The following is a 131,454-nucleotide window of genomic DNA, read 5'->3' on the forward strand; positions in this document are numbered from 1 at the left end:
TGTATTATTATACCAGGAAATGGACGAGTGAAATTAAACGTTACGACAAAGTATATTATTCAACTTTCCCACTAAGATCATCCATGTTTATTTAGCAATATTTAAGTTCCACCTTTCGAAGTTTACTATACTATACAAGTTGCTATAATATCTTAGCCCAGTAGTCAGGCTTTTCTACCTCAGGCATAGATTACCTTAGCTGAATTTGGCAAAACTTTTAGGAATTTTGGTCCTCAATGCTCTTCAACTTCGTACTTTATTTGGCCTTTTAAACTTTTTTGGATTCGAGCGTCACTGATGAGTCTTTTGTAGACGAAACGCGCGTCTGACGTATATACAAAATTTAGTCCTGGTATCTATGATGAGTTTATTTTCAGGCATGAATTTTGCCTTAATATTTTCATTATACTATCTTATACAGTTTTGATTTTGTAGGGTTCAATCGTCCTTTTTCTGTGTAGTGGTTTGTGGACTGTTTTTCGTCTTTGGTTTTTTGTGGGTATGGCATGAAAAAAAAAAACAGTTAAAAAAAGAAAAAAACAACCGAACCGAATTTAGAGGAAAATTCAAAACGGAAATCCCTTATCAAATAGCAAAATCTAAAGATCAAACACATCAAACGAATGGATAACAAATTTCACATTCCTGACTTGATACAGACAATTTTCTTATTAAACCTGGTTTTATAGCTAGCTAAACCTCACACTTATATAACAGTCGCATAATATTGAAAACATAAACATACCAACAATTTGCTTAATTGTTTTCAATTGGCTACTGATACAAATATAGAAAAATGCACTTCTAAAATTTAAATCAGTTATTCAGATCAAATTCAACATCACATTCAAGTATCCAATGAATTATTTATGTTGTATTCTTTTTTAATTTTTGTGACACAAAATGCAAGATCGGTAGGTCAATTTGGCATCTAAATGGGTCAACATCATGACAGAGAGGAAACCATTTTGATTTTGAAAGTGCCTCTAAATTAATAAATGTCCCTGTTTTCTCCTTTATCTTTGAGGAGTTTATATAGCAATATCCAAGTTCACTGGCATAAATATATCTTACAAAAAGGTAAAATAACAAAGATACCGAAATCCAAGGAAATATTCCTGATTTGGTGCAGGCATTTCCCTATGTAGAAATGTTTTAAAACCTTGTTTTATAGAAAGCCGAACAAATCACTCATACTTAATATATAGAGGTTCAACTTATGACTTTGGAAGTGTACTTTTTGTACGATTATAACATTGTCTAATACATTAATTGTTGAACCCAGGTGTTTCATTAAGAAGTTGTTGAAACGGAATAAAAACACATTAGCTCAATACACATGAAATTATGAAAGATTTAGAGGCACTAAATCTCAAACTAGTTCTGCATTCTTTTAAGATATCTAAGGCTGCAAAGACAGTTAAAAGTGTATACACATAAAAAGTTTTAAAGATAATTTATTCTGTAATAAAATGACATTTTAATAATAAACATAAAGATCACAAAACAAAAATATTATGCACTTTCAATAGTCTTGAATCATATATAAACACCTCAGTTTTGTTATAGATATGTACATTTACTTATGAGGTATTGTTATTACAAAATGGGACTATCACTTAAAATACAGACAACAATTAAAAATACAAAGTACTCATCATAAACTACTCAGTAGTTTGAATATAATATAATTACTTTTGAATGCAAAACAGTTAACTGCATCCACTGAAGTAACTTCAGACTATGGGTTAATCCAATAGTCATTTTAATGCTTAATCTATGCTATGTTTTGTGGTAAGAGTGGCTTTGTATAAACCCTACTAGTTGTGGTAATAAAAGAATAACATGCAATTATATGCCATTATTTCCAGAAATTACTGTGAAGATGTAACGTGATAAGCAAAGTATTGATAAAAAACATATTTAATAGCTGTGGGTCCCTAGTTTCTGTTCAGTTTTCTTTATTCTTTAGATTTACATAATTTTGTCAGCTAAATAAAAACTAATCTGACATTGTCATGGCTAATCTAAAATAAATACTTCTTTTCCACCAAATTCAAATAAAAAAAAATACTACTAGACTATCCTGGGCAAGACTCTTGCACAGCTGTTTATAAAACAAAATATCAAATTAACAAAACTCAAAATCCGATAAATGCAATAACATTGATCATTCTTTAAAAAATAAAAGGAAAAGGTATAAAAAATTTAATAGCACTATTGGTATATTCAGTTTTTCTTCCAATTGAAATAATATCATTGCACTTTAAAACAAGTTAAATTAACATGTAAATTAAAACGGTGTAAACAAAGACATGGTTCAAAGAAAAATTATATTATTATTTTTATAATCAATAGAACTTTTAAACATTTGAAAGAGATAAACAAAATATACATTGGTGTTAGAGCTATTTATGTATTTATCTATTAGTCAATTATTTAAGTGAACAAATTTCGTTTTATATTACACTTATATGTGCTTTCTATACATTTATAAATCAATTTCATAATTTTTTTAACTGATTCTATCTTTGGACCAAAAAATGTATCAATTTTTGGGATAAACAGATATAGTTCAATAAATTTGAAAGGCAAACAAAATTTTGTTTTGAAGTTCCACCAAATAAGGATTATCAACTTCTTTAATGAACTCTTGCCAAAAGAGTATATATAATAACTGCAGTTTTGTAAAAAGTGTAAGGCGAAAAAGTCCCACTTTGCCACGATACTGCATCAATGATATTTTTTTTCTTTTTAAAAATATGTAAGAATAATAAAAATTGGAGCTTTTAGTTTTTACTTCCCCCTTGATGTTCATGGATTTTGAAATATGAAGTGAAATTTTATACAAATGAACTAATTTCATCTATACTGATGAAACTTTTTCCACAATCATGTGTTGGTCACAAGGAAATCATATCATATTTTTTTGATGATATATTGAAATCTTGTACTTATTCAATATTTGTGTTGAAATATGCATATAATGAGTATTGTACAATACAACAGAAATAAATATTGCAACATTTGAGCACAAGATTAACTAATATTCTGAACACATAAATCTCTATATCTAATATTTATAAACCCTCCCACATAAGCTATGGCAACTAAATCCCTAACCCTATAAACCTTACCCCTATATTAACATTAAACAACATATTACTTTTAAGCAACAAAAAAAAGTCATTCCCATTGATATGAAATGATAATACTTATTTCTTTTGCATTTTACATATCAATGTTTTTGAAAAAAATCAATCTGAATCATCTTCAGTGTCAAATGACACACTGCTCATACATATCCCATACAACATGCACCCTCCAAACAATACAATTTGGTCCTCATATTTTACATCAAATAACATATTGCATTCATCACTTCTATATCATACCACAGAAATATTTTTAATTATAACATGAAATTTACAAAAGAGTTTAATTTAAGTCAGCATCTCCATCATATAAATATTGTCATGTGTGAAACAAATATGTGAGTGAAGATAATAGAGCAAAATTTGTAAAATAAAAAATGGCACTATTTTTACAGCTTTAACTTTTTTCTGACATACAGGTATTCATAATTTAAAAACATTTAAATGTCAAAAAATTATTAAACAGTCAATTTCTGCTTTTTATCTTGATTCAAGATATAACTGGCAGTGGTTTAATGTATCAGACCTCTGTCCTTACAATTCTGAGTCATGGTCAGCTCCATCCAAGTTTTTCATGGGTCATATTGGTTGGCCCCATCAATAAGTCAGATCATATGACCTGCATGTCAACCAATCATCATCAGTGTATCATATTGTCATGGCAAGTCTATAGTTGATTTTGATTGGTCAGGACAAATGTCAATCAGTTCTTATTGAAAAATCTTGTCATGGCAAGGTAACTTATTGGTCATTTTAAAATAAAATGGTAGTCCATGTTGCTAAGTTACAGCCGCCTAGGATTGTGGGCAAATAAAACTCCTTGATACATGATGCCATTTATTTCCATGCTGACTACTAATGAATTATCTATGTCTGATCTACCATCATCTGAAAAGTAAACAGAATATATTGTAAAATTTCACCAAATTCATTACAGTAGCTGACTTACATATTCATAAGTTAGTTAAACTTTACATTAGTTTTAAGTTAAGTTATTAAAGAAAGAACCTGAGCTCAATTTTCCAAAGATATAGCTATGAAAAATTCTAGACAACAACCAAAATATTCAAGGACAGCACTTTAATTCCTATTGTTCATCCATAAAATTGCAGGGAGATCTGGAGAGCATGTCTTGACCCAGAAAGCAGGCATTTTAGCTGCAGGGAAGAGGAGCAGGAATAGGTCACTATTTCAAGCTTCATGATATATGACTAGGGTGAAAAATTAGTACAAATTATACAAATGAAAAGGTTGTTGATTTTATCACAAGTATCTGAAACCACATGAATCAGATGTTAGTATTTTCAAAAATGTGGTCAAATCACATTAGGCAATACATCAGATATCAGTCAAAAATATCTTAACTCTTTGTGAAATAGTTTATTGCAGCTATAGCTTTATGTTCTTTACCTTTAAAGGCTTCAGCCCTTGATAGAGCTATACTGTACTTAAGGATGTTCGCTGCTCAATTTCAAAATAAATAACTTTTCATAAAACTAGTATGTATTGATAGGGAATAAATTGAGGAATCAAAAAAGCAAAAAAAATATAGAGATCAATGTGCTTGTTTTCGAGATATTAGCCATTGGAATTTTGGCGGGGAAAATGTTCTCTTTTGATTTTTCATAGCTTTATCATTGACCAGTTAAAGTTCTCAAATACTATCAAAAAATAAATAAAATTTTATAAGACTTTCACAAATGACTTATAATTATACATGTAAAAGATTTATGAAAACAAAAATGGGGGTTCATGGGGAAATTTTTTTAAGGCATTCAAATGGATAAAAACAGAGGATTCCGAAAATCTGACAAAAATTCCAAAACATGACAAGCAGACATCCTTAATGCAACCTTCAGCCTAACTCAAACCTTTACGAAACCAGGACACTAGCCCCAACCTTGGTCTAATGAAAACCGTAACTTAACTGTTATCTTAAAGTACAATGTTCCCTGCAGTAAATGAATGTACGGAAAGTAGAAGATATTAGATACATGTGAGACAACATATTAATACAGTGGAGAAATTATTATCAATCACGGAGAACAAAAAAAATAAATGGTAAAACAACTTTCATTTTGAAATTTACTGACATCTTTGTTGAGCTTAATGATATAAAGCAGGTATTGATTTAATCTGAATTCTATGAACCTTACTGATATTTTTACTTAAATCAACAAATAATAAGACAGATGTTTAATAATTTTAACCCCTTTAATTATCCCACTTATAACATGAACATGTGATTAAACTAAAACCCATTTTCGGAGACAGATTTCTTTATATTAAAATATTCAACATAGCAATGCATATTGTGATGTAAGATTTTTTTTTAAATAAAAGCTATTCTAAAGGGTAAAGCAGTTCACTTTCAGATTAAATCTGTAATTTTGATATAAAATGTTTGATATTAATGTTAGTGTTACCAATTAAATATTCAATTATGTCTTCAAATGTTTCGGGGTTTCTAGCACTAGATGTCACAATCTTACACAACTTCCGAAAATTTTATGGTACATTTGCGAAATCCATTTGTATCACATATCTAATTGGTAATTTCTGAAGATGTTTTAATATTGTAACAAATTGATTTTTTATAATGCATTATCAGTTTAAAAGTCTATAAGATAGATTTCATCAATAAAAATTTTCAATTTTCCATCATCAAACAAGTTTATTACTATGTCATTTTAAAAAATATTTTTGATCAATCTTTCAATGAATAATATTTTTCAATTTACAAAATTTATCTTTAAATGTTACTCTTAAAGAATCATCTTATTTACAAATTTATAAATTACACCAACTGACAAATTGATTTATTAAAAATTTTGATAAATGGAGAAAAGTGTGCCTTATAATGAAGACAAATTTTTCTTCCCATTATAATGATATTAAATCAGGAAGTTTTGTAAATATTTTGTAACTGATTACTTAATTTTTCCTTTCATCCTTAATGCTATTATGGAAATGTATTTCTTTATAAACTCATCCGTGCGATCAAATAAAATAATTTTAATCTTCTTTTTTTATTCTCGATAGATTCTTCAGAAGAAGTTATTATCAAAATTTTATGATATCCTTTTAAAATGCTTAAAAGTGAAAGACAGAAATATGCAGAATATGGTTTTATGACTAAAATTATGTAATTTTGAGGAACCCTTATTTTTTGCTTTTGCTTTCCTTTTTTTTTTGAAAATCGGGTACAGAATACTAAAGTATTATAATTTAAAACATGATGTCTAAAATGGTTAACTTCTTTTAAAAGAGGGTTGATGAAATTTGGAAGGGTGCGTGAACAACGTTCTCATGTAAATTTAATAAAATTAGTTCAAGTTTTACCTTACTTTGCATCTCTGTAAAAGTTCAGGTCACATTAAGAAATACCCGTGAGTATTAGTCATTTTCTACCCTTAATAATAAAAACAGATCAAACCATACCGATGTGAAATCGAAAAATTATTTTACCTACAAAGATATATAATCCTAATATGGTTTAATGTACTATATATAAATTAGAAATAAATGGACTTGCACTAAAATCATTTAGGAAATATTGGATCTCTTTCTATAGACTAACCATATTACTTTGTCATTACTACACACAGAGAGTAAATGTTTTCTTATAAATTTTATTGTGGAAAATATAACATTCAGTTAATAAGCCTTGTCAGATTAAAAATCAATTTAACATGAAATATTTGTCCAATTTGACAGAATCATGTTTAAGAGTAATAAAGTCTTAAACATTAAATGGTTCTAAATAGACTCAACTCTTTGATGGCTTTGTTTGAGGGGAGAATCAAAAAATTTATAAACTGTTACTAGTAATATTACAGAATTTAGTATTCAGTAGATTCAAGAACCATGGTAATTTGATTACAACCAGTATTTTTATGCTCTTTTAAGAAATATTTCAATAATTTTATAAATACATTAATTTATTCACAAAATAATAAATTGAAATGTTTTAATATTTTCAATCTCCAGTCAGAAGCTATAAAATTAAGAAATATGAAATAAGCAGTTAAAGAGGCATGAAAATTGTCTCCGGTTTTAATGATCAAAGACCAGTACCCTTAAAGCTGGCCCCAGTTTAATTCACCGTTATATTAAATGTATCAATTAGACCTGAATAGCATACAAGACATCAAAAAGGTAATTTACTTGTCAAAAATCATCTTGGATCCATTCATGATAGTTAAAGTGACTTTTTTATCATAACATTTTTACCGCAGTGACACACCCCCTTTTGCAGTGACACAGGACATTAATGCATTACGTTTGATCTCATGTTTATACATCCAATAGAGAAGTGAGAGACGGACTTCTGTTTTGCATGATGTTCTAATATTTTCATGAAAGGATAATGAGATTTTATTTTTATTGTCTTTTTAGTGATAGATGAATACCAACATTAAGACAAACATCAAAAAGATCAAATTCTAATATTATGAAATACTCTGGAAAATTGTAATTTTCTCACATGATATAACAAAATTGTTCACTTTTATACTAATCTCATTTTGAAACATCAAACACAAGTGTCCTTACATGTACAAGATACAACCTTTTTTTATTATCAACTATTGAATTGTGTGTTTTACAAGAGTGACATTTAATCCATACTGAAATATGATATATTTCCTTCTTTTTTTAAATTATCGTATGAAATGAGTTCTGTTATTGATGATTTGAACAAATAAGTGCTTATAAGGCAATTCTAGGCTAATCTTTATAAAAATTAAAATAAATAAATAGTCATAAACATAAAACATCAACAGATGTGTACAGTACTGCATTATAAGCACCAACAGATAAGTGCAGGACTACATTACTATAAATTTTTTTGAATATTAGTTGAACCAAAATAGTATCTCAAATTCTCAATTATTGTATTGATCTACTTAACATACAGTAGAAAAACTATCTATTTTCCAGTTTTCTTGCAAATACTGCACTCTTTTCAGATTCCAACATAAGATTTCATAATACATTGTCATCTGTTGTGAGGGGGCTAGGAGAGGTGTTATCCAGAATTCCCAAGAAAAGTGAATGCTGAATTCCCCATAAAAATAACAAATTCTGTCTTGGATCAATTGAAAAATCATCCATTAATTCCTGAGTCCCTTTAAGTGTGAATCCAAAATTACCACCCAAAAAAAAGGGTCCAAAGTTAAGAACTTACTCCTACTTGTTATTTTTATATGTGTACTGGGCATGCCCACATGAGAGATGAGACGTTCCTCCTCTGTAGTCAGTAATCTTTTACGTGGAGGTTCCTCTGCTACCATTGCTGCTGCCCGTGATGCCTCTTCCATTTTCCTTGTCGCATGTTCCATTACCCGTGAGGCTGCTTCCATGGCGATAGCATCACGCTCAGTAAAATGTTCTGCTAGAGCTCTGTGGTGTGGATGTGCTGGTGGAATACTATCTTCTTCCTCGCCAGCTGCTATAAATAAACATTATGCAATAAATAAAATTTTCAAATTTTTTAATGTAGATTTTTTTAATATTTAGTGCGACACTTTTAAACAGCTGAAAAAGAGGCAAAACATTCATTGTTAATCCCCATGAAAATAAAGATTTTGAGGAGAATTGAGGAAAAAAATTTTTAATCCTTTTTTTTTCTTTTTTTCAAGATAATAAATGTTTAATCCTAAGTTTCAATTATTAAATAACAGAGTTCATAATACATTTAGTAAATCTAACTAAAGCATTTATTGATAACCCTATGTATACTGTTGAAGTTGACAAACAACAGAAGCGTAGTAATAGAAATTTAAGTTATGAAAACAAATTGGTCTTTTTTTGTTTGGAGAGAAATGTACTAGGTGATTATATTCAATATTTCATCTAATTTCTTATTAAAAGATAAAAAAAAACATCAAACCATCTTCTTTAGTTTGTACCAAGCACCAAGAAATGATTCTTTGTTATATCAAATAAAAGTGAATTAAGTGAAGCAGTTTAATAATGAGATTTTGCTGGTACCAAGCTGTTCACTTTATTGTATATCTTTTCAGGATGCTATTAAAATTAAATCCAAATAAAATTTATATTTAGTTCAGGATACATTTAACATGTTTAAGAATGAAATTTTCATACAGGAAAATAAAAAAAAATCTTACGATTTTTGTGCGTATCATCTTTCAATTCAAAGTAATAGTTTCAAGTTATTTACTGTTTACAACTTCCGTTAATTGAGAAAATACATTTTCTTTGTTTTGAATTCTATAAAATTGGACCAAAGACAATAAAATATGTCAAATTGGTAGCTTAATAATAAGGAAATTTTAAAGAAAAATTTGTAAAATGATCTTGATTGGAATGATTAATATTCCAATTACAATAAATTGAACTCCACAAAAAAAAAAGCTGTATCAAATTGCTTAGAGACAACATATTATGTATATTTGTGGTTTTTTTTTTCAAACTTAAAAAATTTCCCGGAATTAATCAAAGTTGAGGATCAAAAAATAATTTTGTAAATGAAATCTTCTCTTCATATTTATAACTATTTTCGTATATTTTGTAACAAAAATCTTGAGAACAATAAGTACGGTTTTTACCAACACTCCTAATATAAATCTTCTATATAAAATGAAGTACAGAAATTAAATTCAGCTATTGATAAATTACATCAGTCTTATCAGCGGTCGATTTAATGTTCTTTTGTCCACAAAGGATGTTTCGGGAGCACTATTTTATTGTATCATTTTCCGAACAAATGTTTGCCTCTTCAAGCGCTATGTGATAAATGGATTTCAAAGCCCTTAACACGATATCAAGTTATTATCAAACAATAGAAATGAAATGAACCAACTAAAGGTCAAACATGGCCTATTTTTTAAAGTTGACTCCCAGCTAGACATCGTGTCCCTACGGTTTTGATAGGAGGTGCAATTATCAATGGTTGTTTGTACTATGTGAGGGATTTATTTAACATTTCTCCAATTGACTGTGTTCATGATTAAAGTATTAAACTCATAAATATTATGAGCGTGAACGTATTAAACACACCAGCCAGCGATGTAACTTGATCAATGTTATTAACCTTTTGTTTGACTTGGACTAATTGAGAGTGTTAAGAAGGAGAAGAGCCGATAAAATTACAGTATTTAAATAATTTCTTGAATTATAAACTCTCATCCTGAACTCTTCAATTCATCATTTGGGTTTTATAAATATTTCATTATCATTTGAAGATATTTAATCATGGTCATAATTTGTCTTTGCTTTTTAATTTCAATACTCAGTCATTGATATATATAATTCTGTACAATTAACAGAAATAAGATTTGGCAAAAGATAAGTACGGGAAAAGGTTTGAATGATGTTCTCTGATCATGCTATGAGCAAATTAACAAGCTGCGATCAACTAGTGTACCTAGTGACTTTTCGATCAAATCGTGTAATTAATCGCATATTTTATTTGGCAGACACCAAAATCATAGAGGTGGACTTTCATCACGGAACATGTCACTTTCCATTTTATTTTAAACTTTGCATGCATCCCCAAAATGTGGTTAAAGGCCAGCGTACCAAAGTTTATAAAGAAAACATACTTTGACCAATCTAATGTTATTAAATTTTAAGTTCATTTTAATTAAATTATAGATTGATATTTTTTAAATCACTAAGTATACCAATGACACATATTTTAATATTAAAGTACAAATCAGACACACTTAGCTCAAAAAGCAAGTTTTTTAATTCAACTTGTCTGTATAAAAATGGTTTTTCATTGCTTTTTTGGAATCAGCCTTTTTATGAACACATAAGCTGCTAAAATTAATTAAATTTCATAACCAACAATTACTTATTATAATATTAGATGCTAACTTTTTATAAACATAAAATTGATAATTATAATATTAGATGCTAACTTTTTATAAATATAAAAATTGCTAATTATAATATTAGATGCTAACCTAGTTGCTGAGCTTGAATTTGCCAAAGTCTTTGTAAACTGGTTAAAGGTGATTGACGATCTACAAAGGAATAAGAAATATAGTGTTAAAAGCAAAGCTAAGTACCACAGACAAAAAACAATAAGCACATGAATACATAAAAACTTTTTCGAATTCACAAGTTAAAAATAAGACTGCAGATATCGAAATTTAAATTATGTAAATTTGTGGATATACTTTGAAATCTGTAGTCCAATTTTTAAGTTATGATTTTTTACAAGGAAATCAGTAATAAAAAGCAAATATTCTAAAAATATATATATGTAGCTTGTAAAGTTTACACAACAAATATTTAAAACCAATGACAAGTAGCATTAAATTTTGCTTATCTAAACCCAAAGGCAATACTATACTCTGGATTCCGCATAATTCCTTGGATTTCACAGGTATAGGGGGGACCACAAATTTCACAGGTATAGGGGGAACACAAATTTAAATGCTGAACAGATTAGAGATGTTCTTTATGAATTTTTGTCAACTTTGGTAAACCACAAAACATAATGTCAACAAAAAATGCAAGTTTTTCAGTGGCGGATCCAGAACTTTTCCCAAGGGGGCCGCTCCAGTCATGCTTCAATGATTCCCTATAAAATCAACCAAATTTTTCCCACGAAAGGTCCCCCCCCCCCCTGGATCTGCCTATGTTTTTCTCAATCCACAAAAAATTGGTACCAATGAATAGAACTGAATCCACAGTATACAATAAACTTTACTGGGCTATTTGTCATTTTGGGTCTTGTTTCTGTGTAAACTTTTTTTTAATAATACATTGCATGCTTACCTATCTGTTGAGCTTGCCAAATTCTTTGTAAACTAGTGAGTGGTGTGCGATGATCTGAATGGAACAATATAAAGCTTGCATTACAGCATTGCTTATGGAACTTGACATTAATCTTAATTTTTAAAATACGAAACTGTTTACAATGTTAAATGAATATTTTTCGATAAATTACTGATTTCCTTTTGTATAGGTAAGTATTTTTTATTTGAATGAAATTAAAAATAAAATCTACTGTGGGCAAATAAAAAATGATATACAACTGAACAAGTACATACGACTATGTCATATGCATCTTTTTTAGTTGAACCTCCTTGATCTGTAAACTTTTTTTAGAAGACATAATAAACTATAATAACTATATGCAATACAATTAACAACTTTATATCTAATTTAACTGTAGTATGCAGGGTCAAATATATTTCAGTATGTGTGATAATATATTCTAACAAGTCTAAATATAAATTCTTTAAAGGACATTCTTTTCATTTAACAAAATTGAGTGGTAGTAGACTGCAGTGACTATTTCAGCTGTTATATATACATGAAAGTGGAAGAGATATTAATCCACTTATTTCATAGAAAAATTGACAAATGTTGTACATTTCACTAGGATAAAATTGATTTTTTCACTCATATATTTTAAAAAATGTGATTAATCACCATTATTAAATAATTGTCTTATGCATTAAACCAAGCATGTCCAAAAATGAATTAAAATTTGCTTCACAACATCCCACACGTATGCATGTAAAGAGTGTTTGAATCTCTAATAGTCAATCCTGAACTATTATCAACAATTTTATCATATTTATTCAAGAATTTGTAAGAAAAAAACAGCGAATATTGTAAAGTGGGAATTTTTTTACTAATTTTTGGAATGAGATATAAAACTAAAAATATCTCCTTTACATAAATTTAATGAAGAAAGAAATTGCTACCAAATATGAAAACATAAAAAAGCTAAATTAAGACTATATAAATTAACCCCTTTACAGTATTTTAAAATATCAGACAAGAGAAACACATACCAAAGACCTTGACCTTAGGTACATGTGACTATGAAATAAAGACATAGCATAGACCTTGACCTTAGGTGCATGTGATTATGAATTACTCACCAGATGACCCTGGTCCAAACTTTCCATTCATTAGACCACCATTAAGTGCTGGGTGATGTGCTGTAGGTATAAGTGTAGGACCGGGAGAGAGATCATACCCATAACTAGAACGCCTACCCTCTCTTCTGTTTCCATCAATGGCTGCCTGTAGTTCTTGTGGTGAACTCAACTTTAATTTTTCACATTCATATGGATATAAGTATTTCATGTACCTAAACACAGAAAAAAATAATTTTAAACTTTTTTTTTTTAATTTCTGAAATATTTTTATCAAAATTATAAATGTATCAATTTTCCAGTTGGAATAAAGAATAGCAAATTTGTTGCTGTTCTTCTTCTTTCTAAGTATGAATCAAGTTCTTAGGCAATAGGCAAAGAAAGTTTAACCTAACAACCAGATGGCCTAAGTATCAACATACAGAAGTTGTTCAAAATATTCATTCTGCAGAAATCCCTTTCACACTTTTATTTTGTTCTAATTATTATCCTTTATAAAATAAGCGTTAGATTCCATCAGCAATTCTTAAATTAGCGATACTTAATATTTCTAGTTGAATTCAATCTTCAGTTGAATTCAAGGGAGTTAACTCTTACTGAAACTTACTGGGTTCTTAGAGTAAATGCAGCACTGGTAATAGATGATGGTAGGTTAAGTCCCTTTGTTATTTCTCTCCACAGTTTTTTGTTGATAACTTCTACTAATCCACCTTTTGAAACAACCAATCGGAATAGTTCATATAAATCAAGCGTCTGCTTTGCCATGATTGGGATTCGGTTGACTGGTGTTCCTGGAATAAATAAAACATCGGAGCATAAGATGAAGTGTTAAAACATCTTGAGTCTATTGATAATCTGAGCAATAAATCTCTGCTACGAATCCAATTCCAAAAGCCTGAATGTTAAACTTAATAATCATTGGTTTGCTTCAATGATAAGGGATGGTGACAAGAAAATATTGCTTGAACAATATTTCCATGTAATATTTGCTTTGCTTATGAACTACTTAAGTTCTCTTTAATTCCAGCATACTTCTAACTAATTGTTAAAATAACACTGAAGATGTATGTATACTGATGTGAAAGGAGATATGGAGTGTACCTCCTAGAGACAGCAACCCAATAACACAAATAACCCAAAGGCTAACAGAAAACAACAACCATATAGAATTCAACAATATAAACACTGGCATTAAACAATTAGATATCTTCTTCTTGTCATTGCTGTTTATTTCAGCAGTTCACTGATATTTGACAGGAAGGGGAATAACTCATATCAAATCTGCATATCATTATTTAGTTTTGGGATTACTTTCAAAAATGTACTTTATCTAAAGTCAATGTAAGGTCTAAGGGAAATAACTCAAATAAAAGAAGCAAATAAACCCAAACTATAATCTAATCTTTGTCAACAAATAATAATGGCATTAATTTAATACACTATGTGGCATCTTTACATTGACCCCCCTTAAAAAAAAATTTGTTTAAACTGGTATGTCAAGCAACCACTTGTCTTACAGAAAAGTTCCAACCAGTGTTATTTGCCATCAAAAATTGTGGATTCTTTACTTCAATTCAATTTCACTTTCTTATTTTTCATTACAAATTTAAGGTCCAATATAAATTTTAAAATAAATTAGACCTTTGTTTCCAAACATAACAGCATTGCTATAAATCTGCAAACATGTATGCCTCTGGCTATTGAAGCCGTTAGCTATACAAATTAGAAAAACAATTATAGAATTCTTTAGGCTTTTGATGTGGGAAATCATTCTATTAAAATAATAAAACATAATCATAAATTTATAGAGATCAGTTTTTATATGTTACAACTGAACAGACACAGAAATTAATGCTATCATCTGGCTTATCATGGGAATAATTTAATATAAAAAAGAAATATGTAAAAGTAACATTTTATTATGTTTCTTAATTAACCTGAATAATTATCATTTGTGTTTATTACGCGGAGATGACTTTCGTCTATCCAAATCATTAAAAGAAATAAAATACAATTAATTTTATTGATTAAATCCATTGTATAATCTCAAACCAAGAAAGAAAACCTCCACCAAATTATTAAATATTTACCTCAATTATAATTATATTGCCGGGGATAATTTCCATAAACAAATTAATGTGAAAATCATTAAAAGGGAAGAAAAGTTCTATATTTTCTTATCAGACGAAATAAAGCAATAACAACGGTTGCATTGTTTAATTATTTATGGTTATGTAATAAACTAACTTCAAGGTTTTATGATTAAGAAAATACCGTAAGACACTAAAATATAATCAAGATAATTAATGAATTATTTAGATTTTATTGGACATTTGGTATGCAGGGATATATTTGTAATTCAGACAAATTGTATCGGAGATTACTTCAATTGTACGTAAGCCAATGTACAAATTTCTTCATTACCATATAAACATATATCCCATGATATGACAGTAATAGACCAATGGGTCTGATCTACATGTAATACTTTATTTTTGCTTACAAAAATGTATCTAACTCGATGGTTAGACTGACTATTTTCCAAAATTCAGATCTTTTTTCAAAGTGGACTTTCATGCTATCTTTCTGAACTAAGATTCTTTCAAATCAAATTAAATATAAGGAATATATATTGCATAATTATACCTAAATATCTTTTCTACACCTGGCATAAAAATGAAATTCGATATCTTATAGAAATATGATATGCTGACGATGATTCAATAATGTCTGAAATTTCCTCGTTTTTTTATAATCGACAATTATCTTCTCAAATCAACATGGAAACAGAATATGGGTTTCAGACTGAAACTACAAATTATATTTTTATGGCATATATATATCAAATCTATCTAATTTTTGAACTCTACTAAAATTTTAATATATTCATATCCATTTCAACATTTAAAGTGCATCTATGCAGAAATATTAAATCATATTTGTTTATATGCAGCAGAAGTAATAAATAAAACAATGTTACATAAGTAAACCTCATGGGAATCATACAGATTATATCTGAAAATGTAATTAGTGACATCGCATGTAAACAATTCAAATGTAAAATGTTGTGTACTAAGTTTTTATTAATGATTTGTATGTCTAATGAATTATTTTAATTGATGGAAACTTATTCCTTGTATCTCCAACACATCTAAAAAAAAATTGAATGTACCATAAAAACAGTACTTTCTATAATGATTTGAAAAAAGTAGTTTACAGATTTTCTATGAAAGTAAGACAAAAAAGCTACTACATGTACTTTATTATACCAAACCTTTCAAGAATTGAAAATATTTAACTTCAATTTATGGTGCAATCTGAAGTATGTTTTTTTTATTGACCAGTAACTGCCACTTGCCTTTTTATTGAAAATTAACTTAAGCAGACATCTGACAAAATGAAATAAATCTATAAAGCATAAATGGCCATAAACATATTGCACAGTCAATCCAGAGGGAATAGTAAATTAATTGTAACTGTTGTTTCTGCAATCATTTGTATGGACACAGTTAACACAATCTTATGGTTAATCACAGACATCAAACTAAACACAATATCAACATGTAATTTATATAAATTATCAAGGGACTTTCTGATCATCTGTCATTTCTATAGCATAAACACTTTCACTTATTTTCACCAAATGTTTGATAATTTTGTAGTTCCTTCCCTTAGCATGCTAAGCCTGAAAAGATTTGTTACAAATGGCTTCTGTTGTAAGAAGTTTTAGGTAAATAACTGCTGTTTAATTGAAATGAAAAATTGAGTCAATTAAACCAAATAAGATGTCAATTTTTTGTTCAATACTAGAAAAGAAATTAATATTTTAACTAAAATTAATACCTGTATATCTATGGTTGAAAAAACAAATTAGTAATTTTATATTACCGCTGTTGAATTGAAAAGTTTGAAACTTCCATTTCAAATTCTTTGTTCAACATTTTTACTCAGCATTTTTAGAAAAAATATTAACATTTCGACTAATATTATTACCCGTATATTTTCAATTTCATTTAAATTTAAAAAGTTCAGCCATTCCTATTTTTTCTATAATTGTTAAGTTTACTGAACTCATAAATATAAATAAACAATTTCAAATTTATATTTTACATATGTCTCTGTCAGTTGGTGGCACATTTCATTCATGTTTCTATAAACTGAAATAACCAAATATTCCGTGATATCAGTACTTAATATCTCTTGTTATTGAAAGTTTGGTTGTTATCACAAGTTAATATCTAGAAAGTGTCAATCTTATCGCAGTCAATCTGGTGAAAGCTCTGGTTAAACCACATACAAACAATAAGACCATTAGCTCCCCATCAAGTTTCTAAATTTGGTGTCAACACGTTTGACCTTATAGTTTAATTTTTTTGGTAATTATGGAATAGATTTAAGATTTTTCAGATAAAGTAAATGAAATTATGTTATATATCAATCACCCACTCTTTTTTTAGATTGTTGCTATTTTTTTTCTAAACCATCATGTTTGTTTTTAAAGTTGGCATTTAAATTCTCAAAACTTAATTGAACTGCACTGTTTTAACATATTATTTATACATAGGAATCTGGATCCTAATTTCTGTGTTTATTTTTTTATTCAAACTGATGTATATAAAAACCCAAAATTCACATAAAATCAAGATGAAACAAAAATTTCAACATTGCAATAAAATCAACACATGAGCCTCATATCAGAATGAAATTTATTGTATATTTAAAACATTTATAGAACTATAAAGATATTGCAGTAGCAATAATATGCTTACAGCAATGACAGTACTTGATGGTATCTATAGAAATACAATACCGGTGCTGACTTCTATAGGAAACATTTAACGTTATTTAGATAAGATAAACTTAATTCTAGCCACACTTCTTAATAATCTTTACTGATTTCACATATAGATAGGAAGTATTAATGGAAATTGGATTCCAATTTACATAAAATTGTAAAAATAAACTCTTTATGTCAGTCGAAACCCTAATATCAAATTAAATAAACATTTATTTAAAGATGAGCTTTCTATTTCTTATTATCAACATGTATTCATAAACAATGGTGTTTCCTTTATCAACATACATTCTGAAAGAAAGATTATGGGTCATGGAATATTTGAACTTATATCAAAGATGTATTTCTTAAAATTTGGTGGAATAAGAAAAAAAATGTATTATTTCAGGGGGGAATAACTCTAAGTTTCACCAGTTTTATGTCGAAATTTCTTATAACTACAATAATAATAAATCGATAACAAAACATAGGACTGGGAACTAATAAAAGATGTATTTCCTTAAAACTTTGGTGGATTAAAACAAAAATTCATTATTGCAGGAGGGGAAGGGGGAATTCTGAAACATTCATCAGTTATAAGTAGAATTTTCTTAAAACTACAATAATAGCAAATCCAGAATACAGGATCAATAATATAACTCTTTTTTCCATAGTCTAAAAATTAATCAACTCTTATTGAACCCTTTTCAATAAAGAAATTTATCTGTCTCAAATGATAAAACTTTAGAAAGTGTTAAGACCAATATTGCACGCCATTTCATTTATCCCATTAAATTAGATATCATCTGATGTTACGACTGATCTCACACTTTATATCCAGCCCATTGTTTCTGATATCGTTCAATGTTCGTCATTCTATCGGAGAATATTTCGTAGAGGTGAGAAAGCTGTTCCTTATGGAAGAAATATTTCAGAAGATGATATCCTTTGAGAATTTCATAATTGATGCCCTGTTACAGTGGGATGATAGTTGAATTAATCTTCGGTAATTGTATCAATATAGTGACCAGATATAAGATGCTATGATTAAATGCCATTAACTGTCTTGTCCTTGTGCCATATTGAATCTTTAATTTGGTCAATGACTTCATCCATCTGGTCATAATTTCCTACTAAAACTTAAGCAATTATTGTAAATAAATCCTAATATCATGGTGAAATGATAATTTACTTCTAACATGCAATAAAATATTGACTGGTTTTAAAATGTTTTTTCATGCAGTAGTATAGAATATGAGCATACGTTAATGAAGAAGAACATATATAAATAGCTTTCTATTTTAGATAACTGTTCTGTACGGTTACTGTCTCATTAATTGCCACCTTCAACAATCACAAACTTTTTAAAATTTATCTTAAAGTTCCCCCCCCCCTATTCTATTGTGGTTGAAGTCAATCTTAAAAACCTGAAAAACCAACATCCTTTATAAAAAAAAGATAGTGAAATATATCAAACAAATTCATCATTTATTGTAAGTATATGTAAATGAATTATGGAAATGAAAATTCTCATGTGATACCATAGTTTTATGTGTATTATTTTATGGTCTAAGACTTTAAATCCCACATAACTACCTTGACAGAATTTCTCTATACACATGTACTATAATACAGACTTCAATTCTGAAAATCTAAATTGCCCTGAATAAATTTAATTTTCTAGGAAAAGAAATATACCAAAATTTTCAACAAACTGGTTGAAAACATCTGTCATTTGGCCGAGTTACTTGTCATTAACATTTGTTAAATGTCTACATTCCTCCCCTTAACATTATTGACATTTTTTTTACTTATTTTTTTTTATTGTTTGTGAGCTTTGTCTGCGGAAAAAAATTAACCTTCAATAATTAAGAATTAGTCTTTCTTTTTACAGACAATTTTATTGGTCTTGTTAAAATTACGTTATTTAATTTACCAGAATGACAATTATGGCAAAAGGCAATATGAAAGAGAGGTTGCGATCTTAGTGACGACTGATTCACCTTTCATGTTAAATAAGAAAAAATTTACATTGATCTGACATAAAGACAAAACCGTCAGTCCAAATGGATATTTATGGCGGGACTAAACTAAGTCAAAGGTGTTATCATTCATTTCCTGATCGGACATCAAACACCTTATCCTGCTATTACGCCAAAATTTTTCGACTTATTGGACGACCTGTTAAGTCCGACACAATTCAATTGAATTAGCCAATGATCAAATGATTTGTTAATCAAATCAAACTAATATTCCATGATCAATAATCGTCTTAGCGTCATATCGAAGGTATATTAACGTGAATAGAAATCTAATTTGTGGCTGAATTGGGGAGAGACCATCCAGATAATTACGAAAAAGTTGCTCATTTAATGAGAGATATTTTTTCTTCCATGTAATAAAGACAGATTATATGATCATCAATTCATCTCAAAAAAAGAATTAATTACAAAAAAAAGTAACTTTGTAGCTAAATGATCTTGAACTTAACAAAATAAAATGTATTATTCAGTACCGTGTGGAAAATTTGTGTCACTTACAGAAATTAAATGAGAAATTAAACAAAAAGAATATAACTGAAATAGAATTTACGATGTCAACAATTTATAGCCAAAAGGAATGAGTTACAGATATCCTAAAAAATACCATAAGAATATTATAAACCATTTCTTGTTTACAGAGCATTGATGTATACTCTTAAAAGAATGCTAAGTACTACTTTTACATACTGTTATGTTTGTTTGTTCTGAATTTGCAGAATATCATAGCATACAATAAAGTTCTAGCTAACCAAGATGACTGCAGCTGTAAACTATAAGCAACAAGCCAAGCTTGTAAATGAAGACGCATATATATATATTTATATTTAGCTTTTTCATTTTTTGCACTTGCAATTCAAATAAAACTGTTTAAGACATCGTATATTTCAAAGTCTAGAGAATTTACCCAAAATTGTGAAAATGTGTGAAAATCTATTTTGAATGAAGAAATACACATGAGATATTATACAATTTGGCTGTCAACAAAAAAGGAAATTATTGGCCAATTAAAATAATCAATTAAAATACTATAGATCAGAATGTCAAGAATTTTCACACTTCTATTAGATATGATACAAGGAAGCTTAGATCTTTCCAACAAAGAAATACCAACATGGGACATTTTGTTTCCATCCAACTGTCTTCAACATGACATAGGACTTTCAAACAGTCCTAATCATCCAATAAAACACAATTACAAAATGGCTTATTAGTGGAACTCTCCAGTCATGGAGGTTCTCCAGGGAAACAAGTAGCATGACAGGGGCAGATATTAAATTGTCTCTTCCTATCAACTTACACCAAATCACTTGACACCTTTACAAAAAGCAATTTCAATGACGAACATATCAAGTCTTCAATTAACCTTTCATTTAATTATCATTTTTCTAATTTTAATTATTTTCCCAGCCGATCGTAAAAAATAGTCTATTCAACAATTCTTCTGACAGCATGTCAATGATTAGAATTTGAGGTATCCCAATGAAACTTCTACAAGAAAAACAAGTGAAAACATTTAGAAGTGATCAATAACCAGCACTTTCTATTTTCTCTGAAAACAAGAGAAATGTCTAATTCTGTAGCTTCTTTTACTATGTAAACAAGATAGATGTCTAATTTTGAAGATGGGTTTATAAACTTCTGTGACAAAAGATGGTTTTAAGGAAAGAGATAGTTTTTAATGTAAATATTTTATTTATTGAAACAATTATTTTTCCAGATGAATTATCTCCCATTATTTGTCTTTCTGTACACAGACAAATTACTTTCAAGATTTGTCTTCAAAATTCTGTGACAAAAGTTTGTTTCAGCATACAACGAATAGTTTCAAATGTAAATATTTTATACATTGAAACAATTTTTTTTCCAGATAAATTATCTCCCATTATTTGGTATTTCTGTACACAGACAAATTACTTTCAAGATTTTTCTTTAAAATTATGTGACCAAAGTTGGTTTCATGTAACAAATAGTTTCAAATGTAAATATTTTAAAAATGGAAACATTTTTTTTCCAGATGAATTATCTCCCTTTGACATTTCTGTACACAGACAAATTACTCTCCCTGTCTTACAGAAAGCAGTATTAATTTTCTGCTTCATTTATTTAAGGAATATTTAATGCTTGTTGGAGTGTGTCAGTCTTTTGACACTGTTGACATTAATACTCCAGTTAACCACAAAAATATTTTATTGACAAGTTAATGATGGAGATAATACTAGCCACTGTATCTGAAATTAAATGACACCACAATTGGTCAGAATCTTTGTGGATAATGTATAGACCCTTGGTAATTAATGTTCCTACAAATATTCAACAATGAAAACTTACAATCCTGACCATTTTCATAATATTATTTGTCCTATTAATTTATATGCTTAGTTATTTCTTAGGATAATTGCTTAGATTACAGAATGCCATAAAAATTGTCTATATGAAATGGTAATGATGTGTGGTCAATCAAATCAAATTATGATAAAGTGACCATTGGTCAAGTTTTCCCAATAGATTTATAACAGACCAGACAACTGTTTTTCTCATTACCATGTAGTTTCTTTGAAATAAAATGTTGAACTTTATGTAAACTTTATTCTGCAATGCAAATATTGACAAATTCAACCAGTATTATATAATGGCACAGCAGATGGCAACTAAAAATTTAAGCAGGGTGCTACATTTTCTTTACTTTTTTCATCTTTCAAGCTAAAAAAACATGTGAAGTTTTGAACAATAATTGATGATACAGTGATGCTTCTTACAGGTTGTGAAATAAAGAGCCTTTTGTAGCCATTTTATTTTGACAAATGGCATTTTTTTTACCAGGAACCATTTCCTAAAAAAAAAAAACCAAAGAATCACTTCAGATAAGTTAATTTGTGGTAAGCAATTAGAAAGAAGCATTCAATATCATTTTGCATTTCAAATAAAAATATTTATAGTTTTAGAAATTTTTACACTGACTTTTATGGAGATTTCACTTTTGATATCTACAAAAATAATGGTAAAAGCAAGATTTGGAATTGCAATCATTTATTACTGAAATTTGTATTGTTTTCTAACATTAGGAAAATTTATGAAGATGACAGGAGAGTCAATGTAATTCTTAATGTCTACCTGATTTATTACAATAAATATCCCTATATCATTAACTATATCTTAATGCATAACATGTGCACATTTATAAGTTATTTGTTTACTTTGATCAGGGAGTATGCAGAGGGTGTTTGAATAAATAGTACTTATTGAAGAGTTGATCACAATAAATAAAATTCAATAAAAAAACGACACTATTCTAAATTTTGCTAGGTACATTTTTAAGTAACTAAGTATACATTTTAATTTGAATATATTTATGCTTATATATAACACTTTGTACAGGGGTAAATGGGTCATGGGGTTTTAAAGTCTTTGGCTTAATCTGTGGCTGAGGTTTAAAGCCAGGTAACATTACGTCCAACACTTGGGGTGAGCACATTACCATGAGACCAAAAATAGCAACTTATTTGGTGTTGATGGCAATTAGATCTTAAAAAAATCATTTAATTCCCAAAGTTCTGCGATTAACAGCCTGACACAATTCTATTCCCCGCATTGCTGAAGACTGTATGTTGACCTTTTAAGGGTCTTTTAAGTTATTTTTGGCTTTCTATTGCTGTCCATTGACATTAACCCTACATTTTCTATAATTCATATTCTTTCCTTTATTCATTCCTTTATTCAATACCTTATTCTAACCGATCAGAAATCAGAGGCTATCTAAAGTGCTAGACAGAACTAATTTTTATTACATTAATATTTAATGGACATCTGCTTGGTCAAAACAGCATAAGTTTCCTGGTCAAGAAATATTATCAGATATTAATGCAATTAGTCATGCTGAGTATTATAAAGTTTCAAAAACAACCACAGTATTACTCCAGTGGGAACTCTGTCTTAATCAAATGTTTTATCAGGTCAATTCATGGCATTTAACATTCAGCCACAATCAGAAGAGAAATCAAGATACATTTTTGTTCATATTTCCACTGAAGCTTGAGTTACTTCCCTTTATACAAATGTGGGTACACTTCTATAAGAAGGAATCACAACTCCTAGCCTTTTGCATTTCCACTTGTACAATTTCTTTCCTTCAAATACAAATCTTTGCAAGACATTTACCACATTATTGAAATAAGATATCACAGTTTGTTTGTCTGTGTCTTTTGTTAGAGATTAAGGACAGGAAAATATGTGAACACATGTAATTTGAGCATAGTAATGTAAAATATTCTGTGATTTTTTTCAGTTTTCCTGACATTGTCAACTGAATAGACTTTTTTAAGATACAAAAGATTAAAACAATAAGTAATAGCAAAACATGAAATTTACAGCAGCTGGAAGCTTACATCAATGACAAAAATGATTATGATGTTGAGAAATCAAGAAGTACAATTGTTCTAAAATCTGCCATAAAAAACATGTGTTCTGATGCAAAACAATGACTAATTGAACAGTTGTTAATATCTGAGGAAATAATGGTATATCAGAAATAATCTCTTCGCCAGCTGTATGTTATATATAACGGCAATTCCCCTATGGAATACATGTATATATAAGTTTTGATATAACACTATAAAATTACATTAAGCAGGGAATCTACTAATTACATTTGTAATTAGTATTTATATCGACTTAATTATGCAAGGTAGATCTTAAACCTGGGACTAATACATTATCTATCCCAGATCTTACCAAGAAGTCGAAACAAAAAAATCCGCATTTTACAAGGAAGGAATGAAAAAAAAGTATCATTTTCATAGATAAATAGTTTAATTTTGCCTTGTTTTAAAAAACGCTAACAAAGCTATCTAGCATCTGTCATTTTTAAAAGAAATTCTCGTGGGGAAAATTCATGTTTTTTTTTGCTATCTACAGTCCATCTTTATATGGTTTTTGTTATTAAATCATTATAAACATCTTAATAATTTATAAAATTTAGTGGTGAATTAACCGATCATGCCAAGTAGTTATTCTTGCATATACAAATCCTAGAGATAAACTTTAATTGAAAAATAATCCGTTAATGAAACTTATAAATTATATATCAATTTTGAAACTTCTGTTATATTGTTTGCAGACATCCAACATCTTCTTATATTAAATTATGACCTTGTCGTGCAATAAATGATTTTCGTTTTTTTTTCAAAAATCTAGATTCATCTTTCTATTATGTTATAAATCCTATGATCAATTCAAATACATGCAAACTAAATCACAGCAAGTACTCTAAAATCTACGTTGTTTGAAAAAACTTCAATCATTTGCCGATTCATAGCTTTTAATTTTTCTAAGATGACATTTATATTATTAATAATCTAAACTTTCTGCTTAAACATCTGACTTATTAATTCTTTAATTCCTGCCAGGAATATTGAATATGTTATCAGAAAAAGTAAAAAGAACAAAACCTCCAATTTTATGCTGCTCACAGTCTGTGACAGCCATATGCAATGCTTAACAAGTATCGTTTATGATAAATTAGACTTTATATTATGTTTCACTTAATAATCAGAACAACTATTCAAATAAATTCGTTTATCGCTGAATAGGGGAATTATGACCAATAATTAGCATTAGAGGCCAAATGACTTTGATAATTTTTCCTTGTCGATATCAACAAATTAAAAATGAAATATTTCAAAAGGTTGTATCCTTGATAATCGGATAAAATTTGTAATCAGAAATTCAATGCCAAAATTGTAATAGAGGCAATTAATTACTTGGAGTAAATGTCTTTTAATTTGTATAATCTCTAAATTATATTTAGATGTAGAGTGCTTGATGAGAGTTTGTCATGAAAATATCCAGTTATCAGTTGCGAGTAAATGATTAAATTTAATACACATCAACTTAAATCAACCTTAGGTCTTTTATTTTCATATTCCTTTTCCGTTCATTTGTCTCATAAAAACGGATTATGAATTTGATGAAACTTGAAATCTTTCAAATTAAAGAATCTAAATTAGTAGTGTTTAACATGAAAGAAAGTAATAGTCTTATATCATAAATAGTTTTATCAATATCAAACGGAGTGAAAAATTGATAAATATTATGTAAATTAAACTATACACTTTCATGTAAGCAAGATTGAATAGATTTTTGTTTAATTGGCACATATATCAAAAATTAAATGGAAAAAATACTCAATAATTTGTAACTTAAATTAATCCAGACCTTAAAATATAATGCTCACTCTGATTACTCTTTGAAAAGAGTTTTTTGGAGAAATAGGTCAGTAATTGTATGACCTATATGACAAAAAGGGAAGATTACTCTTAAGAGGAGGCAAATAATCTCTATCCAAAAGATTATCAAAGGATATATACTTTCAAAATGTATGCATTCTTTAGAGGTATGAATATCTCTTTATGTAAAACTTGTAAATGCTTATAATGTTCAAACCTTGAGTTTTACTTTTTGAACCAAAAATAACTGATGCTACTGAAAAAGTAGAAAAAAGTAATCGTATTTGCAAGTTATGCAAGTTTGAATTCTAGGTCAATCTGACAAATTAAACCTTATAATTTATGACTTCATTTAAACAAAATATAATAACCAAAAATCCATTTCTTTATTTGGAATAATATATCAAATATCTCATAAAAAACTAAAATTCTATACAGGAAGGTATTGTCCAATAGTTACTATATTTTGTATGCATTGATTTGTGGTAATTTACATGAGTTAATAATACGGGTTAATTCTGGCCCCTTAATATCTATGCCAATTTTATAAATTAGACCTGATTTAGATAATCGGTAAAAGGATATATATATATTTGTTGTAATCTTATTTAAGCATCATATAATTAGAGTTATTTCCTTGCCAATGTTTGTTGAATAACCTAGTTAATTCATTCAAATTGACTTTTTATTGATAATTTGTACGACCATAATAGGACCTGACTGTAACAATCCTATGTAAAACATTGATATCAAACAGACAAATTATCCCTATAAAAGAATGCATCATTTGATCAATGGTTTCAATTCAAAATCGTAAATTTGATCTCACAAAATAATCGATGTAGCTCTTTAACAATTTATATAGCTATCAAATCAGATTTTCATACTAAATGTAATTATTTTATTGAAATTCAACATTTTTGTATCAAAATTGTATGTAAACTTGTCTACGAATCAGCGCGTGCAGGTATAATATTACAAATTCAATATATTGGTTAAATAAGCATTTAACCCTTACAGCTGCATACATGCTGAAAAACCATAGCAAAAAACATTTGTACTAATAAACACAAATTTTCTAAAACAAAGGTACAGCTATTTAAATCCATAAATTCTTGTTGGCTGGAACTTGAAATCTAAAATTGACAAGTCTGTGTCTTGGGACAGAGACTTTACCAGGTGGTTAGAGGATTTATTTTTATGACAATACAAGCCTAAGGGTCACTATCGATTCTATCACAATGGCAAAATAAAAGATTGGTTACTAATAATGTTCAGTGGCATATATTTCATGCAAATTCAGGATGAACAAGATAAATGAAACATTTCCATTCATCAAAGCAATGTTTGCATGAACTGAGTGTAGTTCATAGCAGTTTACAGAATTTTGTAAAATAGTGAGTAATCTGAAATTTGGATTCCTCCAATTAACCAAATTTCTAAGTTATGTGATTTCAGTTAAACTGAAGTGCAATGGAGTATCATTTGAAATTACATCACTATATTATATTTCAATAGTTTTTAATTTTCAGTTGAACTTAAGTAAAACATAGTTCTACACTTTAACTAAAGTGGTGTGTTAGAGCCGTTCCGCAAAACGAAAAGAACAATTAAGAAATTCACGACATAGTATTTTGCACAGAATATGATAGTTTTATTCATCAATATCTAAGATGAATTTTCAACAATTAAATCATTCTTATGTCTTCCTTCTAGATGACACAATATATAAACATTAACATCATTATGATTTTTTCCCAGTTATAAATGGGCAATAAATAATGAAAGTTTGAAGAAGTTGGAATATACAAAATTTGCTTTTTAAATGGTGCTGATTTTTATGACCACTTGTAATACCATTAAAATCCCTTCAAGACTTACTTGTATGAAATTAAGCTCTTTAAAATTTTTACATCCTATCAACGATACTAGCATTATGATGTAAAAATGAGAATAAAATATGATATTTCTGAGAGACAAGTTAGTAATTACCTAAATTACTTTAATTTACTCTTCACTTATTGAGTTTAATTTTTTTCTTGATGAGCAGTATTTCAACATCATCTAAACCCATCTATCTGTTTAATTCAATTATACTTGAGTTCTTTAAGACAGGAAATAAAAAGCCATATTTTCTGATTTTTGCTTTCTTTCATTAAGCATTTATTTATGGTGTGCTCTTTGTCCATTCCAAAGCTTTAAGTACATGACGAAGTATAACAGCTGGATTGAAACTGTAGATACTTCAACCAAATGAAAAATTAATATGGAAAACAAGAACCTCTTGTTATTACAAAGGGAATAACTTAAGTGTCAGGACATAATATTGGCCCTAGTTTATCACCCACCAAAAATTCATCCCAGTAAATTATGGTTTAACTATACATTTTATATCGTTTCTGAAACATATGTATACTTCCGTTATATTAGACAACTGCTCCTTGTTTTTTACAAGTGTTTCACAATAAGCTGCAAGAAATGAATTCAATCATACTTCAATGTTTCAAATTAGATGAATTGACCAAATTTTCTACTTTAACTGAGTCAATTTCAAATAGTTGCCATTCTTACTTATCCTTTCAGTAACCAGAAAACAATAGTATGTGAAGCTGAGCAATTTCTAAATTTTGTCTACCATTGTCAATAACAGATTTGTAGGGTACATACTTTTTAGTGGTCAGCAAAATGTATAAAAGTGTAACAATTGTTTTGATATCTGACCCTTATAAGCTGGGACTGTCAAACTGAAACACAGCAAATCCTAAAAGGGATGTCAAAAATGTACATCAAATTCGGGATTTCCAATGGTCAGCTGATCACAGCAAGAACCAGAATTAAGTTTAAAGTTTTGTCCGCTTTAGATATCACTAATGGAGGAATGCTGCTTAAACTTTGTAAAAATATTTCAAAATTCACTAGTCTTGTATGCTATATATACAGAAATTTTCAAAAATTACTTTATAGGATTAAAAAGGATAATCAAGATTTTTTTCTTATTTATAAAACCTCAATTCTTGAATGTACCAAAACATCAAAACACAGAAAAGTTCATTTGAACATTTGTGTGAAAAGCCTGGAGAGCATATAAAAATAAATTTGCCATCTAACAAGCAACACAAGTACTATGTAAATGTATATGAATGGACACTTACATTCCTTTAATCATGGTGTTCGTTATCTGATGATCCTCTTAAACAAAAGCACAAAAAGCAAACTTAATTTGAATCAAATGTTATAAATCTTGTAATGATATTTTTTAGTACATCGCTGCTGACTCTTTAATAATATACATATGATATCACTCTATAACAGACATGAATTTCATTCCAGCGCCATGGTTCAGACTGTATCCCTGTCCAGGAGACCAGAAAGTAAAAAAATTGTGGAACATTAAACTCCTGCCAATTTCAAGTACAAACTGTCAACCGAACCATTATTTACAACATTAATAAATTTTCTGATGGCAAACAGACAAATAAACTACAGATATTTTTTTATGTCAGATTTTTTTGTTCTTACTGATTTTTTTCTAAAAAATATTACACACTAGGTGTGTTTGAAGCAGTTATTGAGGACATAGAAACATTTACACCCTAGGTGTGTTTGTCTCAGTTACGGAGGTAATTTTATAAGAAAATCATGAATAAAATAAGGATGGGGTCACATGGATGGAGTCTGCTGTATACTGTCTGTCATAAACACCTTCAACAAGGATAATCTACAGAGTTTACTGGTACAACAATATGATATGATACATTTACTAAAAACCTGTTTCAAATTAACTATTAAAGTACCTGTACAAAAGCAATGACTTCAATTTTCATTTCTGTTGAAAACCAAAGTGTTGTTTATAGAATACTGCGTAGGAAATCATTGTGTTGAGTCAGATATAATATTAAATAATAAAAAATTTACAACATAATTTTTATCATTGTGTGATATTTACCCATTGTCTTGTACTGTATTAACAGTTTTAATAATGCTTTTGTTATTTCAAAAAAAAATCTATTCATGTTTACAAATGAAATGCATTATAAAACTGTCTGCACCACAATAATTTGTCTGCAAACATAAATTTAAAAAAAATAATTTTCAGCTCACCTAATTCATACAAAACAATGATAAATAAAATTTCCCTGCATAGCATTAATTATAAATGATATCCATTTTTTGAGATTTTTATTAAACTGCAATTTTCATAAATAAATAAACGGTATAGAAAGGTTTACAGTTTATATTCAAAGCTGATACTGGATAAAATGTCGTCATCATAGGGGGGTTTAGCTAATATATGTTAAAACAAAATAGTAACAAAAGAGTATCTTGTTGGTTATACATAAATAATTGTTGGAGTAGGCTCGGAGACAATATGATGCAATTGAATGGTACAAAGAAGTGTTAATTTAAATGATGTGAAATATCAAATTCAATTTATTAAAAAATCTAAGCACGTAAATGATCCAATATTTGCAAACTATAATGTTCTATTATCTGTTTACAGTTCTAATATAGTATGCACTAAGCGCCAATTACATTCGATAAAAGAGTGAGCTTAGATGACTTTAGTTGTACTGATTTTCTGTACTGGTTTTCAAACTTAGCACTTTTATATGTATTACATGTATTCATTTTATTTCAGTATTGGCTTTTTAAAATTAGTTATGATAAAAGGTCTGATAGTACTAGCTACTTATAGAGGAAATTGTCTATTCAGCAATGTGGACTCAGTTGATATTAAGGCCCTACCAAGACTCAAGAGCCCTTTTCAGGATATATTCATACTGGATTAACCTTAACCAATAACCAATAAATCAATCATTTATTACACAAGAAAAATGTCAACCAAGGTAACTGGTGTGACCTTTAAGAAGAGGTGAAAATTTAGCCTGAGAATCATTTTTTTATGCAATTTCAACTCTATCCAGGAGCTCAATTTAGTTAAAGCTAAATAATTGAATGCTGTCAGATTTCCACTGCTGGCAATACATTTGATAAAATCTTTAGGGAGGATTTTATTTACCCCTCCCTGCTGAGATTGTTATAACCTTTATTCATTCTATGCTGATAAACAGATCAAAGATTATGGTATAATATGTTTGTAATGTCTTATAAACACTACTAAAATCTTATCATCTTGTTGAAAAACTATGTGCTACAGTTTCAGAGGAGAAATATCTAATGATAAGATCTAATTGTAACTTGGTATCAAACTTATAGACTGATAACCAGGGTATTAATCCATTAGAAAGATTACCACCCTAAAACAAGTCCCCTATTAATGAGGGTCTACGAGGTTACAACTTTAATCGAATATGAAAAAAAATACTATAACAAATGCATAAGCCTCTACATGTATGCAGCTTAAATAGTACTGTGCATTCATTTATTTTCGTGGGTACCAATTTTCGTGGATGAAGGGCAAACTTACATAAATGTGGATATTCAATTTAGTGGTTTTTCTGAAGTCGGCAAAGGCTTTAAAAAATCTTGTCATTTGTTAAACATATAATTTCGTTGTTCACTCATACTGACGAAATCCACGAAAATTCATTAGTATCCAACGAATAAAAATGAATCCATATACGTATTTGAAAACATGCAAAAACATCTGCATCAGATACTATTCACATGCAATTTGATTAACTTTCATTGCAAGAATTTTTATACTTCAATTGATGTGCACAATTAATGTGTTACTCTGATATATATTCCTATTGAACTTTTTGTGCTGTTGATGTGCTTTTGAGTATATTACACTGAAGGTGCAGCCAGCGTAAGGTATATATTCACTTATAAATAATATGTGGAAACCTGCATAAATTTTCTAGTAACTATTTACTGAAACATAATATTAATATGAAAATTTAATGATTGCCAAAAGAGACAACTATCCATGAAAGAATGTTGATTAAAGCAGCAATAGATAAAGGTACAGCCTTCAACAATGAGCAAAACCCATAACTCATTGTGAGATAGAAAAGGCCTGGACAAAAGTGAAACAATTCAAAAGAGAAAACCATCCTCCTGATTTAGGATGAACCATTTTACAAAAAACAGATATGACAGGCAACAACCAGGCAACAACCACTAAATATATATATATAGATTTTTATATTTACACAGTAGTTTGTAATGATGTTCATCTCCAATTCATTTTTCACCATTAAGGTTATTGTATCTTGTTGTGTTATTGTGTTTTACAATTTACACTTATTAAAATTACTATTGCTAAATAACCACAATTCTAAAATATGAATAAATGGAGACTCAATTTACAGGTGAATTTTACCCTGAATTTAATTGACAATTTTCAAAACATTAAATTTTTTTTATAACTGAAATTTTGCTTTACATGTGACTAATTATAAGAAATATCTACAGATGGAAACATTTCTAGTCTAAAATGCACCCCCTTCCCATGTCATCCCCTAAGAACTAGTCTTTCTATTAAACTGTTAGCTCCCAATCATAATAACTAGATCTAAGATTATATCATATAAATATGTCAGATATAAAAGTTTTTAGTAGAATTCCTGGCTGAAATATACACTGTGGTAGTCAGCTGTTGAAACTGATCATATAACAGATAAATTATATATTTATCTAATAAGATACTATTGTTTAATACACAGAGATAACATATATTTCATCATTTGTAGGGAATGAAAATCATACTGGAATATTAACCCAATATTTTTAATAAAATAAAGAGATGCTTTACATTCCAAAATGGACTTACTTACATTAAAACACAAAGCAAATTTATGCACTTTCTTCCTGGTTAAACAGGAAATCTTGTATCTGAATGTTTTTATACTAATTATTAGATAATGTTGCAGAAGGGAATTAAAAAATAATGTTTGTATAAATATTTAAATTTGTCAATTATTAAATCTAAAAACATTTATGAATTTCTTGTTTAAAGTGAAGATAATGCTTGAGTATGCTTATCAAATTTTATAATTTGTTTTTAAAGAAAAGTTGCAACTTTTTAAATAATTCAGCTTTTACATAAACCATAGATGTAATACATCTATACATAAACCTTGATGATGTTTTTATAAAAGGGAGATAAACCTTGATGATGTTTTTATAAAAGGGAGATAACTACCACTATTTAAAATATCATTCTTTTTAAATAGAACTGTAGAACAATAAAACAAACTATAACAAAGATTAAAATGTCATACTTTGAAATTTGAAACAAGGTAAAAATAAAATTATTTGTGAACTCAGCTGATTATCCCACAAAACCAGACTTTTTGATTGATCTATGGCCGGAAAATTTCTTAGTTATACAACCAATACTTAACTTTAACTTAATTATAATCTTTTAGAAGATGAAATTTTATAAATGATCAATTTTATACTTTTATATTGAAATTAATGTGAGGTCACACGGTTTAATTTCATTAGATGAATAAGTTTTAGTAAGAAATGAATGGGTCTCCAATAGATTTCACCTGCACTATCTCTAAGTGTTACCCTCTTTGCCAAATAATATCAAATTTGATTTGAAAGATTCTTCTGCACCCAGTGAGCCCTCTGTTGGTGATTAATGATATTGACAGAATGACAGAAAAATTAAGATGGGTGGTCATTATAACTTGGCGATCAGAGTGGGGGTCAGAGTGGGGGCCGACACAGGGGATCAGAATCACACTCTTATTTTTCTATGCTCAAAAGTATTGAAATACTATAGCTAATTTCACTTTGATAATTATTTCAATCTTTCTTTCTTAGTTTGATTGGCTTGTTGCATGCAAATCTTTTATCTTGACCCTTTGTCTCTCAGGACTGGACCTCTTCAGACAAAGATGACCACAGATTAATAATGAGTTACATGGCACTTTAATACTTAGTAATCAACCATATAATTATGAATTTGTAATAAACAAGGTTGGATTTAAGTTTCCCACCAACTGTATCCCGGTTTATATAAAACAGATTGTGTGATAATTCTTTCAGGTGAAATATAGGAAATATAATTATATTAGTGGACAGTATTTTACAGCATTACTAAAAAACAACCCCACCAAAACCATTTAAAAGACATGTTACTAAAATACATAAACCAAAACTTACCCCTTTTCTGCATAAACTGGAAAAGATCATCTAGAAATTCTCTTCTCTTGGGTTCATCACTCAGTTCATAAAGCTACAGAAGAAATAAAGGACTTTTATCACAATGTCAAAAATATCAGTCTTGGCTCCACATACACAAATAAGTAAGTTCAAGAAATATGTTTCCCCATCAAAAGAGTATAACCCAAAAAAGGTTAGAAAGATAAATTTATTAAGAAATAATTTGTCAAGTTTAATATAATGGTGCATACTTCTGATTTTTTTAAATACATATACATGCCATTTTAATGTTCCTTTCTCAATTTTTATGACTTGATATATGCACTTCTGGTGTACTGAGTGAAACTTATTTTTCATATTTGATTTTGAAGTGAGCTTAATTATTTAAGGAATTCATATATATTTTAAGATATGTTTATGTATCTTTGATCAAGTACAATTGAATGGATAAGGGAAAAACTCTTACAAAAAAAACCAGTTAATTCTTTAAGATACTTAATTCCCCTTCCTTTAGACCAAGGAATTGTATATTTAAATATACAATTCCTTGTTTAGACATACTAGTAGTCACTTACTTTTAATATGTAATAATTATACTTTTAATTTCTTAATATGTTTTTTTTATGGCATTTATTATCAAAATTTAAATAAATATGCATTTGAAATTATTAATACTAACAGTGAAAGACTACATTTTACCTAAATTAATGTATATGTATCACTGACCATATTTTGGGAAATTGCATAATTACAAAAGAAGCACAAATCTAAATTCGGTTTTAAACCTTATTTAAAATATATAGTATATCTATTACTAAGTAAAATTATAGTATAAGGAAATGTCTTTTATCCCATTCTTCTAAATCATCCTGAACATGCATAAAGTATTTGCCACTGGATATAAGCAAATGATCAATCAATCAATCAGCAACACGGCTAGGAAGTTATGAAACGGTCAAAGGTTACATGTACTTTTAGTTCCTTCATGAAAGATTTTACAATTAAATAGTAAGAGCATTATGTTTAACAAGATTAATGAATATTGTGGTGAGTTGTTTATCATGATTGTTTGCGGCACGTGCTGTTAATAAGGCTACCGTCTTTCTTGACTTTCATCATTTTCGCTTTCGCACAATTTTCTAAAGACCGGACCGAGTTCCGTTCAACAGACTACCAAAGACGGATTCTATTTTTAAAAGTGTCAATTTATCAGCTTGTGTAATACAATTTAATATATAAGTAGCAACTGTCAATAAAAATGTATCGTAAGCAAATAGATTTGAATAAACATTACAAGCATTTTTGAATACTTCGGAAATATTTATTTTCTGTTGATTAAAATCAATTTTGATATTACAGCCACGGGAAACATTAATCGTTGAATCGTTATAGATATAATAAAATATTTCGACTTTTTAAAACTGTCGATTAAATATTATAACTAAATAATTCCCCAAATCATTAAATGATTCTTCTAATATGGAGTTTATATTAAATTAAAATGACATTTTTACAAAAAGTCAATAACTTTACAATAGGTCAAAGAAAAGGAACATTTTATTATCCGTAATACATTATTTTATAACCAAGTGGGAAATTCGACATATGGTTGCAATATTAGTTTCTTCTTAGAATCTTTTGTCCTAAAATTTGGAGCAATTACATGCTACAAAATATTATCAAATGCATAATTGATAAAACCAAATCCTTCCGATAAAATCCGTCTTGCGTAGATCGATTTTTCATTTAGATTTTTTTTATTATGAAATCGAACAACAGAAGAAAAGTAATTATCAATCCCCAAATACCCTTTTTGCCAAAGAAGCATATTTCAACGATTTTATTAATAATTAAAGAATTAATTTGCCGTTTTGAAAGCATTTGGAGAAATAAACATTACCCTTGATAATAAATATATTTTATCGTACATGCACGACTTTTTGTTACGACTGACACCTTTTGTTTCTGATAGTATAGAATCCTATTTATACTGCCCTCTGAGGCACAACTTTGAAGTACAACATCACATTTCTTTTAAAGACTTATAAAAAATGGATAACTATAAAATTAAAAATTAAATGAAAAATTGAAATCACTGTGCATAACGCAAAAAAAGTCACGATAAAATTAGTGTGAAAGGAATTCTTGATTTAAAATCATCGAATTGTGGATTGGAAATTGATAACTTTTTTTATCATCAACACTGCGAATTTAATTTGAAAAAAATGTAAACAGAATGAATACGTAAATAAATAAGAAATATAACAATAGATAAAAAAACAAATACGGTTTTGTGAATTATTAAAGATGTCAAAACTGTTTCTTTCTTCTGTTGATTAAGTGAAGGTATAAGAAAGCCTAAAAGAAGAGAACAAGTGAGTGTCAGCATGCAGACTTCAGCCGTGTCATCTGTCTCAGTTTCATGTATAATTAATAATAGAACCGCAAATCTTAAATTCAAGATGAAAGCTGTTTCTAAAAGAAAGCCTTAAAAAATAAAAATTCCTTTAAAATCCATTAGTCCTAACTGTTGTAATTATTTGTCTTAAAAATATACAAACACAGAAAACAAAATAGATCATAATTGACACAAACAATGCTGAAATGCATAACTAGACTGCTTACTTGTTTAAACTGTTCCTCAAAAGTCCAGTGGTGAGACGGTCCGTCAACATTGGTTGGGCTAATCGATGTAGCACTCATAGGAGAAATGTTGTTTCTGTATCTTTCCAAATAGGCTTGATTCAAAAGGTCCAGTCTTGGATCACTTTCTGATTTAAGTAAGTGGTTGTCACGGAGGGCTCTTAATTCTTCATGGTGTTTATTTATTCTCAGATCCTCTCCTCGGTCCTCTGAGTGTCTCCTCTCGCCATGCAACCTCATATCTTTAACACGGAGTTCTTCGTGTCGTCGCCGTAATATAGCTTCTTCGTGAGCTCTTTTAAGTTCTCTTTCTATCTCAATTCTTTCTTCTCTTTCCTGTTTCTTCATCTTTGCATACAATTCTCTGTCAGCGGGGTCTAACTTTTCCCTGCTAACATCGTCCATATCTTTGTCAGTGCTACCATTTTCTGAACTCAATTCGGATTCGTTCAGGTCTCCATTTGTCTGCATGAGGAAAATTTATCTAGTTGAATTGGTTTCAAAATTTTCATGAAATCAAACTTTTATTATTTTAATAAAAGGGGTTTACTGCTGCAGAGTCTTTTTTATCATAAATTAACGAAGCGAATGAAAAGATGAAATTTGCAACATTTTTTTTTCAGAATTAAAAATAAATTTAATCAACTAATTAATATATATATACTTCAAAACAAAATTCTTATGCATAAAAGAATATCATTATGAGATCAGCACAATAACAAAATCAAATTTACATTTATTAATTAAAATAAAATTCCTTATTGTTTAAAAGAAAGTCTTTGACAAACTATTGAAAGACTTTTAAAAATAATAATGATTATTAATACAGTTTTTGTTAAAAATTCAAATTATGACAATTTGATAAAAAAAAAATAATAATCAAAATAAAACTGAAATAATATTTATTTTTTAAAAATTCAATTGAATATTAAATTAATAAAAAAACTGCTGAAAAATAACTTACCAAAGTTTCACGCGGACTTATTTCCCCATTAGACATTTTCCGTTTTTAAACAAAGACTGTTAAATGCACAAAAGTTTATATTCTTCTGATATTCTTCAAGCAATTTAAGTGTATAACATATCAAATGAATAAAGATCCTTTCATCCGTACAACATAATTTCATGTTACGACCTCTAACCTTACAGACTCCGCCTATTCCAAAGGCTTGACAGAGATTGCCATTCGTCTCAACTCGGCCGATTCCGTACCCTCATTTAACACAGAAGGAGAGTACCGGATTCTACCGAGGATTTGCCGGAAATCAACGATTAAAAAGAAAATGGCAGCCTCCTTCAAGAAAACAGCAATCAAAACAATACCACGTGTTGGGGAAATAATAACCACAGACACATTATTTTGGAAAAGTTTAGAGGTTAGCTAATCAAACAAGTGTACTTAAGTATACATAAATAGTGTCATTCTTCAAATAATTCTACAAATGACAATTTTCGTTATGGAAACGAAAAGGGGGAGGGATGTAAATTAAAAACAGAAATTTTCTTAAATTGACCTATCCAACTTGACTGAAACACAGACACATGTATGTGGTCCTCTGTACCTTTAATATACCTACATCTGTAGTCAAAATTATATGGCCAGTTACATGAGTTGTAACTATCTTAATCTTTTGATTGAACCGAAGATCTACATGTACATGTTATTATGATATGAAAATATAAGTATGATACCAGCAGAAATTCTTCGAACACTAAATATCATGATCTAAACAGTGCTCTAACCGACTAATCCAAAGAACATCTTCTCTAACTCAAATAGTAAGACCTCCAGTATGCAACACTTTTCCCTCTTTACTTTTTTGCGCTGCAATTGTCATTCATTTGATTTCTAGCTGCTCTCAGTCCACTACTGCTGTACTGAATAGGCCAACCAGCGAGTTTTTCACTCAGACACTTCTGAATATGTTTTTATTGCATGTAATGGTCCTCTTTAAAGACCTGATCTAATCTGATGACCCTACATGAGGGTTTGGATGGGGTTAAATGATTAAAGAATAATGCCCTTAAAAAATGAAGATTAGAGAATAATGGGCCAAAAAATAGAAGATTAGAGAAAAAAAGGGTTAATTTTTGGAAGATTAGAGAAAAAAGGGGTTAATTTTTTAAAGATTAGAGAAAAAAGGGGTGAAAATTAAATGTTTACAGAATAACAGACCCCCTCATCCAGACCCTCCTACATATCTGCCACATACATATGTAGTGCCAGTCACACACAGACACTTGTATGAGGGCAGTCTGCGCCGTTAGCCACTATTCCGAATTCCCAGACTAGTAAATATTGATTTGGACTAGTGAACATTTTCAAAATTTGATATAGTCATATATGGACAAGTTTTGATATTTAGTGTCTGGACTAGTAGATGAACAAGTTTTGGCACAGACTGTGAGGGTAGTAATGCCCTTTAATGTCAGGCGTCAAATGGTCATTTTCAGCTACCGTTAGGGGACGACCATTTGATATTCTGGGGGGGGGGGGGGGGGGGCAGGAGGATTTGTTTTGGATCGGTTATTTATTTTTATAAACTAAGAGGACAGATTATCTATTTTCTGCACTATTGTAGCAAGATTTTTCATTTTCATTAAAGTAAGGGACTGATTATTTATTTTCACAACTATATTTATAATATTCGAAAACATACAATTTTTTAATATTTGTTTATTATAAACATGATATATAATACATGTATAGTCAAGTCATTATGTACCATTTAATCAGAATTAATCATCATCCTCTGCAGAAGTGTATCTTATTTTATTCCCAACTGCATATACATGTATTGCATACATACACAGTATTAAAGTTTGGTTGTAACTAATCTCATTGAAAAGTATTGGGGAGGGAATTTTTTTTTGAAGGGTTTTGGAACTGCTGAAGGCCCAAGAAGCTATAGAACAAATGATGCAAAATCATGCATTGTGGGTGTTCCCCAGATCCTTTCTTAATCCGAAAATGCAAGTTCTGTTTTAATAATTTTTTGACAATATTTTGGTCTCAAAGCAAAACGTATAGATTCAGTGTAAGACTTACGTCTCTAGGGACAACATTAAAAGACCAATATGCATGATAAAGCAAAAAGGTAATTCACATAGTTAAGTCTGAGGCTGCTGTTTTTTTTTTAAACTCATGATCAAATTAATAACAAAATCACTGAATTACAAAATGAATGCAACACTAACAGAATACAGAAGGGCAATCAATGAACAAAAGACAAATACATGTACATAAGAAACATTGATCCCGAAAAACCAAGGGCTACCTCTGAGGGAGAACAGAACTTGCTTCTTGCAAGGCACTCACGGTGAACACAATTTGATATGGAGACAAGCGTTTGGTTTTGAACTTTCCTACTTTAGGCATTTGTCTCAATGTAGTTACGGCCCTGTTAAATAAAAGTGAGGTAAGTGTTCCTGAGACAATATACCTCAAGTTAAATGAAACCAATTTTCAGACATTTCAAGTATATTTAAATAATATTTATACTTTTATTATTAAAAGATTTGAGAAGTGTTTCCCGATTTTTTTTTGGGAAAAAAAAAGAATTTATGAAGAATCTGGTGCCATCTCGTACTTTCGATTAGACCTGCTGAGTTATTTATTTTCGATGCATTGCAATTCAGGTAATTTATTTTCAAACTATCACAGAACAAACCATTAATTTTTTTGATTATCAAGGCTGAGTTATTTATTTTCAATTTTTTATCTTCTAGAAGAACGTGTACATTTTATTGTCATGCACCAAAAATTACCATTAACGTCATTTTGCAACAATTTTTACCGTTATTCGTCATGATGATACCCCCATCACCATCCTCTTGTATGCACATTATTAGTTGTTCACAGTGCCCAATATTGTTTAATTATGTTAGCAGTTGGATTCAAACCCTCAATCACAAAATTTAATGTCATTGCTCTGACCGACTGATCTAAAGAAGATCTTCCCAAACTTAATAGATATAGGAAGATGTGGTATGAGTGCCAATGAGACAACTCTCCATCCAAAATAACAATTTATAAAAGTAAACCAGTATAGGTCAATGTACAGCCTTTAACACAGAGCCTTAATTGGCTCACACTGAACAACAAGCTATAAAGGGCCCCAAAATTACTAGTGTAAAACCATTCAAACGGGAAAACCAACGGTCTAATCTACATGTATATAAAAGAAACGAGAAACACATATAAATTACATAAACAAACAACAACTACTGTATATCAGATTCCTGACTTAGGACAGCCGCAAACATTTGCAGCGGGATTAAACGTTTTAATGGTACCAAACTTTCTCCCTTTTCTGAAACAATAGTTAAAACTATCTGACTAGAACTGATACATTGTATATCAATATAAATATAGTTTATACAATATAAAAAAGGAGATATTTGATATGATAGTCAATGAGGCAACACTCCATAAGAGACTAAAATGACATAGAAATAAACTAAAAATGTACTAGAGGTAACCGTACAGCTTTCAACAATGAGAAGGCCCATACAGCCTAGTCTGACAGCTATAAAAGGCCCCACAATGACTAATGACTTGAAATGTGAAACAATTTAAACGAGAACACCAAGGGCCTACATGAACATGGAATTCAGGTACAAAATATAATAACCAAAAAAAAAACAAAATATACACAGCAACAAACAACAACCACAGAATTACAGGCTCCGGAGAGAATGTTTACTTTCAATAAATTTTATAGTTAAAAGTAGTTGTCTATATAAATATACCCTTAAAAGGGCTATGGTCTTTTCAGGAGAACTTTTGACCACTTTTAGTGCTTTTGTGTATTATTATGAAATCTACAAGTATTTTGTGGCAGCTGTCATTTGTAAAATAGAACATGTACACAGAGTTCTCAAAGTCTTTCTGTTCCTGGCAGTCCTTGTAGAAAAGCTGCTGGTCCACACTATTATTTCTATGGCAAAATACCCAAATTGTGTTGATCCTGTGCTAATATTTGGTGATCAAAACCTTTAAATTTTGACCACCACATTTAAAGAACTCTGTGTACAGAATTTATGTAAAATCAGCTGTTTGAATACTTGCACAAAATGTAAGTGTATTTATTTTTGTTGTGACAGGGATAAAGGGGATCAATCCAGCACCGGGGAAGACTATGGCATAAATTTTGTTTAAAGCTTTTTATTTCTGAAGGTAGAAGATCTAAGTACCTTATACCATGAATATAGATGCTTATGATCAGAAGGTTTTTGTCTGTCATTGTCCCTGATCTCATTTTCATGGTTCAGGGAAAAAGGCTATATACTTTCTTTGTCAATTGAATTTCTCATTTATTAGTAAACGGATTGTTATTTTTGGTACAAGAGATCCTTGCTACCAGTTACATGTCTGTTAAACAGGGTTTCTTGACCTTAACCTTTTATAGACACTTCTGGATATTTGATAAATTGATTAATATTATAAAAAAGGAGATGTGGTATGATTGCCAATGAGACAACTCTCCACAAGAAACCAAATAGCACAGAAATTAACAGCTATAAATTTGGCGTATGGAATGACTTTAATATGTACATGTCCATCTGACCATATCTATATTTTCTTGGTACAATGGTCTTAGTTTTTGTGGTGAAATAAATTTACATGTCCATTGTGCAGTTCCAATCATAAGATAATACTAGAACACAACCGTGAAATCACTGGCATATACAGCTTGTGAACTGTTGTAGGATTATTTTTTGTTAAGGATACAGTGATATTGTTTGCCTTAAATTACCAGAGAATAAAGGCTTCTTTCCCTGGAGAGGAATCCCAATTTGAACAAAAGTGGCTTAAAATTATTCCTAAAAAGACAACTTTTTTTCCAAACAATGCAGTCTCAGTAGTAATTGTGCATGAAAACAAACTGTAAAACTCTCATTTAAACATTTTTCATGCCTAAAATGACTATGTGTGCAGATTTAAGGGTCTATTTTTGTTAATTTTGTATCATCACTGATAATAAGGTGTGTTATTTCAAATGAGGGTTTACCTCTTAAAAAGGGGTCTGCAAATTGAAACTTCCAGTCAAATTCATGGTTTATCATAAATTTACCAAAAATTTAATAAAAATGATGCAAATTTTCCCAATAAAAAAGGGTAGAGGTAGTTTTGAAAAAAGTCAACAATATCACTGAGATATTATGTATGGAGAATTTCATAGAAGGTATTAAAAGCCCTCACCATTTTTCCAAAGTCCAATATTTGTTTTCTTTCTGTTGAATTCAATTATTTTTCGTGTTTCTGGCCTCAGACCACAATTATTCTTCTCCTTTGCTACAATGCATCTTTTGGTAAAAGTAAAATTAAATCAAAAATTTGCACCGCATCAAACATGAAATAAATGTAACTGCTTATATATTATAGACCATTATTAGTCTAATTAAATATGCTTCTAGGACAATCCATCAGGGCCTTTTCTTTTGAGAGCCTTATTATCATGCCAATGGTAGGATATGAATCATGTATAAATGACTAAGACCGACTTAGGCTAATTTGAGGGGTGGTCAGAGGGGTCCTGATCTCAAAATCCCGGCTTAAAAACATGAAATCCCGAGATGCAGAATTTGAAGAAATTCATATCCCGAAATCATAAAATATATTCCCGGATCCCATAAGGATCAATCCCCAAATTTCGAGCTTAAAAACACCTGATTCCGACGTCCCGAAAAAGGTCCTGCCTCCCTCTTATCTCTACCCTACTTTCATTTTTGCCAAATCACTACTTTCACTTTCAACAATGAATTTTTATGCCCCATTTATGGGCATTATGTTTTCTAGTCTGTGCATCCATGCGTTCGTTCATCCGTCCGTCTGTCCCGCTTCAGGTTAAAGTTTTTGGTCGAGGTAGTTTTTGATGAAGTCCAATCAACTCGAAACTTAGTAAATAAAGCGCCGATGTGGCATCCGTGTACTATGGACACATTCTTGTTTCCACATGTTTTACTTATTTTAATATATATGCAACTGGTATGACCCCTTAAATAGTAAACATTTCAAAGACAGTAGACAGAATACAGAGAGTCTCTATATATTAAAGTAGTATAATCGTATCAGTCAAACTAAGATTTAACCTCAAACTAATTGCAACAGAAAATGTTTTAGTTCTAATCTATAGCAATATGCCCTTTATATACACAGAAAAAAGTCCCATAAAATCTAACTTGAGGAAAACTCAAAATCAGCATTTTTAATTTCCTATGGAAATTAACATTGGAAGGGGAGATAACTCGCAAAAATGAGTCTTTTTTGGTCAGTTTTGGTTGATTTTCTTGAAATTTATGTAAAGTATGATACTTTGATTGGGTTATAAGTTTGTATTTGACGGAATTATATAATCTTCTATTCATGAAATGTACAAAATCGAAGTGTTATGGGTAGTTTTATTTTTTTTTCATGCATTTTTCATTAAAGAACTTGCAAATTTGAAGCTTTGTGACTATTTTGAAAAAATAATGTGAAAATTTGGTATTGTTTATATCTGTATATTATATTTTTTCAGCATCTTACTTATCTAAAGAAACTTTAAACTACAAAAAGAAGAATACATGGTTAATTATTTTTATACAATTTGAGTTTCTTTACCTTGACATGTTGAAAAAATCAATAAATGGTCAACTAATGAATTACGAAATCTAGATTATAGCTTGATAAAAGATATGAAAACACCTTTAGAGTTGTTTGTTATACCCTAAAGACCACTAAAAAATCAAGAATCGATACATTCTGATGAATAGAAGCGGTAAAGTTATAATTTTGTATCAATTTTTATTTATACTAGAACACACCCGCGAAATCGCGGGCATTCAGAGCGTAGTTTAAAGTATGTAAAGTGTTGTTGGAAGAATTTTGTAAAATATTGAATGGCTGGAGAATTTCAGCAAAAGTATCATAAGTCATAGGTTATGGAGGACAGGAAAATGTTTTTTTTTTTATCCCTCCTCCTTTATTTTCAAAATTCCCAATTTTTGGTTTTCTATCAATTTCAATATGAACATACATTTAGTATCAGTGGCGGATCCAGAAATTTTCATAAGTGGGGGCCCACTGACTGACCTAAGAGGGGGCCCGCTCCAGTCACGCTTCTGTGATTCCCTATATAAGCAACCAATTTTTTTCCCAAAAAGGGGGGCTCGCCCCCCCCCCCCGGCCACTAAATCCGCCTCTGCAGTATGTTATATACATTTAAGTAAGGAGCCTGTAATTCAGTGGTTGTCGTTTGTTTATGTGTTACATATTTGTTTTTTCGTTCATTTTTTGTACATAAATAAGGCCGCTAGTTTTCTCGTTTGAATTGTTTAACATTGTCATTTCGGGGCCTTTTAAAGCTGAGTATGCGGTATGGGCTTTGCTCGTTGTTGAAGGCCGTATGGTGACCTATAGTTGTTAATTTCTGTGTCATGTTTTGATTTTTTTATTTCCAACAATTACAACATATACATGATATACATACAATATAATACATACAAGATAAATACAATATCATTTTTATAAATAAATCTTAATTGGAAATATTTTACATTTTCTATTGAAAAGATAAAGAAATAAAAAAGAATTAAAAAAAAGTAAAATGAAATAGAAAATAAATAAATAAATAAAGAAGGAAAACAAAAAAAAAAACAAAAAATAAAAACAAAACTCAAAAGGATTATCCAGTTACATCCCTATCTTTATTTTTAATATCACATAATTATGCTGAAAAAAAAAATTGAAAATTTACGAGACATATTTCTTTCGTAACAGCCATCAACACGATCAAGTACATAACATGGCAATAATATTTTCTTTATAAAAGATTATAATTAAGTTGTCATAAGTAATTGTAACAACAACAAAAAAGACATTAGCCGGTATACAATAATAGTTTTTCAAAAACATTCCATACATTGTCAACTTCAGTTATCTTTTTATTTTTTACAGCTATCATACTCTCTAATTTATACATATCTTTCAGTTTCATTATAATTGCTTGCAATGAGAGATTCTTTTTAAAGCATCTAGAATTATACATATATTGTTTAATATAAAGAAAAATCATGTTATATGGGTTGTTGGGAAATATCTTGGATAAGTCTCCAAAAAGAAAGTCTAATTTATTCATTGGGAGACTTATTCCACCGGAAAGGAACCAGTTATCAACATCCTGTAGAAAATCTTGTACAGTATTGCAATTCCAAAATAGGTGTTCTATAGACTCATTATCTGATTTACAAAATGTACACAAAGGATCATCAGTCAATTTTATTTTAACTAAATACTGATTTGTGGCAATAATGCAATGGTTAATCCTATATTGCAGCCACTGTAATTTACTATTTTTAGTAACAGCAAAAGGCAGTCTGAAAATCTTTTTCCAGTTCAGGTTCTGTTCACCTAAAATTTTAACCCACTTAAGCTGTCCAGTAGGAATAACATTATTTCTTGTCAGTACAGAATACATATCTTTTGATCCTTTACAATGTTTTAAAAATATTTGTAGACATGATGGTATAAAAGGACAAGCTAATTTGTAAGATCCTTTAGGGAAAGATTTGGATGCCTCTTTCACTGCTGAAATAACACTGCTAAATTTAAGAAAATCTGTGTTAATGTTATATATTTGCTTAAATTGATCAAATGAAATATACAATCCATTTTGGTCAACTATATCATTTACAAATCTAATACCACTTTTGAACCAATCTTGATAAAATACTGATTTATGACCAATCTTAATATTATTATTTAGCCATAGTGGATTTGATAAAAATGAATCATAAGTAAAATTTCTTTCTTTTTGAATAATCATTTCCCAGGATCTTAGTACATCTTTCCAAAAATGGTTGTTAACTGTCATATACAGTTGTCTAATATAATCAACACCACAACTAAACAACTTTCTTTTATCTATATTTGACATGAAAATATTTTGCCATTTACTATCTCTCTGCAAAATCCTCCTAATCCATGTTGATTTAAGTGCTGTAATGAACATATTCAAATCAAGCATTTTCAAACCACCCTCCAAATAGTCTTTGATTAGAATATCCTTCTTAACTCTATGTATAGGTGAGTTCCATATGTATGAATAAATAAGTTCATTTATTCTCTTAATAATATCATCTGAAGGATTTGGCAGAGAGATAATGAGATGGTTTACAATAGGCAAGACTAGAGTCTTAATCACAGTTATTCTCCCTACAACAGTTAGATTCCTTTTAGACCATTGTTTTAAAGTATTTTTAATCTGTACAATTCTTTCAGAATAATTTATTTTAACAATTTTTTCAAGATCTACATCAAAATTGATTCCTAGTAATTTAAAAGAAGTTTCACCCCAGGACAGATTTCTGTTAGGACATAGAGTATCTGTACTATATTTTTTGCTCCCAAACCAAATAACTTGTGTTTTTGTGAAGTTAATATTCAGTCCAGATATTTTTGCAAACCAGTCTAATTCTAATAATGATTCTTGTAAAGATTTTTCACTCCCATCCAAAATCAAAGAGGTGTCATCAGCAAATTGTGACAATTTATGCTCAACCCGTGTGACCTCTATACCACTAATGTCGCTATTTCCCCTTATTTTCAATGCCAGAATCTCAACACATAAAATAAAAAGATATGGAGACAGGGGGTCCCCTTGTCTACAACCTCTTCCAATAGTAAAAAAATCTGAAAGGTTCCCCCCCTGGATGACAGCAGAGTTGATATTATTGTAAAATACTTTAACCCAATTGATGATAGATTCGCCAAAATTGAAAAATTTCAAAACATTTATCAAAAAGTCCCATGATATTGAATCGAAAGCTTTTTCGAAATCAATCAAAAGTAATAACCCTGGTATTTCATGTTCCTCTGTGTATTGTAATATATCATAAATGAGTCTTATATTTTCCCCAATATACCTTCCACTAATAAAACCAGTCTGATCAAAATTGATCAATTTATCAAGGACACTCTTAAATCTGTTTGCAATAGCTGCTGATCCAATTTTGTACACAGTGTTCAGTAAAGATATAGGGCGCCAGTTTTTAAAAAAGTGGCGAGGTTTATTACCTTTTGGTAAACAAGTAATAATCCCTTGTTTTTGTGTAACAGATAGTTCCCCTGTTTTTGCACCATAATTTAAAGAATTTACAATAAAAATTTGAAGATCCTTCCAAAAAAATTTATAGAACTCTGCTGAAAAACCATCCGTTCCAGGGGTTTTGTTGTTTTTCATTTTTTTCAATGCTTCTCCAGCTTCTTTAACAGTAATTGTACCTTCCAAGCTTTCTCTTTCCTGGGATGAAAGTATAGGAACATTTAAATTTTTCAAGTCTTTTTTAAGATCATTTAAAGTACTTTTAGTATCCCTTTTTTTATAAAGATTGTCATAAAAATATTTAACTTCATTCAAAATATCTTTTTGTTTTGTTATAATTTCCCCATTTTCTTTCTCTACTTTGGGAATAATTTTGCTCATAAAATTTCGTGATTCTAAGCCACAGAAATAATTAGTAGGTTTTTCCCCTTCCTGTATCCATTGGACACGGGATCTTACTAATTTCCCTTTTAATTTTTGTGTTCGTAAACTTTCAAGCTCATGTTTTTTTGCTTCTAATGCGTTAATGGAATGTTCATCAACTCTTTCCTCTAATTGAGTTATTTCATTTCGAAGATTTTGTTCCCTTTTTTCGTCTTGCTTTTTTTTATAGCTTGAGTATGAAATTGTCTTCCCCCTAATTTCCATAAGAAGAGTCTCAAGCAAAAGCTGACAATTAATTCTAAAATGAATGTCTATATTATCTATTTTGTCAATATTTTCCATATTATAAACTAAAGCACAATATTGTTTTTTCACTTCCTGAATTTTTTGCTTAATAGTATTTATATAGTCTATATCATATAATAAAGAGTTGTTAAACTTCCACAAACCTTTTCCCCTAATGAAAGGGTTAAATTCTAAATCTAGCAAAATCATAGAGTGATCTGACCGATAGCTTGGAAGTATATTACAATTTTTTAGACTGTTTAAAAAAATTTCAGTGAGAAGAAAAAAGTCTAATCTAGCCTGTTTAAAAGGATTTCTCTTCCTCCAGGTGTATCGCTGTACATCTGGAAAAAGTTCTCTATACGGGTCTATCAAATTTCTTTCTTCAATAAATTCCAATACTTTTTCCCTAGCTTTCGAATTGTTAATATTCACATAGTTGCAATAATCTATACATGGGTTTTGGACCAGATTGAAATCACCACAAATAACAAAGTATTCATTTTCAAAATCATCAATAACAGACATAATATTAGAAAAAAAATCAGGATTGTCTGTATTTGGTCCATATAGACATACAAGAGTTATCTTTCTATTTTCTACAAGAATATCTAAAATTAAATAGTTTCCATTTATATCTTTTTTTTCTTTCAATACTTTGCATTCAAAATTATTATTGAACAAAATAGCTACACCTCTAGAGTTTGAGCTAACAGATGAAAAATAACACTCATAACCCCACATAGATCTCACTATGTTTTCTATATCATTTGTAAAATGAGTATCCTGAATACAATATATATTACAGTTCTTTGACTTCAGCATATCAAATACGTCTCTTCTTTTTAATGTGTTACGAAGGCCTTGACAATTAACAGACAAAATCTTTAATGAACTCATTGATAGTAAAATGATTGCATCCAAATTACATCAAGTAGTTGAATGAAAGAAATAAAAATTATTTTCCAATAATGATGTAGACACAGAAAAGTAATAAGAATGGGGATGTCAAACAGGATAATTTTCAAAGGAGTGTTTAAAAATAAATGAAAAAAAATAGAAAAATAAATGAGAAAAAGTTTAAAAAAATATTCAATGGATTGAATAAGACAATTGTGATAAAGCATTTTCATAATTATGAACAATGTTTCACAATTTTTTAGTTTTTACAGAATAATATCTTTACATTAACATTTGCCATAAGTGTCACTTATAATTGTAATTGTGAGAAGTATATATTTACATTTTCAATTATAAGAATAATAGAAATAAGTGACTCAAGGGAGATAACAAAAAATACAAGTTAAGTCACCTTAAACATTATAAATGTCATGATTGTATATATATGCCTAGGTTTTAAGTATACTAATTTTACCATAAAGTTTCTATATAATATAAATTATCATCAATATTTCTTATTATTATAAAATAGTTATTGTATAAACATAATCTACAGCAGAAATACTTGGACATATTGATTCAAGGGAGATAATACAAAATTAAAACAAAAACAAACAAGAAAACATTGAGTCACCAGTATTCAATATAATTAAGTAGTTAAATTATTTCTTATTTCTAGATATAAATGTGTATAATTTTACAGTTACTAGTTAAGGTGTCAATATTAGTACTTGTAAAAACATTTTCTATTAATTTCAGTTAAAACCAAGAATTTCAATACATTTTGTCTATTTTCTGTTTTGTAACCTTGTCCTTATATTATCAAATAAGTTAAACTTCAGTTGTAAACCATCTTCCATTCTACCATATACTCCAGAGTTGTAAAACCATACAGATTCAAAACAGTTCATGTCTCTCAGTTTACTAATAAGCTGCATGTTTCTCCAGGTAACATCGTCACTAATGCGTACTTTGTTATTAAGGTTTTTTCTCTCTACCATCACTTTTCTTTTAACATCACTATTGAAAAGTCTAACTATCATTGGTTTTGGTCCAGGTTTGTCTGATGGTAAGCGGTGGATTGCAACAACATCCCGCTCTTCAAGGTGAACATTAAGATCCCTTCTCACAGTTTCTATAAAGTCTGATCGCAAATTCTGATCATCACGTCTGGGAAAGTTCATGACTTTGATGTTGTTTTTCCTAGAGTATTGCTCATTATAGTTTGCACTAGTTAATGCCTCTTGGTTCATTCTGGTTGAATCCTCTAAGCCTTTTTTGTTTTTAATAACTACATCTCTGGTTTGGTCAATTTGTTTTTTAAGTTCTTCATTTTCTATTGATAAGGCTTCAAACTTGTTTTGCATCTCTTGCATTTCTTTCTGTACTGTTACTAATTTAGTGTTTAGCTTCTTATCCATAGTTGATTCAAATCTTTGAAATAGTTTGGTCACAATAGAGGTAACAATTATTTCTAAATCATGGGTTCTTACAAGATCTTTTGTAAGTATGTCAAGATCATCTTTTTTGGTTATCCCCTGAAGGTTTGTTTTGATTTCATCAAGGTCCTTTTGTAGACTATTTAATCCACTAGTGTCCATGCTATTGTCTGACTCACTAGACAACTCTGAATGAGTTCTTTTAGGTAATTTAGGTTGTGTTCTAGCTTTTGTTTTATCTAAATCCTTCCTGGCTGACAATAGTGTTTGAACAGTATTAGTGTTAGTAGATTTCTTTTCCTTAGGATTTTGTCCAGTTTTAGTACTTGTTAAAGAATTGCCTCCAGGCATAATGTTGTTTATCAATATAACTGCTCACAATAGAAAATCAATAATTCAACTCTAAAGATCCAAATGAAAATTCTTTAGAAGTTCATAGATAAGTAATTCCACATCAAATTTCTTCAAAACATATATATTAAGAATCCAAATTCACTTCTTCATCCTTTGGTATTGGTTTTAATAACTGGCACTTTGAAAAAATAACTATATTCTGCAAAAACTGAGGAGCTGATTTTTATGGTGTTGACAGCTCGGCGGCCATATTTAATTTCTGTGTCATGTTGGTCTCTTGTGGAGAGTTAACGCTTATCTGTATATTATGAACATCCATTACTATATGTATTTACTTTCAATTCTAAGTTTTCTAATCGATCCATGGTGGTCATTGATATAGTATACAGACCCTCTCTATTTAATAAACTCTATGACCGCCGTGGATAGTAAACTTGGAAATGATAGCAGATAGAATTCTGAAAATACACTTTATTCGTAGTATATGTATGTTCAATATACAGAAAAACGCAAACCGGAAGTACATTCTGACTTAAAATTTTGTCCAATGACGGGACAATATCCGGATGCCTTTTTTCTCGTTTTTCTCCCAAAATAACTCAATCTGAATAATCATATGAATGGATGACAAATGCGACTTTGCACTGTACCTATAGGACACAGAGGAGTGTTGATTAATTCATTGTGGAAAGAAGAGAAGCGACACCCAAAATGAGGTCTTCTCGTTTAATAGTATAGATTTCTGCCTTTTTTGCAAGAGTTATCTCCCTTTTCAATGCAAATCTCCATAGGAATTTTAAATGGTGATTTTTTAGCTCCCCTGGCCGAAAGGCCAAGTGAGCTTTTCTCATCACTTGGCGTCTGGCGTCCGTCGTCGTCCGTCGTCGTCCGTCGTCGTCGTCGTCCGTCGTCGTCGTCGTCCTGCTTTAACTTTTACTTCTCCTCTGAAACTACTGGGCCAAATTTAACCAAACTTGGCCACAATCATCATTGGGGTATCTAGTTTAAAAAATGTGTCCGGTGCCCCGCCCAACCAAGATGGCCGCCATGGCCGCCATGGCTAAAAATAGAACATAGGGGTAAAATGCAGTTTTTGGCTTATTACTCAAAAACCAAAGCATTTAGAGCAAGTCTGACATGGGGGTAATATTGTTCATCAGGTCAAGATCTATCTGCCCTGAAATTTTCAGATGAATCGGACATTTCGTTGTTGGGTTGCTGCCCCTGAAATGGTAATTTTAAGGAAATTTTGCTGTTTTTGGTTATTATCTTGAATATTATTATAGATAGAGATAAACTGTAAACAGCAATAATGTTCAGCAAAGTAAGATCTACAAATAAGTCAACATGACCAAAATGGTCAGTTGACCACTTTAGAAGTTATTGCCCTTTATAGTCAATTTTTAACCATTTTTCGTAAATCTTAGTAATCTTTTAGAAAAATCTTCTCCTCTGAAACTACTGGGCCAAATTTAACTAAACTTGGCCATAATCATCATTGGGGTATCTAGTTTGAAAAATGTGTCCGGTGCCCCGCCCAACCAACCAAGATGGCCGCTATGGCTAAAAATAGAACATAGGGGTAAAATGCAGTTTTTGGCTTATAACTCAAAAACCAAAGCATTTAGAGCAAATCTGACTGGTTAAATTGTTCATCAGGTCAAGATCTATCTGCCCTGAAATTTTCAGATGAATCGGACATTTCGTTGTTGGGTTGCTGCCCCTGAAATGGTAATTTTAAGGAAATTTTGCTGTTTTTGGTTATTATCTTGAATATTATTATAGATAGAGATAAACTGTAAACAGCAATAATGTTCAGCAAAGTAAGATCTACAAATAAGTCAACATGACCAAAATGGTCAGTTGACCACTTTAGAAGTTATTGCCCTTTATAGTCAATTTTTAACCATTTTTCGTAAATCTTAGTAATCTTTTAGAAAAATCTTCTCCTCTGAAACTACTGGGCCAAATTTAACTAAACTTGGCCATAATCATCATTGGGGTATCTAGTTTGAAAAATGTGTCCGGTGCCCCGCCCAACCAACCAAGATGGCCGCTATGGCTAAAAATAGAACATAGGGGTAAAATGCAGTTTTTGGCTTATAACTCAAAAACCAAAGCATTTAGAGCAAATCTGACTGGTTAAATTGTTCATCAGGTCAAGATCTATCTGCCCTGAAATTTTCAGATGAATCGGACATTCCGTTGTTGGGTTGCTGCCCCTGAAATGGTAATTTTAAGGAAATTTTGCTGTTTTTGGTTATTATCTTGAATATTATTAGAGATAGAGATAAACTGTAAACAGCAATAATGTTCAGCAAAGTAAGATCTACAAATAAGTCTACATGACCAAAATGGTCAGTTGACCACTTTAGGAGTTATTGCCCTTTATAGTCAATTTTTAACCATTTTTCGTAAATCTTAGTAATCTTTTAGAAAAATCTTCTCCTCTGAAACTACTGGGCCAAATTTAACCAAACTTGGCCATAATCATCATTGGGGTATCTAGTTTAAAAAATGTGTCCGGTGCCCCGGCCAACCAACCAAGATGGCCGCCATGGCTAAAAATAGAACATAGGGGTAAAATGCAGTTTTTGGCTTATAACTCAAAAACCAAAGCATTTAGAGCAAATCTGACCGGAAGTAAAATTGTTGATCAGGTCATGATCTATCTGCCCTGGAATTTTCAGATGAATCAGATAATCTGTTGTTGGGTTGCTGCCCCTGAAATGGTAATTTTAAGGAAATTTTGCTGTTTTTGGTTATTATCTTGAATATTATTATAGATAGAGATAAACTGTAAACAGCAATAATGTTCAGCAAAGTAAGATCTACAAATAAGTCAACATGACCAAAATGGTCAGTTGACCACTTTAGGAGTCATTGCCCTTAATAGTCAATTTTTAACCATTTTTCGTAAATCTTAGTAATCTTTTAGAAAAATCTTCTCCTCTGAAACTACTGGGCCAAATTTAACCAAACTTAGCCATAATCATCATTGGGGTATCTAGTTAAAAAAATTTGTCTGGTAACTCGGCCAACAAACCAAAATGGCCGCCATGGCTAAAAATGGAACATGGGGTTAAAATGCAGTTTTTGGCTTATAACTCAAAAACCAAAGCATTAAGAGCAAATCTGACAGGAAGTAAAATTGTTGATCAGTTCACGATCTATCTGCCCTGGAATTTTCAGATGAATCGGATAATAGGTTGTTACATTTGTAGGTTGCTGCCCCTGAATTGGTAATTTTGAGGAAATTTTGCTGTTTCTTTGTTATTATCTTGAATATTATTATAGATAGAGATAAACTGTAAACAGCAATAATGTACAGCAAAGTAAGAACTAAAAATAAGTCAGTATGACCAAAGTAGTCAATTGACCCCCTAAGGAGTTATTGCCCTTCATAGTCAATTTTTAACAATTTTCTTAAAATTTGAAGATTTTCAATAACATTTTCCACAGAAAGTACTGTTATAGATAGAGATAATTGTAAGCAGCAAGAATGTTTAGTAAAGTAAGATCTACAAACACATCACCATCATCAAAACACAATTTTGTCATGAATCCATCTGTGTCCATTGTTTAATATTCACATAGACCAAGGTGAGCGACACAGGCTCTTTAGAGCCTCTAGTTTAGTCTTCCTCAAGTAAGATTTTATGGGACTTTTTTCTGTGTATATTTGGAGTATAATGCTAAAGATTAAAATATAAAAATCTTCTATTGCAATTACTTTCAGGTTAGGGTCAAATTTATGCTAGATTGACTGGACTAGTAGTTTATTACATGTAGATAAACGTGAAAAATAATTGTCCTCTCTAAGGAGGTATCATAGTTGTGATTCTTGCGATCTAAACACCATGATATGGAGAATGCTCTGATTGGCTTATTTATTTTATCATTTTTGTTATCTATCATATGATTGGTTGTACATGTGCACATTTCAAACAGGAAGTCTTATCTATGACTAAAAGCTAGTCTGATGACGGAATCACTATCCAGACACCTTTTCTGTCGTTTTTCTCCAAAAATAACTCAATCTGAATAATCATAAGAATGGATGACAAATGTGACTATGCATGTTACCTATAGAACACAGAGGCATGATGATTAATTTATCGTGGAAGGAAGAGAAGCGACACACAAAATGAGGCCTTCTCGTTTAATAGTATAGATATATTTATGGTTTAAAAAGGCTTGTAAGGTGTAAATTTTCATCTAACCTAACTTTCATGGTTCAATATGATTTTGAGGTGGGCGCAGCTGGGTGGGCATGTTTGTTTGTCGGGTTGGTCTGAATTTTGTCAGTAAATTTGACTTCATTTTCATGGTTCATCGTCATTGTTAAAATTTTGTGGTTAAATCACATTAAATTAATTATCTGATATAAGCATTCTAAATTGTGGTCTGAGGGGAAACCTGAAACAAACCTTTTTTATTTGCATACATACATGACATAGTTAGCTCTACTAACATGACATATTTAGATATGCTTAAATTGGAGTTTTTCACTGTTATGTTGAGAATTCTATTGAATTAGAAAAAGAGGATCAGTATTAGAGGATCTACAAAAAAGGTTTATATGACTGAATCAGGTCCTTCTAAAGCTCTTTACATTAAGTTTCATCGAAACAAGAATGTCACAAACTGAAAGTTCATTGCAGTCTTATTCTAAATCTTGGAAAATTTGTAAAGATACCTTGCCTTCCATATGACATCAACCATTGCTGTCTGTAGAAAAGTATACAACTGAATGTTGATATTTATTTAAAAGAAGAAAGGCTGTAAAAATGGTCTTGTGATGGCCTTTTTAAGAATTGAGTAATTACACTGTACCTAGACTTGTATTTGTTTTTGTTCATTATTTTGAAACAAAAATTAGTAAGTCTGTTTTCTCATTTGAATTTTTTCATTTTTTCATTTCGGGGTCTTAGCTGGGTTTAACTCATTGTTTAAGGTCACACAGTGATCATAGTTGTTAATATCTGTGTCTTTTGGTCTGTTTTGCAGAGATGTCTCATTGGCAATCATACTGCATCTTCCTATTTTTACATTGGCAGGCATTATAGCTGACTGCATGATTTGCATAAATTTATAATTGAATGATATTAACAAATTATTATATGTAATCAAATTTTTATAGCAGTACTTTTTTGCTATTTTATCTTTCATGTAAGAAATAGATATAATTATTGTTGCGTTGATTTTGCATTTTAAACAATTAAGTATACTCAATAAAAGACTTTTTTTTTCTAGGTGCCTGTGACAAAGAAGGAATATGGACCAATTACCCATATAGAATTTAGCCCTGTCGAACCACATAATTTTGCAGTGACAAATTCCACAAGGGTAAGTGATATATACATATAAAATATACTACTGGATTTTTTTTCTTCAAAAAGGTTTTTAGCAATGTTTAGAATTTCATATTTAAACAAGTTTAAACAACAGCATGCTTCCAACCAACAAAGTATTGACAAAACAATAGAAAACATAATTGTTAAACTAGTGACACTGTAGCTTAATATATTTAAACTAGTGACACTGTAGTCTGTAGCTTAATACATTTAAACTAGTGACACTGTAGCTTAATACATTTAAACTTGTGACACTGTAGCTTAATACATTTAAACTTGTGACACTGTAGCTTAATACATTTAAACTTGTGACACTGTAGCTTAATACATTTAAACTTGTGACACTGTAGCTTAATACATTTAAACTTGTGACACTGTAGCTTAATACATTTAAACTAGTGACACTGTAGCTTAATACATTTAAACTAGTGACACTGTAGCTTAATACATTTAAACTAGTGACACTGTAGCTTAATACATTTAAACTAGTGACCCTGTAGCTTAATACATTTAAACTAGTGACACTGTAGCTTAATACATTTAAACTAGTGACACTGTAGCTTAATACATTTTAAACTGCCGAAGAGGTTACCTCTTATAAGCAAAAGGTTGTCTTGTTAGGTCACCGACACTCTTCTTGTCCCAATGAGTTATGTTTGTAAAATTGAGAATGGAAATGGGGAACGTGTCAAAGAGACAACAACCCAACCATAGAACAGACAACAGCAGAAGGTCACCAATAGGTCTTCAATGCAGTGTGAAACTCCCTCACCTGGAGGCGTCCTTCAGCTGGCCCCTAAACAAATATCTATACTAGCTCAGTGATAATGGAAGTCATACTTAACTCCAAAAATTGTGCATTTTTAACCACAACTCAAACTGCAACTCTCTTAAGCTTGTAAGGTCTGTTTCCTCTGGTCCCTATGGCGACCTTTATATACATGTGGACAGTTTGTTTATTTATATTCCTCTGTAGTATATATTATAGTTTTTAAAAGTGGTTGCAATGAAAATAATATCAGTATAATGAATAATTGTGGTTTATATCCCTCTAGAATGATCATGGAGAGAGCTTTTAATATACAAATACACCCATTTAATAAGACTATAATTCAACGATGAAAATTAAAAGTAGGCTATATTTTATTGTGAAGATTGTAATTCAAATGCTTATGTTCTCCCTACTCACTAAATATTCTGTTTTGATAAATTCCAAGTATTTATGGCGGGAGGAATATAAAATTGTTCTTTCTAATTAATGCAAAACCTGTTTTAATCAGTGCCAGAATTTTTCTACATGTGATATATAGTTGAACAACAGTACTTGATGTACCCCAACAGAGAAGACATATCATCACATACACAATACATAATAACACAAGTATATTTTGATATGATTCTTGATTAACAGTATTATTTCCAGACATAAAGACAATCAGAAGAAATAGTTGTCATGCATTGAATCTGTGTCTTTAATTAAAATCATCTTCCTTACTTTTATTGTTACATATGCACGTGGCAATGCAGATTTTTTGTATCTATTCATTGCTTATTAAATTACAGTGAAAGAAGTGCATTAATTAATTAGTTGGTTATTAAGGGGAGGTAACTAGTTCATCAAGGTGAATAACTGAGATATGTAGACAATATATAGGGCAATGGATACATTCCATAATTATTATAATTAATAGCACCCCTTATAAAATTTAATTCAAAGACATTGCTGCATATTTTTTACTTTTTATGCCGATGTTTACAAAATGAATGTGTTTAATATTTTAGTTATATTTTAAAATCAATGAGCTTTTTTTCATTGGTTCTGTTGTTTTTTACAAAAAAACTTGGAAATGAAGTTAATTTTTTTTTTTAGCCAAACTTATTTCAACAAAATAGCTTTTGAGAAAAAAAAAAGTCAAAAGATGATGTAACTAAAAGTTCATAACTTGTATTACTACTTTGAATGAAAAGTAGTATAGGGTGAATGTAAATAAAAAGACTTCAACTGAATTAGATAGGTAGTATGGTCAAGACAGATTTGACATTCATAAGTATTCTTAAAGTTATACAGCCCACTTATAAAAAGTCTAGCTAGGTAAATGGTATAAATTAACAAAGACTCTTAACACTTGGTCAATGAAAATCATATTTGCAGAAGCCACTTAACGAAATGGAATGGTCATTGAAAATAGTATTAACCGGTATAATTAAACCACTTTTTGTCATGTTATACCCTTAATTATAATAGATCATGTGCAAGTAAAACAAAGTGAAATGTGAAATGTTAACTATAATAAATTATACTAATGAAAACCTTTTCTTTGGTGGATAGTTGTCTCATTGGCAAAATCATTCAATTTTGCCTAAATTTAAAAAGCTTCATCTGGCTTAAAAGTCACATGTTTCTTTAAAATTGTTACACCAAAAAAAAGTTCCTCTACTAGTGTACCTGAGCATGAAGGCATAAATATATGTAAATGCAGATATTTATTTTTTACGAACATGATCCATTGAAATATTTTTTTTCCAGGTACAAATATACAGCCCTAAATCATTACAAGTTGTAAAAACAATAAGTCGGTTTAGAGAACAAGCACATTGTGGTAGTTTCCGTGACGATGGACGATTATTGGTGGCCTGTGGTGATGGTGGTGAAGTTAAACTATTTGATGTTGATGGGAAGTCCTTACTGAGAGTGTTTAAAGGTCACAAAGGGTATGTTGTCAGCTGACTTGATAAAACTCGCCATTCTTTAGTCTATAAGCAAAAGTTCATTGCAAGTTTTCAAACTACAATAAAAATACCAGTTGCTTCAAAGAATTGAGAAAATTATCATTATTTTCTTTTCTTTCTTCCAATGCAATTATCCATACCTCTTGATTAAAAGTACCAACAGACTGATAATGTTTACTGCTTATAATTGTAGATCAGTACATGTGAGCAAGTTCCTGTCCGACAGACTCCATTTGTTCTCGGGGTCAGATGATAACACTGTTCGTTTGTGGGACATTCCTACTGAAAATCAACTGATATCATACAAAGACCATCAGGTAATTATAGAGCATGGTGCACATTGATATAAATGTAATTGATATATTCTCTTGGTGATTAAGGTGATACATAACACTACAGGGAGATAACTCTGTATAAATCAGCATAACATTTTAGTCACAAGATTTTGTTCAGGAAATATTAAGCTTTTAAATTATCAAAACTAATGTTTGTCAAACTGCTTTATTTTTGTCAAAGGGTCAAATAAATATTTTGTAAAAAATTTTATGAAAGATAAACGTCCCAAATTAATTTTAGTCAAGGTGTTTGGTACCACCATAACCTTGTCAAAGGACAAGGGAAAGAATCTCTCCAAATGTGGATAAATATTGCTGATCTGTTGTAATCAGGACGTATGGTGAGATTGTTCATTTGGTAATGAATTGGAATGCACATTGTGACACCAGGATGTTTCACATTTCACAAACTTATTGCAAGGAACCAGTAATACTTTCAAATCATATAATTTACATAGGCCAACATGCTAGCATGAGCTATTGCAACAGTGTGGACATCCATTGTCTGTAGCCAGCAAACAAACATTACCAGAAAAAATATAAAGAAGGTCCTTATTTTGTGCATGATGGCCAATGACATGGTAAACATTGTTCAGCTTAAAATTTCTTCTCATCATAATCTATTTCGAATTGATATGATTATTTCAGGATTCTCTCTGTATATAGCTACATATAATTTCCATATTTTCCTGCTAGTCACATGTTTCAAAGCCAGGCGAGTCATTAAGGTTTTTTTAAAGCTTTTTTCACTGTATACATCCTTTTAACCATTTTTATACAAGTTTTTTAAGCACACTGTAGACTGGTTTCTGAATTTCTGATTTTGAATTTGGTAGCAAGTAGCATGGTGAAAGATTAGCTTATTCTACAATAAAATGATCACTTTAAAGACAATTTTGGTTAAGGAATTATACATATTTATTCAGAGATATCATGGTGCACTTTCATATTAAAGTTATTAAAGACATTGATGTGGTGACATCATGAAGGGGTGGGTGGAAGACAAATTGGTTGTTTGTTCAGTTATTTCAAAAGTGAATTATAAAAGGTGTGCCTTAAATTCCTTTAGAAAACTAGCAGTAGAGATTCTTTGTAATGGAGGATTATTCTACATCAGTTTTATTGGCGGGATCCAAACAGGATATCAGAGCTGTCATCTTTACTGTAAGGGAAAGATTGATTCAACCACTAAATGTTGAATTATTTTTCAAGAAAAGTAAAGACATTTTTGAGATGACAACAGAAAAAGTACACTATTATTGTTTATTTTGTTATTTATTCTGAAGAATTTGACACAATACATTTCTCCTGATTTAATGTGGCATATTCATCACTTAGATTTTATTGCAGAGTAGCATATTTCACAATTACAGTGGGAGGGTTTGGTTTATAAGTTTTTGTTTTAATAAAACCAAGCATTCCGCTAAGTAATATAATTCTAAATTATCCAGATATAAAAATGGTAAATGTATGCACCCCAGGGGACTCAGACTTAAATCTTTCAAATTCATTTTGATATTAAAACAAAACCATAATTCCACTTAGGTCAGTAAGGTTCCTTTATGATTGTTTTATTTTGATATGTTCAGGAAATAATGTTTTATTTTCAAGTGTTTTCACTTTTAGAAGAGATTTTTCTCACAGCTTGATCCCCACTTAGGCTAAGTCAATCTGACAATGTTTTAATAAAACAAAGTTTTGATACACTTTAATAAATGGCAGCTTCCTGCTATCAAATTTTTATATTTTTATTCTGCCCTTGACAGGGAATCTAATAAATATCGGGGGCCTCAGGAAGGATTTGATTCTTTACAGATAGCATCAGATCTGATTTTACATGTATGAATGCATAGATTATATTTCCTGAGCTGGTTTTTGTCATTTCAAGTTGTATGCTCATATTGATGAAGACACTCAAAAGGTGTAAGAAACTGAGATCTTTGTTAATTTAATGATGAGGGATAACTTTATAATGTCCAGCGGCAAATATCACATGCTTGAAGCTTCTTTACTGTAGACTATACATGTAAAGGTTTGACCATATAAGTTGGGAAAGAGGCAGTCAGTTTATCAGCTAATTTATACACCTGAACATTTTGCACCATTTGGAGGAATAAGTCTTAAGAGATCATTTGTAGCATTTTAAAGATCCATGAAGGCAGCAATTTATTTGAAAGATCAGAGTATAAAACAACATGTATTATAGAAATGTTTTTGAAACATATTATCAGAGCCCTTTTGAAGTTGCTTTCAAATGGCATATTTTGAAAGTCCTCAGCATAAATGATTCCTTAAATCAAAGTCTTTACCTCAAAAACCTATAGTCGCAAGTTGTGGTCTCAACATGGAAAAAGAACTAAAGGTTAATTAAATTAATGTGCAAAAGTTGATGAAAAGAATTCAGATATGACACATTGCTGCCTATATAATGAAAAAGATAAAACATGTCGTGGGACAGTTTCATTGTTCTATCCTTTGCAGGAATTCATAGACATAGAACTTATATTATTATTGTATATTGAAAAAAATCCCATTAAATTGTTGATAGACATTGGTTAAAGAAATAACTTATAGCAGGGAATCTAGCTATAATCATAAACTACAATGTCAAACTATAATTCGACTTTGGTGCTGAAGTGTTCTGCAAAGCTGTGTCAAGATTTATAATTGCATTAAAGGCAACCTCAAACCATTTCTATTTTATGTGTTAGAGAAATGTCTATTGAGACAACTGAAGAAAAAAAAGAAGCTAAGTAGTTTTATCAAAAGCATAATTTACAGTCAACAAACCTTTAAATTGATTACATAAATTTGTCTGTAATTGTATGAAATGTACCTTTAATTACCTCTGATATAAATAGATATTAAATTGTGTGCCACATGTTGAAATAGACATACCTTCAACATTTACTTCAATCAAACAGCATTAAGCTGAATTAAGCTAGAGATTCGGAATTATTAACTAGAAAATTATTATGGCTTCGGCAAATGTCAGGTTGGGGCTTGTTTTCTATTAAATAATTACTGCTGAAAAGTTTGATTTCTGTTTAATAATTAATGTTGAAATGTACTTGGTAATAACGAAAAATTGAAATTAATTGTGTAGTCTGTTATATAGTATATAGTTATATAGTTATGAGAGAGAGAAGAAAGAAAGGATGAATTGCTGAATGAAATTTTATTAAAAAAATATTATCTTATATATATATTAGAAATTTGGAATCAACATTGGACAATTGATTTCGTAGTTTATATAGAATCTAGTTGTATAGTTGTAAAAGAGAGAAGAAAGAAGGGAAAAATCATTAAATAAAATTGAATTAAAAAACCTTCATCTTATTTTTATACAACCGCAGAAATTAAAAATTTTTGGTTGTATATTGGTTTGACGTTGGGCTTAAATTAAAATATTGTTTGTTTGCAGTTTACCGACCGACCCTCGAAAATCCGCCCGACTGGGAAAATTTTATTGCTTTTATTATGAAGAAATTTTTTTTAATACATTTGTACTTCTATTGACGCGATCCGGAACGTCAGGTTTTTCCGGCATTGATTTAAAGTCTTGGTCAATTACACGTTTGAAGTTCGTTTTTTCTTCTCTTCCTGTCAAGCGTTCAAAGGACGCTTTAATGACAAAGCACATGGATATTGTTTACCGGTATCCATGAAGTAATGGAAGAGTATTTCACCGTGTCGTCTTCTGTAAATATTAAAACTAATAATAAACAAAAAAGTGTGGTAGTAAATCGTTTGTACAGATTTAGACAAAGCAAAACATGGAATGATGTATTTGACGATATCATGGACGAAGATGCTGCAGATATCCGTAAAACTGACACGATAACCGTGTCAGTGTCAAACAAATATGGTACAGAATGTTTTGAACCGGACTTTAATGAGCCAATATCTGTTGTCAAACAGTTTGACAGCAGTCTAAAGTATGCAGTTTTTACAATCGATCGTTGTGAAGACAACAAATGCGAAACAACGCCTGTACCTGCAAAGAAGGACGCATTTAATTGCTTATGGAGCGACGATGCCAAATAAATAGGAGGCCAACCAAAATACTTAAAGATGTAGAGAAAATGAATGGTTAGCATAAAAAATAAATATCTTCTCTCTATATTAAATCTATCTTCGTTTGCAATGAGGATGCTCCTTTAGGATAAGGGGGGCTGTCCCACTCATTGCAATTATTCTCTATCTTTAAAACAATATTAAATATACCCAAACTGTGTGGCCTTTGTGAACTGTCGGAATTGTCAGAAACTTCCAAATATTTTATGCAGTCAACACATTTAATACAGACCTGGCATGAATTTACTTTTTGAAGGGGGACTATGATTGCACCCCGAAGTCTATTAAAATTTTTGTTTCAATGGAGTCTGGCATCAACATATGTTTCAAAATGTAACCCTTATTACACATATGAAATGCTGGATCTACAATTTTTTTCAACCTTCCCCTCCTGCCATTCTCTTTATTTTTTGAAGAAAAAAACATAGCACCTCTTTCCCCCTTCTTAAATGGCAAGTTCCTGTAACTCCAGAATAATAAACATTATATAAATATCTGTCAATGGAAAAGGGGATGGTCGGGACAATGGGTACTTATAAAACTCCACCATCACATGTTTTCTGCACCTGTCCATATTAAATTAGGAACTGTCTGACATTGATGGGTCTTGGTCTAGATGAAAAGGATAATCTTGATTCTTGATTTCACTACACTTTTTATGTGCCTGTCTCCAGCCTGTAGTTCTGACAGTAGTCGTCGTTCGTTTATGTTGTAATATTTGTTTTTCGTAAATTGTTTTGTTATAAATTAGGCATTTATAGTTTTCTCAACTGAATTGTTTCTTTTTTTTTCATGTCGAGGCCTCTAGTCAACTATACAGTATGTGGGTTTTTTTCTCATTGTTGAAGGCTGTACGATTCAATGCCTATAATTGCTTACATCCACATTATTTGAACTTTGGTGGATAGTTGTTTCATTGGCAATCATACCACTGTCATCTCCTTATTTTTGTAAACCTTGCAGTTTAAATATTAACATTTTTTTTACAGGAAAAGAATTACTTTTCAATGAGGTCTGTGAACATATGTGGACGTGTAATGCTTGTTTTCCAAGTACAATGATAGAAGGTACCATACATAAAGAAATACATCACCTTGTCAATATTCTGTGGTATTTAGATGGCAATAAACAAAAGATAATGGATCGCAGTGCATTGGTGAAAGAAATTCATCCCATACCACAAAGGTATATTTACTAATACAAATGTTTTTAGATCCCCGTACATTTTTGCAGCACCCTAGTATAGCAATCCGTCTGTCTGTCCGTCTGTCAGTCTGTCTGGCAGCGTTTCGTATGTCATACAATAACTAAAGTTTGCTTTGACTGATTGAATTAAAATAACGTTTAGCATCACTATAGAAAGCTCTTTCAAATTTTCCTTTTCAAGTTAGGACCTTTATTATATAAAAACTATACACTGGAATACAACAAAGAGTTGCATTTATATTCTTCTAAAATTTCAAATTCTATTTCTTTTGAAAAAAGGTAAACCAAATATCAAAACCTATATTTTCATGCCAGATGCCATGTTTTGAATACTTGTATTCTTATATTTCAGTTTCCTTGATAACTTCAACAATTTTAATGATTGGCAGAAAAAGAAACAGAAAGCACCCTTTCTTTCTTCTGAAAAACTGAAGACCCACAGCTCTGCACTGTTTTCCTTCATTTCATTATCTTACACACATACATGGGGTGACCTGAGAAAGGATCTTGAAGCTTTTGCCTTGTCTCTTGATTCGTATGCATCATTTCTTGATTCTAGTAATGATTGTCAACAGAAACGTCATCAATTAAGCAGACCAGTCCGTCAAATTGATGAACATTCCTCATTACACCATTTTGATGGATCTGAACTGAACCAGAAATATTCACTTTTAGAAGAAGCTCTGTCCAGAAAAGACATGTATCAATACATTTTATTTGATGAAAAATTACATGCTGGTTGTTTGTTTAAAACAAGTGTAGAAAAGTTCTACTTTTTCAGTCATATTCAACTGTCATTTCCTGTTGATATGATGAAATACTCACCTGGGGGTCATTTGGTACTGTTGTCTTTTTCTGGAAGACACCTGAAGGACGAAAGGATGATGAAATAATGACATCAGCTGTTAAAGTTGTATCTAGACTAAAACCTAGCTTACCTGAATTCCACACTCGCCAAATGCGAAAAGAGTTTTACACCAAATTTTGTCATTTACCTGTATCTGCAACTGGCAACACTGTTCCACCACATATACTGAGAGCTATATATAGGGAACTTACTCTAGATGCAACAGCAGACCAGAATAAAGCTCTTGATGAGAGAGTAAGGCAAGCTTTGCTTGCAGAAGACTCAGATCTAGTTACTGATCTTAGACATATAAATCCAGGAAGACCCGGGGACACGTTCAATGATTTTTTTGAAAACCTACATCAAAAAGTTGAACAGATGGTTGCTGCAGATGAGCGACGTCATAATGTGGAGCACATGGCTACTTACCTGTCGGTTCGTGATTTAAAGGAACAAGTAGAGAAGGATCTGGAACCAGGTTCTGCTATTCCCAGTGAGTCATCAATACTCTATGCATTTGTACCAAAGAATTCACATGCAAATACTGCCAAGTTGTATAAATCCAAAATTCCACTTCAATTTAAAATCCAAACAAGACAGTTGCGTGTTTCACATCAGGATGATCACTACTGTTCAGCTGTATTCAAGTACATAAGACAATTTGCTATAAAGTTTCGAGATTGCTGCAAGCTTTTATGCATTGATGATAAGGCTAAAATTGACTATGGAGAGCCTGGCATGGCAGTTTCCAGTGGAGTAAGAGGAAAGAAATCAATTGTTCCATCCAATGTTTCCCTTTCAGCTTTGGATCATGATCTACAGACCAAGGGGTCTGTCACTCCCTCTGTTTCCTTAGATGTTTCCATACCTGAGAGTATTGACGACACTTTTTACAGAGGAAAGGTATCTGTTATCTACAAAGACTCGATTTTTATGCCTAGTTCACCTTGGAGGCATGCAACTGAAATATGTCAAATGTTACAAGCATCTGGAGAAGTACCACCACTTGTTATTCTCTTCTCTGATGGAGGACCAGACCATCGCATTACTTACCACGCAGTTAAGTTGTCTCTTATAGTCATGTTTAAAAAACTAGATCTTGATATGCTAGTTGCGGGGCGCACTGCACCTGGGAACAGTTGGGTCAATCCAGCGGAACGTATCATGTCTCTATTGAATATTGCTGCGCAAAATGTTGCCTTTACTAGAAGTGAAATGAATAGCGAGATGGAACAGATTATAAAGAGTGCCAACTCGATGAGTGAGATTAGGTCTAAAGCTGAAAAGAACCCAAGATTGAAAACTTCATGGATAGAATCTGTCCAGACTGTTATTGATATTTTAATTGAAAGGACCAAAAGGGTGGCATTGAAAGCTGTTCCATTTGATTGTCCAACACCTTCAGACCTAGCAGATGTAAAGGCTTTTGAACATTTGGTAAAAGAAATGGTTGATGGAACTTTACAACAGGGACAATATCAGGAGAAACATGTATCTAAGAAAGCAGGTTAGGGCAATTGAATTTAATTTTAAATTTTCATTTTTCTGTCATAGTTTTCTCATTTGCAAAAAAAGAATTATTCTTGAATTTTGAAGAAAGTTTTTACCAAAATATAGGGTCCAAATTTATTAAAACTCTGACAGGAACACGAAAACAAATAGATATGAAAAGGTTTAAAATTTAAATTTGCCAGGATTGAATTCCTCTCCTTTTGTGCTGAAGTCCAAAAACAATAATAATAAAAAAATGATAGCCAAAGAACCAGGCAGTGTCATGAAATTTCCATTTCCATTTTTTTTTTATATCTTCAATGACAGAAACTATTTAATATTAAAGAGTTACTTTTCAATTTCAGATTATATGAAATTTCTTGAGGATCACTGCCGGCAGAGAGCCTACATGTTCCAGATAAGAAAATGTCAAAATATCAACTGTTGTCGTCCTTCTAGATCAGGAATTACATTTCCATGGGTGCCAGATCCAATGATGCAAGTTGACAAAAATCACTACGAACCTTTTGAAAAAGTACTAGGAACTGACACAAATGAGTCTGATAAACCTTCAGCTAAAAATACAAAGACATCAGTTGTTGCTGAACAGATGCAGGTAAAACTTTAAGTAGTCTTGATAAATAATTACTTCAAGAAAAAGCTAGTACTATAAAGACATGAATCGATTTATAAATATATTTTTATTATCTGACAAACAGGATGCAAACTAAACTTTAAAAAAATGAACAATACAAATCCTGGTTTTTTACACATGTTTAATACTTTAAAATAACACTGGAATATCTGTTGTTTATTTTTCAGGGCATTCGTAATGCTGGTTTAGTTGGACAAAATGTCAGACGAACAGTTGCATGTTATGAGTGTGGTAAACCACGTTGCATCTATGCTAAAAAATCCTTAACAAGCAGAGAAGCCAGGACATTGAATAGAATGTTAGAGAAACTTGATTATACCTGTGTCTGTATCATTGTTCCAGAAGGTATTAAACTTTAATATTTAGGTTTTGTAAGTACTCCTTATTTAAAAACAAATCTGACATGGAGAACAGCTATATTTATTTTACACATACAAAAGTGCAAGGCATATTAAAAGAGTTAAATATCCTGGTAATCCAAGTTGTATTTAATGACAAATATAAATGCTTGAAAAGATCATGGGCAACATTGAACCGACAGACTTTTTACAATTAATTTCAATGTTTTTATATATTGTCGGAAGCAGTTTAAAAAAAAATAGAATGCATATATATCATTTGTATATGGAGAGTTGTCTCATTGGCATACCACATCTTCTTACTTTTTATATACTAAGGGTACATAAAGACACTTATCTGCTCTTTGGTCGGGTTGTTGTCTCTTTGACATATTCCCCTTTTCCATTCTCAATGTTATTGGAAATTTTGAATTGAAATGGATTCAATGTTGTAATTTCTTTGTTGCAATTTAAACTACTGTGATTTATCTTGCAGATGACACACTTCATGGTATAGTTCACACTAGGCTGCAAATGGATTGCAGAACTCCTGTAGAATTTAGTTACTATGCTGACAACACTCCAATAAGACTACAGAAGGACATTTGTTGTTATTGTGCATCACCTAATTCTGAAAAAGATGCTGAAGAACTTGCCAAATTCAAAGTTGTACTCCCTATTTGTAATGATTGCAAGAATAGTGGGAAACCCATTATAAAAAGAAACCCCAAGAAAAACTAACATTAATCAATCAATGGATGTATTGTTGACGTTAAAAAACTGTCATGAATGAACATGTATATATAGACACACTTACAGGACCATATTTTTTTTAAACTTGACAGAGAACTGTCAATTTTCTTGATACTTCTTTATAAATTTAAACCATTTATTTTCAGAGTTTATGCTCTGTAGGTTCTTGGAAAAGAACCAATTACAAATATTGTTAGAAATTTCAAAACAATCAGTTGTCTAATATATTTTTTTTAAGTTCCCATGTTTGTTCTTAATTGAGGAAGATTCAATTCCAGGTTGATTTTTATTTATTGAAAACACTCTTTAATAAACAATAAGCCTGATCAGGTATCTATAGCTTTAATATCTACATTTTTCTGATGAAATACTCAACTCATCAAAGCAGTCTAGTCAAGAAGAATATATATATATATATATATATAGAAGTCTATATATATATATATATATATATATAAGTACGTCTGAGTCAGTGACAACTCTGCAACAGATGTATCCATCGGATCGCCATCAATGATGGTGATACATGGCTGTGTACATAATGTATATACAACTCGTCTAAACATCAACCCAACAATGTTAGATCTGTAAATTTGCTTTCGCAAATTTTTGGTTCTTCCCTCGCCGGGATTCGAACCCATGCTACTGTGATATCGTGACACCAAATCGCCTGCACTGCAGCCGTCCCGCTAGACCACACGACCACCTGGGCTCTCTAAAAAAGAGCTTTCGGTGGGCATGTGTTACCTTTCCACGTCAGTTTTAATCTAGCGGCGTACTACAGTACATGATATATAAGGCATGAAGATGTTATTGTTACAGATCAGCTAAATTATCTATAGTAAAGGATCCTACAAATTAATGTAATATACAGTCACAGAAAATAATTATATTCATAAGTACGTCTGAGTCAGTGACAACTCTACAATTTCTGTTGTAGAGTTGTCACTGACTCAGACGTACTTATGAATATAATTATTTTCTGTGACTGTATATTACATTAATTTGTAGGATCCTTTACTATAGATAATTTAGCTGATCTGTAACAATAACATCTTCATGCCTTATATATCATGTACTGTAGTACGCCGCTAGATTAAAACTGACGTGGAAAGGTAACACATGCCCACCGAAAGCTCTTTTTTAGAGAGCCCAGGTGGTCGTGTGGTCTAGCGGGACGGCTGCAGTGCAGGCGATTTGGTGTCACGATATCACAGTAGCATGGGTTCGAATCCCGGCGAGGGAAGAACCAAAAATTTGCGAAAGCAAATTTACAGATCTAACATTGTTGGGTTGATGTTTAGACGAGTTGTATATACATTATGTACACAGCCATGTATCACCATCATTGATGGCGATCCGATGGATACATCTGTTGTAGAGTTGTCACTGACTCAGACGTACTTATGAATATAATTATTTTCTGTGACTGTATATTACATTAATTTGTAGGATCCTTTACTATAGATAATTTAGCTGATCTGTAACAATAACATCTTCATGCCTTATATATCATGTACTGTAGTACGCCGCTAGATTAAAACTGACGTGGAAAGGTAACACATGCCCACCGAAAGCTCTTTTTTAGAGAGCCCAGGTGGTCGTGTGGTCTAGCGGGACGGCTGCAGTGCAGGCGATTTGGTGTCACGATATCACAGTAGCATGGGTTCGAATCCCGGCGAGGGAAGAACCAAAAATTTGCGAAAGCAAATTTACAGATCTAACATTGTTGGGTTGATGTTTAGACGAGTTGTATATATATATATATATATATATATGTGTCTGTCAGAAATGTGAATATTTTTCTTTAATTTTTAAAACAATTCTAGTCATTCCTTGTTTATAAGTGTTCCAGTATTTCAATATAATATACCATATTTTATGTCATATATTTGATAATGACACTATGTTATAGTTTCAAATTTGATTAAAAGTTTTTAATCTGAAAATGCCTGTTTATTTCACATAGGTTTTCAGTGTTTGTTGTTTTAAAATGTTGTTTTCTGCAGGAGAGACTTGCTTTGTGTAACTGCTTATGTAAACTTTATTTTGGCTGATAAAATAAAATATTTTTCCTACCTACCGACCCTTCACTCTGAAGGTACAGTCGGTAAACTGCAAACAAACATAATTTTAAGGTTGGCCTTGGCTTCGTCGTCGTCGTCCGAAGACATTTGGTTTTCGCACTCTAACTTTAGTTTAAGTAAATAGAAATCTATGAAATTTAAACACAAGGTTTATGACCACAAAAGGAAGGTTGGGATTGATTTTGGGAGTTTTTGTCCCAACAGTTTAGGAATTAGGGCCAAAAAGGGCCTAATAAACATTTTTCTTGGTTTTTGCACAATAACTTTAGTAAAAGTACATAGAAATCTATGAAATTTTAACACAAGGTTTATGACCACAAAAGCAAGGTTGGGATTGATTTTTGGGAGTTTTTGTCCCAACAGTTTAGGAATTAGGGTCCAAAAAGGGCCCCAATAAGCATTTGTCTTGGTTTTTGCACAATAACTTTAATATTCTATGAAATTTAAACACAAGGTTTATGACCACAAAAGGAAGGTTGGGATTGATTTTGGGAGTTTTGGTCCCAACAGTTTAGGCATTAGGGGCCAAAAGGGTAAAACATTAAACTTTGTTTGATTTTATCAAAAATTGAATTATTGGGACTCTTTGATATGCCAAATCTAACCGTGCATTTAGATTCTTAATTTTTGGTCCCATTTTCAAATTGGTCTTCATTAAGGTCCAAAGGGTCCAAATTTAAACTTAGTTTGATTTTAACTAAAATTGAATTCTTTGATAAGCTGAATCTAAACATGTACTTAGATTTTTGATTATGGACCCAGTTTTCAAGTTAGTCCAAATCGGGGTCCAAAATTAAACTTTGTTTGATTTCAACAAAAATTGAATACATGGAGTTCTTCAATATGCTGAATCTAACCATGTATTTAGATTTTTAATATTTGGGCCCGGTTAACAAATTGGTCCACATTGAGGTCTAAAGGGTCCAAAATTGAATATTGTTTGATTTCATCAAAAATTGAATTCTTTGTGTTCTTTGATATGCTCAATCTAACCATGTATTTAGATTTTGGATATTGGACCATAAAAGGTAAATGTCCAATTTAAAAGTTTTTAAGTTTATGTTCTTAGACCACATTCATTCTGTGTCAGAAACCTATGTTGTGTCAACTATTTAATCACAATCCAAATTCAGAGCTGTATCAAGCTTGAATGTTGTGTCCATACTTGCCCCAACTGTTCAGGGTTCGACCTCTGCGGTCGTATAAAGCTGCACCCTGTGGAGCATCTGGTTTAAATTTGAAAAATGAATTAACCGTAGACAATTGTTTTCCTTGGAAAAATAACTTGGAATGCATATATATATGTTGCATTCATCGCATCTCTTTTGCCAGTTCCCCTGATAGAAGGTAAAGAGATGCCTACAGAAATTAACGACTTTGGATGGCTTTAAGTCATTTATCACCTAATTCTAATATGTTTATTTCTCTCATCTCACATGTACATCATAAACAACGCAAATAAAAAAACTTGATTGGAAATAAAGAAAAAAGAAAGAAAGCGATGTATCACTTTTATCTTACACCGTATCAGTAAATACTAATTGAAACAAAATATTTAGCTTCTGCAGTGATCAATTTGTTTGCGATATCTAATCCTAAAACTAGTTAGCAAACGTTTATATGACGAGTTACAAATTAGATTTGATTGGGGCCATGCTTTTATATACTGCAATCTCTTATTATTGAAGGTTTTTACGATTCGGCTGAAATTTTAACAAGATGAAATGAACAAAGCCCGGTAATTTAATGAAGTCTAGGAATGTCTTTGGCAAGTTTTGAGAAATGAAAGATATTTTTGAGGTATAACGAATTAGCCGCGATTTGATGTAGGTACAGGAATAATTGCCATTCATTTTGACAGAAAAAAAGAATTAATTATCTTTTATTAGGGCTGCCAAATGACAAATTTTTGTTTATTGAAGTTTTCACTTCCAACTGTAAAACGCATTAGCAATAGAATGTATCAGAAAATACATTTACTGAACATATTTATATACATTGTATATATATATATATACTTACAAAAAATCTTGATATTAATTAGAATTTTCAAAATTCAAAAAACAATAGCCCACACATTTTCCGCAAAGAAATTTTCATACTGATTGTAATGATAGCCTTTAGTTTCAATAAATTACTTTTTGTTTTTATTCCTTCTGCTAACAAAGTTTTTGGGTGTATTTAGATTCAGCCTATTGGTCTATACTAACAACTTTGAATCTTTTGTCTAAACTTAAGACATTTCTTTGTTGCATAATTGTTTTAAATCAGTGATATTGTTTGCCTCAAATTACAGCCGAAACTCGGCCTTTTCCCCTAGAGAAAATTCCCAATAACTAAAAAAAATGGCTTTAAATTCCTCCCAAAAAGTTTTACATTTTCCTAAAACAGTGATGGCATTGGTAGTAATGTTTGTAAATTTCGTATTCATGGTAACAATGTACCAAATAAAATTACATGGGCGCAGCCATTTTATGAAGAGAACATGACATAGAGATAAAAATAGATGGCTCTCTGTGATTGGTTGTTATATCTTTTATATATTTTTCTTCTGGAAAGCATTATGAATGAAGTTTCATGCAAGCACAAATTTGTCCTTAAATGTATAGTATGAAGGGCCGGAAATATTTTTTTTATGTTGCTCAAAATTAGGGAAATTTTTCTGCGAAATCGTCAGGTATCGTGAAAACCCCCAAAATTCACCAAGAAAAGCCATGGGACCATATATATTTGAGTGCGGTAAAATCGCAAATAGATATCGAGCTTCAATTAGACAACAGCAGTTTTTCCATAATTAGTTTATTAAAAGCGCCTTTTAAGGAGATAATTGCTAAAAATAGCATTGCCGGCAATGGGGCCACCATTTAGTACTTTATATCCTATTATGTTATTATTTTGATATTAGAAAGCACTTTTGAGATCCAGTTTTCTGATCAGAATCATCATGGTGTTTGTAACACATGTGGTTTTCAATGCATTAAGTACCATCATTGTTTCTGTGCCTTCCCCTCTCCAAAAAGTACCTTTCAGGTTGAAAATGTCTGACAACCAAAATATACATGTAAAAACAGTGTAGAAAAGACAGCAAAGGTCAGCAAAAAATCGGAGATGTGTTTAAAATAAAATATACAAATTTCCCAATTTCAATAAAAATATGCATTTTTCCCAATAAAAAACGGTAGAGGTAGTTTTGAAAAAAGACAACAATATCACTGTAAATGTCCAAGGATTACCACCCCAAACCCATCAGGAATAATGCCTCCTGAACTTCAATAGGAAACTTTATGATATTTAGTGGGTATGTTTGTATTTGTTAGGCTCCTTACACAGTTCTAATTTAAGTCTTCAATTGCACTATGTTGAAAAGGGTACTTACACCTGTGAGTATTCTTATGCCCACACTATAATGGACTGTACAAATAAGTTTAACCCTTGTCTGTCTGTAAGTCTATATGTTCTAAAATTGGTTTCTGTCCTCAAACTTGATTTTTCCTCATTCAAATGCTATGAAACTTATACATAATGCTATTTCCCACAAAACACAGATTAAGTTCAAATTTGGTGCCATCGCTTTTACCTTTCTAGAGTTATGCCCTTTTACAAATGGAAAAAAATGCTGAATTTTTCATTTCCATTCTCTTTCTTTAATTTGCATCAACCGAATGTTATGCAACATATACACAATGCTTATTACCACAAAACTCTGATCAAGTACAAATTTTGTTAGCATGAGTATTTTCTTTTACTGTATTTATGTTATGTTCCTTTATAATATTACATGCAAGCAGGGGAATCATCTGTGTCCCATGGGCATATTCTCCATTTAATTACAATTGCTTTTATTTTCGGGATACCTGTTCCATATAAAAAGTGATACAATTGCTGAACATATATGCTTAATTTCATAAATAGAACATGTGGTTGGATATGTTACAAGCAAATGTATATCTTTGAGGGTATACTACCAGCTACTGAATAAATCTTTTATACCCCTTCTATAAAGTAATACATTTCTGTCACATTTCTGCAGTAATTACAAATTAAAGCTTTGAGTTAAAGTTTTTTCAATCTTGACTTGCAATCATTGCGATGAAAGGAAAAAATAAATGTTTTCTGGTGATTTTGTTATACAAAGAACACAAAATTTTTTTCCCAAAACAGTTGTTATTGTTAGCTTGATTTTACCTGATGGTTCTACTACAGAGTAGTTGGTAACCTGTTGAAAATATAAACACTGGAGTCAAAAGTGGGAAATAGTAAAAAAGATTTGAAACAGAAGTTTCCATGGATATTTTTATAAATTTTGTCTTTCCATTGGTAGATTATGGCATAGGGGTTCTAGGACTCAGCTAAAAAATATATTTGGTGAATAGCATACTACTAGTTCTGTTCAAATTTAACTTTTTTGCACTTGGTGATTATATCATAATTAGGGATAGGAACTTATAGTACTTGACTCATGTTGGAATCCTGAAAATAAATCATGAAAAACTTTTCAATTTGGCAAAACATAAATTAAAAAGAAAAAAATAACATTAAAACGAAAAAAACAAATAAATAAATGGAGAATGTTTTTATAAAGTTGTGATTAATGTTAATTATATGGATGGACCGAAGAAAAAGGAAATAAGAGGAAATGTTTTTGGATTTTGATTAATCTAAGCTATGAAAATGACATTGAGTAATGGGCAAGGGAAGAGAAAATATCAGCACCTAAAGATTGAAGGAATTAACCTCCCCAATCTGTTCATTAATCAACAAAGCTAATTTTATGTCTGTCAATGATAAACACATAATTTGATGATAGTGTGGTCTGATTTTCACATTACTTATATATCTATTGTTATTTTCTTAGGGATAATTACATATCAAGATCTTCCTTGATAGAGTCATTAAGGTTAAAGATAAGCTACTGTTCATTTGTAGGACACTGTACAGTTATTTGCTTTTTTGAAGGAAGAACAAATTCACAAAGTTAAATTATGATTTTGATTTCATTATAATTAGATAATGAATGACAAAGGTTTTTCTATAAAGTCTCCCTCAAATTTTTGAAGTTGAATGCTCAGTTTACAAGTCAGTCTATTATATAAACATTATCATGGGATAAATCTCATTATAGTTATTATTTCTTTACCACGATGTCTGATTTGTAAAAAAAAACAATATGATACAAATGACCAAATTAAAAAAAAATAAAAGGACTTACAATTTAGGCAAAAATAAAAACAACCTTAAGATTGACCAACATCAACCCCACAAAAAACCCTAAAAAAGCAAGAGGATGAGGTACACCTTAATGTTAAGTGATTCCTGCTCCGGTTATGGCACCCATTTTAATGCTAGTTGGGGAAAACCACAATCAGGTGAAAAGTAACATTTGAGGATGGCACAATCTAGGGAAAAAAATACAGGATTATCGCAGGTATTGATTGATTGATTTATGCTTCTTTGATATCCAGTGTTATGGCCACCACATAATTCAAACATATTTGGTCCAGTTAACATGTAATGTCTCTATTAACAGTATTCAGTTGTTTTGGTACTATCTTGCCACGTAGCTAGTATGTTGACTCTTCTTTCCATTTTGACACAATAGTGTGTCAACAGTGAGTGTTCATAGTTGTTATCACTGTTTCACCATTTTAACTTGTAAACAATATTGCCAGTTTGTGACCACCTTAATGGATGGCATTTATTGAAATGACACTATTTTGCTAGATTTCCAGTCCGTCAAACAATATTTCTGCATGTTGCAATGTTATCAACATACCATTCTATTGCCATTTTAACTATTATCTTAATGGCTTCATTTTGCCAGATTAGCAGTCTGGCAAACAATATTTCCACATTTTTAGCATGTTGCCATATTATGTTAGCATCATACTAGGTTTTGTCATCTAACTGTATCATTTACATGAAGTCACTAAAACTATTAGTTTTAGCATCTTTTTTCCACATGTGGGGTCTTCATCAATAAGACAGCAATCCAACAATTGAAAATACCCTAAAAAATTAGATAGATTGAGAAATAATTAGTCAAACTTCAAACTTCAATCAGTTCTATATTGACATTCATCTTGATTATGATTAATAAGTTTGCCATCCAAATTCCACTGATGAAAATGCTTAGAAGAAACTGAGAGCAGAAACCATGAAAATATTTTTGCTGCCTAATAAAAGGTAATTTTGTTCTGATGAAAGCTTAATTCATGGGTCGATTAAGAGAGGCCATTATGATATTAGTTAAATTATCCAAGATAAGATTAACATATTTCTGGATATGAAGTTAATTAAATTTTTGTCTGTGTCAGAAAGGGTAGACATATTTAACATTGTTAACACATCAGAGCAATGGTATTTGGCAGGACTTAGTAAATTTTTTAATTCAATTTGGTAATTACGGCTGATGTTTAGATACACTTTCTCATTAAGAGATAAAAAGAAATATCAGATTGATGATTTCAGAGGGAATCTTGTCAAATACTTAATTGTTTGTAAGTATAGGCAATATCAAACATATATCTCTGGTTTTATGTCATCAAAGTAGTGTTAAGCGCTTATCCTTGTGGTCGTGTACTTTATGAAAGAATCTATACATATTCTTCACTTGTTTGGTGTAGACTTCACACAATGAGTACTAGAGAACAGGTTAAAGTTAGAAAGTTAGATTTCACTCAATATTCAAATACTTTGGGTTCATTTTTATTCGTTGGATACCAATTTTCATTGTTTTAGTTGGTTCAGGTGAACCACGAATCTTAATGTTCAACGAATTACAAATTTTCTATCTGGTTGTATGCAGACCTTGGCAAAACCATGTAATTACATGTGCATATCCTTGGAAAAGGGTTTTTTCCAGAATTGACAAAAATTGCTTCTTACAAAAATAAATGAACCCCTGTATATATATTGGCAATACACAAGAAAGAACATAAGATTGAAGTTATATACAGTGTATATTAAATTTAACAGGTTTTTGATAGCCCATGATAATTTGAGATTAATAAATGCACTTTAAAAATGTGTTATAAGATTTTATTCAAAAGTTAGTTTTTTGAAAATATCTGTGCCATATTTTTTCCTTGATTTAAAACATTGCATTAATTTCTAAATTAAAAGAATATTATATCTAGCAGTTAAAATTGTTCTAAGCATTTTTCATGTATAAAAAGTAATCTCATTTGAAAATACTGCCAATATTTTATTTGCTAATGTTCACACTGGAATTTAATTTTGACCTCTTTTGATTGACAGGACTATGTAAGATGTGGTGTGGCCAGTATGGCAAGTACAGATATCATTCTCACAGGTGAGTGGCAGGCAAGTAATTGTGAGTCCATAAAAATAACCATGAATAAGTAAAAACTAATGACAAATTTGAATAACATTAAAAACTGTAAAGATTTCTGACTTCATGTTTCATATGAAGGCTTGGCAGGTTTAACTGGGGGATCACTGATATTGACAAACTTAAAAGTTTCAGACATTAAACCAGGAAGCCTGTGACTAAATTAACAGCAAACTAAGGTATTATACTAAAATTGGAACATTGTCAAATCTGGACTTAAACATTGGAGAATGTAGCTGCCACTTACAAAAGTATGTCATTACAACCTACATTTTAGACATTATTGACTAGCATCAAGATACATGCCCAATGGACCATGTTGTGTTCTCAGACCTAGATGTATAAAATGACCTAGAATAACAAATTCATTAAGGATGCTTGAAAGGAACTATTGCTGCCTCTGACAAGGTCACAATGACCTACATTTTACACTTTATTGATTTGTATTAAGTTCTACTTAAATGTGCAGGTTTGAGATGCGCGATCACGTAATTGGTGTACATATATAGAGGGGTGTATCAGCATTTTACAAAGATAGATCACTGTGACTTACATTTTATGTGTTATCATTTATATAAAGCGTGTATCTGGGTTCAAATTTGTGATGCTATATGACCTTCACTTATTTATTGGTTGTAATGTCAAAAGATTTGTCTACAGAAATTTAAAATTGTACATTAAAAGCTCTTCATTAATTTTGTAGGATTCATTTTTAAGGTGGTAGGAAGCAACCTATATAAAAGAATAAAACAGTATTCTACAAAATTTGGTCACTGTCATCTATATTTTATAATTCTTTATTCGTATGAAACAATCAAGTTCACTTGTAGGCTAAATGTCCTTCACTCATTCATTTCATGTTTTTGATACAACAGATTTGTAGTATAAAAATGTCATTGTAGGTTCCTATGACCATACAGTAAAGATGTGGGATACCAGAACACAAGATTGTGCAATGTCTGTTAACCATGGTCATCCAGTAGAAAGTGTTCTGATGTTTCCTTCTGGTGGAATATTTATGTCAGCAGGTATGAATAACAACTGTTAAGCAAAATAAAGAATGATAAGACAGCAACCTAATGAGGTAATGGCTTATAAAAATAGGGAACTTTAAATCCATGGTTCTGCCAACAATAATGGAACATAACTTTACCTAATTTATGGTAAATATATTTATTTTGGGAGTAATTTCACAGCTTGAGTTATACTGTGGAAAAATGTCCAAATGATAGTGCTTCATTAATTGTCTTCATTTTATTACTAATAAAAATCTGATGAGAGCTTTTGATTATAAATGACATTATTCCAATTAGAAAATACTTGTAAATAACTTATATTGTTATTATTAATATGTTTTAATGACGATAGCTATAATATTTGTGCTATATTTATCATGTTAATTTTACACGTTTTTAAAAAAAAGTGGTGTCTCAGCAGCCTGTTATTATGGTCTAGATAGTGCATCTACTTTACTACTACCTTATCAGTACTGAGGATATGAGTTCCAATGATGGTAGTTTTTTCTGTCAAGGTTTCTTGCTGTCTCCAAGCACATGGGCTTCCCCCATCAATAAAAGTGGACCCCATGAAATAGCCAATTGTGCTTACCTGAAAGTTAATTATACAATCAGCGGTGATATGAAGCTTCATGTAATATAATAGCAGTAGTAGCATGCATTAGCCTAAAATATGTGGTCAGCTCTGCAGTCTTCTCAACTGATTTTAATAATTTGTTTGTCTTATTAGACATGACACTCAGCAAATTAAATTTCAATATGATTTAACAGAAGATATTGGATATATCTCATTCAAACAGGAACACAACTTAAAAAAACTAAATGTCAACATACATTTTTCAACATGTTAATATTTGTCATTAATACAGGGTTGTTGTTGTCATGTTTAACCCTGTATATATGAATGTACTGTAAGTGGTTTGCTGATTGTTGTATGCTGAACAGCAACCTACAGGTACTTAAAAAGCAAAATCACAAAAATACTGAACTTAGAGGAAAATCAATTCGGAAAGTCCATAATCACATGGCAAAATCAAATAACAAAATGCATCAAAAACGAATGGACAAGAACTGTCATATTCCTGACTTGGTACAGGCATTTTCAAATGTAGAAAAAGGTGGATTAAACCTGGTTTTATAGCGCTAACCCTCTCACTTTGATGACAGTCTCATCAAATTCCGTTATATTTTTTGGGCTGTTGTATAGTTGTCTCGTGGGCAATCATACAATATCTCTTTATTTTATATCCCTATAACCTTTCGTTTTATAAGCTTTATTGATAGTAGATGAAACTTTTTTCTATTGTTTTTTATGCTCCCTGCAAGCTAAAGCTATCAACAAGAAAGAGTATGTATAGAGATAAGATGCATTATTCTTTAAATGCTATTGAACTGCAAGAAAAGGCAGTAAATTTTCATTAAGCAGAGTTTTATGGGAAACAACAAAAAAAGAAACAATTTGGAAAGCCTTATATTATTTATCATGTAGGAAAAAACATGTCATTCATTCATTATAAAATGAAATTCGAGCCATACTTTGTTACATTTTGGCTGCCATTATTGTCTGAAATGTTAATTCTCATCAAATGATAAAATTCTTATGTTATTGAAGCATGAAATAAGGACTAGCCAATTTATTTGGCTGTCAGCAATCACAGTTTATATAGCACTATAGTGATGGATTATAGAAGGGGATTATATATATTACTAATTATATTTCCTATTATTTCACTTAATTATTGCCATCTGGTCTTAGGGTAAGGTTTATGCTTTTATTTTGAGACAAAGGTAATACTTTAAAAAGCGTAAACAGTTGATTCTATTCCTGTGCTGCTGTGTTACTTTCAGTTTTATAGTCGTAATAGCTATATTTTGATCAAACTGCTGCTTGGAAAGTATAATTAGATGTTTAAACTTTGCCATATTCTTCAGTCATGAGATATAAATATTTTAATGATATCACAATACGTCTTCAATCAAGGTTAATGGTAATTGATTATTTTTTTATATTTCATGATTTACTGAATTAAATATGTATGTGGCATTAAAAAAAACTTTAAAAAATTGGAATTTTAACAATAGGTTTTCAATTGAAAATCATACATATGATGAATTGTTAATCATAATGTTCTTGAAAACAAGTCGATAGAATTCAATCAAAGTTTTTCAAATTCTTAAAAATAACAAAACATGTTGTTGTGTGTCTTCTTTTTTTTACGTTTTTGTTTCAAACACTTGCAAATGTTTTTAAATACCTATTACCTGGACACCTCTAGTTTCTAGCCCAAAAAATATTGACTATTATTTCAACAAAGTAATATGTTTTGAGCCCTCTCTAGTCAAACATGCTAAGCAATATGCCACTTATAACCTTTGCAGCCTGTCCTTAATGAAGGGGTACTTATTGAAGCAGCAATGGGAGATCTTAAAGACAAATCTTTATGGATTACTTTGCAGACCTTTGTTAATCATTGATTCAACAGCTTTTAAACAAAACTTCCAACTATGGAACTTCAAGTCTTGTTGATAGAGTGATGTGAGATGTTGATCAAGGTTTATCCTCATGTACATATCAGGAGGCATTGATGGCAGAATGATCCAGGTAGATTGCAAACATCTACTTTTGCAAATCGTTTGGACCTCAAAAGTATCTAAACAGATGGTCAACATATACCTGTATACATCATCAAAGACCAAATGAATGGGCATGTAGAATTACTGTAAACAAACTTACTTTTGCAAGAAGAAAAATAGCCCGAATAAAAATTGTCGTGAAAATGTTAAACAAGGATCTTGCCATATTAAATACGGAATGAAAATTAAATACTCCGGAAATTAAATAGCAGCGAAGTGGTCTAGAAAAGGTAAAACGCCAAATAAAGTATCCGCGAAAATAAGTTGGTTTACAGTATATTTCATTATTGTCAACATACATTTGTACAGCTGTACAGAAAAGTTGGAACTCATTGGTAGAATGATAAAAGAGGATTGTGATCTACCTATTTAGACTTGTTGGAATGTCAACATTTACCAGAACAGATAATGAAGATTGTCAACTCCACATGTACAGATATCTGAGAATATCAAACACCCTGTACAGGTAACTGATACTGACAAGTTAACATGTACAGTTGACCCATATTGTCAACTCTACCTGTACAAATCATTTCAATTTGCATATATACCTGTACATATAAATGAGATGGTCAACTGAACTTGTACAGATTACTGGGATTACTAGCACTTCCTGTACAGATAATCCATATTATTAAATCAACCTGTACCATGAATTTAGATCGTCTGCTCTACCTGTACAGATATTAACCAAGATTGTCAAGTTTACCTGTTTAGATAACTGAGATTGTCAACTCTACCTGAACAGATAACTGAGATTGTCAACTCTACCTGTACAGATAACTGAGATGGTCAACTCTACCTGTACAGGTAACTGAGATTGTCAACTCTACCTGTACAGATAACTGAGATAGTCAACTCTACCTGTACAGATAACTGAGATGGTCAACTCTTTCTGTACAGAAAACTGAGATTGTCAACTCTACCTGTATAGATAACTGAGATTGTTAACTCAACCTGTACTTATAACTGAGATGTCAACTCTACCCATACAGATAACTGAGATTGTCAACTGTACCTGTGCAGATAACTGAGATTGTCAACTATACCTGTACAGATAACCAAGATTGTTAACTCTACCTGTACAGATAAACTGGGATTGTCAACTCTACCTGTACAGATAACTGAGATTGTCAACTCTACCTGTACAGATAACTGAGATGGTCGATTCTACCTGTACAGATAACTGAGATTGTCAACTCTACCTGTACAGACATCTGAGATTGTCAACTCTACCTGTACAGACAACTGAGACTGTCAACTCTACCTGTACAGATATAAAATGAGATTTGCAATTGTTCCTGTACATATAACTGAGATGGTCAACTCTACCTGTACAGATACCATAGATTGTCAACTCTACCTGTACAGATAACTGAGATTGTCAACTGTACCTGTACAGATAACTGAGATGGTCAACTCTACCTCTACAGATAACTGAGATTGTCAACTCTACCTGTACAGACATCTGAGATTGTCAACTCTGCCTGTACAGATAACCAAGATTGTAAACTCTACCTGTATAGATAACTGAGATTGTCAACTCTACATGTGCAGACATCTGAGATTGTTAACTCTACCTGTACAGACATCTGAGATTGTCAACTCTTCCTGTACAGACATCTGAGATTGTAAACTCTACCTGTACAGATATAAAATGAGATTTGCAATTGTTCCTGTACATATAACTGAGATTGTCAACTCTACCTGTACAGACATCTGAGATTGTCAACTCTACCTGTACAGACATCTGAGATTGTAAACTCTACCTGTACACATAATTGAGATTGTCAACTCTACATGTACAGACATCTGTGATTGTCAACTCTACCTGTACAGAGATCTGCTATTGTCAACCCTACCTGTACAGATATCTGAGATTTTCACCTCTACCTGTACAGATAACTGAGATTGTCAGCTCTACCTGTACAGAAAGCATAGATTGTCAACTCTACCTGTTCAGAGAACATAGATTGTCAACTCTACCTGTACAGAGAACATAGATTGTCAACTCTACCTTTACAGAGAACATAGATTGTCAACTCTACCTGTATAGAGAACATAGATTGTCAACTCTACCTGTACAAAGAACAGAGATTGTCAACTCTACCTTTACAGAGAACATAGATTGTCAACTCTACCTGTACAGAGAACATAGATTGTCAACTCTACCTGTACAGAGAACATAGATTGTCAACTACCTGTACAGAGAACAAAGATAGTCAACTCTACCTGTACAGAGAACATAGATTTTCAACTTTACCTGTACAGATAACTGAGACTATCAGCTCTTCCTAAACATATAACCAAGAATAGTCTTATGCATGTTTGTATGGAACAGCCCTTGTATTAAAAAAGATTAAACAATAAACTTTTAATTTTGAGCACTTGATACTTTGTACTGTTTAAACTGTTTATCTCTTTACTAAATTTGAAATTTATTGATTTTGAATAAGAAAATTATAACATAATCAAAGAAAAGAACAGTTTCATTATTTTCAAATACATTTAAATTTTAATCAACATTTTATGCCAACATAAACGTGTCAAGTTTTTAGTAGAAGATAAAATTTCTGTATTCTAAGATAAAAGTAAATATAAATTGTCTTCTGAATTTTGTAGTTATTGGATGGTAACCCTGTTTAATTTTACTAAAAGATTTAAATGAAAATCATGATAACCAGCATTTTGAAACAGATTATAAATTTATTAAAATGATAAGGATATAGATATGGATATGATTTTTTTTTAAATTTATGTGTGGGAATTAAATGTGATTTGTACAGATATTTATCTAATATTGCAAAATATGAAGTTTACTATCAAATAAAATGAAATATTAGTTCCTAGGCAGAAATTTTATTACAATTTATACTATTTTATTGGCATTATCATAAGAATTAGGTGAATTCTGTGGCACTTCTTCCTTTAATTCATAATACGAGATAAGATTTGGGATTTCTTATAGAATGACGCCCTGTGTATTACGTTAGTAAACCCTATAATTTGAAATAAATCTGTCAAGTATTGAAGTAAAATACATGGAATTATAATTTAAAACAAAACTGAGGGCAAAATGCTAGATGATTTGTTATCAACTGTAAATTTTTCAATAAATATGAGAAATAAATAAGTGTTGTGAGAGCATAATCATCTTCTTAGATCCCTAGTGAACAGCCAAGCCGGTGGCCTGTTATATGGTGAACATATAAAATGATATAAATTAGAATGAATAAAAGATAAAATATGAATCTCGGAATAATATTTTGATAGATTAATTTTTTAACAAGATGTTCTGACGAGAAATTTGGTTAAGGTTGATATAGTTCATAGAAATTTCATTATTTCTCTTGTAATTGTGTTGTTTTTATGTTGATTCCTATTCCCTTGAAATTATACATCCTAGTCAATTAATGCCTTGATTTATATTTGAAATTGTTGGCTTTTGTAAAGTGCAAATTCTTATATAATACCACTTCACATTTGTACAATGCATTGCAGAGATTTCTCTGGCTAAATGTTATGTTTAAACTTTAAAAGATGTAGAGGCCTTTAAAACACTTTTTGTAACCAAAAATTGAAGACTTCTATTAATTTTATTCCACTGCATGTTGATTTTGATAGCAAAATCAACATTTGATTGGTTGAAACTTTCACACGTGACATCGAACAAAACTTCATATTCACCTCTGAGTATCATATTACCCTCTGAAATGACAGACTAAATCGTGCGACTTTACACGCTATTTATGTAAATAACGTCTTGAACTTCTATGTGTGTCGTGTTTAGTAATAAAAACAAGTGGATAAGCAAAATTGCTGGTATGAAAACTAATATTTGTAGTTCAGATAGTATACACAGCTTAGGCAGTGGAATAAAACATTCATTTCCCTTGGCCTCGGGAGATATGAAGATTTGTTCACCCTCGAAAAATCATATTTCCTTCGGACAGAGCCCTACTGAAATATGAATATTCTTGGGTGAACAAATCTTAATATCTCCCTCAGGCACGGGAAATAAATGTATAATATTGTATCATACTAATTGTACCATATAAGATTTGCTCCATAAACCCTCCTATTCAGGAAAAGGGTCTTTAAAATGTATCTGTTTTGAACATTTGTAATGGTAGAGTACCATTATAAGGACTTGATTCCATGACGTAGAGGCAAATTTGGAAATGTTGGATGCTATGTTAAATCTGTTTCATCAATTTTCTTAAAATTAGACTGGATTAATTACATGATTTTAATTGGTGAAAAAAAGATGATTTTTTTTATTGTGCATGACAATGTTTTAGTACTGCTGTGGAAGAATTTGTTAGATCATGGTCCAGTTATCGTGGTCTATTAAATTTGATAGAAAACTATTATTTGCTGATTGTTTAACATAAAAATTCTATCCTTCCAGAAGTAGTGATAACTTATTAGCCTGTTAACATCTAAACAGTAGCGGATATAGATAGTATAAAACGACACAAATGTACTTTTAATTTTATTTTTCAACAACAGCTAATTAAAGACTTGTGCTATTATAATGACCCAATTGTCTTTGATAAGTTCCGATGAGATACTAATGTTAGGAAGGGGTGTTTATTGAGTAAACGGAGGAGTTTGAAAATCTGCTTATTATTATAACATCAGAAGTGTGAACATCATAGAAACTATAGACATTTATACATGTGGTAAGATCATCACATTGTATTACAAATCGCAGGCAAAATAACACGAATTAAACAAAGCAATGACATTAATCAACATTTGAACAGTCAGAGATTGAAATTTGCCGTGACTATTGGATGAAATTAGAAATCTCGGCAGGATATATGTTAACATAAAAGCAAATTAGTCATAGATCAATGCCTCTCTCTGCCGTGATTCCCAATGGCAATGAGTTTTACAGGATTTTGTCTGGGGATAAAAGTGCCCTGGGGATGGGTAATTGCCACATGATGTTATACGAGGGCAAGGGTCAATTTAGGACCCATCAAAAAGTATGTTTGATAACTCTGTGGTTCACTAAACACTCATAAAATATAATGATTTGATACTTGCTGGTAAATTAGTCAAGGTTGACTTAGATTTATAGTTCTATAAAGAAGTGATTAAGTCCATAAATAAACTATTAATTTTATATTTATTTACACGATGGGGATCAAAGCAGAGGAATTAAGTCCTTTATGTCATCTCTGAAGCTTTGAAATGTTCATTTTTGATAGGAAAAATAATCAAAAGATTTGTTTTAACTGCTGCAATTTATATAGAAATATTATTAATTAACATATATTATTAATATTTATAGTTTCTGCAGAGGCTATGCATATTACTACTGGTTATGGTTAATAGGTTTCTATCACAACTGATTTTCTCATCAGTTGTCAAAATTAAATTTAATAACACAAAATTGAATTACTTAAATTTTAACAACAATTTAGTGTTCAGCATTTGTGCAACATAATGACAGTCTGCTGTAAAAATCTAGAGAAGGGTAAACAATCTATACTTCAGCAATTTCAGGTTCTGGACCAATCTCTGCTTGAGTCATTTGGGCAAGGCACTGCAGACTTTTCTGCTCTGATAAGGGCTGCTTTCCACTGATTAAACCTGAAGTTACAAATAATTGAGAGCTAGTTATTCCTGTCAGAAAATTAGACTGTCCCACAATTCATTGTTGTTACCCTGCTGAGTGGCATGCTTTCTGCCTGGATCTTCTTGTGAGTTATGAGGCTAAGAACAATGTTGATAAAGGGAAACAACTCTAATATTTGACAAAACTAAATGTATGCCAAAAAGTGTGATTGATACTGACCTGATTCTGTGCTATATTTCTAATGAATACCTGTAGTTATGAAGGATTCCGTGCATTCTTATCGACTGTCACAATATGTAAGAGAGATTAACTCACGTTAATCACTATTTAATTACAAAACAGATATAATAACTTTATAACATTGCCAAGCAAGAAAAAAAATATGATTAATTGCTTTATAGTTGATACACATGCCAAACTATACAATTATTTGATGGCTTTCCTCTTTCTTCTGTTATATCCTAAAGACCACCAATGGTTTATTGTTCAACTAAGAAACAAGTACTTGACAGTATTTCTATACCTTTGAGCTCTTTGTGTCATGTCCTACAGTTTTCTGACGAAGATGATGTTGATTATATTTAGACTCTTTGATGTATACATTGAATATACTGAACTTATAAGCATACATTTTTGTTTAGGGGCCAGATGAAGCTTACCTTTGGGGGCATGATTTTCTCCCTGGGTTGATGCATGGGTCGTTTTTTGGCTCTTCAGTTGGTTTGATGTCTCTTCGACGCATTCCCTGTTTCCAGTCTCTGTTCTATTCAATCATTGCTTTTTCCATGCACATTTTTGACTCCCTAAAATAATATTTAGCTATTCTCTTGGTTAAAGGAAGATGGGACGGGAGATATGAACTTTTTTCAATTATTTAGTTCCTCGTCAATTATGCATCATGTTCAATGTCAAAGACTCCACACTGAGATAAGGGGATGGTGACCTTTATTTAGATTCCACACTGAGATAAGGTGATGGTGACCTTTATTTAGATTCCACACTGAGATAAAGTGATGGTGACCTTTATTTAGACTCCATACTGAGATAAGGTGATGGTGACCTTTATTTAGATTCCACACTGAGATAAGGTGATGGTAACCTTTATTTAGATTCCACACTGAGATAAAGTGATGGTGACCTTTATTTAGATTCCACACTGAGATAAAGTGATGGTGACCTTTATTTAGATTCCACACTTAGATAAAGTGATGGTGACCTTTATTTAGATTCCACACTGAGATAAGGTGATGGTGACCTTTATTTAGATTCCACACTGAGATAAGGTGATGGTGACCTTTATTTAGATTCCACACTGAGATAAGGTGATGGTAACCTTTATTTAGATTCCACACTTAGATAAGGTGATGGTGACCTTTATTTAGATTCCACACTGAGATAAGGTGATGGTGACCTTTATTTAGATTCCACACTGAGATAAAGTGATGGTGACCTTTATTTAGATTCCACACTGAGATAAGGTGATGGTGACCTTTATTTAGATACCATACTGAGATAAGGTGATGGTGACCTTTATTTAGACTCCACACTGAGATAAGGTGATGGTGTCCTTTATTTAGATTCCACACTGAGATAAAGTGATGGTGACCTTTATTTAGATTCCACACTGAGACAAGGTGATGGTGACCTTTATTTAGATTCCACACCGAGATAAGGTGATGGTGACCTTTATTTAGATACCACACTTAGATAAAGTGATGGTGACCTTTATTTAGATTCCACACTGAGATAAGGTGATGGTGACCTTTATTTAGATTCCACACTGAGACAAGGTGATGGTGACCTTTATTTAGATTCCACACCGAGATAAGGTGATGGTGACCTTTATTTAGATACCATACTGAGATAAGGTGATGGTGACCTTTATTTAATGCGTGAATGTCTTTGGTTAAGTTAAGTTTTGCAGTAAGGTCCAGATTGAAGCATCTACACATCCTTGAGGAATGAGCTCGTGTTGGTTACCCATGAGAGAATTTGGTTTAGGGCTAAGCAAACACAAATGGTAGAGGAATAATGTATTAGTTGATGCATATTTTATAATTATGATTTTCCGGTCACTAGAATAAGGTGTCTTTTTAACAGATTTGAATACAAGAACAAATATTGGACATATAAATAAGCTGTTGTTTGCCAAAGCTCAATTTCTTATTTTCATATAAAGTATTTAATAAATTGATGGGTTACATAAGATATCCTTTGAATTACTTAAACTTTGAATGGTCTTCTGACTTGATATATATGCTATGTAATACTTTCAGGTTAACAAAATGTTATTGTAATGTAGTCAAATATTTGCAGTTGTACCTTTTCTATTTGAAATATAAAGATTTATTTTAAATCAGCAAGACAATTTTGAAAAGGTATGCCTTGTCTTAAAAGAACCCAATAACATACAAGTTAAATTAATAATTTACTGTTATGGAAAAATATAATTAGACTGGGTAGACAAAAGATTAATTATGAAAAAACCTGCAGTAGCAATTTACATATTCCTAATAATAATTTTCATTCCAATCTGTCTGTCATCTGAGTATATTAAATACAGAATTTATTTGGTCCTAAATTAACATAGTTGGTACATATGTTAGAATAATTATCTTGGCTTTGGAGATTTTTACTATCTGACATATATATATACTAGTGTTAATCAGTTATCCAGAACTTGTCAAACATCATACCCTGCCATTATATTCCAACAAAATTATAATTAATTATCTTTCATGCCATTTTGAATCAACTGCCAATAGCTTTGGGAAAATTGGTAGAAATATGTCTATTGAAGTGATAATTCATTTTCCAGTATTTTTTTTCTGTGATTTTGAGTGTATGTTGCAAGTTTATCAAATTAATGAAAAACATATCATAATACTGGGAAATATTTACTTTTATATTACCAAGAAAATAAATCCCCCTCTTCATGTTTCCAAGACCATAAAGAGTTATCTCCCATTTAATTATGTTTAGAAGAGTTATCTCCCTTTAAGATACATTTAAATCATTATATTTTAACCTCCCCTAGCTCTCTTGATGTAACTAATCTGAATTTTTCAATTATCAATGAATTAACAGCTCTTCTATAAAGGTGTACAAAGCAAACTTTTGATCAACTTGCTTGCTATGTTTGCTTGGATGTTTGCAAACAATAGGTATGCAGAGCTTCAGTAAACAGATTGAAACAGACTACCTACCTTTTGTTTACCAACTTCCAAACAAACATAGCAAAAGGTTTGCTTTGCATGCGTTTATAGAAGAGCTGGAAAGATTTTGAAATTATAACATTTTGATACACCTGCAGCAGGTAATTTGCCTTCAGGAAAGATAAACGATTATCTAAATCATGAAAATAAGGAACATTGTTTTAGATTGTGACAATCAGGGTTTAAATTACGTTAATCACAAGTTAAAGTGTTCTACAATCATTTTACTAAACTGTCTTTTAAAATGAAAGACCATTTTTATACACAGTTTGCTTTCTGTCTAATTTATTACTTGGAATATTCCATTACTTACATCTCATATTGGAGGTTAAGAGAAAAATAAATTTATTTTGATGATCTTTTTGAGTTATTATAGTGACATCTGATTTACTGTTATTTCCTATGGTCAGCTATAAATCTCATCTTATTCAGACAGATTTAATATGCTGTAATAATGGCAGAACATTAAGCTGAAGATAAAAAATATATTATGTGGCTATTTATTATAATTATACTTGGCTTGCATATAAAGTTTAAGCATTTTCCATTACAATATTTCTGTTATCTGTCCTCAATTACAATAGCATTTTAAAAATCATATCATTTAAAACCACAATCCACTTGGTACCAAACCCAATACCACAATCATCCTTATACCCTATAGATGCTATGATGTTTATTGTCCCAACAGTGGTCCCTAAGTCTAAGTCATTTTGTTTTCTGGATGATTTTCAAAGTTGAATGATTGATTGTTTGTTGCTTTCTAAAAATCCAGTGGCAAATATTTCAAGCATGTTCAGGGTATGAATAGATTGAAAATTGTTACAATCAGCATTGGAACTACTGCAAAGTTGGTCGACCAGGTTTTTATACCGTCACTAAAAAATACAGGGTTTCTACAAGTAATGGTCCAAATTTTTATTTTTAAGTTACATGTAAACTTGAAACCCTGACAGTCTATATATTTTGTGATAGATTTTAATTTTTAGACATTTTAGATATTGATTTTAAAATTATTATTATGCAACAGACACTAAGAAAAGTTCAGTAAAACAGTTCCCAATAGATTTTCCAGACCATTAAAAATAAGTCTTAAGGCTGACACTTTCGGTATCGCTTAATTTGATCAAATTAACAACTGACGATTATATGTTTTCAGCATTTCACACTTCATTATTCAATTAATGTTAATGATCTAATCTATCTGAGAAGTAAAAAGACTGTTTGATGTACAACATAAAAAGAATATATACAAATATTTTGATGTATTACAGAAGAAAGAATATAAGTAAATATTTTGTATACTGGTTTTTATGTCACTGTGGAGGATGGTTCACGTGATTAGTTTTGAATTAGCGCAATATAAACTGTTTTATTTCATAATTACGAAAGATATCAAAGTTATTTAAATGAAGATTGTGTTTTCGTTGCTTTTTACATTTGTTTTGTACAGGATGTTTTTGTATTGTTACGGATTATTTCAGCTCATCCAATAACTCGTTAAACTTGTATTAGCATCGTAATTAACCTTATTAATTAAAGAAAGAATTGTCAAAGAAAAGAAATGATAGTGATTAGTTTCGTTTGAGTTTTGGTGGTCTTTCAGCACTAAAAGAAGTTAAAAGTGAATTAGAAAACAAAGAAATTATTTCATTTAAGCAGGTAGAGATCTCTAGAGCCCTTTGACACATTTCGCACTCTTTCTGAGACAACAAAAAGAAAACATCAAATCAATTAATTTATAACTTTTTTACAAAGCTTAGACATTCTTCAAATATATTTCACTTGTTGAATATGAAAATAACTTCGTTGTAGATTATTTGTATCTTCAGAGGGGTTAAAATGAAAATTAGTTAAAAAAAAAGGTGGAACATACCAAAGCTATATTCATACTCATTAGCATAGACAACGTAATGGTAAAAAATGAAAAAAAACCAACGTACTCCTGATAGGTAAGCAGATTCTGCTCCACATGTAACAAAGTGACCTGTGTATCAAGACCACAACTTTTCTTAGTAGCATACAGTTATAATATAGTACCAATCATTTTTATGAAAAATAGTTTTTATGTGCAAAATGTTGATTAAGCAAATTAAGTCTATCAATCTATAAAAAAAAATCACATTTAACAAATGAACTTGTTAAAATCTCTTATATCCACCTACAAAAGTACAAAGGGTTAATGCTTTTGCCTAAATAATTTACTAAAACTACTTTCAATCTGTAATTTCAGCTTTTTTCATTGTCATTATCCATCTAGAGGAACATTCAGACAGTGATTAACAAGTGAAAGCATCAGGAAAGCATACCCCACTTTTGGTGGACAAAAGAAAACTTGGATCCCCTTCTTCAATTTTTATTCAGAATAACAGGAATAAATCTTATTTCTAATGTCAATTCTATTAAATCTGTATTTTATTTCCAATGAATAATAATTTGGCAAACCAAAAAAATGACTGTTGAGATAAAACTGCAAACAATTTGAATTATTCTCAACAAAACTTGTAATTGAAGTGCAGCAAAAATAGTGAAGCAGTCCACATAAAAGATAATTTATGATAAATTTACCACAATTTAAACAGACAGAAGAGACTTTTAGTCTAATTGAAGTCAGTTGTTGAAAGAAATCATTAGAAGTTTAATTGAGAAAGTTATAAACAAGATTAATCAAGGAGTTTTTGTTACATGCAGTGGTGAAATAAAATCAACACATGTCTAATACTGAAAAAAAAAAATTTGTTGATTTCATTGGGAAATTGTTTAATCATTTGATCATGATATATATGTATGTATAATTATGGATGCTTATCCTTCAAAAAAACTAATTTAACTTTGTTGGTTTTGTTTTTGTTTGTGTTATTTGGTTGTTGTTTAATTGAATTTTAATTGATCCAACATCTTTATATTGATACATTTTTGAAAATACTGGATGCAAATAATAGAGTATTATATAAGAATGCATCTTCGCTAGCCAAGGGTTACGATTTACTCCCGTTCTCTTCACCCTTGGCGGATTGAGATAAAGTTTTGGAGACACAAGGTACAGATTTTTATTGGTTGCAGTCGAAACTCGCTGCATCCAATCAAAAAGCGCCTATGACATGATCACGTGTAAATGTAGAAAGTGTTTGTAAACAATTGCCACTCGTTTATTGTGCAAGAAGTCTTTACATCCCTAAACATACGAACAGATTCAATTACAATTTTGATATCTTTAATCGACTAATAAAAGTTCCTTAATATATTTCTTGCACGAATGTTGATGTATATTTTTGTTTCCGGCTTTACCAAGTGTATAGAATCTACCTCTGTTTTTACTTCCAAATTGAAGAGTTCAAGTGCTACCATTGGTCAAGAATAATGTATTAGGAATGGGTGTGACTTTAATCTTCCGATAGATTGCGCAACATTGTTTTCACAAATGATGGCTTAATCCGCCAAGGGTGAAGAGAAAGAAAGTGGATCGTAACCCTTGGCTAGCAAAGATGATAAGAATGATAATGAGTGCACTATGTGATATAGGTAGCCCGTCAATAGCAATGTAATAGAGTGATTGGTTCTTTGATTGGTGTTTAATGCCACTTATAATAGCATTTCTGTGCTTATTCATGTCAGTAAGTTTTTATTGATGAGTGCCCAAAAACAACCACAGACCTTTGGTAGGAAAACAATCAATTAAGATTAGAGTTTAGAACACTTTCAGGATTCAAACTCGTATCATCGGTGGTGGCTGTCTATAGTCAGTATATCCACTTGGCTTCAGAAGCTTCTTAATAAGTTATAGAACTTTGAATCAAAGCATATTGCACTATTGTTTTATCTGTTATAAAATGGTGTATGCCACTTTATATAGTATTGGAATAACAATTGTATTGAAACACCAGGGAAACTGTCTTCCTCTAAATTTCAACCAAAAGTTTTTGATTTAGGATGTTATTAGAATTTAGAATGTAGTCTTTCTTTGATCAGAAAGAGGTAATGACCTTTACAGATCTAATCTAGAAGTGCAAATTAATTTGTTGCAGAGAAATAGTTGTTGAGTATATATCTTTCAACATCAAGCTTGATATGTTTCATTAATCTCAAATTCACATTCACCAGTTGTTTGGCAATGAGGCAAGAAGAAGCGATTTCTGTCTTATAATTACCGTATATTGTTATATTTGGTGTAATTCATTCTGGATAATACATTATAGCCATCATCGATGGAAAAATTACGATTTATATACCACATGTCACCTGACACAAGGAAGAGAAAAAAACGGGTTATTATTATATATTGACGTGATATCGTGTTATGGCAGATTAGGAAACTCAGATCCCCTACATCTATTACATCTGTTTATTTCTGTTTTCATTATGTTATTTTTTTTACCGCATAACATTAATATAAGAAGCATCTGTATCAATTTGATGATGCATTTTGAGGGATCTTAATGTGCATACTAAACATGTAGTTAATCATTAATTGAAAGGTTTTAAGAAATGTCCAGGGGTCTAATGCACATTTTTAATATGTTCCGAATAATTAATTGAAAGGTTTTGGACAGTAAAAGGGTCTAAATCAGCAGAGTTTGGAATTTTGTAAGCCATATTTTTACATTTATTTTGACTTTTATCAGCAATTGACCAGTGAGTTAATTAATTTATGTATTTTATTGTAGTGCAGAGCAGTGGATACTGCATACTTTCACTATCACAAATCATTTTAATCGAATAAGAAAAAAATTGTTTTGCTTTTGTAATTGCTTGGATATTCATACTGAATGAAGCCTGTTGATATTGAATTGATATAAAACAGATTATTTGTTATTTCATTTTATTTCCTGTAATTATAAAAAGATGAAGATTGATCTTAATTAATGTTGATGTTGACACATTGAAAGATTGATTACTTAAAGGGAGAAAACTTTTTAAAGATTCACCTAGTTGTTCAGTGTTATAAAATTACAGGTATCACTGTAATCCGATTACATAACCTATTTTAAAACAAACAGTATATAATTGTTGCTGACATGTTGTTGGGTTGCTGCTCTATTGCTGTTTACAGACATCTTTTCTCTATATCTGACATACTTACATCAATGGTATATATTTTATTTTTTTTCCAATTTATTTTCTTTTAAAGGTAATCATTTCATTTATTCAAATTTAGTTTTGTAACATACCTGAAAGAACACCTGAGATAAAGCACGTAATTGATTTTAATGGACACTGATATTTATCATGATTGTCATAATTTTTCAAGAATAATGCATCAGATAATTAGCAGTACAACCAACTTTGAAAAACTTCATTTTAAGGCTTTTCTATCTCAGACATAGATTACCTTAGATATATTTGGCATCTTGTAGGAATTTTGGTCCTCTATGCTCTTCAACTTCGTACTTTATTTGGCCTTTTTAACTTTTTTGGATTTGAGCGTCACTGATGAGTCTTTTGTAGATCAAACGCACGTCTGGCATATATACTAAATTCAGTCCTGGTATCTATGATGAGTAAATTTAAGTAAATGAACCATTGTGGTTTCTAAGACATACATCTATAAATGTTGATCACTGTTACTTTGATGACAGTCAAGCTTAAGGTACATAGGTAAATTTTAAAAACCCACACCTTCAAATGCTGAACTATTTTGGAACTTTCTTTCCACAAGTTGACATATATACCTCTGAAGTTGAAAATCTTTACAATATGTTCTGTTTATCTCTTGAAGACATGACTGCAACACTTGTGGCAGTATATTATGGTTTGACTATGTTATTGTCAGAAAAAGACATTTTGTTATGAGACAATAACTGGAGTATAGTGTATATGCTCAGGAATGAAGAATGACCCACGGTTTGAAATTTTGTAACTTTGAAGATGGGCATTTTGCTTTGAACTGTGGAAATCAATATTTTTACAAGTATACCTGTGCTACTCTTGTAAAAGAATCTTAAAAGTTTGTTTTCATTTGAAGATTATCTGCATTGCCATAAGCTGAATAGGTGATTTGATGCAACTTTTATTAGCTCAGAAGCAGTAGTTTTATGATCATCATTTTATAAAATTACCGCTGATAACTGATTTTAATGACAAAAATGCTCTGTTTTTGAAAATAGCATGCCCCCACATAGAGAGGTTGTGGAAGATACAAATTATTTTAGTAGGCAATTTGACAGCAAATACTATCGATAAGGTTTTTTTTTGTGTCCATGAAAGTCGTTTGGCTGCAAACATGAAAAAAAGATGAAAAGTGAATATTTGTCTTTGCTGTTTGATATTGCAACCTCTTAGGAGTCTAAGATAGTTCTTTACATGTTCACATGTCATTCTCAAGAAGTATGCTTATGATGAATAATTCTGATTAATTATATACACATTTATTAAATAGCAAGAAATATATATGTATCCCAGTGACTTACATAAATCATTTCTATCAACCATATCATAATTCAGCTTGTTTATATGGAATTCACATTTATGAAAGTTATTGTGAATTACATCAAATTAATTAAGCAAATTTTATTACATTTTTGCCATGTTTATCGGCACTTCTCCAGATGGTAGCCAGAAAAACTATCTCTCAGTTTGAAATTTATTTAGAAAAGTTTAACTTTTACATTATTTTATTCTGAGATGTCTAACACTATAACTTGTTGAATGTTGGTTATTGCAAGGTATCAGAGCTTATTTTATGTAGGTAGCTTGGTTGCATGTTTGTTTTTGGTAACATGTACCGGTATCTTCTGATACTGGTATCTCTTTCTGTACAGGGAAAGTGATGCAGTTAAGGTAACTATATGTTATTACCAATACAAGTACATGTGATTATTCAGGAAAGTAAAAACTGAAATTATTTTATGTTAAATCACTCCTCTTATGTCATCTAACAATGGGTGTTGTCAAGACATTCTCGATGAGTTGCATTAAAATGAATAGAGAAATCATAAAAAGATATTATTTCTTGCATTTTCTACTTTAATTCAATTAAAATGTTCTTGGTACATGTACTAAAAAGTAATTAGTAATTCACGAACTCAAATGTTATAAAATATTCAACTTGCGACCAACCAACCTTTATCATTAACTCACGCATTCTACAATTGTGAACTATTGTGTTGTTCTGTTGTTCAGTCACTCATTTGATATTTTTCTTAATTGAATATTATAGGATTAGTTATTCTATAATTATGGTCCATATCTCCTACAATAAATCTAACTGAAGCTAGGAGCTCATTAATTTTTAATTATAAGATCATTAATAAAAAATACAAATTGTCATTAGCATTAAATGAAGAAGTTATAAGTCATTCTTCCAAGAAGACATTTTGTTTGATGTGAAATTTCTGGTAGACAAGTTTTAATGTAAAGGTTCTATTTTGAAGATGATTTTTACATTATTACATATAAAATCTTACTTCTGCATCGTCATGAAAAACACTCCTTAAACTATTTACATGTTAATTCATTAAAACAGAAGTAATAATCATAAAACGTTTTCAAAGAACTTTTCATCACATATGACATAGGAATTACTGCAAATATAAAATCATAATTTATGTATTACGTCTTTGATGAAGGTATCATATTTTACCTGCGGACCCTCGAAAGAAGTGTTCACACAGCATTTGTTGTGCTATGAATGTTACCCCATCCTAAACGATCAAAGTAAAGCAATCAAAAATATGTTTCAATATTTGCGGAAAAAGCGAACATAATCGTCAAATAAATAGCAAAATTTCTTCATATAAAAACGATAATAGCGCAACATTAAATGTTTCATCGTAAAAATGCAATAAGGACAATGGTATTTACGTGTAGTTTAATAGCTCAGCAGAAGATCACATTTGAAAACACTCGAACATAGAGAGTGGTATCCTCTCGTGCATACTTAGGTTAACGATCATGATGTAAAAGTATATGACAACAACATATGATTTTGGCATTATACAGTTTAATGAAAAATGATGTTTTTGATTAAAACGATCATTTGCATTGGAATTTAGTTGGAAATTATGTATTTCTTTCTGATCTTGCCTCTAGAGATCTTGTAATTATGCCAGATTTCATCTTGAGAGTTGTCCCAGAAATGTATTGTTACAGAACAGATATTGACTGAAATGTTTTAATTTGAATAAATTAGAAAATATTTTTATGGTTATTTTTCATTCTTATACAAAAGAAATCTGTTCTGCAATGTGTCCAGACAGCAGACATTTTCAAAGCTCTTTCTGCACTGGCTATGTTAATTTACTTATATTCTTGAAAGTCGTCCGAGAAATGTAATGTTACAGTATAGATATTGACTGAATCATAATAATTAACACATATGAAAGTTGCCTTTTATCCTTGTTTCTCATATTCAGAAGAAGAAAAAACAGAATCAATTTTGTTAGGTGTCCATGCAAACAGCAAACATTTTCAATTGCTGTTTCTGCACTGTTAATTTTTAACTGTCTCTTTTGTTCATAATATATACTTGCGTCTAGTCTAGGGTAATAGTCTAAGGTTTGATGAAAATGCTTAGCTTTTAGTTTTCTATATTACGCCTTGTGTTCTATTGTTTGTCTATTGGTCTTTTTTTTTGTAGCCATGGTAATGTCAATTTGTTTTCGACTTCTAGTATGAATATCACTCCAGTTTGGTTTTCATCCCTTTTATTATATATGGTGTAAAAGCAATGGACCAAGTCACTAAATCAACTTTCCTTCATAGCATTGCTTAGCCTCTGCTCTGCATTCTCCTTAATGAGTTAGAAAGTCAAAAGTAGTGACCATTACAATATGTCAGTGCCATTTCTGGACTGCTCATGTGTATTGTTGCATTATTTTTTTCTTTGCTGATTGTGGTCTTTAAAATAGTTGAATAAAGTGACTGCTGCATTAGAAAATATGTACAAGAAAGTAATTTCTGTACAGAAATATGTGTTACCCAGAATGCATTTTAGTTTATGCTATAGTACTAGTGATAGATATGTCATTGTTAAAACCTTATTACCATTTCAGTGACTCTAACAATTTGTAAAGAACTATTTTTTTTTTTTTTATTTTAGGTGGAAATGTTATAAAAGTATGGGATGCTTTAGCAGGAGGGCGATTGTTTACCACACTTTGTCATCATCATAAAACTATCACAACATTAACATTCTGTAAAAACTATCAACGATTGATCTCTGGATCTATAGACAGGTAAGGTATAAAGTGTGCAATGTCACCATCATAAAACTATCACAACATTAACATTCTGTAAAAACTATCAACGATTGATCTCTGGATCTATAGACAGGTAAGGTATAAAGAGAGCAATGTCATCATCATAAAACTATCACAACATTAACATTCTGTAAAAACTATCAACGATTGATCTCTGGATCTATAGACAGGTAGGGTATAAAGAGAGCAATGTCACCATCATAAAACTATCACAACATTAACATTCTGTAAAAACTATCAACGATTGATCTCTGGATCTATAGACAGGTAGGGTATAAAGAGAGCAATGTCACCATCATAAAACTATCACAACACTAACATTCTGTAAAAACTATCAACGATTGATCTCTGGATCTATAGACAGGTAGGGTATAAAGAGAGCAATGTCACCATCATAAAACTATCACAACATTAACATTCTGTAAAAACTATCAACGATTGATCTCTGGATCTATAGACAGGTAGGGTATAAAGTGTGCAATGTCACCTTCATAAAACTATCACAACATAACATTCTGTAAAAACTATCAACGATTAATCTCTGGATCTATAGACAGGTAGGGTATAAAGAGAGCAATGTCACCATCATAAAACTATCACAACATTAACATTCTGTAAAAACTATCAACGATTGATCTCTGGGTCTATAGACAGGTAGGGTATAAAGAGAGCAATGTCATCATCATAAAACTATCACAACATTAACATTCTGTAAAGATTATCAACGATTGATCTCTGGATCTATAGACAGGTAGGGTATAAAGTGTGCAATGTCACCATCATAAAACTATCACAACATTAACATTCTGTAAAAACTATCAACGATTGATCTCTGGATCTATAGACAGGTAGGGTATAAAGTGTGCAATGTCACCATCATAAAACTATCACAACATTAACATTCTGTAAAACTATCAACGATTAATCTCTGGATCTATAGACAGGTAGGGTATAAAGTGTGCAATGTCACCATCATAAAACTATCACAACATTAACATTCTGTAAAAACTATCAACGATTGATCTCTGGATCTATAGACAGGTAGGGTATAAAGTGTGCAATGTCACCATCATAAAACTATCACAACATTATCATTCTGTAAAAACTATCAACGATTGATCTCTGGATCTATAGACAGGTAGGGTATAAAGAGAGCAATGTCACCATCATAAAACTATCACAACATTAACATTCTGTAAAAACTATCAACGATTGATCTCTGGATCTATAGACAGGTAGGGTATAAAGTGTGCAATGTCACCATCATAAAACTATCACAACATTATCGTTCTGTAAAAACTATCAACGATTGATCTCTGGATCTATAGACAGGTAGGGTATAAAGAGAGCAATGTCACCATCATAAAACTATCACAACATTAACATTCTGTAAAAATTATCAACGATTGATCTCTGGATCTATAGACAGGTATGGTGTATAGTGTGCAACTATATTATACATTGCCTTCATTAGAAGGGGGTCATCATGTTGTTCGGTACTATGCATTGTTGCAAATCAGGTTTAAATTTTAAGTTTTTGGCTAAGGTTTGAGTTAGCCATGGAGCTATGGTTATATAAGATTAAAACAGTGAACATTTTTCAATTTTAATTTAATTGCTGAGTAAGGGATTTGAACTCAATTTCATGGTATAGTGCAAGCTGATCATGGTGTTCTATTGTCACATTCATTGTTATTTTCTTCCCTCAAAACAAGAAAGTGAACAAACACGGTACATCAGCTGTCATAGGAAAAGTTAAAAGTATGCCACTTTTGTATCGATAAGGTTACAAACTTGGCTGCCACTACCAAAACTTTCTGGTTTATATAATCTGAAAACTTTGAAAGCAAGGGCTAAAGGTAGGTTCCTTGTATTATACTGCTTGAATAAGTCAAAGTTATTGTTGGTTGTCCATCCAATAATGCTGCCAGAAGAGAAGTTAATTTTTCTAAGATGGGATGATCATGAAACTACTGCATCATTAAAACAGTACAATTAAATCATAATGTCTCGAAAAAGTGAATTTTTCTAAAAGGAACTTGAACATAAGGATATTCTTCAAAACGAAAAAGTATGACTGTCAGATGATTCTCATATATATGTTAGCCACTTATTTAAAAGTATTTCATTCTACCAAAAATCAGGTGTCTTCGATGAGGAAGTAGAAAAATGTATTTGTTAAATTTTATTTTATATCTAATTTGCTCTTGCAATTTTTGTCTATTTTGATTCATCAGCATTTCTACCCTTAATAGTTTTCACGATCATACATTATGACTTAGGCAATTAAAATCTTTTTAACGATTGTTCACAATATGATTATGATTGGGTTTTGACTAGATAAAGTTCCCATTAAGTAAACTCTATAAAATTTGAAATATTGTTATGAACAAAAACTTGTATAATTAGTATTTATATATAGGAAATTCTTTTTTTATAATTAATAAGCAGATTTATGCCAGTCATAATTATTTTTTTATAATGAAGAGGAATTTATTGAACAAGTAAATTCAATTTAAACACTTGTGTAATGTGATGGAGGAACTCGTTAAGCTTATGATTGCCTTGATGGAAAACATTTTGAGCATGTCATAACTTTATTTATTTTTATGGACAATTGTTTAATACTTCATCCCCTCGTAGAATCAGGTAGCTTCCATAGACATTAATTCTGCTTGGAAGGTGGTCTCCGCATTTTATCATGATGTTTTTGTTTGCATGTAAAAATCTTATTCTGTTTCTAATTATTTAATGAAATCAACATTAGAAATGTTTTGTATCTAATAAATGTCATAATGCAGCCAGTATTAAAGAAGTTCTTAAGAAGGATCTTATGTAGTGCAGGTTACGTCACACACAGAGTCAACCAGCGTGCACATGTCAGCCAGGGAATGCTCATGCTTTATGTAATTCATAATAAAAACGAATGAAAACTGATGTTTGGAAAAAAAATATAAGCCAATTAGAGGCAGGACATGAAATATAAAATTTTTACGGAATGAGAAGAATCGTAACGTTAGACGTGTTGGAAAGTGAGATGGATTGTTTGTCATTTTATATAACATTCTTAGGATGTATATAGACGTAGATTATTAATATGTACTGTAATAAAAATAATAAGGGCGTGGATCTTATAATACAATTATTAATCATTCAATTAACAAGTAACCGATTAAACAGAGAGCATGTAGTACGCAGTAATTGAACGTACTTGTACCTGTAGTAATATTCTCAAATGAAATGCAATAAAGTATTGATATGTTACTGCAAAATGTCACAAGTAAGTTCCTACTTTTTTCCCCAGCTGGTCCCTTTAATTTGTATTCTGTTGAAAGCGTTTTATAACAATCTGACTGTTGGTGTCTCATGAAAAAAACATGTGAATCTGAGAAGAGTCCCCAAAATATTTATTTAAACAATTATTAGAATAAATCCTGTTAAGTTTTTAATTAATGATATAATGCACCAGTTTAGTAAAAAACATATTTTGTTGTTCAAAAAGAAAGTGGATCAGACAAGAGATTGACAACTTAATAGCATCCTCTCACCATGCAGATCCTCATACATGGATTAGGCCTCTGGATAAGGTACTTATTTTCTATTCCTTGCTGTATGGTCAGTAACCAATGAATTTTCTAATTTTCTTTTCAGACACTTAAAGATTTATGATGTCAGTACTTACCAAGTGGTACATACATTGGATGTTCCAGGATCTGTACTCAGTGTAGGAGTACCTGTAAGTACTTCTTGGACATGATATCTCATAATGATTATAGTCTTCCTATATTTAATTGTTGTGTCCAGATCATTAATCTTTGATGATCATTACACTACTGTAAATTCAGAAATTATTGCGTGCATGTATTATTGCGATTTTATCATTTTGGACATAAATGCGATTTTTATTTTTACGATTTTGAGAAAAATCCTGTTTAATTCATATAAAATATTTCAAAATGCGAATTTTAATTATTGCGTTTACAACTGAGTCGCATTTTTCGCAAAAATAAAAACCTCGCAATAATTTCTGAATTTACAGTATAAAACTTATATCCCCTGGTCATTTAATTTTTATGAATAAAAGATTTGGGATTAATATGCCTATGAGACAGCAATCTAACAAGGAAAATATTCAAGAAACAAAAGTCACATCTTTAGTCTAAATTTATTTGTTTTTCTATTATGGTAGTGATTTTCCATCACATTTGTTGTGACTTTATTAGATTTCAAAGCTATAAGGAGCCAAAGAGGACACATTCTATATACACCTATCATCTGGAAGTTAAGAGATTGTCTTTCAGTGGTTGACTTCAGTTGTTGTTTGTCATATTTGTTTTTATCATCACTTGGCGTCCATTGTCCGTCGTCCATCGTCGTTAACTTTTACAAAAATCTTCTCCTCTGAAACTACTGGGCCAAATTAAATTAAACTAGGCCACAATCATCATTGGGGTATGTAGTTTAGAAAATGTGTCCGGTGACCCAGTCAACCAACCAAAATGGCCCAAAAAATAGAACATGTCCTTTGTTTAATATTCACATAGACCAAGGTGAGCGACACAGGCTCTTTAGAGCCTCTAGTTTTGTTTTGTCATAAATCAAGTTGTTTGTTTTATCTGGGCTTGATATGTTATAGGCTTTTATACCTGACAATGCTGTGCTAACTTGGCTCATTGTTGAAGGTCATGTGGTGACATATTGTTGCTGTTAAAATTATCAGTCATTTAGATTTTGGTGGGTCATTGTCTGCAATGGCATTCATACCATATCTCCTTATTCTATATTAGCTGTCATGTTCACATCTTCAAATCACTTTTAAATGGGTTCAGTTTTTCTAGGGGTACTTTGAAAGCATGTCAATTAATCGTGGGAAAATAAGTTTTTATGCTGCATATTAAATATTACTGCATTTAATCAAAGGTGATAGATTAATGGAAATGATGTAACTCAAAATGATATCATTAAACAATTGTGTAGTTTTTTCCAAGATTGAAGTTCTCGTCTTTGACTTTTCAAGAGTCGGAAAGCTAAATTAGCGTGGGAAATATTAATTACATTTCATTCGTAGGCATTAACATGGAATATCTCTCTGATGGTACATCATGTAGGATGTTTGATACAAATAAGGAACACGAGTTAAGTTGAAAGTTTACGAAAAAATACTTTGTAAAAACGAAAAAGCAATCCATTCATATTATGGAGAAGTGGTGGGAGAGACACCTGTCGGTATCATTAACAGTTCCTATTAAACTCTGATTGTCAGTATCTTCTTATTAGTTTATATGTTCAATTGTACTCCATATTTCAAATATTTCGTTTGACGATAAAAGAAAACTTGAAAGTGGCACTTGTGCATTAGTTGAGTAGAATTTAAATGATCAATAATTTCGATGTTGTATAAACTTTGATGTTTGAATTTCAGGCATATTGAAGGTTCATATTGTTCATTATATTTGGGAATGAGGGTTATATCTATTTTTGATTGCTTTCATAAGATATGTTTTGTTTGTATTCACATTTATGCAGTAAACATATGTTGCCCACTCTTGAATTTATTTTTTATAATTTTCACTATTATGAGAACAGAAAAGAGAAAGAATTTGGTGGTGCACATCTGCCTCATACAACTATTAATGACTTTTACTATAAATTGTAAATATTTCAATATTGCAATACAGTAATGAAATATTTGTTTTATTTAGAAGAAGATGACAATCTCTTGATATTAATGTTACAAGAAGATGCCCACGATATAGCGGTACAATTGGGCAAATGTTGAAACATAGAGCATGCGTGAAAGCATACAAGGCTCTGATTAATAACGGTCTCCGAATTGGTGTATTTTCTCAAAAATTGCATTCCCGGAAAAAATATTGTTCCAAAGAAAGATTTAGGAAGTACAAAAAACTACCTGTATACGTAATATCACAAATATTTTCGACTTAATGTATGGTTTTAGAGGAGATGTGATGCTATGAAATCGGTCTCTGCCTAAAGTAGTACAGACAACAATATCTGCATATCATGTTATGTATGTTGTTATATTTACAGACAGACAACAATCTCTGCATATCAATCATTCAATTTTATATTTGTTGTTGTATTTAGTGCAGGCAACAATCTCTATGAATCACTGTTATATTTGTTGTTATTTTTACAGACAGGCAACAAACTCTGCAAATCAGTGTTATATTTGTTGTATTTACTAATACTGCAGGCAACAATCTCTGTGTATCAGTGTTATATTTACTGACAGGCAACAATCTCTGTGTATCAGTGTTATATTTACTGACAGGCAACAATCTCTGTGTATCAGTGTTATATTTACTGACAGGCAACAATCTCCGTGTATCAGTGTTATATTTACTGACAGGCAACAATCTCTGTGTATCAGTGTTATATTTACTGACAGGCAACAATCTCTGTGTATCAGTGTTATATTTACTGACAGGCAACAATCTCTTGATATCAATGTTATATTTGTTGTTGTATTTAGTGCAGGCAACAATCTCTGTGAAGCAGTGTTATATTTGTTGTTGTATTTACTGGCAGGCAACAATCTCTGCATATCAACATTTTATTTAAAGACAGGCAGCAATTTCTGCATATCAGTGATATCTTTAAAGATAGGCAACAATCTCTGCTTATCAGTGATATATTAGTTGTTATATTTACAGGCAGACGACAATCTGTTGGTAGTTGGTACAGCAGAGGGTCTGCTTTCAATGCAAAGGAGAAAGTCAGATGAAGACAAAAATGTTAGAAAGAAAAAGAGACCAGCATCTTACAAGTTTTTTCTGAAAGGACAGAACTACACTCCTTCATCGGTATACTTTGAATATTTTAACATGTAACAATTTTTTGCCAAAATCCTAAATGTTAAGAATACATTAATATTGCTGAAATAGATGGCAGAAAAACAATGTCATTGAAAATAACAGAAACTAGGTTTTGAAATAGGAATGCTGTTATTTCTGGTAGTGATTTGTTAAAGTGCCTGGAATTAGTTTATATAAGTTCTACTCTTAATTTCAGAATTTCTTGTGTGTAATTTTTTGAACACAGTTTAGATAGCCAATAAAATTTAAGGTAGAGAAGAAAAATGATACCAGGAAAATGTTCATGATTGCATGAACTATTTGTCACTGAACAATGAAAGAATAACTATCAAAGAATCAGACAGGCAAAAACTTCAAATTTATCTTTTTGTCATGGTCAGTACATAAAAAACAGATATCCAGTAATACATGTAATTCTTTATTTGCGAAACAAACAAAAACCAATATGGTCAAAGCAAATACATAGACTAAACAAACATAAGCAAAACTCAACAATAATAATATACATGTTAAAGACAGTTATTTGCAGTGAATAGTACATCTGATATTTAGCAACAATCTAATGGAATTATGGTAGTTGCCTATTGCTGATTGTGGTATTGGCTAATTTATACATAAAAAAAATTGTCAATAGTTGATAATTCTCACCTGGCATGATAAGTGAGCTTTTAGACAGACTCCTAGGCAATGTCCAGAATCTTTTTTTTTAGGATTTAAACCAAACAAATTATATTTCTTGTGATCAAAGGCGGACCCTTTTTCAGAGTGTCCTTTTATACTCACTCACATTGCATACTTCTGTTGTTTTTGTATCTAGTTAATTTGTTCAATGTAGAATAGTGTGGTATAAAGTTGATGGAATTCTTTATAGTCTTGTATGAAAAATCATTGGGAAAATTTAGCACTGTGTAAAAAAAAATATAAAATATCCATGCATTTTTTATTTATATACTTGCAGGAAGATCAAATATATGAGCACAAAAAGAAAGAAAAGATACAGAAATATGATAAATTCTTTAGAAAATTTGAATACAGTAAAGCTTTGGATGCTGCAGTAAGTTGATTCTACATAAATAGAAGATGTGGTATGATTGCCACTGAGACAACTATGCATCATAGTTCAAATGAAGTGGATATTTTCAAGTATATAGCTTTAGACAATTAGAAAAACACAAACTGTATAGTCCTTGACATAAAAAATGTGAAACAATCAATAGAGAAAAACTACTAGCCTAATTTAACAATTTACAAAAAAAACAAAAATATAACCGTTAAACGTACATGAACCTATGACAACCAATGAACAATAAGCTCCTGACTTGAAATTAATCTGCATTACAACACCATTTTTCAATTAATTTTCAACTTTTCTACACTTATGGCAATTTAGAGCTAGGAATAAAATATGGGTATTTTTATTAACTTTATGTGATACCCATTTTCATCGAATTCATGGGTATACCAAAAAAAAAAAAACGACAGTAAAACCAGCGTAATCAAATCTAAGGAAAATAATATTTTCCTCAATCCATGCCCATCAGTACTCACAGAAATCAAGGAATCACAGAAAAAAGAAATTTCTATTTTGTGGAATTTCTCATTTCATAATGCTGTTAGGTATGATATCAAAGGAAATACACAAAATTGTGACTATATGAAATCCTGAAGAAAAAATGTCTAGATAAATACCTGTCCAGATAAAGCTTCTTTAATCAAACCATACAAATTGTTAGTCATTATTGTGTGTTCATTTCTATTTATAGATACATGTGAGAACTAAAGAACCAGAAGTGACAGTCAGTGTTATACAAGAATTGATCAGGCGTGAAGGTTTAAAACCTGCCCTTGCTGCCAGGGATGACAAATCATTAGGCTTTATTATAAGGTTTATACAAAGGTAAGAAATTGTCATAGAAAACTTTATGCATAGGTATCTATAGTGTATGGTAAAGAAAACTCATGTAAAAGACCAATTAAAGCTTTAATTAAGGAGGTTAAATCAAATTTTTTGGATTACAGATTTGCCATTTTAACAGACATTAAAAACAAGAGGGCAAAAGAGTTTTTCTTTAGCATCTAGTTTAATGATAAAAAGATGAATCGGCTAAGTATTTGCAATTCTTTAAATTCAGAAATTATTGTGTGTATTTATTATTGGTATTTATGAAAATTGGACAAAAATGCAAGATTAATACATGTAATTGCAATTTTGGGAAAATTCTAATACAGATTCATGTATCATATATAAAAATGCAAGACTCATTTTTGCAATATATTCTCCCAGTTGCATCATTCTAATTTAGAAAACCTTGCAATGATTTCTGAGTTTTCAGTATATGAAATTAGTTGCTGTACAGACAGGGGTCAAAATTAGCGCTGGTCAGATGGTTCCAGACCAGTAGAAATTTGTCAATAAAAATCACTGATTGCATCCTAATCTCAGTTTGTTTACAAAAAAATATACCTGCGAAAAACTGGGAGGTTCTATGTATTATAATTGAGCAAGTTAAAATCTCGGGTGAGCGTCCTTCACAAGGAAACAAAAAGTAAATATTTTTTGGAAGGAGTTATAATGGCGGAAATTTTTAAGTATTCTAGGATTTATGAACTTCATTCTTTGCCTTCTTGTCATTCTGCTGATGCAGAAAGGGAGTTTTCTGAGATGAAACTTGTTACGCTATTGAAATGAGGAAAATTTCTGGACAGCGCTCCAGACAACCCAGTCAGGCATCCTATGGTTGGCGTGAGGATTGTGATGATGTGCAAGACAATGTTGACATTTTTCAAGACTCTCTCTCTTTTTTGTTGTTGAACATTTAAATGAAAAAGATAACATAACAATAAAAGTAAACATCTATCATTTATTTTAGTGATTGTCAAATGAATGTCTTTTTTTGCAGGACCAGTAGATTTGGAGCCGGACCAGTAGATTTTTAGTTCACTGGTCTGGCTGGCCAGTACACAAAAGCGATTAAATTCGACCCCTGTGTTTATAATTTTTTTATCAATGTGTGACACAATTTTTTGCTTTTTGTAGAAATATAAGTAACCCCAGATTTACCTCAACATTGACAGATGTAGCTGGTGTACTTCTAGGTAAGACAACAAATTTATAAATACGGTAACACTATCACCTCAAAAATTGAATAAGTGTAAAAAAATATTTTAGTGTAAACTTTTGTGTTTTGACAGTGCTAATAGATAAGAGAACAGCTTTCTTTGTATGGCTCCACCATAGTGGAGTTTTTGTTGCTCAGTATATCATGGCGGTTCCATAAAAACAAACATGGTACCAAGGGAAAGCATTTGAAAATAGGGTTACTATTTAAAGTGGCAATATTAGAATTTCCCTTACAAATTCATTGTATAAAGTATTCTTTAAAACCCAAGCATAGTTTAGATAATTTGAATTTTGGTTTTGGCACTTATCATTAAAGAAAGTTTCTACAAGCAGAGGCATCTTAGATATATGTCCATGTTCTAGATTATTTGAAGGTTGCTCAAATTACTGATCACTAGAATAGACCATACTTGATGAGAATTTAAAATAAAGGCTTCAAATAACGCTCATAATTTATCATAATAACTTTATTTTTTGTTATATTGTAGATATGTACAACTCTCATATAGGACAATGTGCTGAAGTTGATTCTTTGTTACAAAAGTTACGAACTACTGTCAAACAGGAAGTAGACTATATGAAACAATTAATGGAAACCATGGGCACAATGGACATGTTATTTGCTGCTGTATCAACCAATCAGAACAAACAATTAAATTCTAATTCTTTAGATGTTTTGACTCCTTCTGTAGGAGCACAGACTTCCTGATAAAAATAAATATGGAAAAAAAGTGGTGTACTTAATGTTTGCTTAAGCCTTCATGACTCAAGGGTACTATCACTTAATGTCTATCATCTGTTGTCCATTTGTTGTCATCTTATAACAATGGGGGGATGGACCTTTATCAGGACTCCGGGATCGGATGTTTTTAAGCTCTGGATTTCAGGATCCAGGAATTCTTTGACCCCCCTCCTATATGTTTCAGATATCTGAATGTGAGTTCACATTATTACCATAAACATTCATTCACACCATTCCCATATTAAAAACCTACCAATAATTTTGGGATTTACATACCATAAAAAATGTTCATGCACAATTTAGTTATTAAGCTGTGATTGAATCAAGCCAATTGGTTTTCATTCAAAATTGTATTTCTGGTGCCAAAATAGGTGTTGTTACAAGAAATGAAATTGCAAAAAGCAAAAAACCTAACTGTATTACTGTAGGTCGTAATGCATTTACTTTCATCTTCTTGGAGGTTAAAAGAATAATTACTGCAAAGGTATCATAAGTCAGAAATAGTTCAACTGGTTTCTTCCACTATGCCTGGACATCATTGCCTTGCCTGTTACATGTATGTGTAGAAATAATAATGGATTTAGGGTGTGTTCATTAGATATCTAATGAGTGAATAAGAAATTCAAAAGATTAAAGCTTATTCACCTAGAATTTCTTTTCCTTGTGTAATATTTGTTTAAAACTAGAGCTGTCTGCATGGTGGAAATAATATCTCTGATCTTGTCTTTTAATTGCTGCTGTGAAAATTCAGTATTGAGGCATACATTTTGTGATTTTTGGTTTTCAGTAGTTCATCTTATTTAATCATAGTCTCTTTGTAAGATTGAAACATGGCTACTGATAGGTCAATCTGAAAGACTTATACTGACCCAGGAAAGAAGTCTGAGGTTTTGTATATTTTAAATTAAAAAATCAAAGGTCAAGTTCAGTATGATGCTTTTGCATACAATATTTCGTCAATCTAAGTGTTGCAGTTCAAAAGTTTTGCAGCGAACAGAAATCAGGCTGTTTTACTATCATTTGTCAAAAGTAAATTTCAAGGTCGGGGTTACCAGAATTGGACATATTACCCCCCAACCCCACCCAAAAAAAATCCCATGATGTATCAGCATATCAATTGTGGTCAACCTAAGTTTTATACTACAAGAGTCATACCCAGATCAGACAAGGTTTAAATATCTTAGGAGTCAAAGGTCAAAGTGACCTGATTTTGATATTTGACACACCCCAAGCTCATGATGCAACTACATGCTTATATCTGTTAACCTAAGTCTTGCGGTACAAAATATATGAGCCAGACATGAATTGGACAAGATTTTAGACATGAATTGGACAAGATTTTTCTATCTTGGGGTAAAAGGTCAGAGGGACCTAACTTTATTATGTGACACATCAGCATCCCACAATGAAACTGCATACCAAGTTCTGTTTTTCATACAAATTAAAATAAATGCACCAGACAGAATTGAACAAAGTTTAACTACTATAGGGGTCAATAATAAGGTCAGAGTGACATTGTGATTCCCTTCCCCTCTAACTTTGTTACAGTATAAATTCCATCATTAATCAGTTGAATAATGTTATCTTCACAACTTCAAAACTAAATTTGAAAGACTAATTTTTGTTTACCAGGACTTTTTCTTGTTTTTGGACAAAGGAAACTCTGGAATAAACAAATGTTTCTTTGAGATTTTAACTTTTACGACTTTTAATATCTACATTGTGCTATTAGAACAAAGGGTAAATTCATTTAGTTTATACCTAAATTGTGTAAGTTGTCTAAACAATATAGGTGCTGCTTCTATAAATAGAAACTTATAAGAGATCGAAAGTTGAAGTAGGATTAAACAAATTGTATAACATATTTTAAGAAATTTTGACAGGAATAATGCTTATATTTATTGATGTTTAAATAACATAAACCTTAATAGAATTGTTCAAAAATATTTTTGTCACTTCTGCAAAGCATACTATTTAAATGTTATTTGAATAGTATGCCCCAAAAATTACTCATGATAATTGGCATACAATGAATCGTTCAGTTTTGACATAGATGGAACTTCGGCTTAGAGATAAGGGGGAAACAACAATTCGTCTGTGATGTAAGTTTCACTAGTATACATTATTGTTAAGGGGCCAATTGAAGCCCGCCTCAAGATGCAGGATTTTCTCACTGCGTTGAAGTCTTTTTGAAAGTCTATTGTTTGTTATAAATTAAAGAAAAAATGGCTGCACCTGCAAAATAGTTTTAGCAAAGCTTTCTGTGCGTTATCATCAACTTTTAGTACTTTAGGAGTGTTTTTAACTGGTCGATGCATAACTTGCATACATGTTGACTGAGAGATGCAAGCCACAAAATACTATTATAGGAGTGTTAAATCATGCTTGTGCTGCATCAGTTCGTAAAAGAAAGAAAATTTGAAAGCCAAAACAGACATTGTAGGCTACCTTCTGACATCTATCACTGTAGTAGGACTGTTCCAGGGTCAATAATTATCTGCCCTGATCCAACAACTTGTGTTTTTTTCTTGATTGGCCAGTCCTTTGTCCTGTATTTACGAAACTACATTGAAATTTATTGTTAAACTGTTTTCATGCATGAAATATTTGCCACTGGAAGTGAAGCAAACATCAATCACCAATGAATTTGCATGTCAATGTGTTACAGCCATATGCATTTCACTGAATCAAAGTTCTTCAAGGATATCATTCAATATTTTGAGCACTTAGAGTCTGTGAGAGATAAATATAGAATCTTATCCAATGTTGTGTCCTTGTATGCAGCTTTATAGATTAGACCGTTGGTTTTCCGGTGGTTTGAATGGTGTTACAATAGTAATTTTGGGACCCTTTATAGCTTGTTGTTCGGTGTGAGCCAAGGCTTCGTGTTGAAGACCGTACTTTGACCTATAATGGTTTACTTTTATAAATTGTGACTTGGATGGAGAGTTGTCTCTTTGGTACTCATACCACATCTTCTTTTTTTATATTTTTTTTATATTATATACAGAACTCGTCGATTGTTTGAAATATATCATTAGACGAGTAAATTACCAAGCTGATAAAATAAGGAAAACTTAATGGTATAGATGATAACATGAGATGCAACAAATTGTGTTTTATTTAAAATTTTACTGGTGGGTATACATGTAGTTACCTTACAAATTTGTACCCGGAGATACAACAACTAAAGCAGGTTCAAAGAAAGGATTTTATATATAGAGGGGCGCTCCTGAAAATTAACAAATTGCATTTTGAAAAGGGCGGGTGCGCTCAACGCCTTATATGCAGTGTAATTAGTAATATGAATACGTACAAAAATATTGCTGATTTATTAACCAGTTGGATCAAGACTTTGTCAGTTGTTGCAATGGTACCAGTCGATCAGATTGCAAAATAAGACTTGACTACTGAGGAAATATTCCCAGTATTACCTTGACATGTTCTTTCCAAATTTCCAGTTAGATATCGAATTGTATCCAATGGAACTCAGTGTTACTTCTATTTTAAGTTGATCTCGTAAGGAAAAAAAATTCAAACAAATTCATATTGACATTAAATATGATCTTGGAAGATTTAATATTTTTGACTGTCTTCACATTCAATCATATAAGATTAGATTTTTATCTCGACATGCATTTCTATACCTGTCGTTTACTTGTTTATTTGTTTTGGAGAATGATTACGGGTGTTTATATGACCAGTTTCTTTGACATCTGATATTCTCATATTTTCTACATTTCATTTTATCAGGTTTTAAGATCTATCAATGATTACACCTTGCGAGTTTTGGTGATTTTGCTGATATCATCTATAGGAGTAATGAAGTCCCCCACGCTAGACTGTACTTGTATACCCTGTCAAGAGTCACTGCACTGGTTGAAAGAGTACATAATATTAACACTTTGGATTTTCTTATCTATTTTAATGCCTCATCAAACACACATTTAATACTTTAATTGGTCATATATATGGATTTCATAAAACATTTTATTTATGGAGTGCAACTAAAGGAGGGAGATATATTTATACGCATTATAGGATTGGAATTAGTTACATTGAATTTTCTGCTCTTTTTATATTTTCAAAGTCATTTTAGGAAAGTAAAGATGTTTCTTTATTGTATCAAACTACTATACTTCTGTTATAACTTGCATATATAGACCAAAATTACCAATCTTTTAGATTAAATTCATTTACTTTATTAATTTCAGCAGTATTTAATTGACAGTGGCAAATATTGCATGAATGTTTGACAAGGTAACTTTGATGTAAATTTTAACTTGTTCCAATACAAAATCAGATTGTTTCAGAGGAATATTGGTACTCATTGCTCCATAGAGGTCAAAATCATTCCGAGGTAGCGACCATTCCTCAGTTTAGAGGTAGTAAAAGAATATTAACCAGATAGGATTTTTGTTTTTGTTTTGTGCTAATTCACAGTCCACAAGAGACCAAAAGACATTAAAAGAATCTCTAAGTTCAAACCGTTTTTTGTTTTATTATTAAAATTGGAATAAGTCTTTTAAGCATTACTAGTTTAGGTTCTGTTAGGTTCTTTTTTTATCTATTTTTGTAAAAATTTTGTGTGGCTTAATTTGATGGGGATAGTTTTACGGTTACTTTAATTCATCTTCAATTCATAACTGCTTATGTAATATTAAAGGATATGGCTGTAGAGTTAGATTAACCAGTTTTGTTCATATGTTTCATGTTCTTCAAAAATGGCTTTTTGTCAAGGTCCAAATTAAAGCAAGCCAATTTTGACTTGGATTTGTACTTGAACTTTGGGAAGGCGCTAATAAATCGTTACAGTGAATACAAGTGAAGAGAATGGACAAAGATGTACTGTAGTATCAGGTCCATGTCATTGATTGAGCATATATAGCTGTAAAATTTAGTTTAATAATCATTGGTTGTCACAACTGATGTATTTATCCGTTCACTAAAGGGTGTAATTTGATTGGGTTATCAGGCGACATCAAGTTGCCGATATACTCATCAATAATTTGGGGTTAAGATTAAGCTGAATGTATTAAATGATCAAATTATAAACTTGTTAACAACAATACCGATAATTCTTTAATCACAAAGGAACGTTGGGATGAAAGGGGATTATACGGGACTGGGTGACATAAATCATCTCGATCTTGTATTTCACGTTTTCATACCAAACTTTGATCAAAGTGATAACAAACAATTTAATTGATGATATTAAATCATTCAAGAGCGTGTGTGGCAAAGTTGTTGTATTTAATATCATAATTGTTAGAAAATTTGAAATTAATGCAATGGAATTTTGTCTTATTTGTTAATATGTTGTTCAAAATGGAAACTATGCATGAAGATTACGAATATAATTAATCGCCATGAACTTGATCCTTACATAAACTGATAAAGAAAATTATTTAATAGAAAATTATTATAGCTGCTTCAATTTAAATCTGGAAATATAATTCTATTAAGTATTTTTAGCTGATTCCAACAAAAGCTAGTTTTACAACTTTATAATACACAATTAACCAAATTTTGAAATAGACTGGTAGGAACTAGAAAAAATATCAGAAAAAAATGTAAGCCGGAAAGTTATTATTATAAAGAAAAACGCGTCGAACGCAAAAAATTTACAAAGTGCTATTAATTTCATTTGATGTCAACATTTATAACTATAAATAATTTTTGAATCTTTATTTTCACCAATCAATTGAAAAATCACACCACATTTTTTTTTTATCAAGTAACCTTAATTTTTAAACTTCTAACCTTCAGTTTGTATAAAGTACATTGAAATTAAGAATAATGTCATATTATAATTTCTATTGGTTAATATGATTATTATATTAATCATTTTTGACTAATACTATAAAGTTGTTATTTGCTTGACAAATTTCTAACAATTAAAGATATAGATTTTAAGGACATCAAACGAACGATAGTGATCTAATAGAATTCAAATATCAAGTCATATTTAAATTTATAAACGGTAAAGAATTTAAATGGGATTGACTTTCAAACCACATAGGTCTCAATAGTGGTGTTAAACAAGTATTAATAGAAGTTGTTGCAAGATTTATATATTACATAAGTCTTGTGATTGCCTAATGATTGTTGTGTCTGTTTGTTTTGTTCACGCATCGTTGTCAATATAATGGAATTTGATGCGACTGTCATACAATTGAGAGGTTTAGCTAGCGTTAAAACCATGTTCAATCCAGCGTTTTCGACATAAGAAAATGCCTGTACCAAGTCAGGAATATGACAGTTGTAATCCATTCGTTTGATGTGCTTGGGCTTTTGGTTTTGCCTTTTGATAAAGGACTCTCCGTTTTGAATTTTCCTCGGAGTTCAGTATTTTAGTGATTTTACTTTTTAAAAGCATGGCCAACGAAGATAGCTTATTTGTAGATCGTGCTTTTGTCCCATTCATCTGCTTATGGATTACTGACCACAAAAAACTAAATAAAACATATTACTAAAGCTTGCGGTACCAATAAGTTCATAATCAAGACATCTTATGCCCATCTTATGGACTTTAAAAATTTCGAATCAAACTATCTGTAACTCAGATTTGTAGGAATTATTTTGATCAATTTTATATATCTTAAGTTCTTTGTTTTGGGTAGCCATTGGTGGATTATATATAAACAATGATAGGTAATTCATATATGTAGTAAAGTTGTATGTTGATATGAATTTTATTATAAATTTTGTTGTGACATTCATTTTACTTAAAACAGATATAATACATTATTGTTTAAGGGCCAGTTGAAGCCCGCCTCAGGTTGCGGGAATATTATCGCTGCGTTGAGGACCCATTGGTCTGTTTTCTACTCTTTGGTCGGGTACGTCGTTGTCTCTTTGGCACATTCACCACTTCCATTTTCATTCTATGATAAGATACAGCTCACAGGGGCGTAGCTAGAAAGAAACGATGGACAAGCAACTACGAGGCGAAAAAATTTTGGGACCCTTTTATGCAGGAAAATGGGTTTTTTTTTCGGTTTTCGGTCAGAGGACAGTTGAAAGAGGAGCTACATGTAGATAGGACTTATAAACAATTTATGAATGTAAAACTATTCACAAAGCTTCTGAATAGAGTAGATCATGGTTAATTGAAAACATAAACTACATATTTTTCTGATACAGAATTTACTCAAAATTGTCCAAAATCTGCTCTTCTGGTCTTTGTCAATATTCACACTGAAATCCCGATGAATATGCAGTAATGCTAGCGATGATAACCTGTCATTGTTCATTGTTGATCGTATATTTGATTTCAACAGACGTAGTACACTAATACATCTCCACGGTAGCACTCGCGAGATGTTATAAACCATTGTACGTGCTCGCCATCGAGCGACCTCCCAATTGAATTCGTCAAAATTACATACCAGGTCAGTTTCGTATGTCTCAGACAATGTTGAGATTTGTTCGTTCAAATGTTATATTTCCTACAACACGAGGAAGCAGATACGACACAAAGAAGCGATTTTCTGATAATACCAGACGCGACTACACTGTCCAGTTCCATTATCATATGGTCTATAAACGCAAAATATAATGAGACTTTCCAATACTGTTGTGGCGTGTTTGCAGATTGAGTGGCTCTGGTAGTCCGTCGAACACATCGCCGTGGCATAATTTCAACGATATCGAAGGGTTCTGATAAATCTAATGCCGATTGGTACATCTCATTCCAAACAGATAAACCGTATACTCTGTAAAATGTGCTCCGAAACTACATGTATTAGACTGAGTATAACAAATTCAAATCTTGTAAAAGATACAAGTTACTGTCCGATTTTGTCATGCATGATCTCCAATAAAACTTCTATTTTGAAACCAAATGCCGTTTATATTTAATGACATTTCATGAATTAAAAAAGTGACAACATATGTCTTTCCCTTAAAATTTAATTTATAAATTTTTAATTTTGCAATAATTTTTTTTTGCATGCCAAACCGATGTGCACGCAACTGCGTGTTAGCGTATAGGGAGCTACGCGTCTGACTCAGTAGCAACTGACTTATGTCCAGGGAGTGAAACAATTTATTTCGCAATGAGGAAAAAAGTTTTAGGAAAAAATAACACTTTCCAATTCCCAATATAATGAGATACGTTTTCAAACAACTATATCCCGGCAGCAAAGACCAAACCGGGACCTCATAGTCACCGTACGGTAAGGTGAGGCTAAAAACAGTTGTTATCAGGGCTATATCAAGGATTTCGTAATTGCTGAAAACGGAATTTATGATGCCGAGAGGGTTTTTTTTTTTACGATTTCATATAAAAAAATAAATATTTTCAAATCATAAGGGCCTCACAGAATCTGGTATTGTTTTTTATGATAAAGTTTAACAACAAAAAGTAATGAAATAAAATTATTTAAAAAAAAATGATCCCAACGACATTATTTAACCTCTCAAATCATGCAATTTTCAATTTTTTAAAAGTGTAAGAGATTTGACTAAAATGTCCTGTTAATTTTATGTAAAAGCGTGGTACACGTATCACGGTTGTATCTTTTACTTTTTAAAAAGAGTTATTACCGAAAATTACAGGATTAAATCTAAATTGATGCATTTAAATTTCTGTATAAAATTGTTGTTAAAAACTGCATTAATTGCTTAAACCATATATTAAAAAGGACAATTAAATGACTTGTTGTCGAAGAATTTAGATGGGATTTTATCTGGCAAGGTCGCGTTGAAATTCTGTGAAATTTTACACCAATTTTTAAAATTTCTATTTAAAAGTTTTCGTTAGATGCATAATTAACGGCAATTGAAACATAAGATAAAATCAAGTAAATATGTTCGATATAAAATTGATCAATCTCTGAGTAATACAAATGGAATGTTTCCGATCTTGATCGTAAAATAAGGAAACACGAATAAGAAAAGGTCTTGAATTTAGAAAAAGAAGAAATTGAACGTCTATGGACTTTTAAGAACGTATACGTGGAACGCAAAGACTCAAAGTACAAACAACAACTTTTAAGTATTTTGAATAACCCCAATCGTCATAAATTCACGATTTTCTATAGAAAAAAAATGAAATTAAATTTATCGTTTCTTACTGACATATTTCTATTAACAGAGCATGCAATGTTTGCGTAGCAGAAGATAAATTATCGTGGACATCTTAATGTGAAAATGTTTTATGCATGTTTTATAATCGCAAGAGTAATCAGGCCCTAATGTCGCGATCCTTTCTCGGCAATTAAACATGTCCCATAGAATGCAAGATTATAACTGTCCTTATTTGGGCGTGTTACTTTTGATTAAACTTTGTACCGTTTTGTTAGAATTGGAATAAACTTTCTAAATCACAGTTGCTCCCCATAGATTTGACCGATTTAGTGTGCCTATTCTCCAAATGAAAATATCGTGGATAATCGAGCGAATAACTGCAGTAATTTTGCTATCTGATTTGCAATAACTATTTTCTTCCAAATAATTTCCCCGGACGGAATTCTAAAGATGGTTCTAACATGAAAGTCATTAAGGTTTGATTGCCGCAATTGTATGATTAAAATGAGCTGTGAAATAAACAATTAAGTGAAAATAATCTTTTTGCGTGTTTACATATGAATTTAATGTACCAAGGGATTTTGGAACAAGATCCATATAACATTATTATAAATCACTAAATGAATGTATTTTATTTTCATTTGGATACGTTGTAAGGGGAATAATTCAATCCAGTCACGGTATGGAATAATTTCAAAAAACAGTATGTTTAAATTATAATTTCTGAGTTGTTTGTTATGTTAGAAATTGTGAAAACAATTTAGTGGTCAATAATATGCAAACTGTGGTTTCATGACAAATTAGGGGATACTTTTGCAAGAAGTGTATCAATAAGTATTTGAGCGCAAGATATTCGCCGCAATGTGAAATGAATGATCTTTACCGACAGAATTTCTAGACTCTTCATTGAAAACATGAAAACCAGAGACAACCTCGAGAGTAAGATTTCACATCTGAAAACAAATCTCACCCGTTGCGAAAGTAATGGCCTTTGCTATGTCCAAATAGTCTTTTAAACAAAAGATATATGCGACTTGTTGAAATCACTGATAATTACCAGCAGAATTATCACATCAGAAACTTGAAAAACCTATCGCAGCCAAAAATGAAATGCATACATAGACAATAACTGTTTAGTGTCTTTAAATATCAGCTGTTTTTGTACGAGGCTAGGAAACAAGGTGTATGCGAGCTTTTAGCGAGCTACTACACCTGTTTCGAGCCGAGTACAAATACAGCTGATATTAAAAGACACTAAACAGTAACTGTTATTGTCTTTATCCTGCAATTGGTTCTGTATATTGTTTTGAAAGACACAAAAACTAACATATTTAGCATTTATTTTCGAATTGTAATCCCTTGAGGCCCGCGTAGTAATATCAAAATCACACATTACGCTGATGACGGGTTCGCAAAAAAGAATCTCGAATGGTCAACAATTATACATCGCTCAAGGTGAATAATTATCTATTTTAACAAAACAACTAATTTCAACAGTAAAAACAAATAACAAAACATTGTCAAATTTCAAACAGAAGTGTACGAGTTGTCCTACGCTTCAGACTTGACATTCACTAAACATGCATGCTGAAATTGACATGGTTGATTTTGTAACACAATCATACACATTCAAGTTTGAGCATTCAAAAAATCAGAATGTGAATATATATGTTCAAACTCTTTTAGGTCATTTTTTAGTAGCAATAAACAAAAAAACTTTATTAATTGGACATGCTTTGATACTATATATGCCCTTGAATTTTTACTAGATAACATTTTTGTTCGCTTTGGGGATTCCGTATATCGTCAGATTATCGGAATTCCAATGGGGACTAACTGTGCACCACTTATTGCGGACCTGTTTTTGTATTGTTATGAGTTACAATTTATGACAAAAATAAGCAAAGACCCATCGAAACAACATCTGATAAACAAATTTAATAATACTTTTAGATATTTGGATGATATTTTGGCTCTCAATAATGACGACTTCAGTATGTATATAAATGAAATTTATCCTGTTGAACTTACTTTAAATAAAGCTAATACTAACAATGACCACTGCCCTTTTCTCGATCTTGATATCACTAATGGAAAGCTGAATACTAAAATTTATGATAAAAGGGATGATTTTTCATTTCCTATCGTTAATTAACCGTTTTTAGATGGTGACGTTCCCTTGTCACCATCTTACGGTGTATATATATCTCAACTTGTACGATTCGCTCGTGTATGTAACAATGTTTTAGATTTTAACGAGAGAAATTTATGTATTACTGAAAAATTATTACACCAGGGTTTTCGATATCACAAACTAGTCAAAACATTTACTAAATTTTATCATCGGTATAAAGACATCATTCGTAAATATAGCTCAACATGCAGACTTCTAATACGTTCAGGTATTTCACATCCAATTTTTTATGGAAATATTCTTTATAAAGCACAAAGGTGTCAGTATTCACCTCAGAAACTTACAAAACCTTTGAATAGCCTTATTAAGAAGGGATATAATTACGATACTGTTGTCAAGTCATTAAAAATTGCATATTTTGGCGTTAATATTGAGTCACTGATAAGGTCTTTGCATCGGAACTAAACACATTTATTCTAAAAACAGTTTTTGGCATGACACGGGTTATGTTCTTCTCATATATGTTATGATGGTATGATACTAAACCCCTAACGGGAAGGATTGTGCCTGATGTTCATATGATGAAATCATACTCTTTCAGTCAGTTTAATTGAAGTCTGGAGCTGGCATGTCAGTTAACTGCTAGTAGTCTGTTGTTATTTATGTATTATTGTCATTTTGTTTATTTTCTTTGGTTACATCTTCTGACATCAGACTCGGACTTCTCTTGAACTGAATTTTAATGTGCGTATTGTTATGCGTTTACTTTTCTACATTGGTTAGAGGTATAGGGGGAGGGTTGAGATCTCACAAACATGTTTAACCCCGCCGCATTTTTGCGCCTGTCCCAAGTCAGGAGCCTCTGGCCTTTGTTAGTCTTGTATTATTTTAATTTTAGTTTCTTGTGTACAATTTGGAAATTAGTATGGCGTTTATTATCACTGGACTAGTATATATGTGTTTAGGGGCCAGCTGAAGGACGCCTCCGGGTGCGGGAATTTCTCGCTACATTGAAGACCTGTTGGTGACCCTCAGTCTGCTGTTGTTTTTATTTGGTCGGGTTGTTGTCTCTTTGACACATTCCCAATTTCCATTCTCAATTTTATTTGAAATCGACAATTGTCATTGTCATTGAAATGCAACTGGAATACACATTCTGAGGTCACACAGGTTCAAACAATACTCAGTCCGGCAGAGGGCGGAGCTTTAAAGCGATATCTATAGGGCTGTATCTGTATAGTAGGACACCCAATTGCAGGATAAATACCTATAAGACAACAGAAAGTAAGAATTCTAACCTCAAACGATGTGTTCGAGTCGGAATTAAAGGTTCAACTCGTTAATCGTCCGATGAGTTTAATTTCAGAAATCTCAAGAAAAACCCTGGGTATTTATGTGCTATATAGGAGCTTGTGTGAGAAATTATATATAGTAGTCTTATATCTATAACGAAAAGTGTCAAGGTGACATTCAAAACTCAAAGTGGTCGAACTGAAAAACTGACAACACCATGGCAATTTATGAAAAAGTACGAAAAGACAGGTAAAAAAAACGTGACTGAATATAGCAATTTCAAAACTAAACAACACGAACCTTAACTAAAAACCGGAGTTGATCTAAGGTTCTATGGTAGAGTAAGCTGATCCAGCTCAAAATTTAACATCCTTTGTGTTTCTCATATAAAGTAAACCAATAAAAGTACATTGGGTTATTTGGAATTGCGTTATAGTGGAATGGTAATTGAGTCTAACAATACCATCGTACGTTTCCAAGTTGTGAATCGATCATACTTATTAAAGTGAAACATGTTTTTGTCGAGCCTTCGACTTTAGTCGAAAAAGCGAGACAGCGATCCAAAATTCCTTCGGCGTCGGCGTCGGCATCCACAAATATTCACTCTGTGGTAAAGTTGTTGAAATTTTAATGAGTTTGTTTAACTGTTTCTACCCAACTCTGACAGACGCTTGTTTATGATCATAAGATAGTATCCAGAAGTCAAATTTGTAAAAATAAAATTACATTCTTTTCCGTATTTTACTTGTGAATGGACTTAGTTTTTCTGGCGTGGTACATTACATTCACTCTGTGGTTTAATTTTTTGAAATTTTGATAACTTTCTTAAACTATAATACTGGATTTGTACCAAACTTGGACAGAAGCTAGTTTATGGTCGTATTAAGATAGTATCCAGAAGGAAATTGTGTTAAAATTTTGTACCTATGTATCTGTATTTTACTTATAAATTGACTGAGTTTTTCTTCCAGTTAACATTACATACAGTCTGCAGTTAAAGTTTTTAAATAGATATAGGAAGATGTGGTGTGAGTGCCAATGAGACAACTCTCCATCCAAATAACAATTTAAAAAAAAGGTAAACCATTATAGGTCAATGTATGGCCTTCAACACGGAGCCTTGGCTCACACCGAACAACAAGCTATAAAGGGCCCCAAAATTACTAGTGTAAAACCATTCAAACGGGAAAACCAACTGTCTAATCTATATCAAATAAAAAAAACCGAGAAACGTGAAACACGTATAAATTACATTAACAACCGACAACTACTGTACATAAGATTAAAACATTTATTAGATTCATAAACTATCCTGGATTTTTACCAAACTTGAACAGAAGCTTCTTACAATCAAAAGATAGTAATATTGTGTTGGATTTTTTTCCTCATTTCGGTTGCGCCTGTGATTAACAGCAAAGGTAGGCGAAACACGTGGTTCCGCGGAACCCTTACGACTTTTTTTTAGGACAAAGGGTTGACAGACTGTTACCGTAAATACAACATTGAAACTGCACACAGTGCAATACTGGAGACAAGAGCAAGAGTAAGAACAACACCGTAACCTCCATTAAACACAACTATTTATGACCTTACGTGACTGTCCTTGAATAATAAGCAAATTCTGCTCCACACCTGGCAAACGTCATGTTGCTTATGTTGAAAACACATTCGTCGATGTCAAAATCGAAGAAAATAGAACAAGATTGTCGTTTTGACGCCTAAACCCTACACGTGATAACGTTCGCAAGTATGCAATACTCATCCAACGAAACATGTAGGTTGCAAGTTAAAAATTCACTGAATATGTAAATCAATTATCCTTATTTATATAAATCATTCATTGATTCCATAAAGATAATATAAAAAAGAAGATGGGGTATGATTGCCAATGAGACAACTATCCACAAGAGACCAAAATGACACAGACATTAACAACTATAGGTCACCGTACGGCCTTCAACAATGAGAAAAGCCCATACCGCATAGTCAGCTATAAAAGGCCCCGATAAGATGTAAAACAATTCAAACGAGATAAGGTGATGTGGTATCATTTCAAATGAGATATCCACTACAAATCAAATACGAGAGCTTAAATATCTGTGACGTGGCAAACGGAATAAAAATGGAGCGGAACAAAGCAACAAGGAATTTATTGAAACGAAACAAAATAAAAAGAAATAATTTTGTTTTCATTTGAAATGAATTATTAAAGTTCAATGTTCTACTTATAGTATCTGCATCTGGCTTCAAAATGATACCGCTAGCCTATGTGCACCTCGTTTTATAGTTGACAGGGCTTTATCGTTAAAATTTTCAGTGATATAGCTTCTTGACCACCATTATTTATATTGATGAGCATTGTTGTTTTGTAATAAACCTTTTTGGGCCCCTCAGTTTCCCCTCTACACGAGTTCAAGAGACATTGGATATTCCTCCATTATTTCTAAATGACTAAGGGATTATACATTCTGCACAGCGATTCTGGAAACAGCCTGATATTGTACAGATAATTGATGTAGTTTGAAATACTTACATAGATACCAAAATAATGAATGCTGCAAGAAGCAAGTGAGGAAAAAGAAAAATGAGTTGTGTTCAAGGGAAAACGTGAACCAAGAAACTGGCATAGCTTCTTACGTGTAGATAAAAACAGAGCTCTTTCATTTTTAGTCACATACACTGATAAATGCCAACATTTTCGGAGAAAGTTAATGATACAGATGGACAATACTGTGTGTATAGTCCTTCCTATGATGACACGCTAGGCCTTGCACCTTGCGATCATGTATAAGACGATACCAGAAATATATTGCGTATTGCAGATGCTGTAAAGGAAGGACGTACTAGAGACGTGATTCAGACAGTTGATACGAATGTAGTAGACTGAGTAGACTGAGTATTTGTTGCGTCTTGAAATCATGTGACTAATCCAGCTTAAACATATGTTGCCTTTGGGACTGGAACACTCTAGATATATTTCCATTATACGGGCTAAATGCTAACACTTTAGGACAGAAAAAATCATACGCATTGCCTCTGTTCCATGCATTCACTGATGCGACACTGTGTAAGCGTTCGCGGATAAAGGGAATCAAACAGTATGGGATACATGTGTAACGTGTAACCGGGCGGGGACGTTTAGATATTTTTATCCTCGGGTTCGTACCAGTTTCCTGGATTTGAAAAGCAATTCAAAAGTTCTAAAGTCAATTAAATGTTTACACTTTCTCTATCAAATATGAAACAAATACTATAATACATAAAACGAATTTCAACGCCTATCAACCTAATCCGAACTTGTTGTATCAAAACTGTTTAAAACCCTTTCTGTCCGATACTGTTTAAAACCAACTGTTTGAAACTATAGTCTGGAACCTAAATGTATAGAACTGGTTTGAAACCTAAATGTATAAAACTGGTCTGGAACCTAAATGTTTGGAACCTGTCTGGAACCTAAATGATTGAAACTGGTCAGACGGTTTGGAACTATTGTCTGAAACCTAAATGTTTGGAACCTGTCTGGAACCTAAATGTTTGAAACGGGTCAGAGGGTTTGGAACTATTGTCTGAAACCTAAATGTTTGGAACCTGTCTGGAACCTAAATATTTGGAACCTGTCTGGAACCTAAATGTTTACAAACGGGACTAAACCTTAATGTATCAAACCGGCTGAACCAAAATGTATCAAACGGGCTGAAACCTGAATAAAACGAATGTATGGAAACTATTCAAACTGTTGTAAACTTTGAACGTATGAAACTTTATTGAAATATATTTATAAAACTGTTGGAACAGGGTAGTACTAAGGTATGGTTTAACAGCAAATGTAAGAGATAAATTTGTCCTGGTAAAATATGTCTGGGCGGACACATATAACTAGTAGAAAAAGTCCATGGTTACAAAATTTACTAGTATTTTTTGTCTGATGTTAGTAATTTATGTCCTCAGACTAATTTTCCTAGGAATTCTAGTCCATGTCATTAATATTCCTAGGTAAAAATGTCCATACTCTCTTTATAGGAAAAATATATATTAATGAATCAAATCATTTACCTTTAAACAATGGAAACTTATGAGTTTTGTATTTATATTTTTAATAAAATGTATGTCCAAGACTAATTTTCCTAGGAAATCATGTCCATGTCATTAATATTCCTAGGTAAAAATGTCCATGCTCTTTATTTTGAAAGGTAAATAAAATTGTTATATTTTGATATTGTTATAAAGAGCTTTGTATCAATTCTTTTAATAAAGTTTATGTTCCCAGACTAATTTTCCTAGGAAATTTTGTCCATGTCATTAATATTCCTAGGTAAATTTATCCATGTCCTGTATTTTAAAAGAAACGTTTTAATGAAACAAATTATTCACATGGAAATGCAATTTTTATGTTTTAAAATATTGTTCTGTTCAAGAGCTCGGGCATTAAAAATTCAATGAAATGAATGTCCCCAGACTAATTTTCCTAGGAAATCATGTCCATGTTAATAATATTGCTAGGTAAAATGCCAGACCCTTATTTTGAAAGATAGAGTTGTGTTATAATATTTTAATACAGTTGATGTCCTCAGACTAATTTTCCTAGGAAAATCGTGTCCATGTCAATAATTTCCTAGGTAAAATCGTCCATGACCTTTATTTTATAAGATCAATATGAATTTTATGTTTCAATTTTCGGTTATACAGTTTTGTATTAATATTTTATTAAAATCTGTTTTCTAGGACATCATGTCCATGTCATTAACATTCCTAGGTTATAACGTCACTTTCCTTTATTTCAAACATTGTCAAAAGGGAAAAAAATAATGAAACTTTCAAATTCTTAACTAAAAATATGATTCTGTTTCCATTTTCAATAATTGTTATAATATGATAAAAATTATTAGTATAATGTCTTAGGACAATTTTTTCTAGGAAAATAAGTGCCAGACATATTTTGCTACCTATGGACTTATTTTCCTAGGGAAATTTGTCCTGGGACTTACATTCCTAGTAAAATTATGATCATGGACTTGATTTCCTAGGAAAAAAAGTCTGGCGGACAGATTTTACTACCGGACCAAATTTACTGTTACACAAACACTCACTGCAATAGTGAGAGATGTGGAACGCAAAACCTTAGCACTAACCCTGTTTATACAACTTCTACGGAACCGAAACTATTTATATCTTTTCAACAGGTTTCAAACACTCCACTTTGTTTGAATACTCCTGCTACTCGTCTTTAAATATTAACGGTCCTACCTTTTTAATCTTCTTCTTCCGACGTCTCCGATAAGAATGACAAATTACACAAACAAATGGAAGTGTTTAACGACCTTGACTGGCTATACAGCCCTCGCACGGTCGGCTCGGTGCCCGAAGGCGATTGATGAGCATTTAAATATTTTCTGCCGTGGGTCAGGAACAGGTAGTAAGGACGCCGAATGGAGGCCGCCATCTTGGTTTTGGTGAGTTGATTTTGGTTTTTTACTATTTTGATGTTATTCTTCACAACGGCTGCTTTCAGGGCCAATTTGGTCAGCTTGGCAGCCCGCTAACCTCGATGATGGAGTACTGGTAGATGAATCGTGGACGTAGTTTTAAAGATGACAGGAAGCGTTATCAGGACCAAAGCCGTGAGGCAGTGAAATGAAGGTCGTATCACCCAACAGCCTAGGATACAGCCCTCGGACGTTAATCGGCATAACACTCCCCATAATACAATGGTTTTGGAGTGCATGTTAACGCGGGTACGCCAACCGCTACGTCTATCTGTACGGCATGGATTGGTTTCTGTCATCTTAAGAAGTAAGTCGTTGATCATCTAACAATAAACCCTCATCGAAGATAGCGGGTAAAGGAGAGCTGGCCCAGCACGTCCGTTCAGCTGTAATGACTGAGACGTGACTGACAAATTACACTGAATAGCTACCCACTATTTATACTTCTAACGCGGACCTCGAAGAGAGCACCCTAGCAACAACTGTACAGGTAAAGCGTCTGATAGCAAACCAATGATAAAGGGATGATTTTAGGTACAGTTTTCAACGATAAAAAGATGAAATGGGAAACTAATAGAGATATCGGAAAATATATAACTGTAGAACTATTAAACCCTTCTTAAACTGCAAATTCGTAACACATGGAATGCATTGGATTATGTCAAAAGAACGTTTATCGTTATGAGAGACTAGGCAATGACTGTGGATGTCGCAACCACTATTAATACTATAATCCAACGATTCGTTATTCTGATGTATGATTGGAAGTATATCAAAGAAGGTCAATGAGGCACGAAAACATCTTTTCGGTCACTAAAGCAGGTTCATTAAAAATAATCCGCCAACAAAATCTGCTCTTTTTTCAACACACCAAACGTTTTATCTATCAAGGTGGGTGTGTGTGGGGTATTTGTCTCAATTTTGAATTACAATTACCTAGCCCGAATGCATTTTGCTGGATAAAAGACAAAAGCGATCGACGACTACCATTAGGAGCAATCTGTCAGAGTTATTTTGTTAATGTCAAGAGTAAATTCCCTGTGGTCTGTACTTTCATGCACTGCCTTGTTTGCCTTTGGTTGTGACTTTTAATTTGATTACTTGACAATAGAACCATAGTAATACCAGTTCTTCAATTTTGTTTTATTGAATAACATTGCTGATTTTTATTAAACATATGTTTTTTTTGTCCCTAAATACATTGTTTGTGATATTTTTGACCGGAAATGACAGAATTCTGAAAAAAAACTACCCCGAGTTCTCCAGTCAAATGATTCTTTATGGAAAACCATATATACACAATTATGTTAAGGTATAACAAGCAGACCTGGCTACTAATTGTGTAAAAAAACATAATGATATTCAGTTATCAAATACATATCCGCCATTTTGATGACAAATCGGAAGTTGGTCCTAGTTAGGTTTCTACCAAATTTCATGCTTTTAACACAATATGCACATATCTGCTGGACTATTGTTGAAGGCCAAACAGTGACTTGTGGTTGTTAATTTCTGAGTTATTTTGCTGTTGAGAAGAATTAACTAATTGGCAGTCATACCACATCTTTTTTTTTATAGATTGACTAGTATTAAGTTCAATATAAATTATCTGCACCATTGTAAATTTCCGTGTCCGTGATTGCACCTAGATACTAAATTTATTTCTTGTGAAGCGTTCCTTTTCGAGTTTTCATAATACTAGGGTGCACAATTGTAATATTCGTATGAAGAACACCGAAGTTGCCTGGTTTGATCTTATATATGAATTTTTAGTTCTTATTATATTGTTTATTTTAATGAAATTTGGCATACTAGTATGTATCGACCTTTAAGATGTGTCACTGTGTGCTCTCATTATGATCTTGCATAGTGCTTGCCTATCTTTAAATCAATTTGATTCCCAATTATTTTTGGTCCCATTCTTTTATATAAAATATATCTCAGTTATAACAAAGAATTGAAAGGTTATTCCCCTTACTACACACTTTATTTCAGTAGGAATAAAAATGAATGCCTTCGACACACGTCATTTTACTCTGTAATGATTGCAGGGGGTGCCATTTTTGCAACGTTTTTTCTGTTTTACGGCAATATTAAAATAGAGAAGTATGATTTCGTTAAACAACATATGTAGTATAACAAAATCAGAGTTCTATATTTCCATTAGATTTGTTTTACGGATCATAATTATGTTTTTTCAGACGTCGGTATACTTTTTTTTATTTATGTTTCTCTTTCCAACAAAAAAAACCCAACCTACTGCCAACCATGCGGAGAAAATTGATATATATTTTTAAAAGAAACGTTAAAATTAGAAACAGACATAAAATTAATTACAACTTTAGGTAAAAAGCGACAACAGACGTTAACAACGAACAGTCATTTATTGAAAAATAAGAGTAGAAATATAAAACAGACACAAAAAACATAAAACTAAATCAGACTTACTTATTAATAAATAGACGTGCAATTGAAAAAAAAAAATTAAGAAAAAACCTGCTCAATTTAAGCTTGAACAGAAACACAAGTAGCATAACACATGTCGTTTCTGTTAAATTAAGTCTTAATCAAATTAATTTTTAATAAATAATTTTCTAACATACCGGTAGCTTCTATTCCAAAAATGAGTGTATTCCATTTTCACATCATTTATTTGTTTTTCTACTAAATTTGTTCGTTTTTTATGTCTGCT

General features: G+C 31.1%; 3 protein-coding genes across 9 annotated transcripts; 2 read left to right on the plus strand and 1 right to left on the minus strand.

The window, feature by feature from the left end:
- Window positions 1–1,441: 1,441 nt before the first annotated feature.
- Window positions 1,442–37,911, minus strand: LOC143072095 (AT-rich interactive domain-containing protein 3C-like). Of its 7 annotated transcripts, none has more exons than XM_076246883.1 (9): window positions 37,754–37,911; window positions 36,772–37,254; window positions 34,147–34,219; window positions 13,632–13,815; window positions 13,028–13,239; window positions 11,910–11,963; window positions 11,090–11,149; window positions 8,344–8,604; window positions 1,442–4,043 (listed from the first exon to the last, which is right to left on the minus strand). In XM_076246883.1, exons 1-9 carry the CDS (start codon window positions 37,787–37,789, stop codon window positions 3,940–3,942), a joined length of 1,467 nt encoding a protein of 488 aa, XP_076102998.1. In that variant the 5' UTR covers window positions 37,790–37,911; the 3' UTR covers window positions 1,442–3,939. The 7 variants fall into 7 exon arrangements, with proteins under 7 accessions (XP_076102998.1, XP_076102999.1, XP_076102997.1 ...); XM_076246884.1 differs by having other exon boundaries at window positions 8,350–8,607; XM_076246882.1 differs by having other exon boundaries at window positions 8,344–8,607.
- Window positions 37,912–38,023: 112 nt separating this feature from the next.
- LOC143072094 (U3 small nucleolar RNA-associated protein 15 homolog) lies at window positions 38,024–110,809 on the plus strand. Its single transcript, XM_076246881.1, has 13 exons — window positions 38,024–38,165; window positions 56,495–56,587; window positions 59,123–59,307; window positions 59,519–59,642; window positions 78,372–78,426; window positions 79,368–79,493; window positions 99,958–100,093; window positions 103,769–103,853; window positions 106,795–106,944; window positions 107,915–108,010; window positions 108,720–108,853; window positions 109,994–110,052; window positions 110,566–110,809. Exons 1-13 carry the CDS (start codon window positions 38,073–38,075, stop codon window positions 110,784–110,786), a joined length of 1,557 nt encoding a protein of 518 aa, XP_076102996.1. The 5' UTR covers window positions 38,024–38,072; the 3' UTR covers window positions 110,787–110,809.
- On the plus strand, window positions 65,312–69,419 carry LOC143070920 (uncharacterized). The gene is made up of 4 exons (XM_076245018.1): window positions 65,312–67,297; window positions 67,647–67,897; window positions 68,104–68,281; window positions 68,771–69,419. The coding sequence occupies exons 1-4, from the start codon at window positions 65,836–65,838 to the stop codon at window positions 69,013–69,015; spliced, it is 2,136 nt and encodes a 711-aa protein (XP_076101133.1). The 5' UTR covers window positions 65,312–65,835; the 3' UTR covers window positions 69,016–69,419.
- Window positions 110,810–131,454: the final 20,645 nt, after the last annotated feature.

The sequence above is a fragment of the Mytilus galloprovincialis genome, chromosome 4 (genome assembly GCF_965363235.1).
Source record: "Mytilus galloprovincialis chromosome 4, xbMytGall1.hap1.1, whole genome shotgun sequence".
NCBI classification, from domain to species: domain Eukaryota; kingdom Metazoa; phylum Mollusca; class Bivalvia; order Mytilida; family Mytilidae; genus Mytilus; species Mytilus galloprovincialis.

Bases quoted from the DNA above. Each gene is read 5' to 3' on its own strand.
- LOC143072095 (XM_076246882.1), bottom strand. From the start codon at position 37,789: ATGTCTAATGGGGAAATAAGTCCGCGTGAAACTTTG. The intron at 37,255-37,753 runs GTAAGTTATTTT...TTCCTCATGCAG, and splicing joins TAAGTCCGCGTGAAACTTTG to ACAAATGGAGACCTGAACGA. The intron at 4,044-8,343 runs GTAAGTTCTTAA...TTTACTTTTCAG, and splicing joins TATAAAAATAACAAGTAGGA to ATGATGGTAGATCAGACATA.
- LOC143072094 (XM_076246881.1), top strand. From the start codon at position 38,073: ATGGCAGCCTCCTTCAAGAAAACAGCAATCAAAACAATACCACGTGTT. The intron at 103,854-106,794 runs GTAAGTACTTCT...TTATATTTACAG, and splicing joins TACTCAGTGTAGGAGTACCT to GCAGACGACAATCTGTTGGT. The intron at 110,053-110,565 runs GTAAGACAACAA...GTTATATTGTAG, and splicing joins TGTAGCTGGTGTACTTCTAG to ATATGTACAACTCTCATATA.
- LOC143070920 (XM_076245018.1), top strand. From the start codon at position 65,836: ATGACATCAGCTGTTAAAGTTGTATCTAGACTAAAACCTAGCTTACCT. The intron at 67,298-67,646 runs GTTAGGGCAATT...TTTCAATTTCAG, and splicing joins ACATGTATCTAAGAAAGCAG to ATTATATGAAATTTCTTGAG. The intron at 67,898-68,103 runs GTAAAACTTTAA...TTTATTTTTCAG, and splicing joins TTGTTGCTGAACAGATGCAG to GGCATTCGTAATGCTGGTTT.